Genomic DNA, 101207 nt, shown 5'->3' on the forward strand with positions numbered 1-101207 from the left:
AGGAAGGATGAGGTAGCTTTTTGTTTCCTCCTTTTATTTCTTCTACTTTATATAATTAACTTCAAGCATGTGCTTAAGCCCCACTGACTGAAGATTATGCCCATTCCTAAGTCTGCTGCTTCTGAACAGGGACAGGAAGCGAGGATGTGGTCTGGAAGAGTTGCCCGGGGCCCACATATGCAGCTGAAAATCGGATGACTTGCTCTACTACAAAGTACAGTGCAGAAGTGGAAGGTGTTCCTGTGTAGGTGGTAACTGTGTTTTGTTCCCTTTCTGTACTCTCTAAGAAAATATTTTTAAAATACAAAATGTTTGTAATTTTTGGCATGATTCATTGCTCTTAGTGCATAGGCAATTTATCAGCATGCCTCCACTGCCTTCAGAGCATAACACTGTAAGGATAGAGGAGCAACAGCTCATGCACTCACAGGTTCAGAAACTGAAATTACCACAAAATTATGTATATAATTGATTTTTAAATAACATTGACAACAGTAACCACTATGACCTGGACAAGACAACATAGTTTTAAAATAAAAAGTGACTATCTTAAGGAATTGCCTGAACATCAGACCAATGTTTACAGGTGTTAATGTGTGTGTGTAAATTATATCCCCTTTGTTTTAATCTTGAGCATAGTGCATATTAAGTGGTGTTCTGTTTTCAGACCTGCAGTGCAATTCAGTGTATTGACACCTATACAACAATTATAAAAAATATACCACAAATAAGTTGTTATTTTAATGTGTGTCAGTTTATCAACTACCAAATGTATTTTAATGCATACCAGGTTCCTTTAAAAGGAACCCAGTCTACCTCATTAAACCCAAATACCATTTTCCACTGAAGATACCAGCTTTATCTATCTTATCTATAAGGGAAAAAAATACATAACTCCACCAAAACTAAACAAGTAGAAGAAAAAGAAATCATGAATATCAGTAAAAATTGTGACACAGAATGAACTCATGCTTTTTATACCTATAATTTCTATGGATGGACCATTATCTGGAGAAATTAAAACAGCATTTAAAAAAGCTTTCACTGCATTGTCTTTGGAGAATTAAATATATGTGCTGTATTCACAAACGGAAGTTATATTTCTCTCAGTTGACAAAATCTCAGATTCACAATTACAGTGGAATACAAAATATCACATATTACAATTTTATATCTGAGAGGAGACATTCTACTTCCAGCCAATATATGTTCCATGATTCTAAGTGCAGAATATTTGGGAAATTTTAAGTATCATCAGGAAATAAGATGCATACTGAAAGAGGACATTGAAGCAAAAGGAACTTAATTTATGAAAAATAAGTTTGGCTTTAATTTCTTAACATATAGAGTTATGAAATATTTGGTCTTAGTGGACTTTTTGTATCCAATAATGTTGTCTGATGAAGTTTGATGACCTAATGATTTCAAATATCTGTTAAATACCCAGTAATGTGGGTGCAGAGCTGAATGCTGTGTTGCCAACATTCAGGGATGCTGAGAAAGCTAATTTTGTGCCGTGTATGTAAACACACAGTAAAATTTCTGGAAGCTTCAAGTGCTCAGTACCAGTGCAGATTAGCCATAACGCTTCCTGCCATAAATCTGATGAGTCTCGGCCAGATCAGATGTACTGTGTGCACACCGAATGCAGAGTTTCATATGTGCACAGTAAATCCTACATGCTGAGACCAGATGAATTTCCTGCCAAGGAGATGGCCATCTGTGGAGGGCAGCTTCTTCCACTCCTCTGGAAAATCCTCAACAAAAACAGAGCAGTCCTGTCACCAGGGAGAAACCCAAAACTGGTGTAGGTAGGAAGCATAAAATATATCAGCTTGAAGACTGTTTAATATAAACACTCAATTAGCATATGCTGCTCTTGGGGAAATAAGCACTTAACAGCACCAGCCTGACCTATCTGGTAGATACTTCTATATACGGATCTACAACTTGTCCTTGAAACTAAGAACAAATTAAAAAATTCATTGTTAAGTATTCAATTTAGGATTCTATTTTGAAAATAAGTGTATTCGTTTATTTTACATTACATTTGATCTAACTTAACTGGACAATAAAATAAATTGAATGTAAATATTAACAACTAAATGGTAAAAAATTAAGCTCTTTCCATAAACTAGCATTACGTTGCTACTGTAGATGTTTTACCACCTGGGTCTTCTTAAAGCAATTTAAGCAATGTGTAACTGATTTTTGTCAGGCATTGACTAAAAACGTTTTATAGTACATATTACAGTTGAGTTTTAATTTTTTAATGTGTTAAATAGAATTGTTTCTAGCTTTATGCCAGCATATCTTTGAGTTTTAGATTAAAATGCCATGGCAGCAACTGTAGGTCATGCACTTTTCCATCTGCCATTGGCAATTGAAGTCCTTGTACTTCATTATATCACAGAAAGGGAAAAAAAAAAGGAAAAAAAAAGGAAAAAAAAAATAACATGCATTGTAACAAATCATTACTGTTGAACTGGAAAAAAAAATCAACAGAGAAAGAAATAAATTGCTGCAACAAAATTAACATCTCCCTGCTCAAAAGTGGCTGCAGAGCACAGTACTCTGCTGCCCTGCCCTGGTCAGCTGTGTGTGATACATTCAGCACTGTTTATTGTTTTTCCACTCTGTCTAAATCTTAAAAGAACTGCACAATGAATCACAGACTTTCGGCTTTGTTATCAAATGAAATTTCTACAAGTCTAGGTGTTAGAACAAGTTACCATAAACTTGTATGGGTAGGTATGTGTCTTTAGGAGTGATACCTGTGATTTATGTTCAGATGAGATTATTTGCCCCTCGACAGAATCCTCACTGACTATAGAAAACGTTAAGAACACTAGAGTTAGAATGTTACATTTATTCTTATAACAGGACAAACAAAACTACCCTCAGTTAGTAAAAAAAAAATTAAAAAAATTGGAATTCCCTGATTGTTTTTACTTGCTGATTTTTGTGTCTCAGAATACCTTTCACTACATGGCCATATTCCTTTGGTCAGTTGGGGTCACCTGTCCTGGCTGTGTTTCCTCCCAACCTCCCATGCACTCCCAGTCTCCTTGACAGCGTGGCAGTACAAGGGCCTTGGCCCTGTGTAAGCCCTGCTCAGCAGTAGCAAAAACCTCTCTATATTATCAATCCTGTGCTCATCACAAATCCAAGACATAGTCATCCACGAGCCACTGTAAAGAAAATCAACTCTACTCCAGCCAAAGCCACCACACACATTTTCTAGTGAGCAAGGGTGGATTGAATAAATTAGTTAGCTTATTTTTTTTCCTTTTTAATCTGCAAAAGTGGGATCCTAAAACACAGTTTCTCAACAAACATGTTGCATTTCCTCAACCAGGTTGATAGCAAGATATTAAAAAATTAGATACAAATGCGGAGATAATATTTTGGAGAAAACACATAAATCCAGACTTGAAAATAATGATCCTAATTGCTATTAATTAAAAGCTACACAGAAGAAAACAAAGTTAATGACAAAGCTATACCTAAAAGGTAGAGCAATTTGCACATTGTAGGTCCAGTTACACAGCAGTTTTATGAATGGACGAAAAACTATTTTACCAGAAGTTCAGACTGAACTACCTTAGACTTCTTTTTATTTCTTTTTCACATCCCACAAAGGTTTTCTTTAGAGTCAGCAAGCTATCGCATGGTGCTCAGTTCATTATCCACTCAGTAATTTCCAGAAGGCATGCATGAGTTAATAAAAAGTCTATGGAAAGTTGGTATTTCAGAGGTTTGTTCTGTCCTCACAAACTTTAAATAAAGTGAGGTGCCCTTCCATTTTCCTTATGCTCACAACATTTCTGTCCATTAATCCATTTAGAATTGCTTCTAAATTCTTGGATTAATAATTGAAAACATTACTTTGTGAAAGCAGAAGCAGACACTAAGATTAATCAAGTTTTTAACTTCATGTTCTTTACCAGTTCCTAGTGCAGACATAATTTACCAGATTAAAGATTAAAAAAATCCAAAGCCTACCTTGACCCACATTTCCAAAGCCCTAGTAACTTCACATATCAAAGGTTTTATTTTTGCTATTAGTGGCACTGAAAAAAATTCTTTTGAGGTGGGTATAGGGTAAGAAAGTCCTTGGTCTGTCGAAGTTAGCTTAATGAGATGATCTATTTCAGCTACTATTAGGATTTCCCAAGAAGTTACTTGCAAAAGGAGCAAGGAAAGCTTCAGATTCTGTTCCTCAGAACCAAAAAGAAAACATGAACGTATTGTTGTTTCTTCCCTCCCTTATTTCTGATTCACCACTTCACTGGTCTATAATGAAAGGGAAAAAAAAGAAGAGAGAGATGTGGAAAGTTGCCCGCATTCACCAACTACAAAACTTATAGACACAAGAATAAAATTTCAAACTGTGCAGCTCTATCCCTTCCACTTCATCTAATTCAGATAATGTGCTGGAAAGACATCACTACTTGAGATCTGCGGGCTTTCAGAGGACAGAAAATAAACTGCTAGAGAAGAGAGCAGAGTGTGTGACTATTAAAAAAAAAAAAAAGTAACAGCAACATGACTTACGCTCCTTTTTCATATTTCAACATGATAGAGATCATACAGCATAAGAGACACACGTGACCAAAAAATGGAAGCAGCATGAATTCACATGGAAGATGCTTCATGTTATTCAGAAGGAACACAAAGCTGACATTTTATGTCTTTAGCTCTCCTGATAAAAAAAATCCCCAAAACTAATAATGGTAAATACTTGTTTTAATATTTTAAAGTAAAAGCTGACAGCCTAGAATGACAAGAATCAAAACAGACTGTCTATACCAAAACTTGCCTTTTCCGTTTTCTGGACACTTTGCAGATTTTTGCCCTTAAATATTTCAGCTCAGAACCATTCAAAACTGGTGATTACAGCAATTATCGGGGAAAAAAAAGGTAGAAACCCCAGACCGAAACCGTAGAGAGAAGAGTTTAAAACAGAATAACACTCCTTTTTTCTCATAGAATGGACATGCCCATTTCAAGAAAAGCTCCCAGACTTTCTGTTGATGGAGTAACCTATGGCTTGTGTACAGTTTTTCCAGATGACATTACAGCATGAGGATTCAAAGCCCTGCAAGAAATACAACAAGATGAGGTGGAAAAAGCTTTGGGATACTGACATAAGTAACATTTCAGCCTACTCAAACTCCTAAACTATTCCTTATTTAACAGCTTGTCATACAATTCATAACTGTTTTTCCTACGCATTTTAAATAAGGACTTTTTCGCAGTTGACATCAACTTCTAAATGAGATAACGTAATACTACAAATACTGCAATACTGTAAATGTACTGCAAATATTATGAAGCACATCCAAAGAAATTTCTTCCAACATATTCCTTTAATGTCTACCTAATCTTTATTATATGCAGAAAAAACCTCAGTATTATTTCTTGGTTGCCAAAGTAGACTGAAATAAAGGAAAAAGTGTAATAGTACTCTCCTGTATAAACTTAAGGAAAATAGTTTACTTGTTGTATTGGAAACTTATTAGAGTTACGAAGAATGCTTTCACTTTATTAGGTCAAAGATCACTAACTGCATCTACAAATCAAAGTTTAAAAGAAGTCTTTTTCTAAAGATGTTCCAAAGAGCAAAGATTTAAATTTGATACACTCAGTATGCCAAAACCCATCTACCCGATCCAGCATAGCTAGTAAAAATCACCAAGCACAAAGTATGTATCAAGTAAACGAGATCTTTACACTCAAACCATTTTTGGACCTTTTGTAATTTTCTTCTTTGTGGAGAATGATGAATAATAGCCATCCAAGTATAGTGTATGTTCTGTTTTCATGTGCTAAACCCTATCCAAAAGCACACAAAACATGCTCACAGAACTGGCAGTTCATGAGACATCAAATATGTCCCATGTATCACTTCAGTCTTCTCAAGTAAGCGTAATTCAGTAGTCACAATTGCAGGAAGTGTTAGATTCATGTTCAGATGGCACCGGGTCCTATTGATTTTGAATCCAGGATGTCAGATAGCTAATAGAAACTTTGGAAATACAGACTATTTATTTTCAAGGTACCAGATCTCTCTTACTCTCAGCATAGAATATTTTCAGGATAAATATATATCACTACAGGATTATGAGATAAATCAAGCCAAAACCAAAAGTAATATAGAAGCAAAATAACATTATTTATTAAAAGTAATTTAATAAAATGTCCACACGTAACTAAAACATGTGCAGAGGTTTAAGTATTTTGCTGTATTTTCTGAAGAAGAAACTCTACTTGTAAGTTTAGATTTGGTTGTCCTTTTTTTGTCTTCTTACTCAGTATTTTATAAGCTTCCATTTTCTTTTGCTTGTACAACCGTTGAGCTTCTTCTCTTTGTTGTTTTCTTTTTTCTGCTTCCTGAAATTAAATAAAAATATATGATTATGAAATAATGACATACCTTCTATGACTTCTATGACTGTGAAGCTACCTAAAAGCAATAAAATTTATTTTTGTATAGATACTGGCAGTTAAGTACTGTACTAACAGTAGAAACACCATTACTCTTAAAAGCATAATCAGGATGCTCTTTCAGCACATAATACAATCAAAACATATTATACAGCCTAAAGCTTCAAGAAAATAGCCAAGTTTTCTTCAGTAGAACATCCTACAATAAGGTTTGTTGCTACAATGCACACTACTTGCTTTCTGCAAAACGTGCTCCTTGACTATTCTCCTTAAACGACAAAGTTGCAAAAAATTCCCCACTTCCTCCTCTTCAGTGCAAGACAAAATGAGTGCAATACAGGAGCTCCCATGTAAATGTCTTGGCAGTGCAGATGTGCTACAATACTGGACACATCTGCATGGGACAGACAGAACGCAAATGTGCAGTACACCACAAATCAGACTGAAGGACCACTTCAGTTCTTTAGGAGGATTTTTTTCTAATAAAGTTTACAGTTCGAAATGCAGTGTCCCCCAAAACATGCAAAGATAATTCAGAATCCTTCAGTTATTTTGCCAAAACAATTAATATAATTTATCCTTTTTTTTAAAAAAAAAGCAGAGTAGCATCTACTTTAACTTACCTATAGTTCACTTCCTATCTAGTAATTTTACCGCTGAATTCAGCATACTGTTCTAAACAACACCCATTTAAGCTACCAACCAAATGCTTTCTCAAAGCAAGAACATTTATCTTACTTAGACAGTTGCTACTTACATTATTTTTTTCTGATGTTTACTAAATCCTATCCTACCATTTTTAGGCCAAAAAAGGCCTTTGTGGAGGCCAAAACTGTGCCTTTAAGCTTATTTCTCTTCCTAAGATAATTATTACTATTGTGGCACTTAGCCATCCTGTTTTGCCTAAATATCTTGAATAAGACTAAAAACGCCAACAGTTCTCCTCAGGCAACTCCTATGAGCTGTTCAAAGGAAACTCCTTGCAGCCTTGCTGGGGTTTTACTTGTTCCTATTCCCTCTAAATAAGCTACTCATAACATTAATTTCTTTTCACATGATCTGTAGCTAACATTCAAAAAAGCAGCTATCAGCTAATAACCATGTAACTCACCCAGACTCACGAAAGGATCAGCTTGCATAAAACTAAATACAGCTAAACTAAAGAAATAGTGTTTTATCCAGCTATATACTTATACAACGGTTACTGAAATTTAGCATGTCACCAGCAAGTCACACAATTTCTGCAAGTTGCACTGTGTGCCACTTTACCGTGCAACAAACAATGTACTGGGAGAGAATAAAAGCAGTTAAATAAGGATGTCTCAAATCAATAACTCAAGTGAGTCATTCAGCAAGGATAATATTAAGATATGTCCTGTAAAAATAATTCCCAATAAATTAGAATGAGGGGAATTACTAAAAATTTTGACCATGGATACTATTATACTTAATTGTTTCACTGCTGGTCAAAGTACATCAAAAGGTAACATGAAGACTGCATTATGGTAATGCCATAAGAAATAGGATGGATATTTAATTTTTCATCACAAGATGATGGTAATGTTATTGCTTCCCCTTCTACAATATTGAAGTGGTCTAATATAATCCACTGGGATATGCAGATCGAGCTCTAAGCTTTTCTTGATGTACCAACTGACATAATAAAATCCTGCTAACAGCAACTGCAAGACAAAAATAGTAAGAACGCAGAGAATGATATTCTGAATGCTTGTATGGCTGATAACAACTGTCAAGTTGAAAAACACTGAAAGAGTGCTAGTACCTGTATTCTTCTCCTACGGTCCTCTCTGGGAGACTGACAGGCAGAAATGGTATTAATCTAGTCTTTGTCTACAATCAAGTAAGAACTTTTTTTAAGATTTACCTCTTTCTTCCTAGCACGCTCAGCCTTTATTTTCTCATACTCTTCTTTTGCCTTCTGATTGGATGTTTTCTTCTTAAACTTCCCTTGAGTCACAACTGACCTGTAAGAAAAGGTACATGTACTTCAGACACTGATTATGATCAAGGAGACATAACCATATATCCCACAGCCACTGCAGAATCACAGCACAATCTTCCAATGTTTTTTGCACACTTAGGGAAGTCAGTTACAAATACAGACTTCAGAAGAGTCATCCTTCTACACTGAATGTAGAACTGTTTGCACCAGTCGTACTTGATAGCGAACACCATTCCACGCCATACAGTGAGCAATCACCACAAAAACACAACAAACTAAACTCCTTCAATGCAAAATGTACCAAAGACTGAACTGTACACAACTTTAGTAACACATACACCTTATCTGCTGGATACTCACATGGATGATATTTCATGAAGTTTAAAGAGTGTCTAAAAGAGTTTTCCCCACCATGCAAGCTCTTGAGAGCTAGAAAAACTGAATGCACTAGCTTGGAGCTGTATTATTTCTTTCTAGTTCCAACACATAGATGCAGCTGCAGAGACGTGAGGCCAGCCAGTGCTGGCAGACTGCCTGCCAGGGAAGTCAGGTTGGCATGGCAAAGTGAAAAAGCACAGTAGAAACAACCCCTTTCTAAAAGTTTCTTCTTGAATGAGATGGCACAGTAATGTTGGGAAATTAGATACCGGAAAGGTACAGTATTGTCCTTAATGCTGTGAAATAAGGAACTGCAACTCTGTTCCTTCCAGATTGCAATATAAAAGACTGCCCATGTACCTTTTACCAAAGAAAACAGAAGAAGAAAACCAGTGCCATTTGTCTGACATTTATTTTTAGTGGATTTTTCAGGTTATTTAGTTCTAATAATTTTTCTCTGATTTACAACAAAACCGTTACATAAACAGTGTGGTAGCAAAGATATTTCATGTTTAAAAAACATAAGCCTTGCCAGATATTTAGTGGTTGTTCATAAACTAAGTTTTTGATTACTCTATCACTTTCACTACAAAAAGCTGAAAAGTACCCATCAGCATCAAGGACATTCAGATGAAAAACAAAGAGAACATATTTGCTCATAATTTCATTTGAAAATACCACTATCCTCTGGAGAAAAATGGAAAAAATTTTGCTTTATTCTTATCTCCACCTTGTGGCAATACAGTGATGCCTCATCATCTCAAAACTACTTGCATTGCAACGTATTTTCCTCACAATCAGGAAAAATATTTAAGACCTATTGGCATTTTTAGTAAAGCACATCACCATACCGAAATCCATGTAAAGTGTAAGATCTGAAGTAATGATTTGATGATTGAAACAATTACTTTTTTTTAAAGATATATTTTAAAAACTTACTCTTCTGCTTTATTAGGCTCTTCTTCTGGTAACACTGAATCCTCTGGTGTCCTGTGCCTACGCTTCTTAAGCCTTTCTTCCTCTGCAAGGTAAAGATGTTTCAAGTGCTCTGGATAGGTATCAGTAAACTGATCATCCTGTTGGGAATGGACCTTTTTTCCCTTTCTCATTAATAATCTCCTGTACTGTCTTTCGATTTTTTGTTTCCTCCGAAATGCAAATCCTCGTCCTGAAAATATAAGAAAAAGGGAGTTAAATACACCTGCACTCAAATGGTACCAAACCATGCAACTGTTGTCAGGACAATTTCAATCTGTTTTCTTTACAAAATGTGTGTCAATTTTAATAAGGACCAGTGATACATTCAAGGATACAACAACTGTTTTAATTATAATTCCCTACTGTAGCATTGAAGCTTGTACAGATTTACTGACAATTATTGCCTAAACCCCAGAGAGAAGACTGCAGACATTGCTCCTTAATGCCTGTTCAACATTATACACCTTTGCCAACGCTTTCTGAATCCAGTGAAAAGATGTGGTAACATTTCACTTCTCTCCTTCTTTTGACAGCTTCATGAGAAACGTCAAAATAGATCCCAAAATAAGCTCTTAAAGGAAGTCTCAGGAAGACACTAAGACACTGATAATAATACTGTCAGCAGTAGCTGCTGTGACAAAAAGTCACTAAATCACTGTATTATGCTGTATTAATAATTCATTACACCTTTGCACTAAAACAATATTTTATTGCTAATAATTTCTTTCTACACATGTTCAGAAAGAGCTTTTCTGCAGCTCCAAAGGTATCCTACATCACAGAATCGTTTAACCATAAAGGAAACAACAAATAATGGTTGTTTCAGTCTCAATCATTATGGAACAACTTACCGAAGTTTAAGCTAAACATGTTTTTTCTCCTAATATGGTTTTTTTTTGTGGCATTAGTATTAAGAACTACTGGCTTTCCTAATATTCACGAACAAAACAGTTCTAAAGGAAAGTCAAACTAGTCATAACTTTTTATTTAATTCTTTCTCCAAAGTTGCAAATTCAGAAAAGTGCTGCTGAGGCCGATGATCTTTTTCCTATTCATTTTTACATCCTCATAAGCACCTATCAGTAGTCTGAACCTGTTTTCTAGTATGTTTAAATATACAGCTTTCCGCGGGGTCAGCACTGCCGAGTCCCGGGAGCTCGGACTCCCACCGGCCGCCCCCCACCACCCCTGCAGCCCCCGGCCCCGAGCCGATGGCCTTAACTACCCCTCGGGCAGCGGGCAAGGTGGGCCCTCCGCTCTGCAAAGGCGTAACCCTCGCTAAGGCCGCAGCTAAGGCCCAGCTCGGAGCCGGCCCACGCAGTCAGGCCGCCTTCGGCCTCGGCTCACCCTCCTGGACGCTGCCCACGACGGTGCGCAGCAGGACCGGCCTCCACCGCCGCTTTCGGCCCGGCGCTGGGGCAGCCGCGCCCGCCGCCGCCCCGCGCCCGCCACGCCTCGTCGCCGCCATCGCGCTCCCGGAGCGGCGCACGCCGATGACATCACGGAGCTGCGTCCCTACCCCGCCGTGCGGCGCCGCGCGCGGGGCCATGTCGCGGCCGGCCCGCGCGCTCCCGGCCCAGCTGCCCGCGGCGGCGGCGGCGCGCGCGCTGCGGGGCACGGCGCGGTTCGTGCGGCGCGCGCTCCCGCTGTGCCGCGCGCACACCGTGGAGTTCTTCACGCGCGGGCTCTGGGAGCGCCTCGTGGCGCCGCCCCCCCGCGCCGTGCTCGAGGCGCTGCGCGCGGCCGGGCCGCTCGCGCGCCCCCTGGCGGGGCCCTCCGGCCCTGCGGCGGCGCCGTGCGGTGAGTGGGGCGGGGGAGGGGGGGCGGGGGGGGCGGTGCTCGGCTCGTCAGGGAAGGGAGGTGCTTGGAGCCGTCGCGGTCCAGGGGAAGCGTAACCGCGGTGGGAATTGCACTGCAGTCTCTCAGTAGTGGCAGTTGTGGCGGTGGTTTCATTCTGTAAATTTCGTTCTGTAAATTGCATTCTGTAAATTTCGTTCTGTAAATTTCATTCTGTTCGTTTAGAAACGAAACGAAACTCCCAACCGTCAGTGTCCTTCACGCTAATTTCTGAAGAAGTAAAACGAAAGGAAACCCCCCCCCCTTAAAAAAAAAAACAACAAACCACAAACAAACCCAAACCAAACAAAAACCCTCCGCATGAGTGGAAAGGTGTAACAGTCAGATGTTGAAACGGGAGATGCGGAGGACAGCTGGAAAAGGCTTAAAACACCGCTTTCCAACATATCTGCGATAATGAGCGTCTGGCAGAGGAAGACAGCTGTTTTATTTCAGACAGGATCTGTTTAAGAGGCACTTCATATTTTTAGAATTTTCACGTACCTCAAGAGGAAGACAGCTATGAAACTGTGTTACTGAATTTACTGCAGTCCGACTAGAAGGGAAACATACCAGTAATAGTCTTTCAGGCAGAGCACAGAAATGAAGATAAAGGATCTGAAAGCTGTGGTATTTGGGAGGACTGAGCCCAAGCAAAGAGATCAGTTTCAAAACCAAGGAAAAATCTCTGACAAAGCACTTAGCCGAGAAAACCCTGCTTTGTGCCAAAGCTTATGGAGTGTAGATAGCTGTCAGATTGTGTTAGCACTGAAACGCTGCCTTAAATGGCACGTGAGACAGGGAAGCCTGTGGAGTATTATAGAAGGGTCCACAGAAAGTAGCATGTGGAGCTGCGTACTTTTTGGCATAGAAGGCAGGTTAAGATAATGATTTGGACTTGGAAGGAGATTGAAGAACTGTGAATTGCTACATCGCTTGCAGCATTTCACTGTTGGATCTAAAGACCTCTCAAAATATTAACTGTAAGCCTCATTTTTAAAGGGTTGAGGTATCTGGGAAGAAAACTCACAGAGTTTATTTGTGCATGAAAAAGACACTGGATTATAAATTAACTTCAAGAGCCAGATGGAAACAAGACAGTGGTTCAGTCAGCAAGCAAATATTGGGAAGCAGCAAGGACAAACTTAATGTTCTTGACAGGTAGTGTCAGAATCAGAACTGATTCAGAGAGACAGAATATAAAATTGAATGTAAATAGAGGCTGAAACGAAACTAATTATTAGATGAAATCATCAAAAAGAGAACACGAACTGAAAATTACTCTGATTTTACCCATTTCTATGGAAAAGCCCGTGAAATTATTCAGACTTTAATGTGGTGGCTGTAGAGTAGAATGAGAATCAGAAAGGCAGAGTATTGTTGTATAGATTTTAAAATCAAAAAATTATGATCTGTATTCAAAATGGATGTTACAGAAATTACTGAAACAAAAGAGGCAATTTATGGCTAAAATGAAACACACCTTTTAGAAGGATGTGAAGCCTTCACGCTGTGGCTAAAATACAGAATTTCTTCTGTGGTTTCTGCAGGGATTATTTCTGCTAATTAAGAAAAAAAAAAAAAAAAGAAGAATTGCTCCTTTTTCTGTCTTTAAAATTATAATATACTATTTAACAGAAGGCACTGTAATGGAATGGGCATGTTATTGCTATTTGGTTGTTCATGCCTTACTCGTTTGACTGCATGGTATCTGTGCATCCAGTCATAAGATGAAAAGACTTAATAGTAGAATATGAGTTTCTCAGTGAAGATACCTGAAAACATTACTTATATTTGAAAATTAATGCAGTGCTAGCCTGTATTAAAATTAAGATTGAGAAATTTAGGATTATAGCTTGAGTGCACTAGTGTAACTCAATAACATTAGAGATCAGAAACCAACCAACGTAAATTACTCTTCTGTGTTCAAAATTATCAGATATTTAAATTTTACTTATTTATATTTTAGTTATTTATATTTATCTTGAAAAGGGTATTAAAAGGCCCTCATAACATGCTGCCATCCATATAGCAACCTTTTTTGGAGTGTGGCTGTAAGGATAGATTTCTTTTGCATGCTCAAATGGATTTGTGGTTATCTCCCCCAAATACTTTACCCAAAATAGGTGAAAATTACATTTTTACTTCACATGGTAAAACCTTTGCTCCTTAAGATTTCGAGAAGTTTTGCGTTTACGCATTTACAATCCTAAACTATTATGAAAAGTTTTCGAGGATCTGTTGTAATAGGGATCCCAAGTTAAATTATATAGAAACATAAGCTGCATTTGACAGAATTGATCTGAAAATTTGAAGTTGTCAGTTCATGCTCACACAGCTCTGTAAACTAAAAAGTTACATCGTTGCAGATTGGCACAAAACTTGTTACTCTGGTCAGTGTTTTATTTCACTGAAGGGATTTTGACAAACATACGCTGAATTGTAGTTTTAGAAGCTAGCAAGCAAGAAATTACAATTCTGGGTACAGTATTATAAGCAAAAAGATAATCATGTTACAGAACATTACATCATGTGCTCTGTAAATCAATTTCAAAGAATATTTTCAAACACTTGTGACATTTCCTTGTAATGATCATATAAAGGATGGAACCCTTGTTTTCAGTTGTACCCTGCAGGAAAATTAATGATCCCTTTTTAAATTCAGAAAACTGGTTTATATTTCTGTACATCAAAAAGCTGACATTCGCCATATTGCATTTTGTTTATCGCGTCATTGCTGTAAATTGGACACAGGCACAGACAAATGTGTGTTTAAGTATTTTCATATTTTACTGTAAATTACTGTTTGTACTGTAATTCCAATTTTTTACCGTATTTTTCTTTCCTCTGAAGATTTGTTTGCAAATGTACAGACTAACTGTTTAAAAGACATACTAGATTTTTAGCTGGCAAGCTGGGGCAACAAATTAGCTTTAGCAGGAGTGTTATTAAAGGTGATATTAAAAGTAATCTTGTAGGATATCCTGTTCATGTTCTTCCAACAGATAACCAAGGAAATCACAGAAGATGGGTATTGCTGCATTTACTTTCAGCTAAGTGGGGTTTGTAAGGACAGTAAATATATTTTATATCAGCTGCTGAAAAAGTGAAAACAGGCAAGCAGTGGGTTTTTCACGAGCTCTGACAAAAGAAGCAGAAAACTCCCAATTTCAATAATCAGACTTTAACCTAGGGAAGTTATTAAGTTTCAAGATAAGTTTTATTTGTGTGATACAGTGGAATCAGGAGGAAGTAAGGTGAAAGGAAGACTGGGTTGCTAAATATCGTGAACTCTAGTTTGCAGAATATTTGCCTATGCTGTTGATTTTGGTGAGCTATTTAAAGGTCAGATGGGAAAAACGAGGGTAAATTTCCTCAAGGTTATCGGTTTAATGGTTTTCTATACTGGCATCGGGGTAGTGTTTTTCTTTTTGTGCTGTAACAAGTTTGTGTATGTAATTTACGTGATGTTTGTTGCTTGCTGAAAGTTCCCAAGGAGGTATATAACTTGTATTCTTTACAGAGGACATGAGAGATACAGGTTTTGCTGTGTTTTGCATGATGTCTGGTATTGTAGAAGTGAGGTGTCTTAGGTCAATGTCATTGCTGTATTTAGTTTTTTGGTAGATGTTAAGGACATGGCCATCCTGGTACCCAAGGACTTGATGTTGTTCCAGTCTGAAGAAAGGAGACTTTAAACCTTGCAGTAGAAACTGGTGAGATAGCCCTAGCTTTCACTCCAGGTATAACTTTAGTACAGTATTGATGTAATTACCATAATATTCTAATATGTAATTAATATTTGGGCCCATTTTTTAGTGAGCTCATATCTGCTCAGAAGGACTTTTCTAGATGAAGGGATATATATCCTGACCTAAACACCATCGAAACTTCTGTTGGGAGTGAGATGCCATTCTGGGTTGAGATATTAAGCAAGTCGGGGGCTTTGAAACAAACCTTTGCCAGCATCTATATCTGAACCATGCATTGGAGGGTTGGTGAGACCAAACTGGTCACTGAGGAAGTAAAAATTGGAGATAAAGAACAACATAAATGTATACTAGAATGTGCCAAACTTTTCTGTAGTGTGTTATACTAAATACTAGACCAATTTAAAGTGGTCATAATATGCATGAAAAAAAACGGAACACCCACTTCTCATCAAGGAATTTAGATTTCTCCTTCACCTGGCAAAACTGCTGAATGGCCCTGCACCTTTTGACTTAATTTCTCATGTCTATTGCTTTCTCAGTAATTGTTGACATAGAATTTATTGCTCGATGAGCCTTTTAAACCTTGTTCTCCCTCTTGGCAGATCAGTGATTTCTTTCCATTGCATCTGACCTACAGATTTCTATGCATTTTTTACTTATTCAGACTAACACAATTTGTGAATGCCTATGAATTTTCTGGAACACTGTTCATTTCCAGAAAATCTAAAATAAGTTAAATGAGTGAACCTCCCTTAAAAATAAACTGAAATTTTCTTCTTCAGCAATAACTCAGGCTGTGATAATTTCTTGTAAGAGCTCCTTGCATAACACCCAGCAGAAAGCAAAAATAATCTCTGGGTGTAGATATTCACTTCTGTTAAAACTTTTTTTTTTTTTTTAAAGAAAACCAAAAAAAACAATTCTGTCCATTGTTCAGAAGTGTTTGATTGTCTTATCCCATTATGCTGGCCTCTTCCATTATTTGTTTGACTTGAAAGTATTGTTGGAAACCAAATTTATTTTTCTTCAGTCATTTCAAAATGAACACATCTAATTTCTTGTCTTTCTGTAATATATCTTAGAGAAGAGACATTAGAAATCGAAATTCCCCCTTCTCCCTAAAAAACTACACTCTTTATTTCTGGTCTCTAATATCCTGTTATGCCCTTATCCTTCATGAAGACTTCACTAACTAAAATTTACTGGATGTTCAGAGGTTCAAATAAGGCCATCATTTAGAGAGAAAGGTGGCTTTCTTTTGTGATTTTCTAGTGGAGAGAAGTAGACTAAGAAGTGCCATGCAGACACTGAAACTTTGTTAATTTTGGTTACAGCTTAGACAGTATTAATTCTTCCTTAGATCCAAAATTTGTTTGCTTCACTCATGCCTTTGTAGTGTCATACCATGAAAATTAATATGCCAACGCTGTTGGGAATGTTTTCATCAAATTGTAACATATGCAAGACAGTTAAAAGCATTAGAGCTGAGGTCTATACAAACAACTGTATCTGTTGTCATGCCAGATTCAGGAAAGCTGCTGTGCTAGGTATGTACTTGCTCAGCATCTACTCATGACACAAAAGACAAAGCAGGAGATTTCCAGATCTTTATAAAAGTTTTTTTTTGCTGGTCTGGTTACATTTAGATGTTTAAAATAATTACAAATATATAAAAAATATTTGAAAACCTTAGTAGAATTCACATATAGTTTCAGTTAAAATAAAGAGGAATTAGTCAATACAAAACAATCTCAGAATTAATAAATTATTCATACTAATATGTTTCACTTAAAAATAAATGTACATTTTTGAAGCTAAGAACTAAGTAATACCAAACTGAAGTACTTCATCATCAATCTAACAAAATACACATTGGAGTCTAACTTTGGCCCACATCTGATTGAAAATAAAATTAATTTAATTCTCCCACTAGATTCACCAGTTACAAAGCAGATTGGAAAGTACATGAAAAGACTGATTGTAAATCAAAACATTTCATATATTAAACAGCTGCATTGCTTTAAAAAAATCTAGTAGCATACATTGGGCAGATGGGGCTGACTAGGAAATGTATAATGAGCAAGTTTGTAAACAAAAGAAGTGATAATGTTGACTGAATTAGCTAGTTAATTATACTGAAGTAGCTCTGCTAAAACAATAGATTTTTCCACATTTACACTAGTTCAACTAAGAGCAAAATTTGACCTTAGTTCTGAGGGGTGAATACAGATGGAGAAAAATAATGAGTTTTACCACTTACAGAAGCAAAATAAATGTCTAGTATACTAAGAATTACCTGTAGTTCTCTGTCAGCACTATTAAAGAGCTGTTAAGCACTGTTTCCTTTTATTTGCAGATGATGACATGTTTTCCAGTGCATTTTGTGAAAACTCTGAGAAGCTTATTGATGTACATTTGTTTGTCCTGGCTGCTGAGTATTATTCTTTGTCCAACCTTGGAGTGTGTACCCCATTAGAAGATGTACTTGAAGCACTGAAAGGAAACAGCCAGGGAGCAACAGGTATGTTTACATTTGTATTTTAATGAGCAGCAGGTATATTTATGTTTGCATTATAATGTTTATTTATTCTCTATAGTCCTGCGAGTTATGTTTTCTAAAGGTGGTTTCTTGTTTGTATTTTTCTCCCTACATGCTTCTCACTTCCATTTTCATTTGTTCCTAGATAGTTTCTTCATTGCCTTTATTGAGAAAATGGATTCTCTTGCTAAAATTTGAGCATTCGATATCACTAGACTCATCCTGAGATTCAGTTTTAAAGGGGATGGGACAGAGAAGTGGGCACATCACTATTTGAGATACCTTGTTAATTCCCTTTTTTTGTCTTCTCCCTGAGTAGCAAGAATCAGAGTTGCTACTCTCACATTTTTTAAAAGTATCACCCTAAAATATGAAAAATGCTTGATGTTTTAAAAGAAAAAATATTTTCTTAATTGTTTATGTTTTGGGCTAATACCAATTATGTGTGATAAAACTAGACTAATTTAATTTTCTGTAGTTAAAAAAATGAAATTAAAACACTCTCAAGTTGGCATCAAGTTGGACACCGGGAGTCTTACCCCTGATTATTTTTATTGAATCAGATGATAAACTGTCATTTATCCTTACTTGGACTGCTGTAATTTTTATGCAAATGTGCTATGCATGGAGTCCTCAGTCTCTCTAGACTTGTCACTGTCTTTGAGATTTCTCATTAGTTTTTAAGAGGCAGACTGGAATACACCTGGAATCGACTGTGTTTTATCTCTATAATATGTTAAAACTCTTGACGTTTCTTATCCTAAGTGATAGCACCATTATATAAATGTTGTGCATCGCTCCCATTTTCTACAGTGGTCTCTTTGCAATTTTGCCATTTTCCATGATTAGCTCCGCGGTTTTTTTAGAAGTACTGGAATGCCATGGCTAAGATAGTCTTAATGATTTGTTGTGCATTCGTCTTACTTTGTGGCTTCTTTCCTTGTGCTCTCAGTTCATCTGAAGCCCGTTTTTCTTGTTTGACAAGTGTATGCTGCTTTTTTTTTCTCAATTGCTTTTTAGTTGTTTTCATTTTTTATGACAGATGGGTTGGAGGTTCTGGGTGTTAGACCATTCCCTGGAGGTGAATGCTCTTCCACCCTGCCCCCCACCACGAGGTCCTCCAAACCCATAAGGAGCTCACATAGACCACTGCAGAAGGACAGACGAAAGAGGACATTTATTGTGGGAATGGGGGTTTATAAGGCTTTTAGGGGGGGTTAAAAAGAACCAATTACAGGCTCAGGGTCCTACAGAAAAACCAATCAGGTAAAGAGTTAATAGCCAATAGGAAAGTGTTAACAAAGGCCAATAAGAAGACCTCAGGATATCTTCCCGGGACATTCCTGCATGGGAGATAAGAGTTCTTTGCAGAGGGTGTCGGGAAGAAGGAGCGGTGACTTGCAGAAACGCAGAAAGCCATTTTAAGATATGTTTAAACAACATTAAAAACTTCTGCATTCTTTTATATACTGCAACAATTTTTATTATGATCTCATTCCCCATGTCCCTCTGAATTTTTTGTAATTCTGTAGTTCTACTTTGTTCTCATACTTAAGTTCATATCTGGATTAACTTTCTTGGACAAAACTTCAAGGATTCTTTCATCTTCTTGGCATGCAAAATGGAGCATCAGGAATAAGACAATTGCTGAATATTTTGTTCTCTGTTGCAGGAGTGGTGCTTGGTTGCATAACTGGGACTGGGGCTTGTGCTTTTGCAGTACTTCTAAGTTGTAATTCATAGGAAAAATAAGGCATGTTCCAAATGTATACAATAGGATTATAATTCAAAACCTTTGTGCTGAATTGGCAGTAAGTATCAGTTAAGTTAACTTAATTGAAGTTCTTGGTACTCATTTGGCCGAAGCAAAAGACCAAGTTATAGATTCATAACATGCAAGTTGCCAAATGGAAGCTGTGATCTTTAAGCTATATTAGATATTTTGGACTTAATTCTGTGTTTTAGAAGATATGATTTTTTTCTGACACACTAACACTTGCAAGTCAAGAGAAATGTAAGTTTCAGAAAATTGGCAACTTTATGATAGCCTTCTTTATATTAAGGATAATTCCATTTATGTTTCAAATGTTTTTAATATGTTCTCTTGTTCTAAGACAAACAGGCTTTTGAGCCTATTCCCACAGTTTCATACTTACATAGTTCTCTAACTTCTTAACAACCTTAATGTAGATATGTTGCTGTTCTTCCTTGGAATAATTCGTAAGCATGAACATTTTCAGCATGTTGTGGACACAACTACTCAGAATGGAGTTCTGAATATAAAGGGGTTCCCTGTTGCGTCCTTATGGGTATCACTGTGGTCCTGACTGCACCATCAGTTTGCTTGCACTGAGCACACGGGGTCCAGGAGAGCCTGGCCCAAGGGGAGGAAGCCAACAGGGAAAACTTGTTTTGTTACAGTGTTGTATCTGATAAAGGAGATGAGGGTTGGATTAAGAGTACTCTCTCTACAGGTACCTGTGCTAGGGGTTAACAGTGGTAATGAGCAACATTTCAATACCAACTAAAACTATTAACATTAAGCTTTCTGTCATTTTATCATATCCGAGGTACTTCTGTAAAGTATTTGAACCCCACTTTATGTTTTTCATCACAAAAGGAGATGATTCTCTAAATTTTTAATTTTTTTGAAATTAGTATTTGTTTTGCCTACATCAGTTGTGCACATAATAAGGAAATATATGTGTATAGTGTTTTTTTTCAATAAAGTAATTTTATGAGAGTAGAAGGAATTTACCCAGTGTGTGTAAAACTAGTATACTTCTATTTAATTCAAATTTTCAGTTGTCTGGGCAATATAAAACAGTCCTCAGATATATTTTTTGTATTAGTTTGTAATATGTTTGCTTGATTTTCAAAAGAGTGTAAAAATCTATCCAAATTTTAACAGAAAATGCAACAACAGTAAAATTTATTTTAAAATCCACAGTTTTCTACAAACAGTATCATTTTCCCTGAGCTGATATATAAGTAGTGTGTTCATCCTGCAGAAAGCAGGAAAAGAAGTCGAACAACGTTTAAGAAACTTTAGTAACTAAGGTGATAAATAATCTATATATGTGGATATCAACAAATTATGCTTTTTCCATCTGGAACCTCAGCTTATATAAGTTGGGTCATGTTTCTGACTTTCTATCATTATTGAAATACTTAATTTGGATTAAGTACTCTCTGAAATAATACTTCACCTAGCATTACCCCATTCAGTCATTTGAGTTCATAATATAGAAAAGAGTAAAGGTGCAGTATGTGGTCATCATTCAAAGTGACAGTGCTGCTTTGGAAACCAGTCAAACAACTTTTATTTCTGTCAAGAAGTTAAATGTCTGTTTCTTCCTGTTCTGATTCTGCTGCTTCTTCTAATGAGCCTATCCAGACACAAAAATCTTCAAATATAAACAGAGAGACCTTTTTTCTTTTTAATTTTTTTTTCCTATCTGTTTTTCTTTAATTTGATATGCTTACAAATTAAAAGCTTTTTAGGATGCTATGTAGATCTTCACAATTTCAAAGTTCAGGAGAATCTTCAGTGAAATGACAAACACTTGTTTCTACACTTTGTTTCATTTAAGTCTATTTTTTCTTTTGTCAGTTCATACAGTCTATATTAGATTTTAAGTACTGTCATAACAGTTTATTATAAAAACCCCAGATGTTTAAGAAATAGAGAGGTCCTGTGGGGTTTGGGAGAAATAGAGAAAACACTGGGCTTCTTATGAGCTCTGTTCAATTCCCCACTCTCTTCTAAAGAAGTAACACACTTGGCTGTATTCCCAGCATGATCTGATCAAGGAATGAACATTGTTTTTGCCTAATGATCAGTTTCTGGACAGATGAACATATACTGTGCAAAAAGCAGCAAATAGGAAAGTATGTTAATTCACCTAGTCGTGTAGAAAAGTCCTGTTTTCTATGAGCGTGTCCATCAGTAATGATCCCATTTCTTCTACCATCACTCAGAAAAATTTCCATCAATTTAACTATATGCAAGTATACTGTAGCATTAGTCCCCTAAGAGAAATGTGTGGGCTACTTCCAATGGAGTGACTTCTGAGCTCCTGCTTTAGCTGGGTGGCGTAGAGATTAGCAAGTGGGTGCTTGGTGTTGTCCACAAGAAGTAAACCCTGATAAATATTGACTCCATCTCATTAACACATTCTCCAGCAACACTGAAATGAGTGATTTTCTACCATAAAGGCGTAACAGTTCTATAACCCATCCATAGGGTAAATAAAGAAAAGGAAAGTTCGCCTTCCTTTGACTTTTCCCAGCATCACTCATAACTTTTATTAGTAATATCTCCTACTCGATATTGTGAGCAAATCTGCAGTATTAACAAGCTGTGATTATTAATTGTCCCTGCCCTTATATTTAATTTATATCAAGGTAAATGTGATAAATGAGACAAAAATTAATATTTTATAATGAACAGGGAGAAATAGCACAATTTTATAGTAGGAGCTGTTGTCTAATATCTGGTCAGATATTGTCTAGTATCTGGTAGATATGCTGCATCTTAAAAAACCCTGAGTTTTACAGTGTGTAGCATTTTACTAATTCATCCATAATTTAGAAGTTTAATCTTGCAATAATTTAGTGAGTTTTTAATTAAAAATTACTATCCTAAAAATATAAATACTGTAGCATATGTTAGCTGGGATTTTCTTCCTGGTTGGTCACAAGTCTTTGTTATTATGAGTTGTGTTAATGTGTATTTATTTTTATAATCTGGTATACAGGTATCAAACCAGATGAGTTTATGAACAATAAGAAATCACATGAAGTGCAAGTGATGTCAGAGCTGGTAGACAGCATAGCAAATTATTGTGGAATAAAGCAGGTATGAAAACATTTCTTACTGTTTCCAGATACCTTCCAAATTATTCTCCTTATTGTATGCAAATACACCATTTTGATATTCTGTCACTACTGGTTTTATTTTTCCTGTACATCATTGTAGCTAAAGAAGAGAAATTAGGGCCAAGGTGAGAGACAAATTTGTTCACGTGTGGTTCCAAAGGAGCTGCCTTTCAAGTGGCTCATAATTACTCATGAGGAATTTTAAGAAATTATGTTGAGCAGCTAAAAACTGTACTGCTTTTTGCTGTGGACAAGTACTGCCTTGTTTATCAGTATGATATTGCTGGCAAGTTTCTGTAAGTGTCAGTAGGAGAGCTGCCTTATGTCAGGCACACAGCAGTGCCACATAGAGACCAAAGCAGAGTTTCTTGAGAAATTTGGACAGCTCATCTCTTATTCTGGCACAAGACTTAAATTATTTCCCATTGTTTAATACTGTTCACCTTTATTTAAAATGAATTTAGATCTATTAATTAGGAATTTAGTTATTACCCTTTTAGTTGGAAGAGAGATGAAGTTAAGCAGAGATTTATGTAGCAGAGTATATATGAAGTACGTTTGGTAAAACATCAGTGACAACTGGACACCCAACACCATTATCACCCAGCAATTACTGTATGAGCTGGCCATTTCATACATCAGATGGCAAGTTCTTCCTTGAATGGTAAAGAATTGCAGGATTCCTTTCTCAAATTTGATTGTAACTTAACCTTTTTTTTTTATCATGTAACTGTGATTACACAGAGCACTACATTGCTGTTTCATTAAAACTGTGAGAGTTTTGCTTATGGATCTGTTGACAAAACACAAGTACGCTGACAATACTTGACTTTTTTGAGTAGTGTATTTCACATTCTGTTAGACAAAGGTACACCAATACCATTTCCTCAGTTTACATGCGTACAGGTTTTTTATAAGTTTTTGCCATGTTAAACTTCCTGTTAGATTCCATACCTTAGACCTATGTTGTGGTAAGGCTACATTTTTCACTATCTGGGTGAGCTGAGTTCATTTATTCATTTTAATCTCTGTAGTGCTAGTAACTGGACGGTGTATCTTCATCCTTGCTTTCAAGTAGAGACGACTAATGGCTCTGGACTTGCATTTGATTCCTTTCTACATCTGAGCTGCATTTCCTTTCAGTGCAAGGAGCTGTTAAGTGTAAATGGAGACTAATTTCCTTCAGGCTAATATTCATTTCCGCAAAGATTTGTGGAGAACAAACTATATTTGTTTAAAACCAAAGATTAATAAGGTATCTGCCTAGATTTTATGCTGAGCATATTTTCTCTGAGCATTTTTTTCCTAAGTAAATATATCTAAGTTTAAAATTAATGTACCTGTAGCATCCTGAGTTGCTGTAGGTACCACCATAGGGAAGGCTCAGAAACTTGGATTCAGCTCTGAATTGCTAAAGGTGAACTTTGGTTAGGAGATTATTTGGCTCAGACTGAGTTTAATTTAAATAAGCAAATGATGCAGCACCCTTGATAGGTTTGGGTCAGGCTTGTGGCATCATTGGAAACAGAGATCAAAATTCTCAGTCCTGGCCATTTGTTTTGTGAGATACGACTGGCGAAGGCAAAGTTTTAGATGGTCTTCTTATAACTGGGATTACCAAGTAAATAGAGAACCTAAAAATTAAAAGCCTTAAAATTAAGGCCAAATATTACTGGTTGAGACGCAATCAATGTGTGAGCATCTGATTGCTTACAGTGATGGAAGGCAGTCTCTCCAGCAGCTCTTCAAGAGCCATCCACAGTGACAGGTGTGGGTGCCCTCCTAAAATGGATGTGCTCTGTAAAGAAGAGTAGCAGCAGATTTGTGAAAATCTTTTATTCTATCATAAGCATGTTTTTTGACTTGCCAACCTTTTGTTTCAGGCAAGTATTAGTTGTTCAAGAATTGAAGACTTTCACATGCTGAAAAAGCTGTAGAAGAGTATACTTTGCTTATAATGCAATATTAAATGTTCTCTGCATTTGCTGTAAGGTGGTGTTTCATATAGCATTTTCATTTAGTTTTAAATAGTTCCTGTGAGATTCAGGAAGGAAAGGAAAGAAAAATCCGTGTTCAGAAAGTAAAAAAGTAAAGCCATCTTAATAACTTAACTGGAGTTTCAATGTAGCTGGTTACTAATAAAACTCAAACCAATCATTATTAAGTATAATGTCACTATGTCAATATGCTGCAATTTTTTGCAGGCATTATGCACTTTTATCAGATGGCTTTTTACATAGGATTATTTTTTGAAAAAATTGTAACATTTAATAAAAAATATTATTTCAGTATATCACTGAATATGAAATACCTACTGCTCTATATTAACTTTTTTCCATTTTAGTCATACCCTGTAACAACATTTATTTGCTCAAAGTTACAAATCCCTAATATATGAAAAGAGCTTTCCTATTACTTTGAGAAAAAAAAAGAAAAGCCTCCTTCTGGGTCTTTAAAAAACAACTCCTTTTGTTTTGGTTTCCTTTCAACTTAAAACAAATACAGCAATTATAAAGTTTTAGGAGAGTTTTTCCTTATTGATTTTTTTCTATCCTTCTCACAAAACAAAATATATGCGGCATTTAATTAAAAAATCTAGAGCCATGAAAACACATTTTACAACAGCCCGTGTCCTTAGGGTCTTTCTTTCCTATATTACAGATCACTGACAGCTTGAAAAATGCCCTCCATTTCACCTCCATAGCCATGATGTATCACTGGTGGTAGAGGATATTGCTCTCTGTTAGTATTTTATAATGTAGTATAATAAATAGTAAAATAAGAATAAAAGCAAAAATTTTAATACCACTGTAATCACTTCTAGGTTAATGATTTGAATTAAAACATTAAAGCAAAGTAACTAAAGGAGTTTTTTTCAGTTGTTTACTGCCCTCTTTAAGCACTGTTCCTATCATACAAGTGGAACTTTTTTTTTTAAAGAAATACTTGATTAAACTCTGAAAAGAAGCCAGTGTTTATTCCTCTTTGCTTAAGTGCACATTTCTTTTCTTTAATGTCTTTGTCAAAGTTTTCCTTGGAAATTTCAGCATGTGCAGCAAGACTTACAATATATAATGTAAGGATGATATAATTCTGCATTCAGCATCCATTACATTTGTGATTTGGTGCTGGGAAATGCTGGAATGCTTCTGGAGACAAAGTTCTTGATTGCACTGTGCCAAAAGCTGTGTTTAAACATAGTACCAAACTCACTGTGGACAAGAGCTTTGGAGTTTATTATATCATGGAAATTTCATTTTAAAAGTTCATGCTTGACAGATATGTTACAGATCGCTGATTACCTTTCCCTATGTAATCAAGGGAAGGTAGAGCAGGGAATAATGTAATGCAGTCTATTTTTTTAGTACAAGATCGTTGTCTGCTTATTATTAGTCCATTTTTTCTTTCACTTAAAAACTGTTCTCCCAGTACTAATTTAACAATGTAATAGTGTTTTCCTTTTGCTTGGAAACAACTAAAGAAACTTTCCCCAAACTGCAGCTTGTATCTACAGCCACTAGAGGTCACACTTAGGAATTAAGAATAATTCACTAGCTGTCTCTTGTGTCCAAATGCTGCTTTTCATAGAAATAATTTAAAACTTCAAGAAGTGGAAGTGTGCATGTTCTGCATAATTATAATATATTTTACTTAAAAGAGTAGGTAAAATTATTCCTTGAACAATTTTCTTTCCTTTTTAAATGACAGAATCACAGAATGAGTAAGGTTGGAAAGGGGTCATCTAGTCCAACCACTGTTCAGGCAGGGTCATCCTAGAGTACATTGCACAGGATTGCATCCAGACGGCTTTTGAATATCTCCAGTGAGAGAGACTGCAAAACCTCTCTGGGCAATCTGTTCTGTGCGTGGTCACACAGTAAAGTTCTTCCTTGAATTCATGTGGAACTTCCTCTGCATCAGTAACTGCCTTCATGTTGCTTCATGTCCTGTTGCTTGGCATCACGAGCAGAGCCTGGATCCTTCCTCTTGGCACCTTCCCTTGAGATACTTATAGACATTGATGAGGTCCCCTCTCAGATGTCTCTTCTTGAGGTTGAACAGGGCCAGCTCCCTCAGCCCTTATTGTAAGAGAGATGCTCCAGTACCTTAATCATCTTCATAGCCCTTCACTGGACCTGCTCCAGGGGCTTCATGTCTCTCTTGTACTGAGGAGCCCAGAACTGGACACAGCACTCCAGATGCAGTCTCACCAGCTTTGAGCAGAGGAGAATATTGGTGATAGATGTGACAAATAAATGTAATTTTCAGAAGTATGCTTAGATTATATAAATTCTATTTCACTAAATCCACTCCTGTACAGATTTATTTCAAGAAATTTGATGGATGTAGCATGCCTAGATTACAAATATACAGCAGTGTCACATGATAACTGCAGATGAGAAAGCCATGTGCAGCCTGGGTAAACAATTTTACCAAATAGCATGTATTCACCACTCTTCTATGTAGTTGCTGGTGACACTGGTCCAAATTTTTCTTTTTAATTCCATGACTGGCCAAATCTTTTTTATTAGAGTAATAATTAGAGTAATAAGAATATTATTAGAGTAATAAGAATAAATCTTACTTTCTCATTCAGTGACACTATTGCTGTATTGAGTATTCTTACCTGGTAAAAACCTACGCAGTTGACTTTAAGATCATAGAATCATATAATCAGGTGGGTCCGAAAAGGCTAACCCTTGATCCAACACCACCATGGTTACTAGACCATGGCACCAAGTACCACATCCAGTCTGATCTTAAAAATCTCCAGGATCGGTGAATCCACCACCTTCCTGGGCAGCCCATTCCAATGTCTGATTACTCTCTCTGTAAAAAATTTCTTCCTAATAACGAACCTAAACTTCCCCTGGCACAGTTTAAGACCATGCCCTACTGTTGGTTGCCTGGGAGAAGAGACCGATGCCCACTTGGCTACAACCTCCTTTCAGGTGGTTGTAGAGAGTGATGAGGTCTCCCCTAAACCTCCTCTTCTCCAGATTAAACAACCCCAGCCCCCTCAATCACTCCTCATAGGACTTGTGCTCCACACCATTCACCAGCCTCACTGCCCTTCTCTGGACACTCTCCAGCCCCTCAATATCCTTCCTGAACTGAGGGGCCCAGAACTGGGACACAGTACTCCAGGTGTGGCCTCACCAGTGCTGGGTGCAGAGGGACAATCATTTCCCTGGTCTTGCTGACCACACTGTTCCTGATCCAGGCCAGGATGCCATTGGCCTTCTTGGCCACCTGGGCACACTGCTGGCTCATGTTCAGCTTCCTGTCAGTCCAAACTCACGGGTCCCTTTCTGCCTGGCTGCTCTCCAGCCACTCTTCCATCAACCTGTAGTGCTGCAGTTGGTTGTTGTGGCCAAGTGCAGGACCTGGCACTTGGCCTTGTTGAACCTCATCCTGCTGGAATCAGCCCATCTCTCCAGTCTGTCCAGGTTCCTCTGCAGAGCCCTCCTGCCTTCGAGTTGGTTGACACTCCCCCCCAACTTACTGTCATCTGAAAATTCGCTAATCAGTTAAGACTTAATTCTGTGTTTTAAAGTCAGGAGGTGGACCAACAAAGCAAAAGAGCTAAGTGAGTTGGGAAGGATGATACTGATAATGTAGTTATTCAATCCATGTTTAATTTTTTAGGAAATTATTTTGCATGTGAAGTGTGCCTTGTTGCTCATAATTATAGCAAAATGTTCTCTTCCTTTTTTTCCCCCTCTGTTATCTAGGTGATTGATATAGGTTCTGGAAAAGGCTACCTGAGTTCATTTTTGTCCATGCAATACAACTTAAAAGTTTATGGAATTGACTCCTCCAACTCCAACACAAATGGTGCTTGTGAAAGGAACAGAAAATTGAAGAAACACTGGAGAGCATATCAGAGTCGAGGAAGAGCAAACCTCAAAACCCAGAGTTTGGAAAAGACAAATGGCAGACCAGTGGAAAGTGAAATGAAATATAAAACAATCAATGAAGAGTTCTTAAATAACACCAAAAGTCTTCAAAGTTGGGACCATGCGATTATGCAAGATTTAGTTCCTTCTCGTGGTTTCACAGAAATGGGTACATTTGAAACCAGGACAGAAACTGAAGCTGATTTGGTGGCTCAGACAAAATCTCATGAGAGCAAACTTTCTGAAGAGGTTCTTGCTATTCTAAATGTTCTGCCTGCTGATGCTGTAGAAGTTTTTTCTTCATCTCATTGTAACTGGGGGGAACTCTCTGAAGAAGAAAAAGTGCAAAGAAAAATGACATCTCTCAAGGCTAAAGCAACAAAGTCGAGTGAATCGAACCTCTATTTACCCTTAACATCTTGCATCACTGCAGAAACAGAACTCAGTGATATCATAACAGATCTGGAGGTTATTTTACTATAAATATTTACTATAGTTAGATTGTACATAGTCTATGCTGCCATTTCCATATGTACGTAATGTTTGTTGGGTGTACATAGAGTTCTGTCTGTGGTGTAAATGAGTATTGTGGCACAATAATGGTTTTCAATGAGGTAGCAGAAGTATGTCTAGGAGATACAGATTGTTTTTCTATTTTAATATATGTGATGGGACTATTTTGAAACAGCTTCTAGAATTTAGGAGGTAGATAATAATCAGCAGTCAAAATTAACAGCATACATATTAGCACGTTTAATTATTTTACAACTGTCATTATAGATAAAATCTAATTATTATGGAAGGGGTTATATTTATCAAGTAGATTAATATATTAAGTATTAGAGTTCAATTTTCCTAAATTTTCAAAGTTTTAAAGTTACAAATTTTTGTAATTTCAATCAAACTTGGAAGGCATAGGAGAATTTATTGTTTATAGTACTCAAGATGAAGAGTTCGTAAACAGTGTTTTTATTTTGACTTTCTGGAGTAAACCCTGGCTGGCAGGGTTTGTATCTACACAAACAAGCCCAAACTCATCTGCCCAAAGACATGACACAAGTCTAGAAGCTCTGTGATTGTATGTTTAGATCCTATGCCTGAACTAATGTACATTGATTGAGTTAGATGCATTCTGTCTTTTATGAAATGATAAAAAAATGCCTATGTGCAGTAGTAACCAAACTATTGTATTCCAGAGTGTAATTCATCTCTGATTCAAAACCATAGGTTTGTGCTGATGGCCCTGTAACTTGAGGAAATAAATGCTACGGAGTATCTGAGAATGTGCGGAGCAAGCTCATGTCTGTATGCAAAAGATACCCTGAGCAGCAGGGTTTGTTGATGCCTTTACATTTGTATCCTCTTAGCATGTAATATGTATGATGTAAAAGGTAGAAAAAAATCCTATAACACTGCCTTTCTTTATGGTGAAAGAGTAAAGGGGAGGTTTTACTGTTTTACACGTGCATGTACTATGTAATACAGATGGGTGAGAAAATCAGATAGAATTAGAATGATTATAGACAGGTATCCCAAGTGAGTGACCCTGGGCTAATTTCATATTGATAACCTGGAGAAGAGAAGGCTCTGGGGAGACCTTATAGCACCTTCCTATACTTGAAGGGGGCCTGCAAGAAGACTGGGGATGGAATTTTTACAAAGCATGGAGTGATAGGACAAGGGGCAATGAGAGAGGGTAGGTTTAGATTCAGTATTAGGAAGAAATTCTTTACTGTAGGGTGGCGAGACACTGCCATGGGTTACTTAGAGAAGCTATGGATGCCCCATCCTTGGAAATGGCTAAGGCCAGGTTAGATGAGGCTTTGAGCAACCTGGTCCACTGGAAGGTGTCCCTCCCCATGGCAGGGGGTTTGAAACTACATGATCTTTTAAGGTCCCTTCCAACCCAAACTGTTCCATGATTCTGTCATTCTGTGATTAATAAATATGGCTGAAATTCAAAGCAGCACCATGTTTACCATGCAGATTCCAACCAATAATGCCAGAAGGGAAATATCTTTTTATGAATGGTGAGAAGAGGGAAAATTTTGATAGAGAAATGGAGGGAAAAGGGAAATTGCAGAAAAAAGAAAGCAGGAAATAAAATGACCAGAAGAACGGAGCATCTGAAGCTGAAGTTCTTCCTTTGTGCCTTGGAACAGAATGGCAATTGTTGTTGTATAGGAGCAGGCATACTGAGCAACTGTGCCAGTACTACAGTTTTGGAAATAACAAAGCCTGCTCTTCAGCTTCCGTCTTTATTTAGGAAGTGGTTTTAATTTCAGCAATTTAAAGGTGCAGAAGTTCCATAGATATGTCCATCCAGATTTACAGCAGTAAATCTTAAGTAAGAAAAGGAACTAGCAGTGGTACTAATAACAAGAACAGGAAAGCTAGGAAAGACAAGAGAAAATGGCCTGTGTCCAGTCAACATGTAGATGTTCCCTTCCATGCAGCTGTTATTCATAGTCTTGAACCTCTCATGCCTCAGGGCTGTGTTTTCACTGTGTTTTTCTAGCACTGAAAACCTTTTACAAATATTGAAAAATTCTAGGGCAGAACAGCAGGAGTCTTCATGGAGTTGTGTACTTCTGCCCTACAGCTCACTCATTTGCAGCATATTTGGGTTTTGGAGTTTGTTTTTATTCATTCTCTTTCAGTTGATGAGGGAGATGCTTTAATATTGCTTTTTTTTTAATTTTTCTTTCTAGGACTGTGTGATGGTGGGTCTACATACGTGTGGAGATCTGGCTGCAAATACACTGCGAATTTTTGCTGCCAAGCCTGAAATCAAAGCAGTTTGCAGTGTGGGCTGCTGCTACCATCTGTTATCAGAACAGTTTGAAAACCAAGAAGGTAACTCTTCAGCGCTTAACTTGTGGCTGCAAGTTTGCATATTGAGAGTATTATATCTTTTAATTAAGAACCTTCCTTGTGTTTTTTCCTTTCCAGTGGCTTATTTAGACTGGTTTTAATAACATTATGTGGGTCATTCACTCCCGGATGCCCTGGAGCTTTTCTGTTATGCCAATATTCCTAATATTCTTACTGAGATTAGAGACATTAATGCATAATGTTTTTATGTGGTTATGCATACAGCTGGTTTTATTCCATTGCTGCTCTTATAAATGTGGAGACTTTTTTAGTCCAGTATGTTTCCATCCTTTCAAAGTATTTTGTACCAGACTTTGTCCATGGCTGTTTACATGCAACATCCTATTATACTGAGTTGAACATATACAACTATGAGCAGAATTAAGTTCTTGTAATGTAAAGTAATACTCAAAAAAACACTCATTTTGGTGCTGTGATCTGGGTCCTTGCCAGTTTAGACCATCATGGAACAGTACATACGTAACAGTTCTTCTTAGGGACACAACCTGAAAATTATTTTGGAATTCACACTATAGGCAAATTTTCCTTCAAATGGGGAGTTTTTTCATTTTTGGTAGAAAGTTTATATTTTTACTTAGACATTCTTTTACCTGAAGTTCTGCATAATGATAAACATTTAAGTAGCTGGCTTTCCTGATGTAAGTGATACATAGCTGAGCTGTCTAAATGACCAGATGCCAAATTCCTAGAACCTGATTGTCATATCAGCCAAAGCTGAGAAAGGGGTGGGTTGTCAAATTTTATTTCAGCTCTTTCAGGGAACTTCTCAGACACAGAAAGGCAGGTGAAACCCAACTGTCACTCTTTAACACTTAGGTGCTTAGGCAGCTAAGGCGCAGTTCCAGACTGATCGTGACATGTGCTTGCTTACTTTAATAATCTTTTCATATTGTTTTTGTTTTGCTCTGCAACATTTTTAAAAGTGTTTTTGCAGTGTATTAGTCTCAGTTATTTCACAATACTTTAGCCCACTCCAAAACCAAAAAAATTGAAATACAATTGAAATCCCTAAGTCATAGGAATGTAATTAGTGAAAAAACATACAATTCCTTTTACAGCAGAGTTTTAAGAAATTAGGAACTTTCCGCATACTTGTCTTTAAGTCTGAGTGTCTGAAACATTTGGTTGTTTCTTATTATTGCAAAGAGGACATGTCTTCCTGTTCTAGCTGTAGGGTTACATTTTCCAGACTAGTGCATAAAGCTGTATGAGATTATTGTTACTGGGACATCACCAAACAATCAGGTGTTCTAAATTCAAACAAACAGATATACATGCATGGTAATAAGAGAAACTGCAGTTTTATAGCAGTATGCCAAATTGCATGTTGGAGTTTCTAGCTGTTTGATTTTTCTCAGCTTGAAGGATAAAAATTTGGACAGAATAAAAGAAAATTACAGTATTTCTTGGAAAAGAGCACATCATGCCAGTGATGCATGCAAAAAAAAAATAGATTTTTTTTTTTGCATTGTTACTATGAGGGTGCATATTCTAAGATCTATGATGCTATTGTATTCCCCTACAAGTCATGTGACTTGTTCATAAATGTGCAGTGGAGAGCTAAGAGTGTAAGGACTGACAATATCTGTGATTTCTTCAAAGGAAAAATGAGAAAGAGTTTGGACTATGCCATGTATCCACTCTACCTGTGCATGGATTTCAAACTGACAAAGCATTCTGGGGGATGCTAGAGGACTCGGTAACTAATCAGATGGTATTGATCCAGCAATTCACTTGTACAAGCAGTAAACTAATTTCTACTGCAGCTACCTGATGCAAGTGAATTTCGGTACTGCTTCCAAAATGCACTAGATCATAGCATTTTATTAGCAAGTGGCTACTGGAAGTTATCTGAACTAGGTGATCTTGCAAGGCAGAGCCAACTTAGAGCATGCTGTTCAGGGCTTTGTCCATTAATGTTTTGTATATCTCCAAGGGCAGTGATTCAGCAACCCATTTCAGTGTTTTCCCTCACCATGAAGATCTTTTCATTGTATCTATTCAGAATTTGCAGCTCTTGTGCATTATCTATTGTGTTTTTCATTTTTCACCACCAAGAAAAGTCCAGCTTAATCTTTTCTGTCCGCTTTCCTTTAGGTAGTCAAAAACAGCAGTTAGAGATCCCTCCTTGACCTTTTCTGTAGCCCTTTAGTCCTCTTGCCACCAATAAATTCATTTCGATAAGTCATAGTGGTGGGCTGAATAGCCTAAAGAAGCACTCTAGATACTCTCACAGGTGCTAAAAAGAGGGAATAATCACATCCCTTAACCTGCAGGTTTCACTATATAGATTCAGAATACTATCAGTTTTCTGCCTACCTTAGAGTCCACCTGTCTGAGTCTTATCTTTCCATTTTTTATGTAAAGACACTTCCTGAAAGACTTGCTAAAATCAAGGTAAACTGTGAATGTACCTTTCCCTAGTTCATGGAACCAGTCACTGCATCACAGAAGGCAGTAGTTTATCAGTCCCTTGTAAATTCCTGCCTGCTGTTCTCAATCTCCTTGTTCTTCATTGGCCTGGGCATGGTTTCCAGGAAAATTTTTTCCATAAGCTTATTGAGACTTACAGAGCTTATTCAGGTCAGACTGAAGGTGGGTGTGGTGGTTGCCTTTTTCATGTAATCAGGAACTTCCCTTGATGGACATGACCTGTCAAAGGTGATAGAGTGTGGTCTTCATGTGACACTGGTCATTTGTCTCATCCTGAAATACATCCCTTCTGGTCACATGCAGTTGTGTTTTTCCAGTTTGCTTGTGTGGTCCTTGGGCCAATATAATCTCTACTGTAGTTAGTACTTCACTTGCCCGGGCTGTGACGCTGAGCTCAGGGAAGCTACTGGATGATCTAGGTGTCAGTCAGAGATTGCAGAGACCTTTACATGGAGAGACTAGTTTGAATATTAGGATGCAGTGATGGATAGGAGATCTTCCTAAAAAGCAAAGAGGATTGGGCAGAATTTGCTGCAACACAGGAAAACACTTATTTGTTTGAAATCAGTCCAGTATGCAAGGTTTTGCCCTCAAGGACACAGTGGGAAGTTCTGTTTTAAAGCATTTTATAGTTATTTTGTCTTGACTTTGTGGCTTCAAAGTTTTAAAAACTCTGTCTTAAAAATGTCATTACTCTTTTTTTTTTTTTTCCCTCCTTCAAAGTTTTTTTGTTTTCTTGAGGTGTGCACCCTTAAAGTCAAGGTTGTGGCAAGTCCAGCTCAAAGCTCTTTCCCCCTAAGTAGCACATTTTCCATCCTTACTGCTTCTTTAATGTAAACTCGGATGGTTGTTCTCATGAGCGTAGTTTAAGCACATGAGCCAGCTCACAAAAGAGCTGCTCTGGACTGTTGGTTGTCACATAACCTGAGATGGCTGGGCAGTGTGTTGTTTGGTAGTTAAGATTTAATACCAAGATCAGTCTTGTTTGAGGCCAGTGAAAAATTGCTCTTACGCTTCATATTAATTGGAATTAACTGATATTCATAGGGAGAAAATCTACGTGTTTTGATGCCTAAATAATGTTTATGTCTGAAGCAGTGAGTTGACAAAATATCAACAAAATGTTGCTATGATGTTCTTGGTGGGCTGCTGAATCACCTTGGTTCTCTCGATTTTGGGGGATCTTTTTTGTCTGTGAGCTTACTACAGGGAATAATGCATTACATTTCTCATATATTCTAAAGATAATAAAGATATTGCAAGATTGCCTGATTTAGTTTGCCACTGGACTTCCTGTGAGTACTTTGGGAGCATTTCTGATGAAAGTAGTGCCAGCAGTAATACAAGAAGCATACAGTGTCCTTCTATGTCTATAAATAAACTAAATTCATCTGGAAATTTTTGTTAAGGGACTACGTTTCCAGTTATGCTGGGAATAATTTTGAACTCTTACTATCATGAATGTTTTTGCTTTGATTTGTTAGTAGCTACAACAGCCAAGAGGTGCTGTGTAATGCCAAATTTCAACTCAATTTTAAAAAGCTGAAGCCAATGGCTTTTACCACCTGCGTTTAAATTGCACTGCTCTTATAAGGAGTACCAAATTCTAAGTTTCAGTTAATAAGCTCTTGGAAAATTCTAAGTAGTTTTACTTTGGCTCGGTCTAAGGAGAATTGTCAGTTTATATAGAGATTCTTCTAGGGATAAAATATGCATAGCCATTAGTAAATCTATTCCTTTGGTTTTTTTTTTTTCCCTGTTACTGCATTGAATAGTCAATTACATCAAAGTAGTAAGGATTTTACTATTTATTAGAGACTTTTTGCATAAACTTATTTACATAATGAGCTATTATGGCAGATTTCTGGAAAAGATCCGTTTGGTCATGATTTTTAGGGTTAGAACAGTAAGCATCAGGAGAATAACCACAGGGTGCGATTAGACTGCAACAATTGATGAAATTAACAAGGATCTGAATAGGTACTATTTATAAGTATTTGACAGTTTGAAATAAGACATAGATGTAGTTATATAGGTACTTTCAGTGATAGCTCTATTTGAGGTTGGCTTGAGTACTACAAATCATGAACTCCAGCTTTTGTAAGGATTTCTGAAGTCAGGTCACTGCTGGGCAGAGGAGTTCTATAGCCCTCTGGAAGCTGTGGAGAGTAACTTCTCAATAATGCACTCTGCAAGGAGTCAGCAAAGCTTTTGCAGGCTAAGCTTTAAGCATTAAAGGCTAGTGAACACAATTAAGGAAACTAAAAGGGTTGCAAAGAGTAGTCAAAATTCACATACAGAATTTTATCAGATTTGCGAAACCTGAAAAGGCCTTGAGTAAGGTGGATTCAGAGGAAAAAACTTTGCAACTGAATTTTCTGAAGGATTCCTTATGCAAACGGAATGGCTTCATATCGCTCCATTCCACTAAATAATGAAAGATTGCTCATTGTTTCGGAGTATTAGAGTACAGATGATTTATGTGTTGCCTAGGTATATTTTCATAGATATTCCATAGCCAGTGTCTTAAAATAGATAACTCTGACTTGTAATCTCTCTTGAGTTGGGTTCATTTCTCCCTATGGTTTAAACCAGCACATACAGCCAAGGCAGACTTAGTCTTTCCCATGAGAGAAAAGGGCAATTAAGTAGTTTATCTACTTTGTTTGGAATAACAGAAGTAAACTGAGAATCTATGATGTCATGGAAGATAGATGCTATGGAGGACCTGAAAAAGGTTATTTGTGTTTTATTATTAGCTTGATGAAGTTTCTCAGTGTATACAAAGAGACAAAGTATGATATATGTGAACAAATTTGAGGAGGGTAACAAAAATTAGTTTCCACTGAAAAGTCTCAGAATTAAAAATTACTTTTCAATCCATGAATTACATCATCAGTCAAAAGCAATTTGGTTTAGGGTTGGGATTCAGAGACTTACAAAGCCTCTGGGGACACCAGGGCTGGAAAAGGCATGCCAAGGGGAGCGTGACACTGCACCAACATCACTGCCTCCACACCTTTCTGATCTGGGTCATCCCATGCTTTTTTTTCTAGTAACAGTAAAACTGTTGGTATGTTGTGTTATAAAGACCATATTTTACTGTAAAGCTTTATGAAGTAAAATTTAAATGTTAACACCCTAGAAATTGTAGTAGTATTCTTAGATGAAAATCTATGGATGGCCTCGTGTTAAAGGTATTATAGAAGCTTGTCCCATTCTCTTGGATTTTCTTGTAATCATCTGTGAACAGATACAGAATTATTAGCTTTTAAAAGGATTTTACCTTTATCTTACTTCTACTACCATGTATTTTTTCTATAACCATTAAAAAATAGAAACATCAATATAAAATTGCTGATGTTTTATTATAATATTTGCAGCAATTTGTTTTATTAGATGTGTGATTTAGTCTTTTTTAGAATTTAGCTTGGAGGTGAATTTATAGCAATTTAACTAATATGTTCTAGGATTATACCCCAGCATAGCTTCAGTTCAGCTCATCAAATGATTACCTAAAGTTCTCCATTTTGTTAACTGTTCATGGAAGGAATTCTGTCTGATTCTGTACTGAATTATAACATGATTGCATCATGCACTGTTGAACAATCGAGCTGTTTACTGTGAAATCTTCCATGAAATACCTGTACTTAAAGTGTTTCTTGAGTGGTTTTGGAGATTTATACAGTTTAGAACAGCTGTTGTGTTCTCATATGGAAGCACAATAAGGTATTTAGTGAGCTATATAATATTAAGTATATCTGAAAGTAATTGAAGGCATTAAAAGAATGTCCAGGTTTTTAAAATGTAGCTTATAAATATATGAACTTTATAGTGATATATTAATCCTGCAGTTTTCATCAGCGTGCTTGAGAGTGGATTGGATATGAAAAATAAATAGAACTTAAGGCAATATTGTAGATATGCGGTCAACTTTGGATATACGCAGAAAATTCTTTCTAACTTAAAGCATGGGTTTTCCTCACTTTTTCTCCTACTTTACAGTTTCAGTAATTTAAATGAAGATGGTTCTTTGCCTGATTATCTTTTTCAAAGTTGTCATAAATTCCTCAGTGTTATGCATGAGTACACTGCACTGATATTGCGATTGTAGCTGAGAGGGTAGTAACTTCAGCTTGCATGGGTGATTAGTTTACCTGGAGGACAGGGTGTAAATTAGAAGGGATTTGCTTGAAAAGATCAATGATTTCATCTTTTTAACTCAGTTTACAAATTTTTATTTTGAAATATTTTAACACATGTTTTAGAAAGGCTTATTAGTGTGAATCATGTAATAGCAACCATGGCAGTCACTGTTTTCTTTGAAAAAAAATAATATACTTAATAAATTCCTATTGCCATCCCTGCAGTAGAAATACCCATGTACTCCATGTACTCATAGTCAGACTTGAAGTTAGTTAATGTTTCAGAGCTTGTCATGAGGCAAGTGGTACTACAATCTTAGTACCTTCCTAGGGCTGAAATCAATTGCAAGCTGTTTTGTCAAATTTCATCTTTATTTCTAAAGAATTTTCTTTCTCCTTCTGCTAATTGTTCAGAATTAAAATCCTGCTCTTAAATCATGGTACTTAAATCAATATTCACCTGCTATGAGCTTCTGACATTCCTCAGGGCTAAAAAGGTAGCAAAGTGTGAGGTTGCCTGCAGAAGATAGCCCGTTTGCTGTTACTCTCTGTAGAAATCCTCTGAGACTGGGCACTACTGCTAGAAAACCAAGGGCTTTGCAGGGGGAGGGTTCTTTATATTTTTTTCTCTTTTTCTTTACTTTCATTAAATGAATTATACTTAAATGTATCTCAGACTGTTGGTAAATTTGAAGTTGTATTTCTGCTGTCCTCTTCTTAACCCCATTACATGATTTATTCTTAAATATGCCCCAGTCACCTCCCTGTGCTAAAAAGCCAGGATCCCAGCCAATTTGTGGGGTTTTTTTTTTAAGATCAGCATTCTAAAAAATCAACTGACAAATGTGCTAATGAAAACTCTAAACATTTAGAGTTTGACTACATTTAAAACTGGGTATTAAGAACATCTATAAAGTAATCTCTGTACTTTAGTTTCCCCACATTTGCATTAGTGTTAAACATGAAGAATTATGTTGTTATTCAAAATATAAATGATACTGAAACAAACTGAGCACAGATTGTAATGCTAATGCTTCTTGATGTTTTGAAGAAACACCAAGAGCCTTTGCAGCTGCTCTTTTCTGGAAAACAAACATTCTGCCTCTAAGCAGAACAGTTTTTCAGAAATGGAATAAACAAATACACATTGTTCTGTGTGATGCTTAAAAGATGTTTATGACAGAATAAGAACACGAGGAGAAGTGGTACTGAAGTCCTGCTGCATGGAATGACTGTCTGGACCTGTATCTTGTGACTCATGCCATAGCATGGGGGTGCCCGGAGGATTTGCAAACTTTTCTCTTGTCCCTTTGGTTTTTCTTAGTGGATTTTTGTAAAGGACATTACATTCACTTAAAATTGTTTTGGAAAATGTGAAATTATCAGAAATGCAGCATAAACCAAAAATGTGTGTTACAGGCAGAACATGTTTTTCTACAGCACCACCACAGGTTTTGGTAACTGGATGAGAACAGCTAAGTGTTTCTGCTACCATAAACTACCGTTCTTCTTGTCTAATCCATTGTGCATTCTGTAAATAAGAGAAAAAGTGCGTTTTTTCTTTCCATTTTGCAGAATGCTGCAACGAAGTGTGGGGATTTCCCATGTGTCAGTACTTGAAGGACAAAGGCTGGTGTTGTGGTCGCAATGCTAGAATGTCAGCATGCTTGGTATGATTTCCCTTCTTTTCTTTTTCCTACTGAGAGCTTTGTCCAGATGTTCTAGAATTCATTGTTTTTGGCTTGTAATCCTAAAGCCATGACTTTAATCCAAGACTATACAGAATAGCATCATTAATGTTGTAAGCATGATAAATTATATCTAAAAAAATAGTATTGACCTTTCAGCTTTATATATTTGATACTTGCTAAAGGCATGAAAAAATGAGTAGTGACAGAAGTGTATTTTAAGACTGTACAGAAAGGCCAAACCTTTGCTGAAACTTAAACAAGGTAACCCCTCAGGGTAATAGTTCCTGGCCAAGGACTTAGGGGGAAACAAGGTAATTGTCAAAGGATTGCAATCAGTAACTCCCCCAATGCTTTCATGATTTGTAATACTGAATGTTCTGACTGTTTAAAACTTGAGAAAACCTGCCCATTCCAAAAACTAGAAGACCTCTGAAATCCAGGAGACTTAAGAATCTGGAAACATTTTTTTTAACATTGCACCAAGAGATGAAGTACTTTAAAGACCTAGCCTCATCAAGATAGGTTGATGAGCTGTTGTCTAATTTCAAGAAACAGATAGGAACTGAAAATTTCAACCCCTTTTAGTTAGAAGATTACTATTCCTTCCCTCTATTAATTTTTAATTTCTGGTATCATAATGAATCACATCAGGTCATGGCTAGCCTCTGCTACTAGCTCTGTACCTCTGTTACAGGGACCAGTGTAGACTAAAGACTCAGTTTTTGGTAATGTGTTGTGGTTACAGAAACTTGGACTAGCATGATCATTAAATGCTACGAGAAGAAAGTATAGGAGGACAGTTGTTTAGTATTCATAAGGCTTAAATGTGTTACCCTTGGAAAGTAAAAGAAAAGAATTGTTCATTTTAGAGATGTTGCTATAAAACATCACAAAAAAGGGCTTTCTAAAGAGATTTGCCTTTTCTCTTTTTCTTGTGTCATACAATACCAATCCTTCCTCAGCTGACACATTAGCTATTTCCCCTCCTATTCCATTTCTTTTGGAAAAAGTTTGGGCTGTTTTTCAACAGCGTTAGGAAGATAAATTCTGTAACCAAATGACCCCCAGGAGACAGTACTGTTCATGCCGTATATATCTATTTTAGATTTCTCAGAAATTTGGCAGTTAAAAACTTTTTTTGTTTAAACATTCACAGAAGGAAAAGAGTTCTCTTGTGTCACTAGATACTTATACTCTTAAGTTTGTCATTCTGTATATGCATTTTTCATGACTAGGATTTTCCTTGCCTTCTAGGAGATACAAGAGAGCCCACACAGTGCCACTAGGCACCATCTTTCTAGGGGTAAAGGCTGGCTAGGAGAGACTCAGTCTGCTGAGCAGTGACACTCAGCATTCAAATTGGTTTATGTGCCAAGGGTCAGAGGTGCTGGGTGCAAGTTTCAGTTTCAGACCCATACAATACATGTTAGAACCCACATCCATGTCCTAAGCAGCAGCAAATTAATGCTGGTATGAGAGTTGTAGCTTACACAGCAAAAGACAAACCTCATAGTTGGCCAAAGTCATGAATGAACTGCATGTACTTGGACTGCGTTTAAAGAACAGTCTGAAATACAAGGTTAGTTCTAAACTAGGAGAAGGAAGAGTGGATGATTGAGTAACAAGCAGTCTTATTTAGTGCAGTGAAGCTTGGGAACTAAAGGAAAATGACTCATAAGTGGCGAGGCATTTCTGGTTTGCTATCTAATTTGATGTAGTATCAAATAATTTACTGAGTTTTTGTCTTAATTTCTACTACAATCTTTAAAACTCGTTCAAAATTTTATAGGTACAGTATCTTTTGAACTGTGAAAGGGTATTCCATGCTTCTAATTATTTGTCATTCTTTGTCACTATGGATCATAAAAATCAAGTAGTCTTTAGCACCTACATCAGCATTTATAGCACGAAGAATCTAGTGGAAAATAATGCATATATAAAATATTTTAAACTGCAGTTTCTCTGAAGTTTTATTTGATTTAACTTTATATACAACAGTTCAATTTATCTGAGTACTAGGGATTAAAACTAATATTTTACATTGAATGAGTATTTACTTTTAAATAGTCAAATATGCAAAGTGAATTAACTGTATTTCAGTAGGAACAGACTCAAGAAAAACGCATTTCTTTGTAGTATTTTCACTGAAAGTAATCCTCTGAAATTCTCCTAGCAGACAACAAAAATCAAACAAATTTTGCATGTATCTAGTTCCACACAGTCAGATGTCATTACTTCTCTTGTAAATAAACCAAAATAACAGAAGTAGCTGATTAAGAGTACCTAAAGGTATTAACACTTTAGAGTGTGCAAGCTTGTGTTCAGTCACACCATTAATCTTTTAACATGTCATCTCCTCTGACTTTTATATAATGTGTTTATAAAATGTTATGATCAAGAATAAACATATCAGCAATTTAATTCCTTGACTCTTAAAGGCTTTGGAGCGAGTTGCAGTTGGCCAAATGGTAAGTAATACTGTTTATTTTAGCCATTCTAAGATAAAATGTGTTTTCCGCCTTTGAATGTTCTTAATCCATGGCCTTTTATTGAACTCCTGCATATCTGGAATCTAAAATACTGGCGTATATTACATCAAATCCTGATAGATAGCATGTGTCATCATGAAATCACATTTTTATTGCTGTGGTTGTACTTAGTGAATCTGTTTTCTTTTGACAATTAAGAGTCTGGGGAAAAAAGCACAGCTTAAAATTTAAGGCATTGAAATACCCTTTCTAACTTCCTTCACTATCTTTCGGCTAGTACATAAATTCAGTGCAAATGTCCTTCTGATATCCCTGGTTTGGATCACTCTATCCCAATGTTTTATCAACTAATGTAAAAATAGACATTGTTATGACAAAAGCTTGAACCTGTTAGAAACATCATCATTTTTATTTTTAATCCCTGTATATTTTTTCTCGGGAATATTTTGAATTATTTTTGTGCAAGTTATCCTTTAGGGGATGGTGGACACCAACTGTGCAAGTATTTAAAAGGCAAGGCTGAGAGACTTCTTTCCAAATGTAAGCCCACTGACTCCAGAAGTTTTTTCATGTGACTTTTTAATTCACAATCATTAACTATTTGTATGCAAACAGATCTTCCATACACAAAGATATGATATTGCCAGTATGTTCTTTTTTTTTGGCATAGTACTTTCTGCATGGTTCAGACTACAGTGTATGATGAGTCAGCTAGAGAATTATGCCTTTTGTATTCAAAACAGCTTAGCTAAATAATTATTTATTTTGCATATTAGAATTTGGATCATGATCAGTATGCTTTCCTCTGTTCTTTTTCCCTCCATCAACCTCTGATCTTCAGAGTTTGAGTTCTTTTTGTTCTTACATTTATGGTTATGTTAGAATCTGACCCAAAAGCATAATTTTTACTGGATGCAAGAATGTTAGTAAATTGTCCTCCTAAATCTGTTGTGACTGATTGTACAGAACTCAAGTCAATATGTTGTTACGGAAGCCAATACTGTTTTTGTTACTCTGATGTTAATTTCACTGCCAATTTTAAATCCTTGCTGTTGTAAAATTTTTTGCAGCTGCCTACAGAATCATTGTTTTATCGAGCTGTTCTTCAAGTTATTATAGAAGAAATGTATGGTGTTACCAGAAGGTAGGAAGCTCTGAATTCACAGAATACCAACCACAGATTTGATTCTCTTCCACCTCTATTCTGTAGAGAAAGTATTTTGTATATAGACATTAGTATTGAAGTGCAGGAAAGATTTACTCATCCTAAATCTGTATCAGAAATGTATTGCCCTTCCTTATGTGTAGCTGAAGTAGGTCCTCTTGGTACTGGGTACATGGGTGAAACATACCTTTGCTAAAAAGTCAGTGCAATCCTGGACTAACCTGTCATTCAGAGATCCTGGAGGCTTTAATACTGCAGAAGGGAAAAGGCATTTCCATTTGTCCTGAGGAAAACTACTGAAAGCTCTATGGCCATTATGGCTGTAATGAGCTACTCACTGCCTGTGCCTACCCCGGCAAGTGCTGCCTCCTTGTATAGTGGGATTTGGAAAGCTGTTGCTGAGGATCTGACATCTGCATTATACTCTTTCTTGTGGCTGTGGTTGGATTAGATTTTATGTAATTCTGGGGGATGTATGCCTGTTAACACTTGGAGCATGTCCAGAAGCACACCTTTCAGTTTAATTCAGTTTGAAAATAACCCATTTTTTGAGCTCTGATACTATTCCACAGTGGGAACCAAGGCATGAGAGGTGGGGAAAACCAGAAAATTCACTTCAGCAATGTACTCCAGATCTAAAATAAATGCTAATGCTTATACCCCCAAAACTTATGCTAGATATAGAGTCAGACAGCTTACCCTTCAGAAGGTCAAATTCCTGAAAGAAGAAATGCTTCTTTATTTTAAAATTACATAAAATATTGCACAAAAAATTGTGACTGTGAAATTGTAAAGAGAGTAAAAAGTATGAGATAGATGTTTTATTTGTTAAAGGAAGCAATTAAGATTATACTTTTGAAATTAAAGCAATGGCTACCTTGGAAAGACCTCTGCCATCCCCAGTGTTATTTCTGAGCATGATATTATATGGCATGGAATATAACTATGGTCCATTCTGTTCAGCCGTCCTGGTTGTGTTCCCCTTGCACTCCTTGTCCACCTTCAGCCTACGCACTGAGAGGCAGAGAGAGGAACAGAGAAGGCCTTGATACTATACAATCACTGTTTGGCAGTAGCTGGAGAGTTGGTGTGTTACCAGCACTGTTTTAATTGCAAATCCAAAGCACAGCACTGTATGGGCTACTGTGAATAAGTTCTATCCTGGACAGACCCAGAAAACATCTCTTCCCCAGTAGCTTGTTCTAAGAGGCAGATACCCATCTTCCTAAGAATGACATAACAGCATAATCATTAACTGATTTCCAGACTGCATTAGCCCAAATGTTTAGGTGTATCTCAATATTAAATATAACAACAGAAATGATTCTCAGTGAGTGGGGGTCCTGGACAGCTAAACACATTAGAGCTGCCACTGAGTGAAGTCTTTCTGTTGATCTCAGCAGATGTTAGTTCTAGTTTTTAGATAAGGAGGTCAGGTTTTACTAAGAATAAAGAAGGGGAAAGGTTTTAAAGTAAGATATTTCTATCCAGTATTTCACTGGGGGGGGGGGGGAGGGAGGAGGGAGTGTATTGTTAAATAATTCAGTATCTGAAAATTATGTATCTGAAAATTTAACTCCTACACTGCACAGCTGGAAGAGGGATTATGTTAGGACACAGTCAAGAAAATGAATTCAGACTAACAAAAATTTTGCATGTTGTTTCTCCAAGATATTTTAAACACAGAGAAGAGAAAGAAACTTGAGTGGCCTGTTAGGATTCTTCCCATATTTTTTTTTCCCCCCAGTGTTTATGCATTATTTTAACATTTTTCGTGGGAAAAACAAAAACAAAAACAAAAAACACCACATATTTTGGGCTACCTACAAAAGCAGGCTGTTGAGTTGTAAGCAGGAGAAAATTCTGGCATCATTTAATGAAATAAAAACTGCAGGGATAAGAACACAAGGCAACAAGCAAAAGTGACATTTGCTCAGTCCACTGCTTAATGATAAAAAATTGCAGCAGCATTATAGTAAGTTATAGAAGTATAGAAGGAAATATCTGTTAGCAGAAATAAGAATTTTATCATTCATAGAGGGAAATAAAAATATCAGTGAAGAAATTAAAAACAAGCTTCAAATAACTTTCAAATTTTTACATAAAATAATAACCTTATAATAACTATAATGCAATTATACAATTGCTGTGTCTAGAAATTACTTCAAGTATTAGCTAGCTTGTTTTAAGTGGAAGGAGATAAAAAGGCAGTTGTTACTAACTTGGTAGTAGTAATCATCCAACTGATTTATTGCTCCTGAATTAAAAATTAGTTAAAAATATATGAGTTTCCATTGTTGGATGTATAAAAGCCTATATCTCCATGCTGTATTTTCAGTGATCGACGTGTTGGAAAAACTTTCTCCAAATCATCCTCCTTCATAGATTATGTCAGAAGGTCTCTGAAAAAACTGGAACTGGATGATTCGAAGGTGAGTCACTAAATAGAGACTAAATGAAATTTTATATCCCTGTAAGTTCTAGAAGTTAGCACCACAATGGAATTGTTTAGGCCACTGAGTTGATTTACTTCCTATATTACTGTATGAATATAAAGCATTATTGTTTTTATTAATATTAATGGCGCAATTCCATGCTTGTTTATATGTATTCAAAAAAACCTACAACATCAAAGTTGGGGTTTTTTTTTTCTTTTTTTGGAAACAGACTTCCATGTTTAAATTCTTTAAAATATTCGGATTTAAAATTACTTTATTCTAATGACTTTATGTAAAAACAATCCTTTTTTTCTACATGGTGCTTATAATCATGAATTTTTAAGGCTTTCTATTATTTCTGAAGTAAATCTTACAAATCTCTGTTAAGGCTAAAAATATAATACTGTATTTTATACATGTTGTCATTTAGAGGCAAATATACTTTTCAGATGCTGAGTAAAACAGGCATGAAGAACTTCTTGCCTGAGCTGATACTTTACATCCCAGTAAAAGTAACTCATGCATCCTTTTAAACCAACTGAAATACTATCCTATACCTTTATCCTATGCGTTTTTATCTGTATTTAAGTTTAAACTGAAAGAGATCCAAAAAGTTATGAACCATGAATCATGTAGTAGATACTTTGACCCCTTTTGATTTTTTTTTTTTTTTCAATATTATTGTGATCCTTTAGGACACCTTTTCAAACTGAAAATGTAACATTATAGCAAGATAGGCATTTCAGTCTGTGCAATATGTTTCTCTTACAACTTAATTGCCAATGTATTTCCAGTTTATTTTAGCCTTTAGACAGTCTTCCTAAGCTGCCTTTGAAGACCTTTGAAGGCCTAATACCTTTTTTCCTTTAAATTAATAAATGTTAAGGAGAAATATTAAAGTAACTTTCCTAGATAAAGAAAAATAAGTAAATTCAAAATTGAGTTTTAAACTTACAAAGTCTTTTGGAGTTCTTATTTTTGTTCTTGAGTGTCATGTCTTAGTATTACAACTACTCAATTGGTCAACAGATGGCAACATAACATTAGGCATGGAATTTGAGCGTGTAAAGATCACAACTATGCTGTGAGAACAAGTCGAGCCATAGAGACACTAGAGAGTACTAGACAAAGAAAAAGTAGGAGTGGCAAGTAAGTAAAATATTTAAGGTAAATGTTGTTGTAGTCTTTCTTAAATTAGTGTTTAAAATCTGTAGTCAAAACATCAAATCACTTAAAATTTGCCAGGCACATCAAGCATGATCTGTGAGAAAAAGGCAAAACCAAATAAGCAAATAAATTCAAATTACATTGGAGTCATGCTTACAACATTAAGTAAAAGATTTATGCCTGAAGTTTGCAGAATTTTAAAAGGATTATATTTAGTTCTGTTTGCAAATGCAGTTACTTGTTTGCTTTTCTGTATAAATAGGCACCAACATCATGCATTCACCCCTGCTGAAAGTAAAATGTGTCTTTCCCACTGTGTGTACAATCACCTAAAAGCAATAGTGGATTTTTTGTGCAATAATCAGTTTACAAAATCATTGATTAAACTCTGCTGGTGGAGATTTATTCAATGTTTTCTTTAAAACCAATAAGCATACAAACTTTATGTCAAGAGGTCTGATTTTAGACATGCTGCCTTTTGCTAGAAAGGGTCTGGACAAATGCAAGTTGCCCTGAGAGAAAGATATCTGTCAACACTATTTCAAACTGCACATTTGTGTGGTTGCTAAAGACCTGATTCAAGTCCATGCTCACTTTTGCTTATGTTTCTCCTCATTTTATGTGCAGCTGGCTGCATACTGAAGACTGGACTTTATGCTGATGTAAACAATATTATTTTTTATTTCCCAGCTATGTTGAAATCTGCAGCAGCACAAAAACAGTGCTATTTTGATACTACTGAGAGGAAAGTTGTAACTGCTCCCTCAGCTGCGGTTCTGACCCTGCAGTTTTCATGGTGGAGTCAGCACTGTATCTACACAATACTGGAGAATGTGTTAAATTCCTCTTTTCAGAAAAAAACCCACATATCTAAAAATGTGGTAAAGCCTAAACATTTGCTCTCAAAGACAACAAAAATCAGAGAAATTTATGCAGAATTTGATTTCTAGCTCTGTTTAGAAATGAACAAAAGAACAGCTGTTCTGCATAAACCAGAAGTCTACTTTGTCTCTGGCAGTGGCCAAAAACTGATGCCTTGAGAAGAATATATGGTGGGAGTAAGCATATATGAAGCTTATTTCCAGAATAATCCAAAATGTCCTTGTCATTCACAAAAAAAAAAAAAAAAAAGGCAATCACTGTTTTAATACATAAATTTATTTAGGTTATACTTAAAAACAACTAAAACTTGGTGAGACTTTGTAATACAACCAGAGAACTATGAGAAAAAATTGTTTCCGTATGGGTCTCTGTTTTACATGTGCAAAAATATTTTCTAAAAATCAGAAGTCAGGAAACTGCAAGTCTACAGTATTTTACTAGGCTTATCAGAAAATTAAAGATAATTTCATCTCTGTATGATAATAAAAATACTGGAAAGTAGAGGGGTATCAAAGAATCACAGAATATCCTGAGTTGGAAGGGACTCAAAAGGATCATTGAGTTCAACCTTTAGCCCTGTGCAGGACCATCCCCAAGTGTCACTCCATGTGCCTGAGAGTATCATCCAGATGCTTCTTGAACTCTGTTAGGCTTGGTGCCTCCACTTCCCTGGAGAGCCTGTTCGAATGCCCAACCACCCTCTGGGTGAAGAACCTTTTCCTAGTATCCAGCCTAAACCTCCCCTGACACAGCTTCTGGAAATTCCCTTGAGTCCAGTCTCTGATCACCACAGAGAAGAGATCAGTGCCTGCCACTCCTCTTCCCCTCACAAGGAAGGCATCAACTGCAATGAGGTCTCCCCTCAGGCTCCTCTTCTCCAGGCTGAACAGACCAAGTGACCTCAGCTGCTCCTCGTACAGCTTCCGCTCAAGACCCCTCACCATCTTCGTTGCTCTTCTCTGGACGCTCTCTAATATCTCAATATCTTTTTTTATAATGTGGTGCCCAAAACTGCCCACAATATTTAAGGTGAGGCCACCCCAGTGCAGAGCAGAGTGGGACAATCCCCTCACTTGACCAGCTGGCGATGCTTTGCCTGATTCTCCACAGGACATAGTTGGCCCTCCTGGCTGCCAGGGCACTGCTGACTCAGATTCAATTTGTCATTGATCAAAACCCCCCAGTCCCTTTCCACAGCAGTGCTTTCCAGCATCTCATTCCCTGTCTGTACATTCAGAGTCACCCCATCCCAGGTGCAGAATCCGGCACTTTCCCTTGTTGAACTTCATATGGTTGGTGATTGCCCAGTCCTCTAATTTGTCAAGGTAGTGGCACTAAGTTTTTAGGAGTCACTGCCAGGGTTTGGTAGCTTGTCATGGATGGTAGTATCTTGGATGGTTTTGATCACTGTGGCTGAATGTGGACTGTGGGATGTAAACATTCTTCCAAACTTATGGCCCATGATAAGCATCACAACTCTTTCCTTAATATGCACCAGTGCCTCTCTTCCTGATCAAAATGTAGCCATGGTGCAATCCAATCATTTTCCAGTCTGGACAACTGTGGAGGCAGGATAAAGAGTGCAAGTATATAAAACACCAAACCTGCCTTGATAACACTTTTTTGTAAGTGTATGTGTTTTGCTAAATATTAAACTGACTCTTGTCAAATATAGTTATCCAAATAGTAAGTTTATTTTTGCTATTCAGTAAAGATAAGTGAAATCTTCAGTAAAAATTTGTGAAATGGATGTGAAGTTCTTTGCTTATGTGAAACAAGAAGCAGACCCTTGATGAAAAGAGTCTCAATCAGAAATGAGTTAAAATTAGGCAACATAGTAAAATAGTTTTTCTACAAAAGAAAATAAGCATTTATCAATAACTGAGGGCCATTGTTACGAGTTAGTGTTCAGGGACTGAAGTTTCCTATTAACTGAGCCAAAATAATGTCCTCCATCTATGGTGTTTCTTTTCAGTGTGGAAGAGCCTGTCAAGTCCAGATTAAACCTTTATATGCAAATGAAAAAATTTTTCTGCCTTTTGATACAGGACCATTCCCTTCACACATCTCTCCACCTCGGTAGTAAAAATGAGGTATACAACATGACTTCTGCATGTCTGACAAAGTATTCTCACTTTGTGAGGGCAGAGAGTGTGAGCGTGATGCTTCACAGGTATGGTTATATTGCTTATATCTTCAGAATTAATGGAATTGCTTTATGGGCCATGGATCATAAAATCCTAGAAAGGACCTTAAAGATCATCTAGTTCAACCCCCTTGCTGTGGGCAGGGACACCTCTGATTAAACTAGGTTACACAAAGCCTTAGCCAGCCTGCCTTGAACACTTCCAAGGATAGGGCATCCATAGCTTCTCTGGGCAACCTGTTCCAATGTCTTGCCACCTCACAGTGGAGAATTTCTTCCCTATATGTAATTTAAACTTGTCCTCATTCAGTTTAAAGTCATTCCCCCTTGTCCTATGACTACATACCCTTGTAAATAGTCCCTCTCCAGCTCTCTGGTAAGGCCCCCTTTAGATACTGGAAGGTGCTAAAAGGTCTCCCTGGAGCCTTCTCTTCTCCAGACTGAACAGCCCCAATGCTCTTAGCCTGTTGACCAAAACTCTCTGAGTGCAGCTTCAGTTTAGAGACAAGAATGCCTCCAAACATGTGGGACAGTGTCAAAGGGTTGGCACAAATCCCGGTAGATGATGTCATTTGCTCTACCCTTATCTACCAGTGCTGTAACCTCGCCGTAGAAGGCTGCCGGATTTGAAGGCACAATCTACTGTTAGTGAAGCCATGCTGTCTGTCACCTACCACCTCCTTATTTTCCACATGCCTTAGCATAGTTTCCAGGAGAATCTCCTCCATGATCTTGTCAGGCACCGACATGAGACTAACCTGTAGTTCCCTGCATCTTCCCTTTTCTTGTTTTTGAAAATGGGTTATATATCCCTTTTTCCAGTCCCTGGGAACTTCACCAGGTTGACATGACTTCTCAAATATGCTGGACAGTGGCTTAGCAACTTAATCTGCCATTTCCCTCAGGACCTGCAGATGCATCTCATCAGGTCCCATGTCATTGTGCATCTTCAGGCTCCTAAGATGTTCTTGAGCCTGATCTTCTCCTACAGTGAGTGATTCTTCATTCAGTCAGTCCTTGCCCCCTTCTGCAACTTGGGTGATGTGGCTGGAACACTTGCTGGTGAGGACTGAGGCAAAAAAGTTGTTGAGTATCTCAACATTCTCCACAACCCATGTAGCCAGGTCTCTTGCTTTCTTCTGGAGAGGGCCCACGTTTCCCCTAGTCTTCCTGTTATCGCCAATGTACCTCTAGAAGCCTTTCTTGTTGCTCTTGGTGTCAGCCAGATTTAATTCTAAGAGGGCTTTAGCTTTCCTAACGTGATCCCTGGATGCTTGGACAATATGTCTGTATTCCTCCCAGACTACCTGTCCTTGCTTCCACTTTTGATAGTCTTCCTTTTTGTTTTTGAATTTGTCCAGGAGATCCCTGGTGGTTTTGCTTGGCTTCTTTGAGCTTGGAGAAGATGACCCTTGAATATTAACCAGCTTTCTTGGGCCTCTCTTCCCTTCAGGGATTTATCACGTGGTACTTTGTCAAGCAGCAGGACATGTTCTTCCATCTCCCTTGGTTGACAGGTGTTAAATAAATCCAAAGATGTTTAATATACATTGTGATTGCTAGATCAATTGTACTGAAATTCCTAAATTACTTCTCTTTGCTACATTGGCTTTGTGTTTTTGCAGACTATTTTATTTTGAGTTTTAAATCTGGTAGACAATCCTGAAATCAGAATTTATGCAAAAGTACAATTTTTTTTTTCACTAATTGGTTATTTTTTGTCAGACAAGTGGGGTTTTTTTACACTGGGTAAATGGATATTTACTTCTCTTAGCTTACCATCAACTGTCCTTGAGTTGTAAGTTCTCCTTAGCAGTGACTAGTGGAATATCAAAAACTGCAGTTTGCAAAGGAAGGGACATATGATAAAGAACCTTACTGTGTGGTTTGCTGTTGTTTCAAAAAGCATTTAAAAGCTACATATTGAAGACTGGGGAACTATCAGTAGTGAAATTGTATAGTACATTAAGATATGAACTAATCTGAATATATACAGCTATAGATGTGGTCTACCTGGACTTCAGGAAAGCCTTTGACACTGTCTCCCACAGCATTCTCCTGGAAAAGCTGGCAGCCCATGGGTTGGACAGAGGCACTCTCTGCTGGATTAAGAACTGGCTGGAGGGCCAGGCCCAGAGAGTGCTGGTGAACGGGGCTGCATCCAGTTGGCAGCTGGTCACCAGTGGTGTCCCCCAGGGATCAGTGCTGGGCCCAGTCCTGATGATCTGGACAAGGGGATTGAGTCCATCATTAGAAAACCTGCAGATGACACCAAAAAGGGGGGTGAGTGTCAGTCTGCTGGAGGGTAGGAGGGCTCTGCAGAGGGACCTGGACAGACTGGATAAATGGGTTGAATCCAGTGGTATGATGTTTAGCAAGACCAAGTGCCAAGTCCTGAACTTTGGCCACAGCAATCCCATGCTGCAGGACAGCAGCCAGGCAGAAAAGGACCTGGAGGTATGATTGACAGCAGGCTAAACATGAGCCAGCAGTGTGCCCAAGTGACCAAGAAGGCCAAGGGCATCCTGGCCTGTATCAAGAATAGTGTGGCCAGCAGGAGCAGGGAAGTGATCCTTCCCTCTGTACTTGGCACTGGTGAGGCTGCACCTCAAGTGCTGTGTCCAGTTTTGGGACCCTCAATGTAGAAAGGACATTGAGGTGCTGGAGCAGGTCCAAAGAAGGGCAACGAGTCTGGGGAAGGGTCTGGAGCACAAGTCCTATGAGGAGAGGCTGAGGGAGCTGGGGTTGTTCAGCCTGGAGAAGAGGAGGCTCAGGGGAGACCTTATTGCTCACTATAGCTGCCTGAAAGGAGGTTGTAATGAGGTGGGTATCGGCCTCTTCTCCCAGGCAACCAGCAGTAAGATAAGAGGGCACGGTCTTAGGCTGTGCCAGGGGAGGTTTAGGTTAGACATTAGGAAGAAATTCTTTACAGACTGGTCAGGCACTGGAATAGGCTACCCACAGAGGTGGTGGATTCACCATCTCTAGAGGTATTTCAGAAGAGATTGGATGTGGCACTTAGTGCCGTGGTCTAGTAGACAAGGTGGTGTTAGGTCAAAGGTCAGACTTGATGATCTCAGAGGTCTTTTCCAACCTACTTGACTCTGTGATTATGTAATTTCTCTATCTGTTTTATGTTATTTTTTTACACTATATTACGTGACATTATTTTTAACTGCCTTAGTCATGGAAAAGTTGTGAAATCTTCTGTGAAATATTCTGTGAAATCTTCTGTAAGGTATGGTCTCCCAAGTGTTTTGAACTAATCTAAGACACTGGTCTGCTAAAAGGGTTGCCTTGCTGCTTTCATGTACTCTTGTTAGTGTTCCTGATAATGCTTGTACAAGAAGAGAGAGGAAACAGAGAATTGTGCAGTCAGTGCAGGAGAAAGCAGTCCCTTTGAGGCAGCAGAGGAATTGCATCTGTTTAAACAGACTGTGGAATAGCATCCTTAGGCTATCTCTCCTTTGTAGGGCATGTACAGCATTGGACAGTAAAAAAGACTTTCATTCAGTCAAAATGCTCAGTCTAGGGAAAGGCAGAGCTCTGAAAAAAATGCTTTCTGAAGAGATGTTAAGTGTGGTATCAGTAATTGTCCCATACCTTGTGCCTGAATGCTTTCTTTTCAGCTCAATCAGCATGTCTATGGGAGTGCAGTCCAAGCTGGATGTGCTCAGGCACATGGTATCTCACGTGCTCTCAGGGCTCTTTTGGCAGTCTCGTAGATAAGTCAGTCTTATGGCACAGTTTTAGTGCTTTTGTTCACAACCTGATGAACACCCAGAGACATTGTAGCTACGTAAGGGAAGAAATACTGACAAAAAATTCTCTGTATGAAATGAAAGTTATTTGAGTGTCAGTAACATAAGCTAGATCTTTGAGTGCAGAATCAATCTTAAGACAAATAGATTATAGATGTATTTGAGTTTTCTCATGTTCGTAGTATCAACATCATAATGGAAGAAGAAAGTTCAGTGCATATATTTGGAAATTTTTTTTTGGCTACACAAATGTGTGGTAACCCAGAGAACAGTTGCATGGACAACTTGTGTGAATGAATGAGGCTTGCTTTGCATGTGGAAGTACAGTTTTTCTCCTGAAAATGCAAATTGTAATCTACTCCTACTTCACCTTGGAAGGATAGCTGATGGTTGTGTTGGGTACCTTTTAGGAACTGAAGGCAAGTAGCAAGCTGTTGCAGTTTCAGCCAAAGCCAGTGTTATCTGGGTTTTAGTCTTCTTCCAAGAAATTGGCCACATGGCTAACGACCAATTACCCTTTCCATGGGTAACTTTTCTGTTTTCCAGCTCACCAAACTTTTATCTGAGACATAGTTTGGAATACTACCTGATCTATCCATGACAACAGGATGCAATTAGTCAGAATGTGTAATAAACAAGGAGGGAATGGAAAAGGACATACTTGGTATGGCAATGTGCAAGAGACATTTTTGATCCCCTTTTTATTTGTCAAACATTTCACAGCTTGTTTTCTTTCAATTTCAATGCTTCATCTTGAAAAATGTAGAACATCAAGGAAGCAAAAGCAGAAAGGTTTTGTGATCACATTTTTCCAAATATAGATCTTTGTATTTTAATTCCAAACAGCCTGTAATTTAAAAAATCCATTATACTAAAACCCTAATAATAGTCAGTTGAAATGGAAAGCTTATAGGGCAGAGGTTAAATAAACTATTTTGTTTATATCATGACTGGTATATTTTAGTTACTTTGACTCTTTAGAGGGGAAGAGAGAAAAAAAAAGAACCTCTAAAATATTTGCATGGCTATGCAGAAAAAAAAATAAGATTTAAAAAAATTCCTGTTAGTCCACATTAGTACTGGCAGATCAACTACTCAACCTTGCATCTGCTTGGGAAAAAGCACTTTCTAAATTAAAAAAATATGACTGAAATACTACAAAAGTTTTCTAACCCCTCTTGTTTTAAGGCAGAGTTAGAATTTTGCATCATCCCTGAAAAATATTTGTCAGATCTTCTGAAAGCTTCCAGTAATCAGACTATTGCCAGTCCTTAATTAACCTCCAAGAAAAAAAGCTTCTTCAAGGTTTTGGCTAACTTTTTTTTTGCCCCATCCACTGTAGACACAGTGAACAAACTGTTCTCTGCCTCTTGGTGATAGTCTTGTAAACACTTTTATTATGCCCACTCTCAATTTTGTCTAATTTAGCCTGATCAGTTCCAGTTCTCTGAGTCTTTTTCCTTAGATCATGTTTTCTAAATTTCTGATCTTTTTTCTCTCTCAGGGCTTTTTCAGACAGTTCATTTCTTTCTTTGAAATCTGATGCCCAAAAATGGATGCAGTATTCCAGCTAGAGCTTTTCCACTGCCAGAGTTGAAGGATTACTTCCTGCACTTTGCAGGCTGCTCTCCCATGCACGTCACAGAATGGTGATTGCTGGTTTTTTGCAGTAGCACAACTGTGACTCTCGCTCAGCTTATGATCTGCTATATCTCCCAGCCTGTCACTTGGTGTTCCCCATCCTGAACAGCTGATTATTTCTGCCTGAGCCTAATCCCTTCTGCTTTTCTGTACAGCATTTCAAACTTCTTTTCTAAGCAATACTCCAATTTCTGAAAACTATTTTAAGTTCTGGCAATGCCTTCCTGCTGCACATTAGCAGAGCTAATTAATGTGTTTTCTATTCTGTTGTCTGAGTTCTTAATGAAAATACTGCATTTCATAATGGACCTCTAGTCAGCAGGTCTTTTAGCTTTTCAAAGACTCATTAGTAACTACTGTCTGGTTATGGTCATTCAAACAATTTTCAGTCGCTGTATAGTACTTCAATCTTAAACTTGTTTCTTAAATTTGCTTAGAAAATTATTATGTGAAATGTTGTCAAAAATCTTTCTGAAATTGAAATATATGATAACCAGCTGTTTTTCTCTGTTGTGAATCCTTTTACCCTCCATAGACCAACTTGTGATTTGTTCTTAACTAATTCATATGGATGAATTCATCTGCTTATCTTGTAGTGTTTTTAAATTCTTTATTTGTTCCATTTTTTCAGTGCATTTAATTTGAACTGTGTGTTCTATAACAAAAGAGATACCCTCTGACATACCCTCTTTGAGAACTTTTCAGTGACAATGAGTAATAGTTCTGAGGTCCCTTTAGTCTCTGCTTAGCTGTCTTAGGATGAAGTTCATTATACCTCATTTGAAAACTTTATATTTTTTTAAGTGTTCCCTACTTTATTTTCCTATTTTAGGCAGAGATTTTACATCTTTGCAGCTGGATTAGCCACATGCTGTCAGATGATTCTTCTAATAAAATGTTCAAAAATGTATTAAATACTTCAGCTTTCATGGTCTTTTGTCACAGAGTCACAGAATTGTTTAGGTTGGAAAAGACTTTTAAGAGCAGCAGCGTTAACTCAGCACTGCCATGTCCATCAGTAAACCTTGTCCCTTGTCCCTGCACGTCTGTCAGTGCTGTTACTTTTCTGCTAAGTTGTGGTCTAGCTCATTCCATAGCCAGAAAAGAATAGATATACTGCTGTTGAGGAGGGGATAAGATATATGGGAAAGGAAATGAGAATATTATCTCCAGTTACTGGGTAATTGTCATTTAGGAATGACTGGAGCTTTCTGAATATTGAATGTATCTCAGTATTTCATGTCAGTGCAAAATGCTGTCTGAAGAACAGTTACTGCAAATTAGAACTGAGAAACTGCTATTGGAAATTAATTATAAACCTTAGAAAAAGGCTGATTTTAATAACAAAACACAGATTTTATTTTGTAGTGTGAGTTTCAATCAGGAAAAATATTTAATTGGAAAGTTCTCTCTCAAAAAAAGTAACTAGAATAACTCTGATATCTTTTTTCTTAAATCTCTTCCAGCTCCCAGACAGCTGTATAATGGATTACTATGAAAAATACAAGCACAGAATGAACGAGCTAGAAGCATTTAATATGGTAAAAGTTATAGGATTAATACTATTACCTTGTATATATGTGCTAGTCTAGAACAAAGCCCTGTTAAGTTTTATGTGGAGGTGGACTGTCTTACATTGGTATGCTATCTCAAAAAACAAAGCAGCCCGCCCTTCCAAACTTTGGAACATATCCTATTCCAAAACTATATTAGGTGTAAGTAAAATAATAAAGCGAATACATGGAAGATTCTTTTTCAAGAGGGACTATTACACTGGAAAATGGAATTGCAGTCTCCTTTTAAACCTAGACTGGTCTCCATGCAGTTATTTCATAAAAATTCTTTTTATTAAAATTCATTATTTCCTTCTTTAAAAATGTTCTGCTACATATAGTATAATTTTCTTATTGGACAGTGTCTGAAAACCAACTAAATAACATAGTTCCCTGACTTTAGGGCATTCTATGTATTTTTGTCTTTAATATATTCTGTTTTGAAGATGTCCATCCCATAAAGAAAATTAGCAAACTGACATTTGTACAACAGAACCCCTAAAAAATGATTGACCTTCCTAGACTTGTTCTGAGGAAGTGTAGCCATTTGGAAGTGTATTGCCTGTCTTTCCCAAAGGGATTATAATATCTAATCTTTCTTTCAGTTGAAGGTTGTTCTGGCTCCTTGCATAGAAGTTTTGATACTTCTGGATCGTCTTTGCTATCTCAAGGAGCAGGTATTTTTGCATTATATTTTATGGTACCTAAAGGCTACATCAATGAAATGAGGCTATTTCAGTCTATTTATTATGGTGCAGACCAAAAGTCTCTGTTGCAAAATTATTATTCTCATCATATTTGCAAAACTATAAGCATTCATTCCATTTAGTATAAACATATGCCCAGCAGATGTTTTTATTTGCAGCAAAGCAGCAACAGTAAAGTTTATATTCTTTTAATTGTATGGTAATTACTAGTCAATAGACAGTAAAAAATAAATTAATTAAATATGCAACAAATCTCATACAACATTGAGATATTTATTAATTAAAAATAGTGTTAGAAATGCTTAACAAACGTTTTGCTGTTCATGCTAGAACTTCCAATTAATATGTTTTAAAACATATAATTCAAGAAATTTTGAATTAAATGCAAAATGTTTGTTATTTCCTTTTACTGTTTCTTAATTAAGATCAATGATGAGAGAGGGTGCACTTTTTCCAGCTGTATGGCTCAACTGAGGTACATTTGACTAACACACAGCCTGAATATATTTTACAAGTATAGACCTGGGATATAACAAGCAAATGCTACTACATTTACTCCACGATGATTTATATTACACTGTTTCTCCTAACGCTAATTTTGAGTTTGGCCTGATTAACTCAGAAGCAGCAGTAATACTTTTTCTGCACCAATAAAAAATTTTCACCAAATAATAATTTGCTAGGAGAAAATGGTAGAATCTTCCAGCTTCTGCTCTGAGCCATGGTCAAAATAAATTTTTTTAATGAAGTTTAATCTCATTCATATGAATAGCTATGTTTTTGCGGTGTAAACTTTACGTTTTAACAGCTCCATTTTATAAGTGAAAACTCACTTAATTCTCTACCAAATGCTGAGTCCTAGTAAATGTATGCTTTTGTTCTAACTGGTATTTTTACAGAGAGGCAATTTGAAATATTTAAATAACGATGTATTCTCCAAAGTGCCAACCAGTAAAAATTTGCATAGAGATCTCTATGATTCCCAAAATGGGAGATCAAACTTGCTGCATTTAGCACTAATTTACCTTTTCTAAATGTAATATATGCATTAATTTAATCTTGTACTGGTTGATTCATAAAATGTGTTTAGGATTTAAAATACAAATTATAAAAGCCATATGCAACATGATGACCAGATCCAGCTAGCCTGATTCATTTGAAAAGTCAGTTAATTAGCTTCAGGAGTAGAATGTGCTGCCTAAAATGAGTATGTCTTGATCCTTAATTTCTTTGCTCTAGTTCAAAGAACAAATCCTTGTTGATGAAGGAGGGGGAGAAGCTATCATTTGATAGTGCCAGAAATAACTAAATGACTTGAAAATGCATCCTGTTATGGGTGTCTGTTTTTTCACAACAAACTTTGTCTGATTTTCTTGTCAGATAAGCGGTTTTCCTGCTTTACATTAAGGATAATTATTTTTATTTTCAATTTTGTATTTCAAAATGTGGACCTGTTATCATATCTTAGCTTTTCAGTCAAACACATTTTTAGTACTTCAATCATACATCATTTTACAGGAAAACATTGCCTGGTCTGGACTTGTGAAGTTATTTGATCCTGTGAAATCCCCCAGATGCTATGCAGTTATTGCTCTGAAGGAAGACTCATGTTCTTAAGTGGAAGCAAATTTCAAAGAGGTTGAAAATTCTGAACTGCTACTGTTGTCTCCTCTCTTTTAATCTGTTATTTTTAATTGATTCCTCAAGTACAACTGTTTGCTTTTCAGCTGCAAAAGAAAAAAAATGGAATGTCTCTGAATCTTCAGAAATAAATATCTCCTTTATAAATATGATGGCTTCCTTATGTCAGTTATTAAACATTGTTGAACATCTGACTTTATTGAAAAAGTTATGACCTCTACTGTGTGATTACTATTGAAAATAGTTTTTATGTTTCTTCTTTTTAAGGTACTATGCTTATGTATCAATACCCCTTCTCTTGGTATTTCTAATCTCAAGATTATACCTTCTCAATTTTTACCAGTGGCTGGTATCAGCAGTCTCAGACAAGGCTCACCCTATTTGCTTTTCTGGGTTCAGATGCTGCAGAGTATAAACAGAAAAATAACCTGCACTGTAAAAAAGAGGCTTGTAGACTAAATAGAATCTTTGTACTTCCTATTCTGCAAAGGACAGTTTTGTATTAATCCTTTAGGCATTTTCCTGGCATGCACTTGTTTCCCTGCCACTCTGAAGAAAAAATGTGTGTGCTCTAATCCAGTGGGAGATTTCCCAGTGCTAAAGAATCAGCTGCCCTGCTGGGGTTCACTCTGTAATCCTTGGATTCTATTGGAAAGCTCTTATTTAGCCAAAATCTTTTGGGTATAAATACTTTGGTACCCAGGTGAATTGAAACTTCCTAGCCAGTTTCTTGGTGTCTGTGCTGCATTCATGAGTGGGAAATTTATCTGTTGATGTGTTTATCTCAATGGGTTGCCTAATTAAACTTGCAGATTTTCCATCAAATAAAGAAGAGAAAAGTTTCCATTTTAAGTCCTAGTGCTTTTATTAGATATTCCAGCATATATAAAATCTAATTAACTACTAATGCACAGAAAAAAAAAAAGTACAAGTAAATAATAAAATGCAGCATTGAAGAAGAAAAGGGGAGAATACACCTAGAAGATGAGAATAACAGAAAATATTTTTATATTAATTGTTTAGCAACAGTAATAGTCATGGAGTCAGAATGAGATAGAGATGTGAGTAGGAATGAATCTTACTATGCTGCAGTTTGCAAAATATAATGAGAACTCGTGAACATGGCCATTGAAGTAAAGAGATATAAGGTATTTTTCTAACAAGTCACATCTTTATTGATGTATTCACTTGGAAGAAATACTTCTTTTTTTTGTGTGTAAGTTCTCTGTTATCTATTTTGGAACTCCCAGTCCTTATTAGCTCCATGGTTCCAGTATGAGCTTCTCACATTTGTTTGGTCCCAATACATTCAATCCTTAGAGCTACTGAACATCTTCAGCTCCCAGCACCTTTGGAGTAGAGCTAATAGAAAAATGAGGCCTTCCAGATATGACACCTTTTGTTATATAGAGAGTACCGAGGAAACTAACAAGCTGCTGAATTCTTTTCCTGGGAGAGGAATCAAAAGAAAGAAAATCCTTTCCTATTCTCTAGGCATCTGGAAGGAAAAGAATATCTGAAATAAAATATCTGAAAAGAATATTGGAAATAAAAAGGCAGTCTAAAGTACATGATGTTAAAAAGAAAAAAGATGAACAAAAATCTTAGAAAAATAGGGTTTATTACATTATGTTCTGCTAAAACATGATGACTAATTATTAGTGAAATGTTAGTGTTGCCATCCCTATCTTATGTGCTGTTGAAAAAACATACTTGGGGAAGACATTGCCTTTTTTCTGAATGAATTGATTCTTCTGCTTTTTCAGACCAAATACAAAAACTGGGCATATATGATGTCCAAACAAAGAAAGCATAGTTTCTCACTGAAAGCAAGGGCTTAAAAAGTACTCTATTATGGCCCAAATATATTCCTTTCAGCAAGCCCCATCTGGTTTAATCTGATCACAGTCAAAATTGCAAAGGGTATACAGACTATTGCTAATTTTGTGTGTAATGGTAGATAAATTCAAAGTTAAATTTTTATTACTATCTTAAGAGGAAATTTGCAACAGTTTAGAAAAGCAAGCACATCTCTAGGATTAGCGCAAGTGCTTTTCTGCTGATTCAAAAAGTTCTGAATAAATTTGCATTCCCTCCCCCATCAGATTCTCAGGCTCTTTCAGTACTTTTCATGCACTTTGTAGTCTATGCAGGCAAAGACAGAGGCAATGTGCTTCTTAGAATAATAACTATCAAGAGGTTTATATGATGAGTTTGCATTCAAGCAGTCAGTTGCTGTCTGCTCTCAAAGCTGTTTCAAAGCTTTGGATGCCTGAATACCTATGGGTTATTGTTTACACAATGGAAAAATCCCTGACATTAATCAGGATGAATAAAAACATTTTTCTTCATGGTTATTGCCAGAAGTTCTTCCATAATTTAAACTGTATCCTAAATATGATGAAGTCTTTTGATAGGAAGAATCTCCATTTTCTTTCAGGGCTATCTGTGCTGATACGCTGCCCAAGGAACAGAGGATATACCTGATTCCCATCAGGTGTTTGCCTGATTCTGTTTGTGGCACAGCTATGCATTCTGTAGCAGATTTGGAATATTTTATTTATTTTTCTTAGGTCTGAAACCTGTTCTTAGATGGAGGAACAAGAGTATATGCAAGGTGTGTGTTCAAGATCTCCAAACCTGTTTTTTTGACAACAAACTTTATTCTGCAGGTCCGGTGGTGTTCCTCAGGGGTCAGTATTGAGACTGGCACTGTTTAACATCTTTGTCAGTGACATGGACAGTGGGGTCGAGTGCACCCTCTCAGCAAGTTTGTCGATGACACCAAGCTGTGTGGTGCAGTCAACATGTTGGAGGGAAAGGGTGCCAGAGGGACCTGGATAGGCTCGACAAGTGGGCCTGTGCAGTCCTCATGAAATTCAACAAGGCAAGTGCAAGGTCCTTTGCCTGTTTTGTGGCGATCCCAAGCACATCTGCAGTCTAAGCAGAGAATGGAACAAGAAGAACACTGGGGAGAAGGTCAAAGAGGAATTGGTCTTAAGCTGAAGAAGGGTAGGTTTAGATTAGCTATTGGGAAGAAACAGTGAGACACTGGAACAGGTTGCCCAGAAAAGTTGTGTACTCTCCATCCCAGGGGTGGTCAAGGCCAGGCTGGATGGGGGTCTGAGTAATCTGGTCTAGTGAAAGGTGATGTGACACACTGGATTATTATATTGGCTCGGAGCAACTCAAGTGTGTGTGTGTGTGAGGGGGGGAAGGGACAAGGTGAATCTCACAGAGGTGAGGTCATGCCTTGTCCCATACTCCAGGAGCTGCCAGCTCACCAGCTTCGCTGAGAGTTTTACTTTAGTATATAGATATAGGGTTCTTTAATACCTCGGGATGGTGTCAAGAGAATAAAGTCGCAGGCTTGTTCCCAAGGAATTTATTAATTTAGGGGAGCAAATGGAACTTGGCCAAAGTTCAAAAGGACACCACACAAGCTAGTCAAAAATGTTCCACCACAATACTGCCTCAGCATACAACACTTATTAACCCACAACACTTAAGTCAAAATTCAATCAATTCTGCAACACTTAAAATTCAATCCCTCCAGCTCCAAGCCACTCTAAGCATCAAGAAAGGAGCAAAGAAAGAGAAGCAGAGAGAGGAAGAAGAGAGAAGGAGAAAGAGGGAGAGATAGCTACCACTGAAGCCTTATAGAAGACCAGCTTTCAGAAGTCCAGTGGCAGGCTGTGACACGAGACAAACATATGCCCTTGGTTTTATGTGCTCTGGTCCCTGTGGCCAACCCCTCCAGGCAGGGTCTCTGACCCACCACCCACTCTGGGGTTCCAGGTTGGTGTGAAGGGCAGTGTCCTCCCTGTCCCTGCCAATCTGAGCTGGGTGAGGGGCTGCAAGAGGTGTGGTGTGTTACAGTTTTCCCAGGCTGCTTGTGACTGACAGCCACTCCAGGACTCCCCCATGTGGGCTCCAGGGATATGACATCACCTCACCCCCATGAGGTTCGACCCATCTCTTCCCCCTCCACACACACACACACACACACACACACACACACACTCTCCACAAGGTGGTTCTGACCCAATAATTATTGACCTGGTGTCTGACACACACAGCAGCCCCTGAGAGACCCATGGGGTGACCTGGAGCAGCTGTCAGTCAAAAACGTCCCAGGAGAACATCCTATAGCAGCCCTGGGAGCCCCTGGCCCAGCCTTGGATTGTCTGGCACAGCGGGAGCACCACCCCTCATCCTGGAGTCCCAGAGTGGCCAATGAGCCAGAAGTCCCACCTGGAAGAGGTGGCCACAGGGGCCAGAGCAGGTAAAACCAAAGACACGTGACCTCCACATGCTGAACGCACTGTTTTCTAGACTCCTGTAGCTGGACCTACACTGGATCTAGGAATGGTAACTATATATCTCCTTTTATCTCTCTTTCTTTTCTTCTTTTTCTTCTGCCAATCTCCTTTCTTAATGTTTTTGGTAGCTGGATACCAGATGGGTTGGTTGTATGTGTTAGCATGTGCTAAGTCAATGCTTTGTGGAATGCTTTGTTTTGGTTGTATGCTACCCTTTAAACTTTTGCCAAGTACTCTTATTTCTTCTGCAGTAAAGTACCAGTAAAGTACCTCCTGAGAAAACGTGTGCTGCGTCCTCTCCTTTGCGCTCTCTCTTAAGATGTTAAAAGAACCAAAGGCTCTTCCAATAATTCAGTAGGCAAATTTTTGGAGCCTTTTATATTTTTAAAGTACAAGTAAAACTCCCTTGGTGGACTCATAGCTCAAGACTTGAGGTCTTACAGGTGTCCCTGCCTGTGGCAGGGGGCTTGGAATTATATGGTCTTTATTATATTGTTCACTGATACTAAGGGCAGGTGGTAAGACAGGACCAGCACCAAGAAAATCTTCCCTGCTAATGTGTGAAGTAGCCAACTTCACTGTTGTAGTATGGTGTTTCAAACTTCCTTTTCCCTAGGAAATAACTGAATACCCTGTCTTTGTTAGCATCTTTAAATCTCTTTATCCCATGCGTCTTATCATTCTTACTGATATATGTCCTTCTTCTTCCTGATACGTACTCTATAGCTCTGAAAGGAGGCAAATCCATGCTAGGCTGTGGGCCATGAAAAATTTTCAGTGTTTGTAACCAAATCAGAACTGAGGTATAGTTGTCCACTTAAACTGCCCACCTGACCGTTAGGACTGTGACTTTAACTTCCTTAGTTTATGAACTCCATTCAAATTTTAGTTTCCAAAATTCCCATACTTCCTGCCATATGGGAACATGGCCTAATTCTCTGGGAATGCAGCTGCAGTTCCCTCACCATCTGAACTAACCAACTCAGATTGGTCAGTCTGTATTCTGTATCACCAGACAACTGCTGAATAAGTTAGTTTCTTTGAATTTGCTTATCCCTGTTTGTTATCTCTGTCAATGTTGTGTTTCAGTGTACTCTAAGAAAAAGAGTAAAATCCTTCTGAGATTTAGGATGCCTCAGAGAAGTTATATCACTTCTTGCTGCTTTCTCCTTGAAAGCCTTGAAATTAATTCCTGATGATCAGAAAGATTAGCAAGCATCAGGCATCCTGAGAGGCATAGGTTATTAAAAATTACTATGCACAATATCTTCTCTTCGCGAGTCTTTTTCAATTCAAGAGCTCTGAGGCATTTTCTTTACAGGAATTCCAGAACACCTTATCATTAAACTTAAACATCCAAGGAAACCCACCAATATAATGAAGATTGGCCTCAAAATTGTACACCAATCTTCCTAGTATAAACCTTCATCCTCTTCAAAGCTGTCTGCAATGTTTGTATGAAACCGGAAAGAAAGAGACATTTGTCTCACCATCACAGTTATGCTGTTCATGAAATCAGCAATGACATTCCACTCTCTGCTTTATGTTACAAGGCAACAGAATTCTTAGAATGGGTATGCCCAGCATTCGAAGATATCTTCTGGTATCATTATTGAAATCCATTTAACAGATTTCTTCAGTCAGTTCAGTCTGTTAGTTCAGTCACTTCTGATTACCATTAATAGGTCTACAAAATTTTGTCCTGTGGTTTATATTCCACAGGTGGACCCTTCCCTTAATACACTCATCCAAACAGCAAATGACTTAAACTAATTGCTGGCAGTGGTAACTACTTTCTATTTATTTATTGATTGATTTTACATTAAGCTTATGATGTTTTATTCAAGTGAAATTGTACTATGTACCATAATTTCCTCAGAAATGTGCATTTGAAGTAAATCAGAAAATGGTTTCTAGATTTCCAATTAAATGTAAAATTGTGCTGCATATGTTCTTGTGTAGGAAAGTACAATATATGTACACATCGTGAGGCATGCTGTTGTCCAGGATTTGGTAAAATCATAAATATAAAACATGTAGAGAAGATTATATGGACAAAATATCTCAAATATTTGCAGCTACTGTACTATATATTCTTGTTCTTTATAAAGTGTAGAAAGAAATGCAATTATGATATTCAATCAGAGTGCAGGAAAGCATGAACTTCCAGTAAATAAACAGGAGATTCACATTTTAAATTTAGGAACTAGCAGCAAAAGTAATAAGTTTTTTTAGGGCAACAATCTAATACACTGTTCACTTCAGGAAATCAAGCTCTTTTCTACACAACATTTATTTTGTACCTGTTATATAATCCAAATCTGAGCATGCTTTTTATTTTTTTTTTTAATAGTTTATCATTAAATTATCTCTTTTCAGTCTTTTGCAATTACAGCCATAGTGGTTATGTATAATAAACAGGGAGTTTCCATTTCTTCTTGTATGTAACACGTGCTAACAAGATAAAATTACTCAAAGATATGAAATAATTTTATCTTGTTAGCACGTGTTACATACAAGAAGAAATGGAAACTCCCTGTTTATTATACATAACCACTATGGCTGTAATTGCAAAAGACTGAAAAGAGATAATTTAATGATAAACTATTAAAAAAAAAAATAAAAAGCATGCTCAGACTTGTGTCTCACCTAAAAAATCCAATGCGCAGGCTGGAAGGTGCAAAGACCTTCCCCGGTTCTTCGTTCGCGAAGAGACTGGCCACCATTTCATATCTTTGAGTAATATTAACAAAGGCTATCCAAAAGCAAAATATCACTTCTAAATGTAACTACAGTTTATCTGTAGATTAAAAAATTCTATATGTGTACAAAATTCTCAGGTTTATATAAGTCTTTTTCTCTTTGCACCTGGACCAATATGAACTTTTTTGTGTAGATAAAGATGTTGTCAGGGCAGCTAGTACTGGGTTTCACATGGAATTTATCAAGAAAATCAAGATGCAGTAAATCTACTGAGCCAACAAATCAGACTGTTAGACTGAAGCTCAGATGGCCTTAACACACCGTCAACTCTTTCATGAATCACTGATGAAAAGAGCAAAGCTGTCTGCTTACTGAATAACTTGGTAGTGTCTGGCACTGAAGGAGAAAATTCCAAATCAGAAAGGAGTGGTGATCACCTCTCCTGATACACAAACCCTCAGAAACAATAATTAAAATGTACAGTTGTAAATCTATGTTGTTTATTACACCTCCTATTATTAATGAATAAAGACTGACAGCAGAAGCAACCATGCTGTTTCTCAACTATAAATCCTGAATTCACTTGTTAGTCTTAGAAAGGCTGAAGTCATCAAGAGGACACACAAATGTTAAAAAGTGCAGAAAGACCTATACATGACTAATGTGCCATTTGTTAACCTTTTTATACTTTAAGGTGTGGGTATCAATTCAAAGAACACAACTCACAAAATACTCAATGAGCAGCATATAAACCAAGTTTTATCTGTTTTAAGCTCTTCAGTATTTATTTGTTGGGGACACTGGCCTTTATTGGCAGACTATAATTAGCTAGTAGGGGTTATAAGGTTGATTTTAACAAAATTGTTGCTGTTAATGATTAAAAATTGTACACAAAAGCAAAAAAAATGCAAATTCTCCCTTTCACAGAAATTTTAGCTTTAATTTCAGAATAGGAATATTGGTAGAGTCGTGTAATAAAAATGCATATCACTAAGATTACCCTAGACAGATTCTTGATTTAATTAAAAAAGTCTGTCCAACAATGTAGTGAAGACCCATGTTGTGTTCATTTGAGTCACTGCCTAATTTCTGTTGATTTCTATGGGAGCAGGCCTGGGTACGAAAGCATCTGCTGAAGACAACAGTGTGGATGATCAAATATCCTTTGTACAAGGACAGTTCCAAATTTACATTTCTGCGGGGGGGAAGAGATTTTGTACTCTTACTGTGAACACTGGTTCATCATTCAAATCTTCCTGACATATAGTAGGAGAAGGTTCAGATGGCTTTTTGTTCTTTTTTGTTTGTTTGTTTCAGATAATATGTTTTTAATGCATCAAAACTCTCAGGATTTTCTCTTCTCCTCTCACTAGTCCTTTAACAATGAGGGCACTGACTACAGTAGTGCAGAGTTAAATGGCACTTTTGTTCCTAAGAATAACAGAAGTGTCACAGCCTGTACTTTCATTGAATCCAATGGTTGAATTCCCATGAACACCACTATAACTGATTTTATGAATAAGTAAAGTAAGATTTAGCCTTAATTCTTAAAAAAAGCAACACTTGTTACAGTACTTTAACAGAATATTTTCATAGCAAGATTTCACTTTGTATTTGTATTAACTTATAATTTCCAATTGTATTTCACTTCCTTCCTTTCCTCTGTAGAGCAATTTTATAGAACATTTTAAAACAAAGAGTTGAATTTATGTAAGTGGTATGTTTCCCCAATTAGCCACCTCTATCAGCACTTTGTAGGCAGCACATCCCTTATTCATGAGCTATGTGTTAAAGAAAGGAAAGTTAATTAATAACTCTTTCTGCACAGACCATTAATTCAATATAGAACCTATAAATGTAGACTGTGAGACAAAAAATTTGATTGATTTTTATAATTCCATCTAAGATGTATTTTAAGAATGGATTTCTATAGAAAATATTTTTTAAATGTGATTTTGTTGAGAATGTTTTACGACCGGACTTGAAAATTATGTAACTGCAGATAGGATCTCAGTGAAGAATCAAAATAGCATTTCAAGTTGTCAGTGGGGATAATTTTTTTTAAAATTTCCCGTTTATGGTTTAGCATTTAGCTTTTAAGACAACATAAATCAATTAAATGTAAAATGTATCACAATTATTCATTCACTTCTAGTTTATCATTGAAATATTGCAGCTTCATATGTTGCTAATTCACTTTTCCATGGCAAATTGCACCTAACATTTTGGAAGAGCAAATCTAGGAACATTTATGTTTTTACACATTAGTATTTTACAGTTCTGCTGAAGAAAACAGAAGTGTATGATATGGTGAAAAATGTAGTGTTTCTAAAATTAAAAAGTTGCCATAACAAATCTGAATACATGCAAGAGATGATTAGAGTTCACAGTAGGCACTTCATTTCTTTACCAGTTTGTCATCAGAAGTTAATGTCAACTTAATTAGCTGCTTTTTAGTCAGTTCTAAGGTTTGAGACTGGCTTTACATTCTGGTTCTCCATCTCAGGAGAGCAAAGATAGATCCGCTTTATACCAAATAAAACTGCAATATTATTACTTTGGGTCCCAGAGGCCATATAAACCTGTTAGTATAGGATTACCCCAAATTAACTCTATGCTCTGCAGCATCACTAGTTGACTGTGGTGAAGTGCTGCCTGATATGTCCCCACTCCTGTATAGTCCAGGGGAGGAGCAGGTGTATACTCTGAGCATCAAGTCAGAGTGTTTGAGACAGGATAAAGAAGGAAGAAGAAAGAGCCTTATCACTTCTGTTCTCCCACCCACCACTTGTGTTATGCCTTCAAGCACTTTGGGCTGAGTTTTCTCATACTGTATAAGGGTAGCAGTGAACAGCTCGTGCAGTGCTTGAGGGTCAAGCATTGCTCCTCCATATCTCTTTCATGTAACTGGTGCCTGGGACGTGCTGCCACGAAGTACTTGATAATTCCCTTTGTGAAAGTCAGCCTGATTTGTACCTGTTATGTGCAGCCCTCGCAGCGAGTAGCCTTATTAATGCAATGTTGTGGTCATTTAGGGAACTGTTCTTTTCTACAGGAAACTGTTGCAGGATTTACTTTCTCTTCTAGGAGAAGTGATGGTGTGCTTTGCGGTACACTGGGGTGTGATGTCCCAGGTTGTTCTGAGCATTTTTTATTGAACATTTTTTATAGAGTGCTGCCCTTGAACAGTGAAATCACAGGCTTGCCATTGAACATTGCAATACGTTATCATTCCCAGGTTGCCTAGAGGACATTATTAAAAAAGAGACAACAACAACAAAAAAAAAAACAATTTCTGTTCAGACAGGTGAGTATTTTTATGTGTGATACATCATAAATATCCCCCTTTGTTGGCAGAAGAGCAAGTACACTACCTGAATTATCACTACATTTGCATTCTGACAACCCTCTTCACAACATAATATTCTTCAAAGTGCTTTTCAAAAATTGATTTTCACTCTTGAAACATCTCCTCAGGGCAACTATATTTTTGTATTAGAAATGTATTTTTTTTTGTCTTTAATATTTAATATCCATGGACTTTTCACCTGTTTTTTTTGGTTTATTTTCTTCAGTTGTGGGATAATGGAGTGTTGGAGAGAAGTATTATTTTCCAGTTGAAGTAAAAGTTTACAACATATGTTTTTGAATAATTTCAATAAGCTTTCATGTAGACAAGAAATCTCTTTTGGTTTGTAGATGCTGAGAAGGTCTGTGCCCATTACAGTTTTAAACTTAAAATGTTCTAATGTCAATCAATATATGCAGTCATTTCTTTTGGTTTGTATGACTTTTGGAAAACAAAACAAGTAATATACTGAGCAACAGGAATTCCAGCAGTCTGCTCTCCCAAAAACATAGGCAAATTATTCTAGGCAGGCAGTTTTATATAACAGTGGAACCCTGAAATGCCTAATGTTTGTTATGAAAGCTAGCTACAGACCTATTAATATTTTAAAGTTCTTTATCATTCCTTTTTTGTGTCTAATCAATGTATCTTCTGTTGAAAGTGACCTTACAAGTGTTTACATGTAGTTCCTGAAAAATTGTGTATTTGTTTGTTGGCCAGGTTTTTTTATCTGCACTTTGTTGCTAAGTTGCCCTAAAAACCAGACAGGTAATAAATTACTTACCGTACAAAACAAAGATGCTTCAGTAAACACTATCGGAAGAACACCACAAAGCATTCTCATTTGCTGAACTTAATATCATCTTTCCTTGTAAAAAGATTATTTTTCATCAAGTGTCAATGTCCTACATAGAAGAATGGGAAAACATTGCAACAGACTGATTAATTAATTTAACTTTTCAATTAGTTTATGATGTGAATTCTGGTCCTAGGTATAAAATACATTAGCTTCTTATATCTAATTTAAACCATATTTGAAGAACTAAAAATCAGCCTGCAAGATTCCTGCCTTATAAGATTCTGCCTTATTTGCTGCTGAATCCCCCCTGATGTGAATTGTATGAGCAGATCATATTTGTCTCTCATATTTGTTGTCCAGGATTTGTTAAAATCATAAATCTTAAAGGATACGTTAATTTCTTTAGTGAATAACTGAAGAAATTGGCCTGCAGATGGTTCACAAATGGTGTGGAATGCTTATTTACATTTTCCACTGCTTTGTTTTCTGACTGGATAATTTTTGCAGTAGAGCAAGATCTATTTCTGCAGACATTGGTTCATTTGCTTAGCCTCACTACTTTAGTCCTGTCTAGGTCACGAGGCATTTCATCGTAGTACAAATAAGTGAGGGGTGTCTTAGGGGATCATGGACTAGAACAGCAAGAACGGCAAAATGAAGGGCAGGATCACTGATGGAATATGAATTATGACTTATATTTCTGGCAACTATAAGAGCATCTGATCAAAATTAGCAGTTGTAACTACTCACCTAATGAAGAGCATTTACAAAACTATTTATGGAACATGTACACAAAATAGGCACAAACAAAACCAAAGAAACATGTTTTTAAATCAATCAGCTGAAGAAAGTAAACATTTCTGAAACTTATTTACCCCAGACTTTTCTGCAAGATTAATCTGGTATGTGTAATATAAACATTTAATATTTATATTTGTATCATGAGCAAATTAAGTATGCCATGAACCAATAACAAGGAGACTAGGAAGGAAATTCAGAAAGTTGATGCCAGAAAGAACATTGCATGATATGCAGACTGAACATTGAAAGAAAGCACATGAAAAATAGCCAAATATGTAGTGAATCGGACATACCACGGGATGTTTTGGAAACACAGCAACAGCAACAATGGAAACATTTTAGCCTTTGTTTAGCTAAAACAGAAAACAAAAGCAAGACCAATCGAATTAATTAATGAAAAAAAATGTTGGCCATTTGGAGCACAACGAATGTAAACCAAAATAATTGAACAGAATGTAAATTAGAATTGTTTCCAGTTAGTGTATCTATTTTTACACATTATATGCTCAACACACACATGGTTTTATAAATTATTTTCTCTAACAGTAAACTCTAAGTCAACTCAGTGAGCATTGAAGATGTGAGGTGATGTGTTTGACTCAAATATGCTTGAATATAACTATTTGATTTACAAAAATTATCGTGTGTCTACTGTCACGGTGTATAAATACACACCTTGCAGCACAGTGCTTTGAACAGCACAGAGTGGAATTTCTGTTATTGATTCTACTGTGTCTGGATTTATATTTTATAGTTTTTACAAATATGTCAGGATTTGATGAAAGTTGCAATTTAGACAAAGCCATAATAATGATTCCATTAAGTTTTATCTTGTTTCTCTATTTTCATTTTTGATTTCATTTTTTCAGTTCTGGACAAGAAAGTCACCTTGCCTTTTTGCAGTTTTAATAAATATTCCCACTGCTCTCTATCAAATATGAGATGAGGTAATACTGCCATACAAGGAATATCTACTAAATCACAATCTCTTATATCAACCTAAACATTACCTAGTAACCCTAGGAGCCCTTTTTTTCCCATTCCCTTATGCAAGCCTATTTTAATGTTGGAGTTCTCAGAAAAGAAGTAGTGATGAAAATCCTTGTTGGCTTAAATGTATTTTCTGCCTGCTTTTTTCCTAATCACTCCTGTGACAAATCCAGCACTTGTGCCTGCGCATGCTTTTTTGTATTTATTGGGCATGAGTCAGTCCTTTTCCATTGCTCTCCTCCACTAACAGTAAATAGGTAAAATACCTAAGGAGGAGCTGTCCCCACTCAAATCCAAGCAAAGACTGCTTTACCTTATCCTCTCCATCAGGCATTCAGTCAGTAGTCAATATTATTAATGGTGAGAACAAAAAGTGTTATTTACTTATTTGTTTATTTTAATGTATTTCCTTCTTTCTTAACTGTGTGGTTCACCCCCATCACTGTTTGAGTAGGGTAATGCTTTTGTTAAATTGGAGATTCTCTTGTAGCCACTTGAGTCCAGTCAGTTCAAGGAAAACTGCCAAATGTGATTTCGTAGTGCTGTACCTTAATGCAGAAAATACTGCAAGAGGAAGAAAGGGTTGGAGTTCACAAGGTCTATGGTTCGATCTTGTCCCGTGTTAAAGCAATTTCCATGTACCAGGGAAATCAGCCTTACATTTCTGATATATGAAGTGTTCCATGTTAGCAAGTTGTAGACAAGGATGTTTGTGGTAATATTTTATAATGACTTCTACCATCAGTTACAAAGATTTCTGTAATTTTTTGGGAAGCAAGAGATAAGTGGTTAAATTCCTCAGTTCGTATCCTTCCTGCTCTTATGTAGCTACTGAAAGGAGACTTTCTGAACCTTAAGAAAGATGTTAATTCCATGCAGTTCCGTGTGTATGCTCTTTAAGAATTTACTAGATTTTTCTAGAAATATTTTTAGATATTCCTTGTTAGTATGAGAGTTAATCACCAGTCTAATAATCAGCATTCCTACCTTTATTCCTACCAGTCCAGGATTTCTTGTACAGTCTATGCAAAATGAAAAAGTGAATTGATGATGAGAGTTCTTCTCTGTGTGACCTATAATCAAAACTGCCTCTGCTCAGTGAAAAGCATAAGGAATTTTCCTTAATACTTTTTATAAGCCATGTAGCAAGGACACCAGTACATTTTCTGTTACAAGTGAGTATAACAGTCTAGATTAGTTCTCATATATTTTTTTTCCAGGAAGTTAAATGAAGGATTTTTGTTTTAATAAAAATGCTCCTTTTATTGTAGTAATAAGCAGGGGGGGAAAGTAGAAAATCAACCAATTGGCACAATACCTTTTTCACCATATAAACCAAATTTTGAATGTCAGTATAAAGCCTTCAAGGTATTAACTTTTAAAGCCACCACCCCACATAAACTAGGGAGCGTTAGAGTTAACTGCAAAGTAAAATCCTTACATTTGCCAAGAAAATAAGTTTAGATTCTGTCTACTAGGTTTCCCTTCTTTCAGATTTCACGTCTGTGTCCATGTACGCATAAGTATGTGTGGTATTCTTATATATTTTTCTATATGTTATATATATATTCTTATATATTCTTATATATTTTTAAAGTCTTAATGGAAAAGAAAACTGTGAATTCAAAGTGTTGAACTATAGGTTGCTCTTGGTTGACTGGAATTTGTTCAAGTATGGTCTCAGGTTCCATGGAGCCCTCTGTTAACCTCATGACTTACTCCAGTTCAAAGCACTGTCTACACTTTAGCTTCCTGAAAATGGAAGTGCTTGACAGAGGCTTATTGTACAAGCTCAGTATGGATTGTTTTCCTCTCAAGAAAACTTAGGTTATTTTATACCATAGTAATTGTAGAATGATGACAATGTCACCTTGCCAGGTTTCTGGCAATTCTCCAGTCTTCTAAGCTTGCAGACCTCAGAAATCCATTTAGCTCCCCACAGAATATAAATTTCAGTATTCACACATGGATTTAGTTCGCAACTGAATGTTTCCTATTCAAAATGCACAGTTATTTTCCTCCAAATCCAGGCAGAATACTTGTGAAGGTTCAGAGAAAATCTGCAGAACTCTCCTCTGAGAGTAGGGAAGGGAGATGCTACAGGGCCATCTAAAAAGGGATGGAAAGAATTATTTTTATACTGATGTGTGCAGTAAATCATTGACTGTCGCAGATAATTGGTTTTTCTATGCTATCACCCCAGGCCTCCCATGTCTCTATATACAGTCTGGCCCCAAAGGCACAGGATTCCACACCTCCCATCCCGTCTTCTCTAAGGTTATCTTCCAGCCCTGTCCACAGTAACTCACAGCATACAGCCTTTCAGTGAACACAGTAATGCTCACAAAGCTGACAGCAAGGTGAGCCTTAATATGGGATGAATGCTCACTTCAGCCTACTCCAGTTCAGCGTTTTCTCTGTATCCTGCTTGCCACTTCACCTCCACTCATGAGACTCCCATCCCTGCATCCTCATCTCTCACTGGATCCATTGCTTATGCATCCAAGGGCACTCAGGCTTCACTGCGTTAGGATGCTTTTAGGCAAAAATGATGGCACAGAAAGTGATAAGTCAGCACAGAGCCAACTCAACTCTGGGGAAGCTTGATATCCAATCTAATAGGTGACCTTCACCCACTAGAATCAAAAGAGCTACATGATCCCTTGAGAGCCTTTCTAGGCTCATATCTTTTTGTCTTTATCCCAGTGTATCATCTTCCAAACGTTTTACTTTCCTTATCAAAACTGGAAACAGCAATTTACACAGCATCAGGTTTCAAATCTTCCCAATCCTCTAGTTAGCCACTGAGACCTTTTGTAAATTATGAAATAAGGTTAGTATTGGCACTCAAGAGTGACATAAAAAATATGTTTGCAGGTGTTTCTTCCTAGTTGTGACCCTAAGCATATTGCAATACATTTCCACACCTGCTTTGTAAATGAGGGAATGAAGACAAATATAATAAACTATGTTCTGCAGAAGAGACAGCGTGGAAATAGATGCTCTCCTCCTATATGCCAGCATGCTCTCTTTGAGGACAATTGTGTCCCCCCTTTCACAACAGGATTCCTGAAGCAAAATATTCCTTGGTTAACCCACAACCTTCTTCCTGTCTAAACTAGGAAGATTTATAGATTAAACTACAATATAAGTTAAAGGCATACCTCACAGGAAAAAAAAATCAATAATATTAAAGAGAATTTTAATACTTGAGTTTGAAAGTCAATTTAAATATATACTGACATTCATTAAATTTATAGTTAAGTTGGCATTCAAATACAAAGTTATTGTGATGATGCAATTCTGGACTCTGAAATACATAAGCAGGGAAAAGCTTTACAGATTAAGGAGAAACTTATTAGGAAGTGCAAAAAAATTTGTAAAAGTTTATATGAAGCATGCAGAAGTCCTATATCATTTTGTATGAAGAAAAATCTAGTGTTACACATCTTCAGCTTTGACCATGGTTCCTTTGTGCAAGTTCCTTAAACTAGTGGGGAGTTACAGATTTCACATACCCGTGCAAAAGCTGCAGGGAATGAATGCATTGTACTCTATTGAGGCTCACATTACACCGTGCTGTCAGCTTACAACTTGGGCACTAAGGTCATGGTCTGACTGCACATTAGAGTCAGGCTTGGAGTCTACAGTGTAAGATCAAAAATTACACAGAGTAAAGGCAGCATTAATACCATGTTGCGTGCTTTTAATGTTATGAACTGGTGTTTGTATAACCACACCTGATCTGGATCAAAAATAAATTACTGGGGGATCTGGAAATGCATCAATCAAGAGTTAATGACTGGGATACTACAACCTAAACCAGACATTTGTCAAGCACTTTGATACTTATGTTTCCTAATTGATGCAGAATGCCAAAAGGGAAACAAACTAAAACAAACAAATAAAAACTTGTATAATAAATATATTTAGTTTAAAAATATATGACATTTTAGAGGGATGTAGAGTACATTGAGCAGAACTTCACTGTTCACAAACACCATGACAGAAAAGTCAGGCTCTGAAACTCCCACAGGAGTGGAGGAATGCTCTGCTCCATGTTATATGAAAGAAGAGAGAGGTGTTTTTAATCACAGAATGGAGGATACAAGACTTTCTTACTTACAGTGGGCTGAAACACCTCAAATTTTGGAGGCTAGGTTACTGTATAGCAAATCACATTGGAAATCTGAAACAAAAGACAGTCATTAATAGGGCATGTAGTTTCAACTCTTCAAAAATTTACTTAGATATTTACTTTGAAAGCAATTTTGACACAGAAGATGCAGAAGATGATACAGGACAGAATAAAATATGTGGAAATGAAAATCAGCATATATGAAACAGTTCCGTATATTGCAATGAGCAGCCAGTGCCTGGCCTTCAGAAGAAAATGCAGACACTGGAAGTAATTACACTCTGTTATAAGAATTTACTGGTGCCAGGAGAGTCTGAAGGAAGGAACAGGAGTTTTTGGACATCATTGCACCAGAAGATTATTAACCACCAGTCCAAAACCAAATGAAACAATAATTCATTTAAAGTTGGACACAGGTGCACCTGTTTCTGAGCTGCAAGAAACCATGATATTATCTCTGAAAGAAAAGCCATAGTTAGTAGAAGGTAGATGGTTAGATTCAGGGTGATCTTTCACCTATTAAGAAAGGAAGAAAACTAACTATGTGGGGAAAAATAACTTGGAAACTTCACAGTTTCTGAAAAACAAAGAAACATAGGCATTCATTTTTGTAAATTATCATCTTGAGAAGATGCATTGTTAAAAGAAACAAAATAATGAGTAAGATGCTTTCCAGTAGATAATATATTTCTCAAAGGAGTACAAGCCAGGTCTGACAGAGCTGACAGTTCACACTTCCAGCAAAGTTCTGCTCACTGTTAGGGATCCACACAAGACATATTAGCTGGCAGAAATAAGCATGTGAGCAACACATGTGTTGTTCCAGACAGTAACAAAGATAGAGATCTAAAACCTCACTATTTGATTTGAGTATAAGGAACAGAAGCAAGGAATGAACATGGTAAAGCATACAGGCAGCCTCTTGCAAAGCAGTATCTCCTTTAATTCCAAGAGGAATGTGTAGATCAGAGGAGTCCATGGGGATCAGGGAAGAGCCTATACCTATCAGTCACCCAGACCCACAGCCAGAGGGACCCACTTCACCCCACCACCCCATGGCCAAATGCAAGTGTGGTGTTGCACAGCAGCAAAGATTAAAAGTGTGGTGTTTGAGGTGGCTGTGCAGGAGGCACATCTGAGTAACGAGTTACAAAAGTTTAAAAACCCAGGTCTAAGGTGTCATGAGCTTAAGGACAACATCTTTTGCATTGCACATAGATGATTAGGAGAAGGTCATTCGTTCATATGTATGAGAGGATAAAATGGGCAACAGCTGCTGTCATGGGACATGTCCACAGGATATCTTAAACTATGTCTGTTTATTGTCCATTCTAGTGAAAATAGAGAGCTCAGGCCTGAGGAAAAAAAAGTTTGCAAAGCCTGTAGCGACAGGGTTACTTTTCCAAAAGAGATGGCTTCATCCATCCTTTCCCATTTGGAATGTTCCATGGCCTTGTCTCAGGGACCTGATGGCACCATGGTTCTCAGGGTCCTGATCCCCTCTCCAGGGCTGTCCCCACCTTGCCCACAGCCTGGGATGCCCTGTCAGACCCTCAGGGCTTCCCTCACCATGTTCAGGGCACAGGACCCCATGTCACCCCCCAGAACCATCAGCCTTTGCCTCAGCAACATTGCAGCAGCATCAGCCTCCAGCTCCCCAGAGCCCTGCCCTGTCCAGCCATGGGATCCCACGGAGCTGGGCCCACCTGCAGGCTCATGTCTCAGCCTCAGCCCATTCCCAGAGAGGGCCCAATCCCCAGGGCTTGGCTGCCCCTGGCTGGGACAGTGGGATGGACACAGATGGAGCCAGGTTGCACTGCAGCCCTGCTGCTCTCAGGAGTCCTGGCCCCCACTGCACCCCAGCACCCCAAATACCATCCAAAACCACGACAGGTGACATAGTACAATGCCACTCCAGAGCTGCTTCATTAGGAGTTTAGCTTGAACTTATGTCCTCTAAATTCTGCCTGTGAATAGAGACATGGTCTCTAGTCTAGTTGTGCTCTGCTGGTGCTTACAGACAGATAGGACAATATTTTGAAATTTTCTGCTACATTAACATGATTTTCAGTTGTTGATTTTCAGTTTACATTTCAGCTGGAGAAAAAGAGTGGTGAAGAATGAAAAGCTCAAGAAGCACTTTAATAACCAGAGCCACAACCTCTGAGCATGAGGACTTGGTTCATGCCTTGCTTCTCAACTTGAAATGGGGTAGGAGTGAAAGAGCTCTCTGCCAGGCTTCTCCACTGCAAAATCAAAAAAGGATTTGCTGAATAAAGGATCTCTGTGAGAAACCAAATTGCATTTTAGCTGGTATCTGGATGGCTGGAATTGGAGTTTTCTTTCCACTCATGCAGTCCTGTTTGTGTCACATCTGAATTTTAGGGACTGAAATTTTAGGCACCCAAGAGATCTGAGTGCCCAAGTAGTACCTGAGAAAGTTAAGCAATGGCAGAATCAAGCATCCATATGCACAGTAAACCATTTGCATCTCACCAGTGCAAAAAATTCCACAGATAGGATTTTTTATTCTCTGTTTATACTGATCCCTTATTCACTGTGGAATTCCCATAATAGGTCTACAGTTTTTCATGCAGAAAACTAACAAGAACTGCTGCCATCTTCTCAAATGTGAGTAGCAGGTATTATAAATACATAGTAACTTAAGCTGGAGAGGACCTCTGGAGGTCAGCCCCCAAAGCAGGACTAACTCTAAAGTTAGACAAAAGCTATGTTGAAGACCCAGCAATCTCCAGAAGAAGGAGAAATTCCCATTTATCCTGAGTCACCAGAACACAGCAGGTGGTGGGTGTGAGAAATATCTCAAATTAAAATTTCATAGACGGCCAAATAAAGTGAAACAAAGAACTTTTATTTTCAGCGCTCGCTGGGTGCGGTCAGGTTTGCCTCGTGCCAGGGCCTGAGAACACCCCGAGATGGGGGGGGGCAGTTCTTTTAAGGTCTCTCAATTTGCATAACTGTTCCCCTGTCCCTCCCATGCTCAGCTCTGCTCTGCTTTCTTTCTTCCGTAAAAGGCAATATAGCCTTTTCTTGAGCCCGATTGGTTCTCTTAGGGCAGGCTCACACTTCTCTTTTCCAGTCCATTGGTTGTTTTAACCATCCTATCAGATTGTTTCCCTGTCCCGGCCGCATGTCCCTTGGCAATGAGCCCTGGCTGGTCTCATTGCCTTACAGGCTTCCCGGTTCGCCTTCACACAGCAATAGCAAACAACAGTAACATGATTATAACTATTAACAGGTCGTGGCTGTAACAGAACTGCAGCCACAGGAACTGCAGAACACCCCTGATCACACACACAAAAAAACTTCCCACCACCAGGAAATTATGGAAACCCTGCTTGTAATAAAACCGCTTCATTCATTTCTCACAGTGGGGATTCACTCCAGCCTTCCTCACATCTTTGGGGCCGCTTCGACCACTAAACAATGGCAAAAGAAGAAGAGAAAAGGGAAACAATTAAAGGCTTGTTTCTCTTGACCGTATTCTGAAGGGATTGCTTGCTTCACCTGTGTGCTGTGTGGAGTGTGTGGAGTGCAGGCATTTCAAATGTACTCCAAGAATGTCTCCCAGACGAGTGCAGCACCCTCGGCAGGGGCTTCGAGTCCCATCCCTCTAATCCTAAATTAGATCTAGCACCAGGCGCAGACAGCGCTGCTCAGCCCTGCCAACAAGGAATACACGTGCACATGCCAAGAATAGGAGCTGTAGATATCTCTGGAAAGTCTGTGTTGAAAACAGGAGTGCCTATAGAGTTTAAGTAAATCCAAGGTCTGCTAGCAGCTGTGCAGAGATTTACAGGACCTTATTTTTGTATATTGGCACATATATGTGACCCAAATTTCACCTGAAACGGTGCCCTTTTCTGGTGCCTGCAGTGCCACATTGTTACTGATGTAAGAGCACAGCCCAGTGTTTATGCAGGTTTGTCTGCAGGTCATGAACAACGCTTGGTTGCTGCACTTGCCCTTCGAAATTCTGTTTTCAAATTACAACTCAGAAAATAAGTTTCTGACCTAGTACATGTGGAATCACTTCTATGAATGACTACAGAAAAGGCTGCATTTTTTTCCTGTAATTGTCAAATTGCTTGAGGATGAGGTTCTTCTTTTCCCTTAATTATTCTATCATTGCAAGGAAAAAAAAAAAAAAAGTCAGTCTTTATTGAAAACCACTAGTTAAAATCTTTTAAATTGCTTCTGCAAAGGAACTGTGTACTGCTTTCTATACGTCTAGCACCTGATTTGTGTGCCCCGAACACATGCTTCATTAGCCCCTTTCACAAGCTAAGCGTCTGCTGCTGCAAATGTAATGCAAATCACTTTTTAATGGTCACATTGACTAGATAGGAAATGCTTTTGTTGGAGCTATGACTTGTAGTTAATTAAGCCAATTAGCATGTGATATAAGCACTTCTGGAAAGATAAAGCCCAAGAATAGCTCTCAAGAGGCTGTGGAAGACTTTCATGCAGATAGAAACGTTACGGAAGGGAAATGAAGGAAGAGAAAGTTTAAAAATAAATTCTCAAAGTATTCGCTACTTTTTCTAGTTAACAACAGTCTCAGCCGATCTTCCATGAGAAATGTGTTTGTTAGGCTAAGAATCTACTTACTATGTCTGTTTAAGGAGATAAAACCGGACTTTTTACTCAGCAGAGAAGACTGGCAATAACATTCCTTCTGAGATGCTGTTTATATCATGAAATTATCTGATTTATCAATTGCACTTTTGACTTCCTTCCAAGAGAAGAATTTTCACTGCTTAATACCAGAAGAGAGTCTCACAGACTTGCTGTGAGGGTGAGGACTGTCCTTTCTTGGAAGTAAAAGATTCCTGAGCCTTTAAAATGGAAATGTATCACGCTCTTTCTAGCACTGTTTCTCAAAGCAATGGGTAACACCAAGACATTTTATAATTTAACCATGCGCTACCCTAGAAATGTGCAGTGTACATGAAGTCTTAGGACTTCAGTTGGGTCCGCGAATGGTTTGAAACATGTAGTGACCAAGAGGTGTTAAGTTACGATACATTCCTTTCAGTGTGCAGGATAACTGGGTGTCATTTGCCGGGAATTTCTCAATGCTTTTGAGCAACCTGTCACTGCTCAATGTAAAATAACAAGTCTTTCACAGTCTGTCCTAATGCATTGTGAACCGTAGGTTTCTGGGTTTTAGTGGTGGTGGGGATTTTTTGTTTTGTTTTTGTGTGTGTGTGTGTGTGTTTTTTCCCCAATTGCTTCTTTTGTTCTATCCCGGAATGAAATATTATTCTCAAAAAAAACCCCACAAAACCTCAAGTAGAACTTGATTAGATGCTGAACTATGCTATTGGTAGTCTATTTTTTTTCCCCTTCTAATTAAATTAATAAGAGGGAATGTGTCCAATCAGCTGAGAAGATTTTGAACAAAGGAAATGATTTTGTATGTCTACATTGCACTCTTGTGCTTGCATTGCGAATTTGCTAACTTCTATTTCAAAACTTCAGATTAGAAAATTGCTGCCTGTCCAGTATTTCTCCCATGCAATTTTGGTACATCCTTCCTCTTTTTGCGGATTTGTACCCTTTCTCCTTCCCAACCTGAATATACATGTTACAGTTTAGCTAAATTAAACATAAGCTTGCAATTGGCTTTATGAGACTGATGTACTCAAACTGATGTAGGATTTCCTGCAAATACAAATGACTATTTCTGTGACAGACATCTTCTGCAAGAAGAAAGCTTGGACAATTCCAATCTTCATCTGAAAAAGAAATAGACTCTTCTCTAGTTCTTTCACATGCTAAAGATGCCTTGCAAAGAGGGTTTTTTTGGCTTATTTATCACACTATGCTCCATAGTTGCTCTGCAGTTGCTTGTCTATTTCTTTATATAAGGATGTCAGAATGTCTTTTGATCCGTAATCTTATCAGTAACAATGGCTAAAAGAGTTTCTGTTCCTCACCCTTGATTTGGATTTAGGAAAGGGGTGTTTTGATTTCCCTGATAGTAAATAGTTTTTTTACTAGGAATCTACCCTAATCAAAGAGGTTATAGTGAACATGCAAGGTAGTCTTGAGTCTTCTTGAAAACTCCTGGATGGTTTTTATGGAACAGTTAATTTTCTTTCCTCATGGAATAATCCTTCATTTTATCATTCAATTCTGCAAAGAGGCAAATAGTCTTGACTTATATTGACTTGAATACAATGGGGGTGACTCACTGCATTACTGAATTGTGACCAAGATTTGGTAATTCACAGTTAAGCTTTCAAACTTTGCCTATACTCAGTTAAATCGGATTCAACTTAACAGAAGTTAAATTCAGTAGCTGACAAGATTCATCATTGTAATTTATTCATGTTCTAATATACTTTCTATTACCAAGTAATCTACTAGATAAAGTCTTTTTCATTTTTAGAAAGTACAAAATATTAAACTGAAACTGTGTTCTTCACTGAAGGATCACATAGGGCGAATGATTTTGGAGATTTTCTCATTATACAATGCTGGTTGCAAAACAGGTTGCTAAGAAATACTGTAGTTATAGTTGTTCTGTTACCTATTGACAATGCTACTGTACAAGCAAAGATGTTTGAGAATACTGATGCACTGCATGAAATTACATTAAGGAAAAAAATCAGTTAATTTTAATGCCAGCTTCAAATAGAAACAGACTTATATGATTATGGAAAAAGACAGTCTAGAAGAAAATATTTCAACCTGCTGAGTGGGAAATTAAAATCAAGACAATGTAAACATCACCAGGAAAATAGCTCATAATATTCCAAACTAGTAACTTTTTATAATAACACTATTGCGTATCCACACTTGAATTTGTGCCAACTATTGCCGTAGTGCAGCAGCTGCACATCCAGATGAGACATGCCCTAGGATTTGTGTTGCTGGGAGTAGGGGGTAGATGTGGGCCATCTCTACGGAATCAGTGCTGCTAGTTTCTTCACTATACCTCTCTGACCCTGCATTGCTGCAAGAGGTTGAGAAGGAAGGGGCTCGTGAAGGTGACAAAGGTCATCAAACAGCCATAAGAGGTTCAGGGATTATGTGAGTGATGCTGTGTATTGAAGCCTAGGAACTGGATGCTCTGGCAGTTCAGCACATCCAGCACCTGCTGGTTTTGCAAAAAATTGGATGACTCTTTTGCACAGCAGACCTTACGTAAACAACTGTGTGCCATTAAGTTGTTGGCTTTGCTTTCCTATTGACTGGCTTTAGAGACTAAATGTTGAATTAAACAAATGTTTTATTCCACTGTGGCTTACACCACTATGATATCTTTACTTCCAGATGTCTGTGTTTTCTAAAGCTTCCTATTTGCCATTAATCTTTCTTTTACAGGCTTTCCAGAAGGTTTGAGTCAATCTGAAATGTGGACATAGTAGGATAACTGGAGTCATTTGACTGTTCATACCGTGTGGTTATAGCGAAGAATCTGTATTCTGTATGCAGCAACACTTAAGGACCAGAAAAGTATGTAATACTGTTTTCATGCTGATTGAGAAGTCTGAATGTGACAATTATTCAGGTTAAGATTTAGGAATATGATGGATGAAAATTTTAATGTCATTTTTCGGCACCCTGGCAACATCTCTCATCCCAGAAGAGGAATGCTTCAGAGGAATACTAAAGGATTCTCTTTCCAAAGGCACTGGATATAGTGTTGGATGTGCTGACTACAGAATCACATTGGCCTATAATAAGAAAGAGCTCAGTTTGGTTTAAAAGAATCAAACAAAACAGTTACAGGAAGACTGCTTTTCATTTTATGGACATATATTTGCAGTAAAACTTCAAATATCTTGTGGAAGCCTCTTGGTGCATCACAGACTGTATTTCATTCTACGCCAGCAAATGATCAAAACGGCTTCACTACTCTGTAATCCTGTGCCTGCTGTCATCAGTGTTTTAGAACTTTGTTCATTTCAGTTTCCACAAATCCTACATTTGTGAGTTCTCTTTCACTTGTGAGTCAGGAAGGACTGCCAGCTGGGTGACTGACCTTTAATTACTGACTCACTTCACACTGGCAATTGAAGTGCTTCAAGTCAATAGGCAAATTAGGAAGCTGGGACATGCAATTCACTCAGGACAGTTTAACTTCCAGTTATGAAACTTGGGTGGTGCACAAATATGCAATTCTTTGCCTTCTATTATAACCCAGAACAGAAAAATTGGAAGTGGTTAGCTGGAAGAAAATAATTATCAAAATTATTTATGCTCTTACATACAAACAGTGCAGAGGAACCAAGCGACCAGAAGGTAAGAAAGTTGTTGAAGCTACTGAGCAACTTTCTGTTCTGCTGTTGTGGACGGGTACCTTTAGATTATTCATCAGCAGATGAGATGTTCAGATATGTGCAAACACACCCACGTTAGTATTGACATTATGTGGCTGATAAAGCTTTTTGAGAGGTTTAGCTGGGACCCAGATACCCAGAAAGATAGGGTGGTCAGGTTATAGATGGTTGTTTTCTTAGTCTTTATTAGTGTTCATCACCCAGCGCACCTCACACCCTGAAATGTAAAACCACTCCTCCTACTTATTGTTAACTAATTGGTTTAGATTAGTTTTATACCTGTAGGAACTTTTCATTTAGTTAAGTTTAATTAAAAATACAAGTTTATACCTGTGGGATCTGTCACAAAAAGATAGGCATTCATTTAAAGCAGTAAATTAAGTTCACAATTTTGAGTTAATTTAAGAAGAACAAAAACAGACTTCACATGGTTTGCAGGAGATTGTTAAAGGAAGGATGGTAGAGTAGATCAGTTAGACTTTCTTATGTGACAAGCCCTGTCACTTTATCTAACTTACATGGGATAACTGCGATAAAGAAATGCCATGGAGAAGAGGAATTTTAACTTAGAAGATGGACTTTGTATGTACTGACAAAGCCAGATACAATCTCCTTTCTTTTTATTTTTTTGTAAGAAAAGTAAAGGCTTTGAAAAGTTTCACAAGCTAAACTTTTATGTCTTGTTTTCTGGCAAGGTAGAAGGGGTTGGCTATGGGCTGAGAAATTCTCTGCTTCCATTTCTGCTCCTGCAGAATCATATGATAGACATTAGAATTTTTTAAGGCCATACTTTGGACTGTGAAATCATCTCTGGAGAAGATCGCAAGGGAAAGTTTCTCTTTTTGTATATATGTATGTATCCCAAACAAAGGAGTGTAAATGTCTTGCTGACATTCTAACTGGTATACAGATGTTACAAATCATGTTTATATTCATGAATATTCATTGCCTAAACAGTAGCAGGCATGAGAAAGTCTGAATGGGAAACTTAACAGGAGCAGTCTTCCTTTATTTATTTATTTATTTATTATTTTTAAAGTGATTTCATTTAAAAAGTGACTTACAATTTTCTGTAAAAAAATCTCTTCGATGAGTTTAACTATGAACACTTGTTATGGGATATTTTATTATTGGGTATTACTGGGCATTTTCTTGACCTGAGCGCAGACTATTAATCAAAAGTAACTGCAGTGTCTTATAGCAGTGCTTTTGCACTCACTTCTACAGTGTTTCATGTAAAGTCCTGAAGGACTTTGACTCACATTCTGAAAGAGAGAGGCAATAAGGATAATACATAATCTTGCTTAATATCTGGTTGAGCTATCTATCCTCTAGTAAAGATACTGCATGTTTGAAGTAGATTTGACTAAAACAAGTTTTTTTGATCACTTCTGATTTTCAGTTTTTGCTCAGAGGGTATCTTTGTTTGGGCAGTTACTTCCCAGTTATACCTCTCTATCAGTGCAATGTGCCTTTTTGTCCCTGTACCTCTCATGATGTGATATGCCCTGTGCACGCCCAATCTGATGGCAGAAGGGAGCAATACAAAAACACTCCTTTTTTAACTAAAGCCTCTTTGCAGGTTCTTTAAAGGAAATATTCTTTATCTCTCCCCTATTACGAGCATTTACTTTTTTAAGAAAACAAAACTAAACCCAAATAAACTGACGAATTCACAAGCATACTCTGAGTACAGTCCATACCTTGAAACTTTATGTTCTCTCAACCTGGGTCTCTCAGCTGGGTCTCTCAGCATGGAATCATCTGTGGGATTCAGTTTCACCCCAGACATCATTTATTAGCTCTTTAGAGGTGTTGGATATTTGAAATATCCTCTGGAGTCTTACAAGAATCTTGACGTGCCCTTTAAATCTTTGAGGATAATCTTGTGCTGGATGAAACAGGGTGGAGTTAAAGCACAGGCTAACCTACAATCAAGTTGTGGAATCGTTCATGTACTTCAGTCTCTTAGGCTGGAAGTTTCAGGATTTAGAAACAATCTTGGGTTTTCCCTCTTCTTTCTCTGGCTCCCTTGATTTTTGGTTTTATCATTCAAAAAAGGGGGAAGGAAAACATAGAAGAATAAAGGAAAAAGGAAAAAAGGAATCTAAAGGCAACATCAAATCTTTAAAATATTTTGATCTGAACTAAATTTTATTAAATTCCTTTTATTCCTTGGGCTCTACCAACACCAAATGACATTGTGCAGGCCTTGCATGACATAAAATGTGCCTGGAAGACATGCAGCATGTCAGAAGATGTTTTTAGTTTTTAATCTATCAAAGGGCTCTAGACAAATGTCACAGTCCCAGCTACTGAATCTCACTCAACAATGGGTGGTATCATATCTTCTGGGAAAGGATATAAATAACCTTACTGACTGGACAAGAAAAAAAAGAAAGGTGGAAAAACTTTTGTTCCAGAAAGAGAGTGAAAATGTTAGCACTGTTTATACTGACTGAGGTACTCCCATCTTCTAAACCCACTCTCTTTTCAGGTTTTAGAAAAAGAGTCCAGAAGTTGCAACAAAACATATGTGAGTGCAATTCATGGATCTTGTATTAGTCCTTGGTGTCCTAATTTTGTACTAATGCAGTTTTCTTTCCATGATAATACTGTGAAGTGAGAGTGAGGGTTGTATGGAGGATTTGTGTGTTGCTGTTAAGATGTTGATAGCATTTTGCACAGAGAAAATACTTTCTAGCATGCTTCTATATCTTACTGCATGCTAAATCTTGTCATTAATTCAGAAATTAATAGTAAGTTTAACTTTTTTTCACAAAATTAAATTACAGATAGTATATTCAATACGCACAACTTTCATCCTGGTAAACAACATATGCAGCCAAACACCTGGAGTTACACTGCACAGCATTTCAGCTGTAATATTACAATACTATCATAAATCTGTGAGAGACACGCCCTTTGATTTACGCCTGTTTTCCCCAGACTCAAGTGGCTTATTGTGCAGCTGGCTATCTGAAATTTTCCCTAAGTCCAAGCTAGCATTGCAGGAAAAATATTCTGTCTCTGTTTTCTCGATGAAATACTTATAGTTGTTGCAGTGCTATGCTTTTGTTGAGCCTTCTATGACTATAGCAATGCACAAGCAGCAGAGGTCACCACGCACCAAGCTCCACCAGCCTCTACACTTCAGCTGAGAGCTGGGCTGGGCACCAATTCACATAACATTGGCTCAAATTGATATGAAACTCTGAGAGAGTTCTAGTCAGCAAATGGCCACATATGGTGGGAGGTACACTGTAAATACTGCAGCAATAATTGACTTCTGGGAAAAGAATACAAACATTAAAGTGTCTGTAATTAGTAATCATTTCAAGATGCTTGCCATGAATTGGAAACTGTTTTGCAAACTACCCTGCTTAACTAATCATCCTATACTAGTCTCTGTAATTTGTCCGGTGCCTCCGAAAGAAATTGCAAAATGACTGATCCGTGCCCTTTAAAATACATTAATAATAAAGTGAAATCCAAATGTGTTCATTTTAGCTCTGAAGTAAAGCTCAAGCTCCATGCTGAGCACCGACACAAATAATGTATGAACTACTAAGATGTTAACTACAGATGTCCAACTGGTGAAGAAGAGGGTGAGCTATGTCTGCTAGCACATATGCTTACGGAGTTGAAAATGGATGACTTTTCTTATTGTAGCTTGCCTTCTGAACAGTGTACAACTTCTTGGTCATACCACAATGTACTCAGCTGCGTTTGGATATTTTCGTGGATAGTCTGTAGGAAGAATGTTCTCAGGCTAAGGACAACAATAACCATAAGACTTTATTATATCCACAAATTATAGGGCAAACTCATGCCCTTATGCTTCCCATTGCAGATTGTGCTTTGATGCTGTCACATCCATAACGATAGCAAAAGCATGTAGGTTTATTCATAAAATTATTAGGATGGCATCTTGACCTCCTCTGAAGTCAACAGAATCTACATGGACTTAACAGAACTGCAATTTAAACCTTATTCTTTGTATGGGTGATGCGTTTATATTAAACCTTTGTTTAATTTTTCTTTCAGAGTTGTTACTTAAGCATCAGAACATTTTTTGTGGTACCGTGAAAATGGACTGAAATACATAATCATCAGTTTTGAGTAACGTTGAGCAAGTTTAAACCCTAAAATTAGGTTAAATGAGTTTGGAAATTTTAAGCAACAGTGAGTAGAAAAGGAAGGCCAAATCGCTATGGCTGCGGTTTATTTTCTTTAGTCTTATGTTACATTAAAAATTCTCATTTTCATATCAATTCAGCTGTCAAGGTATAATGTCCAATATACTGTTTTTACTGTGCTTTTTTTACAGGGAAGAACTCAATTATTTAAATGCAATAACCATGAAAATATTGCTAACACAAAGTTGTCTAAACAAGTGTTATGTTTTCTGAAAATACTGAAGCATTTTGTATGTAGTCTCTTCTAATTTTTGATTGAAGACGCTTCTCCATTTGTTTTTTAAATAAGTATAAGATGAAAGAAGAACGAGTTTTAAACTGAAGTCAAGGTGTGGCTTCATCTCGTAAAGATAAGGAAATTGCAAATGCAGCTGAAATTCTGTCCATAGGTTATGTTGTGTTCAGAGACTGGGGCAGAGGCACAGCAATGAGGCTGAAGAAGAGGGAGAGACCAAGTACCTGTCAGTGAGGAGCCTTGAGGGAATTGTTGCAGAGACACAGATTAAATTTGAGATGTATAACCACAGTTAATTTACGAAAGTTATTTTAAAAATTATTTGTGAGAGAACTATTTTATCAAATATAGTGGCTGCTATTTTGTGGCTGAGATCAGAAGGATGCAAAACCTAATAACTGGTAACCAGTTTTGTTCCGCCCTCTTTGAACTCCTGATTTCAGTGACTTTTGTTTGGACATTTCAGTAACCCCAGGTTGCATATTGTTGAAACATTCCTTTAAATGAAGGTAAGGCTGGGTCCAGCACAAAGTCTGTTAACAATCAGTTTAGTCTTGCAGAAATTAGCTGATGAGATCTCTCTCCTAAAATAAGTAGGACATACACGTGTCTGTTTTTCCACTAGAAAACCCTGACTGGATACCTACTGTATACACACAGAGGTTTTCTTCCTTAAGTGATAGTTTGTCCTCCACACTCATTTGTTGACAGGACTGACAGGAGGAGACATAGTTCCTAGATGGGGATTAAAGACAAGACAGGCTAAAGGAGAAGTGAATGGGTTGGGACTTAGGGAAAAGGCAAGCATACATTCTAGCCACAATTGCTTTTGGGTTCTGGTATTATTATTTCTTCTCTAACTCTTTGGGTTTTTATTAGGGTCAGGTAGAGCCACAGGAAATCCCATACAGGGCAGGTACAAAACAGCAGTGTTGCAATAAGCCAGAAGGCTTGCCTGAGGCCGAAGCAAGCAGGAATAGACATAGTCATCTGCTTAAGAATTTGAACAAATTAATAGTACAGTGCCCTTTTTTGTCTAAAGAAAACGTAGGCTCTCCAGTGGAAAAGCCTGCATCTCCCTCCAAAGAGGTCCTCATCAAGTAGTCTTCTTCTAGAACTCTCTTTTGAGGATTGTTACACTGAAGTGGATGATGTGGTCCAGCTGTTGTAGACCATAATTCAAAACCATAATGATGATGAATCTAATGGGACAAATGCAGTGGAATGCCACAGAAATTAAATTACTCTGTCTGATAAAAATAGTATTGTAAAATATTATAGGACTCATTTCTAAAGATACCTAAAATCAATCTACATAACTTAATGGAGAAATATGTCCATTCTACTAAAAGTGTATGCTATTTCTATACTGACTGTAGCAAGATCTTTCTATAAGTAGAGAAAAAACATTAATTCACATCGTAAATGATCCTTCATCCTTATGACAGTTCTTGTAGCTGCTTAAAATTTCCTGTAGTTTCACCCTTTCTCCCTAAACTAGACAACATTAATGTATTCTGCATTCATTTACTCTACAATCCCTCTAGTCCATATATACATTATAATATTTGCAGGCAGAACATTCTATTTCATGAGCAATCTAAGGTTTCACAGCTTGCCAAGAAAATGAAAGGTTTTTGAGTAGTGGAGATTAAAAAGAAGAAGAAATTCCAGCACTCTAAATTGTAAAACTTTACACCTTACAGCTGCCAGCTGTAATCCACAAGGAGACAGCATTCTTAGGCTCCCAGGAGCATAGACTGGGCTACTTTTTAGCAAATACTTTTGTTGTTCCTTCAGAAAGGGAAGGAAAGGGAAGACAGAAGTCCCTAACTCCAGAAGAACCTCTACATATAGAGTGCATAGCATGAGGAGTTATTTTGTCCTTGAATTGTGGAAGGATTGTGGTGATTTGATAAGATCTGTTAAGATTACATTTTGCTTGTTATTACAGTTGAAATCTAACAGCTGAAATGTTACACAGGCTAAGTCACATTAAATCTGAGAGGCTTTTTGAAACGTAGCTCATACATAAGATAAGGACATGGTGGTTTCTGGTTCTTTTTAACTGAAATACCTTCATCTTACTATTATCACATTATTTTTATCTTAAACCAGCTTCTACTGTAAGATTAAATGTATTTGTTTCAAATCCATAGCAAGGCTTATTTTAATAACCCATTTTCTTCGTAATGTTAATAAATTAGCATTAGACAAAATCTGCAGTGCAGTTAAGATTCCTGAAGTTGCAGCTAACTTGCAGAAGTGAAGCAATGCATTTAGCGCTGAGGGGTACTGGGCAGCGCATTTCTGTGCTGATACCCTCAAGAAAAAAAACTACATCCTCTTCTGAGTAAATGAGAGGCCCAACAGCTCTAACAAAAGAAGGAGCAATGGAAAACTATTTAGGGCACGTCCAGGAGAGCCTGAATTTAAGAAGTGTTGGAAGGCAAGGGAGAAAAAGGAAAAACACTACAACTTTGCATATATGTTTCTCGTATGTTTCTCTTCCCATGTCTTGGTGGTGAGAGAGAGGAAAGAGGGAAGAAATAAGCATTAGTAATACCAAAGAACCATTAAAAAGTCAGATCTGAAGATGCAATAACCTCAGATTCAGAGCTCAGAGGGAATACTGGAAGATGAGAGAAAAACACCTTCTGAGCAACACTGGGTGATAGCATATTCCTTGCTAGTGGCTATTGCTTATAAAGAAAAATCTCTATCCAGCATGAGTTTCTTTTCCCAGTGAAAGGATCCCAGAGAAGCCTCTATAAGATCTAGCTACTCAAAGCAAGCAGAATAACCTAGTCTTGTAACCCTTACTGTTCATTAGATATTGGAAAAAACAATCTGGAATCTTGACAACACTAAATATGTGCATCAAACAAGAATGGGACTTAGTTATCTATGTGTTCACTTGTTTAAAAACAGTGGTTATTTTTTTAAGTACTTCTTGGTTGTGTCTTTTATTTGCACCCTTGTCAGCTGGTCTTGATTTTGTTAGATATTTCTCCCATATTCATTTCTATGGAACATACTTTTGGATTGGTACTATAAAACACTTCTGCAACATGAAATAAAAAACAAATTCCTTGAATTATGGGACAACTCCATGAAGTCCCTAGAGTTAGTCTGTTTTAATTCAGAATCACATAGGTAGGTTTAGTACTAGGCAATTCTGTGAGAAGAATTAGAAGAGAGATACTTCCTTAAAAGCATGCTTAAAAGATTATCATATCTTCAGCTGTGGTTTTAAATACAGCTGTCACTCTGTGGCTTTTCTTCTAGCTAGAAAAAGGAGGCAAGAGTCCTATGGAAATCTACTTGTTTGTTCTTTTTGTCTGAAGTAAAAATGGAAGTAGTAAACACAAGAGGAACTGGTGTGTTAAACTTATGTTGAACATCAGTTACTTCGTTTGACCCAGAGATAAACACGTGAAATGTAAGATCCAAAGGAAACTAGACTATATTGTTCTAGACTATGTTTTTCTGGAGTTTCCCCTTTGGCCTGAAATCCTATGAATCCAAGTCCCTTCAAGGCACTTTGGAGACAGGCCATTAAAAAGAACAAACCTCTTCAATGGGCTCAGAAGGTACCTTTTCCCTTTTAGCAACCCATATGGGTATGGCTGGAAAAAAGTGATTCCACCACAAGAAGCCTGGCTATCCAAAGGACCAGCATTTGGTAAAAAAATGTTTTCCTTGTAGACAGTGAATGAACCTGCTAGCAGTGTTCTAATGCTGGAATACAGTCCTTTCCAGAAGTCATATTTTTACACTAATTTCCCATCAGTATCACTCTAAGAGAAGATACACTGCATTTAGTGTGAGCCCTAAAAAGCAGGAGCCAAAGTATCATAAGAATCCCATGTCAAAACCAGCTACTCAATGAGGAATTATCTCCTGGCAATAGCAGAAAAGAAATGTAAGAGAGACCCAGATTGCAAAAGAATCCAGGATAGTAATGCTTTTCCCATTTTAATCTTCTCTGACACAACAGACACATCTTCCCTGCCATCCCATTTCATGACTGAGTTTCTATGGCAGGAAAACTGCATACAGAAGAGCTCTTATGCTCTAGTTGAAATCATGGATAAAGGGGCTTGGGTTAGAATCTCTTAGACTGTAAGTATTTTTCTACTTAGATATTGAGGAAAGCCCTTGAGAATGCACTCCTTTGAAGGAATTTCGATAAGGAAATGTAAGTTTTGTAAAATTTTTAACAATTGTAACAAATTTGTAAGTGGGAAAATATGCTTTTTCTTAAAGATTGCCAGGTTTACTAGTTCAACAAGAGCTGTTGAAGGTATTGCTTTAAAAAGCGACTACTTCTACTCAGCTCAGTAAAAAAGAAAGTTATTATTTCTCCATCTATCTCTTCTCTGACAAATGCAAAATCCTATCCAAGTTTAAAAGATTAATTAATTTATTATTATTATTATTATTATTATTATTACTACTCTTGCATATGATGACTGTTATTTACAGTGGCTACATAGAGGACTTTTACACTGTTGAGATTTATAGTATGAAATACTTCTGTCAGTTGAGACACCTACAATACCTTGAGTGATAAAGAGCTAGAAGAGTTGTGACATACAAGAATGCTCAAAGGAAAAGAGGCTGAAGCACTCCACTTTACTCAGTCGATACAATTTAAGGGATAATTTGCTCATGTAATAATAGTTTTTGCATATTTTTCAAATACAGCCTTATGCAAAATATTTTCAGTTTGTCGGTAACTAGGCTTCTGTTTCATTTGTTTGATCCCCACAAATTGATCTCATATAGCAGCATTTTAGAAATGATCCTGCTAATATTTTTTCTTCTTTTTTTTTTAATAAAAGGATATAAAAGTTCCTGTATGTACATTGTGGAGAAGTTCAGTGTGACATGTCAAAAGGACTGGTGACTGGAAAGAATAGCCTCCCAGCTCTTTTTTTCTTTAGTAATATTTCATTAGTGTATCCAGTATGTGAATATCTCTTATGTAATTCAAATGAAGCATGTAATGCTAATTTCATTTAGTTTTTAATATCTCTTCAGTAGGTCTTCTGGGATCATGTGGTTTCTCTTTTCCTACTACATGTGTTGATCACAAGATAAACTTAAAGGCTACCACAATATCCTGAACATGAAAATAGTCCTAATGCAATAATTTTTTCCCATTTTGCAAACCAGGAATGGACAGTTTCAGAGAAGTCAGTATATCTTTGAAAAAAATTATTCTGTCTGACTTTTTTTCCTGTTCTCAACACTGCAGTGATCTGTCAGCTTTACTGCAGATACTGTGCACGGATGCCTCTTCCTCTTTTGTATTTCATCATGTATCGTTTTGGAAGCACTTAGTAAAGCTGCAGAATATCCCTTTTTTGAAGACTTATTGCATGCAGGTTCTCAAACTGGATGTTTTCTATGGATGCTTGAGTGCTTTATCACATCTCCCTATCTTTTTCCTCCTTTAGTTCACCTGTGGCCCAAGCTGTCTTATTTGAGTACTTTTGTTGGGCCTTATTACACTGAAATTTGTATTTTTATGGATGCTTCCCTTTGATGTTGATTGTGAGGTGAGTAGATTTCCTAATGAAACATACTTCAAAGAGTTTTCACTCTTTCACGGATGTTCTTTGGAGAGAGATGAGGGAGAGACATCTTGAAAATTAAATTTAAATTACTCCTGAAAAGGCTTAAGCTGCAGACTGCTCATCTCAGTAATAAGTTCTGGCCAATGCAAAAGGCCAGCTGGAAGAGTGAGCCAGGATCAGCCCATGTGAGTGGGAAGATGGAAGGGGTTAGTCAGGCCCTTCCACAGCCAAGAGCTTTAAGAGATTTTCTCACCCACTGTCATCACTCTTCCCTCTCCCCACCTCCTCCAGCTATCCTCTTTTTTCCTTGAGTTCTTTTCAACTACTGCCACTTTTTTCCTGGAGCAGCAGAAGCCGGGAAACCTTATTCGTATTTGCCCCTTCTGGTCAAGCTCACTGTGCCTCAGCTCACATGCACCATCACCTCAGTGGAGCAGAGCCCTTCCCAACTCACCCTGTGCTTCAAGCTGCCCCTTTCCTCAGCCACCCCTGCCTCTCATTCTGTTCACCTTGCACTTTTTTTTCACCCAAGACTTTATTCTCATTGACACAAACTCTTCTTTCCCCTGGCAAAATAAAGGATTCGCTGTGTGAATAAAAATTATACCTGAATGCAAGTCCGTGAGAGACAGTGAGAGGATAAAAAGACAAGTAAAGAACAAGAAAAGTTAGAACAAGGCCTGCTAGAAGCAAAGGTACCCACTAAATCCCTTGTCTGACTTCACTAAGCTAGTGTGCAGGAAGACAGGAGACATGAAATAATTCAAACTGGGAAACAATAGGAGAAAAACCTTCATATGAGTGGAAAAATTCAGCACTTCATTGTCACAGACTGGTTTATAATACTACATGTAGGACTGAATCAGGAATTTATGTTGAAGAAACATAAATTTAAAGGAATATTAAGGACCTATGAATATGGTAAAAACGGAACGTGATAAGATCATTATTTTCCTGGAAAAATTATGTCTTTAATCTTTTGCTATTAGACTCTGACCTAGTATGTAACACATTACAGAAAAAATATTTGTCTTATTTCTAGATAAAGAGATTCAGTTTTTTGAATCAACTTTTTGCAGGGATATAAATATTATAGCTGAAATATAACTTCCAAAGGAAAGGAGGGGAAATGTGCAGGTGAATTACATCCACCATTTGTACTTTATAGATAATGGTATTGATTACTTGATTGCAAATGACATGCCTGGAAATTTTTTTATGTTAAACTCTATAAATCTGGTGAATGAATCACGGTAAAGACACCCTACCAAAATCATAGACTGGGACACTTGACAGAAACTTGTAAAAGCTGTTTTTTGAGGATCTGCATGGAGTACTTAAAAACAGGTGTACTGTATCTTGCAGAATATAACTTCAGCAAGGAATTAGATTTAGAAGCAAATATCATTATCTTAACATATGAAAATTACAGTTCTTTCATTTTAAATCTGCTTAAATTTAAGTGGGAAGTTCACAGCATTTTTCCATATAACAAGCTGGACAGTTTGACTGTATTTGTTGAGAACCTCTGGAACAGATAAGTCCAAATCTTGGGCCATGTTGACAATTGTGTTCTGTTTCAATGGAAGAAAGTTGCCTCAGTAGTGATAACTACTAGTCTTGATTAAGTTATGCAACTGCTGCTGTCTGTACAGCTCTCCTCTGGTTCATATCTAAGTGGAGGCACTTAATCAGTGTCCTGACTTCCACGTGGACATGGAGAACCATTAGGAGACAGAGCTGTCACTGAGGAAGGGGATCAAGCTGACACAGGCTGAGCTATGATTTTGAAACAGAGGTTTTGTTACTTAAGGGTATTGATATATGATAAAAGTACCTTAGCAATCATGTATTTGTATTGACGGTAACATCAGAAAAAAGAAAGAAATAACATATAATGGAAAGCTCAGGTCATATGTTCATCTATTCTAACACCTGTAAAGGAATAAACTTCTGTGAAATGCAGTTAGTCCACAAAGAGGGGCATATAAAGTGCTTAAATCAAAATACAAGCTTCAGATAATGGCTGAAATAGGTCCCTAGAGGATCCCCTTTCCTCAAAGCAACTCTGTACATGACAGCCTATAAAAGAGAGAAAAGAAACACAGATAATTTTACAATCCTAATTGTGAGAGCTTAGCAGCAGCATCATCAATGGATGAGACCACTGTAGTCCTACTGTGATTTTGGGAGAGTCCAGCACTAAAAAATGCTAGCAATGGTACAAATGACTTTTAGAAAATACATTTAACTATTAGAGGTCTTGACACAAAGGTGAAGTAGTTCCAGCTGTCCTGCTGGACCACATGAAAGTGATATGTGATATCTAACTAAGATATTCATACCAGGTGCAAGTGACAGATGCAAACAGCACAATGACAGATCAAGAGTTCTTGTAAATCTCATCAGAAGAGTCCATTTATTAACAGCTTCAGCACTTTCAGCTGTTTCATGTCAAAACACCGGACGGAGCTGCTCTCTTAATAGACCTTACAAAGTTTCTGTAATTATCTGAGTCCTTATTCTAAATTTTTGGTTGTCAGGCTGATGAGCTACAGGAAAGACAGTTGGAAAGTTCCTTGACACAGACCTGATTTCCACCCCCATTTTTATTTCTTTTTGACTGTATTCAGACATTTCCTGAGACAAGCCTTTTCCAGCTGAGGAGCAGAACACAGCACAGGTATTCTGAACAACACTGAACCCCCTTCAGTCCTTCAGCTACACTGAAGTAGCTTCTGATTGTTGAAATATAAAGGTTAGAAAACTAGGTTGCATCTCCAAGGAATGCAAATTAGTATTATAATTTATTTGGAGTTTTTGAAGAAAAGTGAGCATGTTGTTTTATATACATAAGGCTGTAACATGAAGAAATAATAAAGAAAAGCAACTGAGATGCAAAACTGTTCCATTGCTAATGTTATTCTAACCTACTCTGAGTCTGGTGGTTCTTGACTAAGGGTTTGTTTGTAGGCTGGTGATGCCTCACTCTCAACACTGCTTCAGTATCTGAGCTATTTAATTTAAAGTTAGTTCACCTATCTCAACACTATATTGCAGTCTCATCTGTGATGCCAGTGTAGATGTATATATCTCAGGTCTCCAACATTCAGGTCACTTATGGTTTGTCAAGAAATTGTTATAAGAGAATTCACAGTGAAAGAACTGTCTTAAAAATTTCTTCTTTCATTTCTGTTTTTTTCTGCACAGAGTGCAGTCTTGTATTTTCAGTCTGCATAGCCTCAGGCAATTTACATAGTGCAGAATAATACTATTCTATTGAGAAATGATTTACAGTGAGAGGTATTGGAGAGTTCTGTAACATCAGAGCATCAGAAAGACAGTGCTCCACAGAGGCATTGCAAAACTCCCTGTTAGCCAGGTTTGGCAAAGTCAGTTACACCTCTGCGAGGAAACCTACCTATTGCTCTTAGAGTACTGATCCAGGTTGTTCAGGAAGGACACAGGCCCAAAATCATATCTGTACTGAAACCTCAGAATCTGAAAACAGATTTAAGCATATCAGAATCCATCGCCTGCACGTTTTCTAGCCATATTAGTAGCTGTAGCCCTGCTTCTGCTCCATCTTAAAGTCTCTTTGCTCTTGTAGAACTTCTGTCCTCCTTCCTTTGACTTGAACATCTTTGGGCTGAGGAAGGAGAGGGCAGGTGTCCCATTGCACCGTTGTTAAGCACTGTCTTTGTGCATCTACTGCCTTTGACCAATTAGGGGCATGACCATCAGGAAAACTGGGGGCTGAAAGATTAGCAGGATTTTGCAGACCTGTTCGGGGAAACTTTCCAGTCTTGTCATTAGTTAGTATGAGAATTTAGACAACTCAATTCCAATTAAACATTGATAAATTTATTAAGCAAGCGATAATAAAGTAAAAACAGCACTGGGTGGCCTGGGGGGCAGGTGCCCCGCCGAGACACACACCGAAATGAAGTCAGTGTCTCTTTTTATACATCTTCGCGGCTGTTAAGTACATGTTAAGTGGTGTCTCGCACTGGCTTTTCGGATGCAAATTTGAGTTCGGTGGCTGTCTGGCATTTGTCAGAAACGAAAGGTGCAGTTCTTATCAGTTGTTTATTGTCACTTGCTTGATTAGCAAGCTGTCTGTGAAACTTGTCTAATTACAACAAACAGTTTTCTGACTCCCTCATATACATAAGATTTTATGAACAAAGTTAACCCTTCTATTACAGTCTGACCATTCATGAGACTCTCTGGCACTCACAATCCCAATGCAGACTTCCACTGCTGGGAACAAAGCCCCTTCTCAGCAGTTCCAGTGACCCGATGGGAGCTCCACGTGACTCCCTGCACATCCCACTCACACAGTCAGACCAGGTTTCCTGACTGCTTCGACCCCAAGTTTCCCATAGCATAGATGTCTCTTTCCTTACAGCTACTTATTCATGGCATTGTAACACAGAAACAGTCCAAGCTGGTTCCTCTGAGGAGGGACCCCAACAAAGCAACCCCTAGGCTTTCATACCCTTTATGTCTACCAGAGCACCTGTCTCACTCTCCCTCCTGGATGCCCTTGCTCCTGCTGTGTCTCTCAGTGTCGGTGTACCTGGCTGGCACCACTCCCATTGTGTGTTTTGTTATCCGAAGGGTTGGCAGTTCACAGCTTCTTGTCTTGAACTCCCACCCAGAGCTCAACCTGCATCTCAATCTACAGCTTGCAAACAGAGCTGCCTGCACCAGACATACTCCTCAGACCATGCCCTCAGGCTGACTTCTAAGGTGCTGCCATCAAAATGGGCTCAAAATCAGCTTGGGCAAAAATCATGATATGACCACCTGTGACTACTGCAGGCCCTGTGCAGGTTAGTGGGGAGCTGTTTCAGCCACTTTCACTCTAGGAGGGTAGATAATTTTGTATAGCTCTCTTCTAGGTGACTTGCAGTACTTTGCTGTTTCTATACCTGGCAGGTACACCTTAGTCTTGGTATCTCTCTCTGATGCATTTTTGTTTCTTGTAACTGGTCTCTAGGGCACACCATAAGATTGCAGAGGATTATCCTAACTCTTTTCCATTTGTCTTTTCTTCCTTGTCCCCAGTTCCCAAAGCCCTATGATTAGCATTTTGAATGTATTCCTTTATACACCGTTGTTTGCACATTAGCGATTCTGGCCTACATTTTTGTACTTGCAGCTTTCTGAAGTCACACTAATAACAACCAATGCATTATGTGATGAAATATAATAAAATAATAGCATTCTTATTTAATAAACAACTCTCATGGTTGGCATCATATAAAGGCTTAATGTGGCAATGAAATACTTCAGTCATTCATTGTTCCTACCCCTGATACCCTCCATTAATTTTAGAGGGATTTATACTCTGGAGTCTTCATTGAGAACCTCTTTAGGCAAGGGCACAAACTGGGGTGTCTTGCAGTGATTAGGCTTTGGCCTAATTTTTGCTCAGTCACATAATCTCCTCCCCTTTTTCTGTGAGCCTCTGAGGTGGATTCTTATTCTGAGCATCATTTTTATTTATTGGATGCAATAACATATCTGCATAGTAATCACCTTCAGATGTACCTGGAAGGTCCCGGATCCATTAGATCATTATCCATCATCACCTACAGCCATTCTCTCTGTCAGGGCTACTGGATTCTTCCCCTTTCCCAGCTCTGTGAGAATCCCGCTGGAAGAACTAGTAACACTCTTGTCTCAACAGTCAGTCTTGTCAGTATAGGAATACTTGGTAAGGATTTTAATTTATTGTAGATTTGATTTTAAAGTATGGTTTTAGAAAAATCTCTGACCAAACCACCATAGGGCTCCTTTTCTCCAAAGCTCTAGTTCATCTTTCTTCATCTGTATTAGTGCCAAGTCAGAATGGCTGCAGTGGCAAAGCAGAAGGCGTGTGTTGAGGCACCTGCTCACCTACTTTTGGTCCATAATGCAACCCTCAACACTGATAGCAGCTCTGTGCTAACAGTACTAACAGTATTTGGACCTGCAGATGTCCGTCCTCAAGCCCCAGAACACTCTTATACCTGTCTGCCTTCCTAGTTCCCTCACAGACTTATCCTTAACTGGCTTCTTCCACGTCTCTTAGTGCACAGGAAGGTTGCTCCCATGGGACATGGTGTACAGAGTCTAGAACCTCCTGTGAGAAGCTTATAGCCCAGCTGAGGCCAAGGTTCTGATAAGGAGCTCTCTAAAACAGACATGGAGAGCCCTTACTGAGTATACAAATACCCTGAAGTGTTAGTTCCCATCACTGTTACAAGCCAAAGCTGGAAGGGTCCTTTTTCTCCACCCTCCATTACAGGGCCCAAGAGCCCAACACCCTCACTGAACAGACTGCCTCTCATTCTCCAGATGTTCGCCCACTCCTGGGCAGTGATATAGG

The 101207-nt window shown here is 37.5% G+C and overlaps 2 protein-coding genes across 7 annotated transcripts; one reads left to right on the forward strand and one right to left on the reverse strand.

The window, feature by feature from the left end:
* Positions 1–5521: 5521 nt before the first annotated feature.
* Positions 5522–11254, reverse strand: CCDC59 (coiled-coil domain containing 59). The gene is made up of 4 exons (XM_027905353.1): positions 11117–11254; positions 9731–9959; positions 8336–8435; positions 5522–6396 (listed from the first exon to the last, which is right to left on the reverse strand). The coding sequence occupies exons 1-4, from the start codon at positions 11235–11237 to the stop codon at positions 6235–6237; spliced, it is 612 nt and encodes a 203-aa protein (XP_027761154.1). The 5' UTR covers positions 11238–11254; the 3' UTR covers positions 5522–6234.
* A 62-nt stretch (positions 11255–11316) lies between these two features.
* METTL25 (methyltransferase like 25) lies at positions 11317–59609 on the forward strand. Of its 6 annotated transcripts, none has more exons than XM_027905347.1 (12): positions 11317–11569; positions 17675–17839; positions 22618–22718; positions 28474–29106; positions 31350–31494; positions 39687–39781; positions 42241–42270; positions 43362–43435; positions 45795–45888; positions 56958–57032; positions 57650–57721; positions 59270–59609. In XM_027905347.1, exons 1-12 carry the CDS (start codon positions 11317–11319, stop codon positions 59366–59368), a joined length of 1836 nt encoding a protein of 611 aa, XP_027761148.1. In that variant the 3' UTR covers positions 59369–59609. The 6 variants fall into 6 exon arrangements, with proteins under 6 accessions (XP_027761148.1, XP_027761150.1, XP_027761149.1 ...); XM_027905352.1 differs by lacking the exon at positions 11317–11569 and adding an exon at positions 11672–11706 and having other exon boundaries at positions 59270–59508; XM_027905351.1 differs by lacking the exon at positions 11317–11569 and adding an exon at positions 15232–15321 and having other exon boundaries at positions 59270–59508.
* Positions 59610–101207: the final 41598 nt, after the last annotated feature.

The sequence above is a fragment of the Empidonax traillii genome, unplaced genomic scaffold, assembly GCF_003031625.1.
Source record: "Empidonax traillii isolate 1590-97213 ecotype Southwest subspecies unplaced genomic scaffold, ASM303162v1 scaffold1146:size291564, whole genome shotgun sequence".
Lineage (NCBI taxonomy): Eukaryota > Metazoa > Chordata > Aves > Passeriformes > Tyrannidae > Empidonax > Empidonax traillii.

Coding starts and splice junctions, on each gene's coding strand:
- CCDC59 (XM_027905353.1), bottom strand. CDS start 11,237: ATGGCGGCGACGAGGCGTGGCGGGCGCGGGGCGGCGGCGGGCGCGGCT. Junction 8,436..9,730: donor GAGCCTAATAAAGCAGAAGA/GTAAGTTTTTAA, acceptor CTTTTCTTACAG/GTCAGTTGTGACTCAAGGGA. Junction 6,397..8,335: donor AGCGTGCTAGGAAGAAAGAG/GTAAATCTTAAA, acceptor ATTTAATTTCAG/GAAGCAGAAAAAAGAAAACA.
- METTL25 (XM_027905347.1), top strand. CDS start 11,317: ATGTCGCGGCCGGCCCGCGCGCTCCCGGCCCAGCTGCCCGCGGCGGCG. Junction 11,570..17,674: donor CCCTGCGGCGGCGCCGTGCG/GTGAGTGGGGCG, acceptor TTTTATTTGCAG/ATGATGACATGTTTTCCAGT. Junction 31,495..39,686: donor ACAGTTTGAAAACCAAGAAG/GTAACTCTTCAG, acceptor TCCATTTTGCAG/AATGCTGCAACGAAGTGTGG.